At 43.9% G+C, this 121,896-nt stretch overlaps 3 protein-coding genes and 1 non-coding gene across 10 annotated transcripts; 2 read left to right on the forward strand and 2 right to left on the reverse strand.

Moving 5' to 3' along the window:
- The first annotated feature begins 25,346 nt into the window (after nucleotides 1-25,346).
- On the forward strand, nucleotides 25,347-25,428 carry TRNAS-AGA (transfer RNA serine (anticodon AGA)). Its single transcript has one exon. It is a non-coding gene; the product is annotated as a tRNA-Ser (tRNA).
- A 194-nt stretch (nucleotides 25,429-25,622) lies between these two features.
- Nucleotides 25,623-36,530, forward strand: CFAP418 (cilia and flagella associated protein 418). Of its 2 annotated transcripts, XM_035124500.2 has the most exons (6): nucleotides 25,626-25,838; nucleotides 27,085-27,184; nucleotides 27,835-27,905; nucleotides 30,542-30,607; nucleotides 31,653-31,748; nucleotides 32,166-36,530. In XM_035124500.2, the coding sequence occupies exons 1-6, from the start codon at nucleotides 25,666-25,668 to the stop codon at nucleotides 32,323-32,325; spliced, it is 666 nt and encodes a 221-aa protein (XP_034980391.1). In that variant the 5' UTR covers nucleotides 25,626-25,665; the 3' UTR covers nucleotides 32,326-36,530. The 2 variants fall into 2 exon arrangements, with proteins under 2 accessions (XP_034980393.1, XP_034980391.1); XM_035124502.2 differs by lacking the exon at nucleotides 30,542-30,607 and having other exon boundaries at nucleotides 25,623-25,838.
- Nucleotides 32,583-71,731, reverse strand: PLEKHF2 (pleckstrin homology and FYVE domain containing 2). 5 transcript variants are annotated; one of them, XR_009557994.1, is made up of 2 exons: nucleotides 71,539-71,731; nucleotides 32,583-32,657 (listed from the first exon to the last, which is right to left on the reverse strand). XR_009557994.1 is itself a non-coding variant. In XM_035124496.2 (2 exons), exon 2 carries the CDS (start codon nucleotides 53,902-53,904, stop codon nucleotides 53,155-53,157), a length of 750 nt encoding a protein of 249 aa, XP_034980387.1. In that variant the 5' UTR covers nucleotides 53,905-53,918; nucleotides 71,539-71,695; the 3' UTR covers nucleotides 51,655-53,154. The 5 variants fall into 5 exon arrangements, 4 of the variants coding, with proteins under 4 accessions (XP_034980387.1, XP_060133680.1, XP_034980388.1 ...); XM_035124496.2 differs by lacking the exon at nucleotides 32,583-32,657 and adding an exon at nucleotides 51,655-53,918 and having other exon boundaries at nucleotides 71,539-71,695; XM_060277697.1 differs by lacking the exons at nucleotides 32,583-32,657; nucleotides 71,539-71,731 and adding exons at nucleotides 51,655-53,918; nucleotides 71,179-71,531.
- Nucleotides 71,732-92,297: 20,566 nt separating this feature from the next.
- Nucleotides 92,298-115,453, reverse strand: NDUFAF6 (NADH:ubiquinone oxidoreductase complex assembly factor 6). Of its 2 annotated transcripts, XM_060277698.1 has the most exons (9): nucleotides 115,236-115,453; nucleotides 112,404-112,503; nucleotides 111,157-111,279; nucleotides 104,658-104,714; nucleotides 103,591-103,693; nucleotides 101,500-101,633; nucleotides 98,490-98,591; nucleotides 94,529-94,585; nucleotides 92,298-93,825 (listed from the first exon to the last, which is right to left on the reverse strand). In XM_060277698.1, the coding sequence occupies exons 1-9, from the start codon at nucleotides 115,442-115,444 to the stop codon at nucleotides 93,697-93,699; spliced, it is 1,014 nt and encodes a 337-aa protein (XP_060133681.1). In that variant the 5' UTR covers nucleotides 115,445-115,453; the 3' UTR covers nucleotides 92,298-93,696. The 2 variants fall into 2 exon arrangements, with proteins under 2 accessions (XP_060133681.1, XP_034980385.1); XM_035124494.2 differs by lacking the exon at nucleotides 115,236-115,453 and having other exon boundaries at nucleotides 112,400-112,501.
- Nucleotides 115,454-121,896: the final 6,443 nt, after the last annotated feature.

Below are 121,896 nucleotides of genomic sequence, written 5' to 3' on the forward strand. Positions count from 1 at the left end.
TAAAAATGCTACAAGTTCTGGAACATGTCCTATCTAAATCTATACGATCTGGAAATATTTGGCAAGGGAGTTCAGTAATACGAAACAGAAACAGAAAGGGTCCCGGGCTAAACTCGGGGGGAAATGCCAAACTATTAATTACACATTAGCTGAATGCTTTTTATTTTTCTGTTTAATAGCAACTACTCAGAGCCTGTGTTACAGTTTAACAGTACATTGATTTCCAATCTAAGTATGTAAGTTCAAGCCATCTTAGTCCCGAGAGTGAAAATGACGAAATAAAATTGAATTGGCCATTTTAGATACAAGTTAGGGAATAAGAGACGCAAATTCTGATCCATTAGCACATTATTTGGCAAAAATTAATGATAAATCAAATCTGAGGGCTGGCAAATATTCTCACAATTGGAAGATTGGCCACTTACTTGCAAATTTATTTTCTTCCCAAAATTATTTCACCCCCCTTGAGAAATAATTTGATAAATTACCCAAGCCGTAAAATATTTGCATCGAGCTATATAACCAGCCAAACATTCAAATAAAGTTGTTCACTTCGGCCAGTGCAAGCCAGGACTCCAGCAAAAGGATTGACCCATCTCAGAGATTGCAATGCCCTTTTTGAGCCTCATCAAAAAAGAATATCGTGTAAGGTAGCTCCATACTCATGGATTATGGGAAACGGCAGATCGGAGGAAGGCATCTAGCTCAGTGGTTGAGCATTCAAAAGGTTGCAGGTTTAGCTCCTGACAGCTCTCTTTAGGTTTCAGCAAAACTGCTAGAAACGTCTGCCCAAGGCCATAAAAAGACATTGCATGTACTGTGTGAAAAGTCCTAATTGCTCTGGAACTCAAAGAGAAATACCACTCAGTTGTTGAGAATGCAAAGCTAAATCTTCAGCATTATTAAAACTGTCAGGGGAATATAAACAAAACATAAGTGACATTAGTTTCTAAAGTTTTCTCGACTCCCGCTTATGGGTCCTTGATCCTAGAAATTTAGCCACTTTCTCATTTCAGCCAAATTCTTTCTCATTCGGCAAAGCCTTGGAATCATTAAAAGCAGATTCCATGGGTATCTTGATTATCTGCCTTCTTTTGGAGCTGAAGGCCAATAAGCACTTAAGTTGCAGAAACGAAGAAGGAAGGTGAATGAAATAACATGTGCCCAAAACTTCATTCACCCCCAGGGGCCCCAGTCTCATCCTGCACATCCACAGAAACTGAGAGACAAAAATACAACACTACCCTACCTTAGAAGGCTTTGTAAGGATTAGTGACATGATATAAGCAAAGCGCTTTGAACACTCAGGGGAAGAATGCTACATAAATTCTGATCTTTCCCCCATTTGGAAGGACAGCATCCAGATTTTGAGGAATCTCTATAGGGCTTAACAGAGCATTATTGCTTCCCCCTTCGCATTTAGGACATGTGCACAGAGTTGCAGCATACGGGACATTCCAGGGAACAGGAGATTAGTGCATGGCTTCCATATCACAAACCAGCCTTTTCTATTGCTCTGTGCTGCAAGTTACTCGAGACCAAGAGTAATTCTTCAATATATACTTTATAAAATAAACACTGGCAGAAAATCAAAGAATGTACTGAAAGCCCATGAAAGGCGTTTTCAAACTAAACATGGAAAGAATGCAAGAGATAGAAGTGGTTCTGTGGTATCAGATGATGTCCAGCTTTAGTAAGAGTAACATTCTTCCTTCGTTATATGCTCCTTATAGAAAATGGAAATCTCTACATTTCCATATGTTCTGTGCCTTTGGTGTTATTCCTTAAACTTCTCTTTTTCTTCTCTCTCTCTCTCGCTCATGCACACATACTGTGCTGAAAAATGGACGGTGTGGCTGTAAATAGTTTTCACTCTTTTAATAGGAAATCGGAATCCACATTTTTAACAGGTCCCTGCACACCAAACCAGTATACGTCCAGTACCTTCTTCATAAGTATCTACAGACACCTCCCAATTTACTCAGGGGTTACGTTCCGGGCTCCTCCATGCACAAGTGACTTTTTTAAAGTGGAGAGCACCCTTTAAACATCCTCTCTGCTGCTCTTTCTTCAATCCATACCAAAAATACTGTATCCAAAAATATCCACAACTAGAATTGAAGATCTGGGGCCGGCAGGAGGAAGCGAGGGAAAGAGGCTGCTGCTGCTGCTGCTGCTGCTGCTGCTGCTGCTGCTGCTGCTGCTGCTGCTGCTGCTGCTGCTGCTACGCCACCCCACACGTTAGATGGGGAGGCTGAGCAGCATAAACAAAGCCCCGTAGTGCCTGCGGTCTCTTCAGGGCTTCATTCACCCTCACTTCAGGCTCTGGGGAGGGTCTCCTCACAAACCACGTGGACTCTCCAGTTCTCTCCCCCCATTTCCGGGTTTGAATTGATTGAATTATTTACTTGCCACCAATGCAGGTATATGTGGTCACGTGCGAGTTGATTGTGTGTAAGTGGGTGAATGACTGTACTGTATTTTGGAGTGATCTCCAACTACTGCAAAATCTATAAAAAGAAAAGAAAAGAAAGCCTGACATCATTCACCCGCAACCCAGCACCGGAGATCTGCAGTAGTTTTGCCAATGCTTATAGGCACATTCCCCATCCCCATTTTGATGATCGTCCACACGTTTGTTGAATTGTCCAAATATGTATTTTGGTGCAAATTGGAATGTACACCTGACGCAGGGCCATAAGTTGTAACACATGACTAGCCCACAGTTACAGCTGCTTTAAGGTTTTTACTACAATCAAGTGTACAAATTTTATTAAGTAAATAAAATTTAGGCACTAGTATTTTGTGTTATTTTCATAAATAAACACATTTATGTGCATAATTTACTCCACCATACACATTTTTCTACACATTAGTTGAATGGACAACTGAATTGCAAAATTTAAGGAAGTGCAAATTTCAAAGGATGGCTGTGTCTTGATTCACATTTCATTTCGGGAAGGGCAGATTAGATGGATTCACCTATAAATGCAACCCAAAACAAATTTCTCCCGTCCCTAACTGCAGCTCACCTGAATGGTGCTTTTCTTTCCGCCATTAGTGGATGACCATATTATGTTTTTATATATGCTGTAAGCCGCCCAGAGTGGCTGGGGAAACCCAGCCAGATTGGGGGTGGAAGTGGTATATATAATAATAATAATAATAATAATAATAATAATAATAATAATAATAAGCTAACAAACACATTATTGTCCTTTGTTCCATGCTTCTCATTGTACTTCTTCCTTGCTCTATTTATCCTGCCACTGGCTGTCTTCTGCTTTCACGCTTGTGTTCTTTCTTAATTCCACACCTCTTCATATTCTGTCATTCTTAGGTGTCCATACTGACTGCAGTGTGAGTATGTCCTTCGCTCTTGAGCCCCTAAACAGTATTTGCCTGAGTCTCTGTGGGGGATGAACCTCTAGACCAGAATCATAGAATCATAGAATCATAGAATCATAGAGTTGGAAGAGACCACAAGGGCCATCCAGTCCAACCCCCTGCCAAGCAGGAAACACCATCAAAGCATTCCTGACAGATGGCTGTCAAGCTTCTGCTTAAAGACCTCCAAAGAAGGAGACTCCACCACACTCCTTGGCAGCAAATTCCACTGCCGAACAGCTCTTACTGTCAGGAAGTTCTTCCTAATGTTTAGGTGGAATCTTCTTTCTTGTAGTTTGAATCCGTTGCTCCGTGTCCGCTTCTCTGGAGCAGCAGAAAACAACCTTTCTCCCTCCTTTATATGACATCCTTTTATATATTTGAACATGGTTATCATATCACCCCTTAACCTTCTCTTCTCCAGGCTAAACATACCCAGCTCCCTAAGCCGTTCCTCATAAGGCATCGTTTCCAGGCCTTTGACCATTTTGGTTGCCCTCTTCTGGACACGTTCCAGCTTATCAGTATCCTTCTTGAACTGTGGTGCCCAGAACTGGACACAATACTCCAGGTGAGGTCTGACCAGAGCAGAATACAGTGGTACTATTACTTCCCTTGATCTAGATGCTATACTCCTATTGATGCAGCCCAGAATTGCATTGGCTTTTTTAGCTGCTGCATCACACTGCTGACTCATGTCAAGTTTGTGGTCAACCAAAACTCCTAGATCCTTTTCACATGTACTGCTCTCAAGCCAGGTGTCTCCCATCCTGTATTTGTGCCTTTCATTTTTTTTGCCCAAATGTAGTACTTTACATTTCTCCTTGTTAAAATTCATCTTGTTTGCTTTGGCCCAGTTGTCTAATCTGTTAAGGTCATTCTGAAGTGTGATCCTGTCCTCTGGGGTGTTAGCCACCCCTCCCAACTTGGTGTCATCTGCAAACTTGCTCAGGATTCCCTCAAGCCCATCATCCAAGTCATTGATAAAGATGTTGAACAAGACTGGGCCCAAGACAGAACCCTGTGGCACCCCACTAGTCACTACTCTCCAGGATGAGGAGGAGCCATTGATGAGCACCCTTTGGGTTCGGTCAGTAATCCAGCTACAAATCCACTGAATGGTAGCATTGTCTAGCCCACATTTTACCAGCTTCTTTACAAGAATATCATGGGGCACCTTGTCAAAGGCCTTGCTGAAATCAAGATAGGCTACATCCACAGCGTTCCCTTCATCTACCAGGCTTGTAATTCTGTCAAAAAATGAGATCAGATTAGTCTGACATGACTTATTTTTCAGGAACCCATGCTGACTTTTAGTGATCACAGAGTTTCTTTCTAGGTGCTCACAGACTGTTTGCTTAATGATCTGCTCTAGAATCTTTCCTGGTATTGATGTCAGGCTGACTGGGCGGTAATTGTTTGGGTCCTCTCTTTTCCCCTTTTTGAAAATAGGGACAACATTTGCCCTCCTCCAGTCTGCTGGAACTTCGCCTGTTCTCCAGGAATTTTCAAAGATTATTGCCAGTGGTTCTGAAATCACCTCTGCCAGTTCTTTTAATACTCTTGGATGTAGTTCATCTGGCCCTGGAGACTTGAATACATCTAAACTAGCCAAGTATTCTTGTACTACCTCCTTACTTATTCTGGGCTGTGTTTCCCCTGCTGAATCATCTGCTCCATATTCTTCAGGTCGGGCGTTGTTTTCTTTCTTGGAGAAGACAGAGGCAAAGAAGGCATTGAGGAGTTCTGCCCTTTCTCTGTCCCCTGTTTGCATTTCACCATCTTCTCCTCTGAGTGACCCCACTGTTTCCTTGTTTTTCCTTTTGCTACGGACATACCCATAAAAGCCCTTTTTGTTGCTTTTAACCTCTCTGGCGAGCCTGAGTTCATTCTGTGCTTTAGCTTTTCTGACTTTGTCTCTACACGTGCTGGCTATATGTTTGAATTCCTCTCTGGAGATTTCCCCCCTTTTCCATTTTTTGTACATATCCCTTTTAAATCTTAACTCAGTCAAAAGTTCTTTAGATAGCCAGCCTGGCTTCTTTAGGCACCTTCCATGTTTCCGTCTCATTGGTATTGCCTGAAGTTGTGCTTTTAATATCTCCCTTTTAACAAACTCCCAACCATCATGAACTCCCTTCCCTTTTAGTATTACTGTCCATGGGATTTCACCCAGCGTTTCCCTAAGTTTTCTGAAGTCGGCTTTCTTAAAGTCTAGAATTTGGACCTTAGTATGCTTGGTTGCTCCTTTCCGCTGGATAATAAACTCCAGAAGAGCATGGTCACTCCCACCTAATGATCCTGCCACTTCTACCCCACTAACCAAGTCATCACTATTGGTTAGGACCAGATCTAAAATGGCTGATCCTCTTGTTGCTTCTCCCACTTTCTGGACAATGAAGTTGTCTGCAAGGCCAGTGAGGAATCTGTTCGACCTTATGCTCTTGGCTGAGTTTGACATCCAACAAATATCAGGATAGTTGAAATCCCCCATTACTACTATCTCACTTCCTTTGGAATGCTTGGCCATCTGTTCCAGGAAGGCATCATCTGTGTCCTCAGTTTGGCTTGGGGATCTATAGTAAACTCCCACAATGAGATCACTGTTGTTTTTCTCTCCCTTAATTTTGACCCAGATACTCTCAATTTGGCTTTGAAGTTTTAAATCCTGGATCTCTTCACAGGTATACATATCCCTAACATATAAAGCTACTCCTCCTCCTTTCCTGTTTGGTCTATTTCTCTTAAATAGATTGTATCCCTCTATTACTACATTCCAGTCATGAGACTCATCCCACCAGGTTTCAGTGATGCCTATTATGTCATATTTAGTTTGCTGTACCAAGAGCTCAAGTTCATCTTGTTTATTTCCCATGCTCTGTGCATTAGTATACAGACATTGAAGACCGTTGATCATTCCCCCATGTCTCTTATTTAAGGATATTTTCGTCCCACCACTAGGTCTGCATGCTGCTTGCTCCATTTGGTCCTTGACATTTGGATGATCATCTTCAGCATTTGATAGACTCCTACCTTCAGGACCACTGTCTCCCTCCCCCACATAAGTCAGTTTAAAGCCCTCCTGATGAGGTTTTTGAGTTTTGTGGCAAAAACATTCCTCCCAACTTTTGTGAGGTGCAGTCCATCACTTGCCAGAAGTCCATCTTCAAGAAACTGCAGACCGTGATCTAGGAATCCAAACCGTTCCTGTTTGCACCATTTGCGAAGCCAGTTGTTCACTTCCCCTATTTTTCCCTCTCTCCCTGGGCCATGTCGTTCAACTGGGAGGACAGAAGAGATGACAATTTGTGCATCTAATTGCTTCAACTTCCTGCCCAGAGCCTCATAATCATTTTTGATCTTCTGTAAGCTATGGCTTGCAGTGTCATTGGTTCCCACATGCACCAAAAGGAAGGGGTATTTGTCGGTGGGTTTTATGATTCCTTGCAGCCGTTCTGTTACATCTTTGTTCTTGGCCCCAGGTAGACAGCACACCTCTCGAGACATCTTGTCAGGCCCACAGATCACTGCTTCTGTACCCCTCAGTAGGGAATCCCCAATCACCACTACACGCCTCTTCATAGGCTTGGTTGGGATTCTTCTATGTGCTGTCCCTTCCAAGGTTACCTGCATATTTCCAGAGGACTGACTTGGTTGCTCGTCTTCATATTCCTCATCAACTGTGATGAGGGAGAGATCCTCAGGTGGAGTCTGTTCCTCGTCTTCCATGAGCACTTCAAAACGGTTGTGTAATTCTAAGCACTCAGAGCGATCCCTGGGCCTTCTACTTCTATGAGTCACGTTCCTCCATACATCTGGCTGCTGTGTTGGGGAACTGACCTCCTCCTCAGGGAGATCCCCTGTCTCCTCCTTGGTGCAGACAGTGTGCTCTGCTGCATCCAAGAAAAGCTCCAGCTCTTTAATTCTCTGGAGCGTAGATACACGCCCCTGAAGCTGCTGCACCTTCTCTTCCAGAAGGGCAACCTTGTTTTCCAGTAGGGCAACCAACTTGCAATTGTTGCAGGTGTAGCTACCCACATCCTTTGGCAAGAAAACAAACATTGCACAGGAATTGCAGGTGACAATGGTTGTTCCCTCCACCTCCATCTTGAAAACCTTGAGGTCAAGGGGGAAAGAGGAAGAGGCCTAGGTCCCCCCTAACAAACGTATGAGATTTGCTGCCCTAGGTCAAAAAGATGGGTCACCCAGATCCAAGAGGCAGATCCAAGAGGCAGCAGCCCTAGAAAACCAGCACAAGCACACAAACAAGTAAGAAAACAAATAAGCACACAAACTTACTCACACACAGCCCCAAAAGACAAAACCACAAAACCTACAGAGTGTCTCCCAAGCTCAGCTCACCTTCTGCTCCTTCCTCAGTTGCTGCACTCCAAGCTCTGACTAGCTCCGCCCACAGCTAATCACCTGAACTTCCTGACTCACACTTCTAGGTGAAAGGTCACAGCCAGAAACAAACAAGGTCACAGCCAGAAACAAACACCCACACAAGCCTGGACAGTCACCCAAATCCAAGAGGCAGCAGCCCTAGAAAACCAGCACAAGCACACAAACAAGTAAGAAAACAAATAAGCACACAAACTTACTCACACACAGCCCCAAAAGACAAAACCACAAAACCTACAGAGTGTCTCCCAAGCTCAGCTCACCTTCTGCTCCTTCCTCAGTCGCTGCACTCCAAGCTCTGACTAGCTCCGCCCACAGCTAATCACCTGAACTTCCTGACTCACACTTCTAGGTGAAAGGTCACAGCCAGAAACAAACAAGGTCACAGCCAGAAACAAACACCCACACAAGCCTGGACAGTCACCCAAATCCAAGAGGCAGCAGCCCTTCTGCTCCTTCCTCAGTCGCTGCACTCCAAGCTCTGACTAGCTCCGCCCACAGCTAATCACCTGAACTTCCTGACTCACACTTCTAGGTGAAAGGTCACAGCCAGAAACAAACAAGGTCACAGCCAGAAACAAACACCCACACAAGCCTGGACAGTCACCCAAATCCAAGAGGCAGCAGCCCTTCTGCTCCTTCCTCAGTCGCTGCACTCCAAGCTCTGACTAGCTCCGCCCACAGCTAATCACCTGAACTTCCTGACTCACACTTCTAGGTGAAAGGTCACAGCCAGAAACAAACAAGGTCACAGCCAGAAACAAACACCCACACAAGCCTGGACAGTCACCCAAATCCAAGAGGCAGCAGCCCTTCTGCTCCTTCCTCAGTCGCTGCACTCCAAGCTCTGACTAGCTCCGCCCACAGCTAATCACCTGAACTTCCTGACTCACACTTCTAGGTGAAAGGTCACAGCCAGAAACAAACAAGGTCACAGCCAGAAACAAACACCCACACAAGCCTGGACAGTCACCCAAATCCAAGAGGCAGCAGCCCTTCTGCTCCTTCCTCAGTCGCTGCACTCCAAGCTCTGACTAGCTCCGCCCACAGCTAATCACCTGAACTTCCTGACTCACACTTCTAGGTGAAAGGTCACAGCCAGAAACAAACAAGGTCACAGCCAGAAACAAACACCCACACAAGCCTGGACAGTCACCCAAATCCAAGAGGCAGCAGCCCTTCTGCTCCTTCCTCAGTCGCTGCACTCCAAGCTCTGACTAGCTCCGCCCACAGCTAATCACCTGAACTTCCTGACTCACACTTCTAGGTGAAAGGTCACAGCCAGAAACAAACAAGGTCACAGCCAGAAACAAACACCCACACAAGCCTGGACAGTCACCCAAATCCAAGAGGCAGCAGCCCTTCTGCTCCTTCCTCAGTCGCTGCACTCCAAGCTCTCCAGTCGCTGCACTCCAAGGTTGAAGTTTTCAACCTTTCTGGATCCATAGCTCCCTTGACCAACTACATTCTTTCTGCAGCACCCCTTTGGGGCTCAGGATCCCAGTTATGTCACCCCTTGCCTGCAGAGCTGGCAGCCCCTCACCCCTTTCCAAACCCTCCTCTCTTCTCCCCTCTGCCATCCCTGGTCTCTGAGCTGGTCCCCCTGCCCCCAAAGAGAGGTGCCTCCTCATATTCCCCCATAGGGGCCTGGGAAGCACCCACTGGCCAGCCCCAGAGGCACCATTCACCTGGGGAGCTTGTAGCCGGGACTACAGCAAGCCTTTGGGAAGCAGAGACATGAGAGGGCATTAGAGGACCGATGGAAGGAAAGAGGGACAGAGGCCAGTGTTGCCCACAGCACCCCGGCTATCATTCAAGGCACCCCACTGCTTACCTGTGCCGGCTTCCTTTACAGTGCAGGTGAACTGAAGCCCTTCTGTTACTTCACCTGCCACTCCCTTACAGTTTGCAGGTTTACGCAGGGCCTCACCTCAGTCGATCTGGTTGAGATACAGTATAAACAAATGAGAGTGGAGTTGGGCTTGATAATACGAAGGTCAAGATGTCAACTTTTCCCCTCCCTTTTTCTTTCAGTGGCTGCAGGCAGGGTTGAGTCATCTTGTATAATAAACTTCTTTTTTTCAACTCATGTCCCAGAGCATGGCAACGCACTTATTACTCAAGGCCAGGGTTAGTTCCTATAGGAATTGTGATAAATAAGAGGAAGCCCATGATGTACACTGGAAAAATCTGCAAGAATCCATGATTCATGTTTTCTGTCACAGTGATAAAGAAAACATAGCCTGCTGCAGGTGCAACTGTGCTCCTTTCTCTGGAAAATAAGCACAGCTCATCACGGTTTTCATAACTGTGTAGGATATAAAAAAAAAATCATTTTCCCCTTTGTCGCTCCCTGTTAACCACTAGTTTTCCTACAGTATATTCAGTGCTTTTTTTCTTTAAAAAATGTTTAGGGGGGACTCTCATTTTCCTATTCATATTGAAATACTGCCCTTCAACGAGGCCAAACTTAGATTCACAAAATGTTTAGGGGTATGAGGTTCCGGTTTCCGCCTGCAGGAATGGCGGACCTGTTTTCCATCTCTCTGACCTTCGTAAGGAATTTGGCGGTTGCTAGGGGAGTAAATGGCAACCCCCTACCCTCTCCGGGGGTTACGGAGAGGGGCCGCTGGCCCGCGATGCCCCCAGACCCACTCCGACTGTTTTTGGAGTGGGGGGAGCTTGGGCTGAGCACTTACGAGGGCCAGGACTCCCGGACGCTAATCTGCATGGCGGGGATTTCCATGGTTAAAGAAGATAATTAGGCTTAAATCTATGGACATACTTCAGAAGGAGGGGAAGAAGCGCTGTTTACTGCTGAGAAATTTATGCTGCTGAAAGGAGAGGAGTCAAAGATTGTACTGCATCTGGAAGAAGGATTGATGGGGACGGAGCGATAAGGGAAGCGAGTTTTTATTTTTTATTTCCTTCATATTGTTGCCTCGTACCTTCCCGGACGCGATGTCCTGGCTTGTTTGGAGTGAAAGAGAAGCAAAAGACTGTGTGAGTTGAACTTTATAACTGTTGTTACTGAGCATATTTTTTTAAAGATGTGGAGTTGCCGATGAGAAAAGCCTCCCCCTAGTCGGGCGAAAGGAGTTCTGGACGCGCTCGGAGGACTTATGAGTTGTGACGCACTTTAAATTGGAGCAGCGACCTGAAGCTAAGTTCAGCTATAGGGCAAGGAGATCCATTAATTTACCAAGAGTTTATGGTTTGATGTTTGGGTCTCCTGCCTGAAAAAGCTGTAAATTCTATAATGATCGTGAATCTTCATGGCTATGAGAGAAAGCGAAAGTGATTTGAGCTTTTTGAGATGGCGCTGCTTCGGGCTGCTTCGACGCAACAAGGAGCTCCATTAAGAAGATTTATGGGGAGGCTGGACTGATTAACTCACACAGGAGAAAGAACATCTGTGAAACTTTGTTTGATATTTATCTCAGCGGCTGGGAAACAATCGGATGAAAGTGGAAAACATCTATGTGACTGTAAGGGGAAGATCTGGATTATTATGAACTTGGAGGACGATTTGAACTTTAGAAAAAAGACGGCAGTGGACAGTTGCGAGGAATTCCCAATTTCTTGAAGCATGGGAACCCAAATAAAAAATTCTTTAGATGATTTGGCATAACATTCGGTTTGATTGATATATATATGTGTATAATTTGAAATATTGAATGTGATATAATTGGTTTTAATTGGAAAATTAATAAAAAATATTTTTTTTTCAAAATGTTTAGGGGTATGCGTACCCCTGCGTACCCCCAGAAAAAAAACACTGAGTAGATTTAACCAAAACCTTTTTCAAATGCTCAGTATCAAAACTGGATCATATCAAGCATACGTAGACTAGAGACAAAGAGGTGATGGAGGTATGATAGAGACATGGTTGCAAATAAAATCAGATTTGTAATCTTAGAACTCGGAATCATCCAAAGAAATGCACTCCCATGCAATTCAGGACTGCCAAAAGGACACACTCCTTAATGAATGGAATTAGCTATCATAACATGCAGTGGTGGTGAAAGGCTTAGATGACTTCTTTATTTTTTATTGAGATTTTTCAAGTAAATGAAGATCGCATTTGCATAATAGCAAACAAGATGCATTGGACATAACGATGAACTTAGTCCTGATGCTACTTGTGGATGCCCAGGAAAAAAGAGCTAACACACACAATCATGAAAGCTAAGGACCAAAATTGTTTAGGTATAACACCCGTCCATAATGGGTGATAGAGATCTGGGGGGAAGACTGCTCCCTATTGTCTGAAAACAAATTCAGCAAACAGAGATTAAGGGGTTATTATCCAAACATACCTTTCCTCCACTCTTTCCAAGTGTCGTCACTGATTTAAAACAGCATGTTGGAGCACTTTTTTTTTCTCCAGAGCTTTCCTTGCAAAAACCCACTCTTTAAAGTTCAATTGGAGCAAACGTCATTCTGTGGAAAACACGAATTGATGTTTGCTCTGATTAAGATTTAAAGAGTGGTTTTCACATGGAAAGCTCAGGACAATTTTTTTTAAATCCATTTGGACATGGAACTTTAAAGTGCAGACCTCAGCCTGGCAAAAGAGGGGCAAAGAGTAAGTGTGGGTAAGACCCAAGTAACTGAGAAGGATTTTTTAGATTTAACCTCTCTAAGTTGTCTGTTAAAAGTGCCCCTTTTTTGGAGCTGGCCTTCTGACGTGTTAGTAGGGCTTCTTTGCAAGAACAAAAGTAATTCTGTATCTCTGCTGTTTCTGAAAGTTAACCTCTCACAATTTAGATGTGTATCCATTATTAATCTTAAAATGAGCTATCTGTAGACTGGAATCTTTGAAATGTAATATCTAATAATGGATATTGGCACTGAATGCTGTTCTTTCCATGCTTATCATCTGGGCCCAGGACCTGCACATCTCTGAGGGTTTCTGGAGGCCAGATAGGGATATATATATATATATATATATATATATATATATATATATATATATATATATGGCATACACATTTTTTAAGTTCCATTGTGCATTACACATTTATGCAAGGCTCTTTGGTAGGCTAGGCATGTTCAACTGTCTTCCTGAACATGCAAACGCTCAGATGGCAGACAACTTTGACGGCTGTAAAAGAGGATTGGACAAATTCAATGGTACTCTGAGCCATGCTGACTCTTGCTCTCCTTCCACGGTCAAAGACAGTCATGTATCTGAATGCCAGTTTCTGGAAATCACAGGAGGGAGGAGTGCTCTTGCACTCGGGTCCTGTTGAGCATCTGGGTGGTCACTGTGAAAACAGGATGTTGGACTAGCGTACTACGCAACTGTCCCATTTTAAGCATTACACCCTAGCTTCTGATCCCAATCCTGGATGCCCTATTTTGTCTGCCATGCTCTGATCACGCCAGAGGACGGGACCAAAAGGTGCAGATTTTTTTCATCTTGCACTGTGGCACATGTCAGTTGGAAGTAAAACATACCTTGCCACCACCACCCCCAAGCGCACATCCCCAATCTCTGTGGCTAATACCCCAGAGGACAGGATCACATTTCAAAATGACCTTAACAGATTAGACAAGTGGGCCAAAGCAAACAAGATGAATTTTAACAAGGAGAAATGTAAGGTACTACACTTAGGCAGAAAAAATGAAAGGCACAAATACAGGATGGGTGACACCTGGCTTAAGAGCAGTACATGTGAAAAGGATCTAGGAGTCTTGGTGGACTACAAACTTGACATGAGTCAGCAGTGTGATGCAGCAGCTAAAAAAGCCAATGCAATTCTGGGCTGCATCAATAGGAGTATAGCATCTAGATCAAGGGAAGTAATAGTACCACTGTATTCTGCTCTGGTCAGACCTCACCTGGAGTACTGTGTCCAGTTCTGGGCACCACAGTTCAAGAAGGATACTGACAAGCTGGAACGTGTCCAGAGGAGGGCAACCAAAATGGTCAAAGGCCTGGAAACGATGCCTTATGAGGAACGGCTTAGGGAGCTGGGTATGTTTAGCCTGGAGAAGAGAAGGTTAAGGGGTGATATGATAGCCATGTTCAAATATATGAAAGGATGTCATATGGAGAAGGGAGAAAGATTGTTTTATGCTGCTCCAGAGAAGTGGACATGGAGCGATGGATTCAAACTACAAGAAAGAAGATTCCACCTAAACATTAGGAAGAACTTCCTGACAGTAAGAGCTGTTCGGCAGTGGAATTTGCTACCAAGGAGTGTGATGGAGTCTCCTTCTTTGGAGGTCTTTAAGCAGAGGCTTGATAGGCATATGTCAAGAATGCTTTGATGGTGTTTCCTGCTTGGCAGGGGGTTGGACTGGATGGCCCTTGTGGTCTCTTCCATCTCTATGATTCTATGATTCCTCCTTCCACCATGGCTTTCCAGCCAATGTACTTCCGGAAGCCATTACCGCTGCATTTCAAATCATAGGAAAATGAACTTTATACTGTTCGCTGGTTGCTTGTGGAGCTAACCTAACATAAAAAGTAACCAGCTCCCATGACCTTTAATTTTATAATAACAAACAATATTTCAAAAGGACTTCTGCTTATTATGGGAATTCTGAGACTTTGCTGTATACCAGATTTACAGATAAATGTGCCATGAAAATGAGAGACATTTTGACTGCTTTGAGGTGTTGTTGTTGTTTTTACAATAAAGCAGTGTATGAAATAAAATTAATTTATGGCATTTTAAAAAAAGAAATCACCCCACAAAACAAAACGCCTGTTTGATTAAATTCAGAGCTTAATCTAATAAGCCCAATATTTCCTCTCTACCACTTCAGGCCTCTTCTTGCATTTTTAAAGGCAAGGTTCACAGCTGTCTTGTCTCACAGTTTTCTCTCGGACGTAAATTCATTAATTATAGCTGCATGTATCTTCAAACATAGGTGTGGCTTGTGAAACTGTACCCATAAGTAAAGATTTATTTCCTCATATGTACATTCTGTTTTCTATTTTTTTTCCCATGACTGTGCTTGCACTGGCATTCTGCATCGGTTTGGGATATGCAAGGAATTATCAATCCGATAATTCCTTGCAGGCAGGCACAGAACTTCCATCGCTCATACAAATCTTCCACCCACAAGCGTTTTCCCATACGCTTTGGTAGAGGGGGGCAGTTCTGTGCATACGTCCATTTGCTTTCCCACTACATCTCATTAACCTACTTACAGACCTGTTTTGCACAATGTCTTCTTCTTCTTCTTCTTCTTCTTCTTCTTCTTCTTCTTCTTCTTCTTCTTCTTCTTCTTCTCTCATACTGCAAAACATGCTGTAAAGAAGAAAAATGTGGTCTACTATGAATGGTTTCACACAAGCTATACCACTGGCAGGAAACCCACAACCATCAAGATGCTGCTGGACCACAACTCCCGTAATCCTTGCCTACAAACGATGCGGGCTAGAGCTGATGGGAGGGTCTGGTAGCACCTGGAAAGCCATAGGTTCCCCATCCCTGAGCCGCATTTCTAGAGTAAAGGGGAACTCCTGCATCTGGTGCAAGAGGGAAGTCATGTGAGGATCTATGTATGCTCCCAGAGCAGAAGCCACTCACGTACCTCTCGGCAGGCAGAGCAGGTAAGTTGTCCCTTCGGCTGACATCACACTGGAAAGGGACAAGCTTTGCATGCTGATAAATGTTTGATCCCAGGCAATTCTTTTCCCAGTAGTGATGTATGGAAGTGAGAGCTGGACCATAAAGAAGGCTGATCGCCAAAGAATTGATGCTTTTGAATTATGGTGCTGGAGGAGACTCTTGAGAGTCCCGTGGACTGCAAGAAGATCAAACCTATCCATTCTGAAGGAAATCAGCCCTGAGTGCTCCCTGGAAGGACAGATCGTGAAGCTGAGGCTCCAATACTTTGGCCAACTCATGAGAAGAGAAGAATCCTTGGAAAAGACCCTGATGTTGGGAAAGATTGAGGGCACAAGGTGAAGGGGACGAAAGAGGATGAGATGGACAGTGTTCTCAAAGCTACGAACATGAGTTTGACCAAACTGTGGGAGGCAGTGGAAGATAGGAGTGCCTGGCGTGCTATGCTCCATGGGGTCACGAAGAGTCGGACACGACTAAACAACAACAACAACAATTCTTGTTAACGGTGTCATGCAGAAGGTGGTGGCAAAGAACTCTGTCTAGCACCTGGAGAGCCACTTCCGGTGAGATTGGCAATGCTAGGCTAGAGATGGAGAAATAGTTTGCTGTAGTAGAATGAAGCTTCCTTTCATAGAATCACAGAATTGTAGAGCTGGAAGGGAGCACAAGGGTCATCTACAGTAGTCCAACCCCCTGCAATGCAGGAATCTCAGCTAAAGCACCCAGGACGTCCAACCTCTGTAATCCTTTGTTTATAAAGAGAACTGTTCATAATGAATTGCGTCACACTTTTAAACCATCACCATCCCATGTGATGCTATGCACCACTTTTAACTATTAAACTCTCCCTTCTGTTTTAGATCTGTTTTCCTTAGGGAACTGCGGGGCAGTCTATTTGTCCACCTCACTCAGAACTGTCTGCTCTGAGTTCGTTCTGTTCTATATATGAGAAGCATAGATCACATTAAATATGGCAATGCTCAGATTCTGTTGGGGTGGCAGTATCCTGCCAATGCACCAAAATCTGAGAAGTATCACCCAGAAACAGAAGTTATTTCTACAAATAACTGGCCAATTTCAAAGCTGTTAGGAAGATTGTTACCTAGCACCACTGGTGTATCCCCATAGTGAAAGGTGCTGTAGACATTACTTTATGAGCACACTCCCTAAGAGTGATTCAGAATAATTTTTGCATGTGTGCCATTAACCGCTAAATTTGTCAGTGCCTTGCACGCTATAAAGACTTAACGATCTTTGCATGTTTTCTAATTACTGCAGGCCCTTCTTGCTCTTAAAATTATGCCTTCATGTTCTATGTAATTACCCTGAAGGGGTGAGATCAGAAGTTGTGCGTCACCTGCAAGATTAAAAAACAAAAACATGGATTTTATTCTTTCTCCCTTTCATTCTCTACCTATATTGGCCAACTAATCATATCAATAAAAGTAGCTCTTGCTTTTCAACTTGCAGGTGATAATTTGGGCATTTTCCAGTGACAGTTACTAAAGATTGAACCTGTTTGTGCTGAAATGATTGCTTCAAATGCAATTCCACTTGTGTCTTGCTCCTTAAAAGTCACACTGCAGTGCCCCCTGCTGGTAGAGATATCTCCAAAATCACTGGCGTTGCTTGTGTTTTTTAGCAGCGCTTTTCTCTCACCACAAGAAACATATATTTTAATCTCATAGTTTTTCTTATCCCAGCACTTTGGGAAATCACACAATTTCTCTTCTTGAAAAAGACAAAATTGGTGCCTGTGCAGGAAGGCTGTCTTGCCAGCCATGAACCACATCCCAAATTGGAGCTCTGTTGCTTAAACATTTCATAGAATTGTAGAATTGCAGACTTGGATAGGATCCCGAGGGTCATCTAGTCCAACCCCCAGCAATGCAGGGATCTCAACTAAATCATCCATAACAGATGGCCATCCAAGCTCTCTAAGGAAGGAGATTCCAGGTCCTTTAATTGTAGATGTCAAGGTCTGACCCTGGAATCATTTGTATGTGCTCTACTAGCAAACTGCAGTCTCTACCCCAACCCCAAATGTTTGTAGGAACCAGGTTCACCTCCCTCCCAGGAGTGGTTAAAAGTAGCTTCAGACCTCATACTTGTGAGATCCTTAATATCCAAGCACAACCAGTGACAAGAGAGCAATCCCCACGCTACTTCTCTCACTTCTCACAGGCCTTCTGGTTTGCCAGAAGCAGCTTTGTCATGCTGGCCACATGACCCGGAAAAACTGTCTGTGGACAAATGTCAGCTCCCTCGGCCTATAGAGCAAGATGAGAGTGCAACCCCAGAGTCGTCCGTAACTGGACCTACCAGTCAGGGGTACCTTTACCTTTTTGTGCCTTCTGGGCTCCTAGGTCGGCAGGCTTGTGTTTATTCAGGTTATCTACAATCCTGTCATTTCTCTTTCTTTAGAAATAAAATGCTGGTTGCTCAGCCTACAGGATCTGAAACAGCATGCCAGAGAAAGCAGGTGTGGCATATTTATTTTTATTTTTTGATGGTGTACTTAATTATTGCTGATTTGGAAGTGGGAACTTTTTGATACACACCAGCATAAGCCAATGGTGCTTTTTTCTGCCAGAAACTCTTTTACAATTGTTTGCTATACCTCATAGAGATCAAACAGGCATGGTTATGAGTGGAAATTTTGAAACTGTGCCAGATTCATTAAAAAGGATACTGGCTCATGAGTAGGGGTTGCTTTTGGGTTCAGAGGGTGTTTTCTCTCCCCCCCTTTTTTTTTAATTTGCATTGCAGCATTTATTTATTTAAAAACATTTTCCTGCTGTGTCTTGTACATGCAGAAACACCTGTGCCGTTACAGAGCTGACCTACTTATCCAAAAATAATTTTTCCTGTGTGGCTGTAACCACTTAAAAATATGTTATTCCTAGGCGAACTAAATTCATTGGGGAGATATTCCAGATCTTTTAATATACAGGCATATTGGATGGCTTAAGAGACTGGCAACGGGTGGCAATATTTTCTAACCTTTTGTGTTGTCAGTTCAAATACAGTGCATTCAGCACACACTGTACAGATTTCCTCAGTCAAGGAATAACATTTGAAAGTGCTTAGCCAGTTTGGTCCATTGTAGAATGTATTAGATTTATGCCTAGGACAATGTTTGCTCCATTATGAATTCATCTGGTGTCTTTGGGTCAGTCAGCTTCAGCTATCCATCTGTAAATTTAAAGAATTATTTGCATGCTTCTTATCTACGCCGTGTAGGTGTGGGAAATCAGCAGGACACATCTGTGGAATAGCATTGCTGACAAGATACAAAAGGCACCAACTATCTGCACTTTCCAGAAACAAATTTTGTTCTGACAGGCTTCCGCAGCTGCATAAATGGATCTCTGCCATGGATATCTTATTTTGTAGGTTTTGGTTTTCTTTTAGATGTTTTTGTGCTGTTTCTAAACTGTTTTTGCTGTGTTTATTATACATCACCTTGAGACAATTGTATCAAAAATGAATAATATCATCATCAAATTGCTTATTGGACCCCACAGAGAGCCTTAATAGCAAAAGGACTGATAGTTCAAATTAGGAGGGGGAGTCACTTGCCCAGGAACAAGGTCCACATTTAATCCAGATTCACATGGAGCAATTTTATTTTGTTTTTAAAGGCAACCCCTTCTAGGATTCACATAGCCATTGTTCAAAGTTCCAGCAAGGCAAAGTTGCCTTGGTGAAATGCCACTTACATATTCATTTAGATGCCCAGGTATTATGTATACAACCCTAGCTTGCATCCACATTCCTTTGCCTTGATTATCTGTTTCCAGCATCTTGTCAAGTTATAGACTTAAATAACACATAGTTCTTTCCCACAAGGATAAAGAATAATTTCACAGTCTCTTTTGATGGCCTTGCATTTATTCAGACATGCAAGTTCCCTTTCTGCTTCACCACAGCAAGATTACTTTCCATAATCTCTGATTCAAAAAATGCCTGCAGACTCTTGGAAGGATGGAACAAACACAGCCTCTGGAAAGAGGATCACTATACATTTGGTGACTGAAACAAGATCATTCACATTGTCCCATTCTTCCTCCAGCTCATGAATCTTTTCGTTTATTCCCCCCCCCATGTATTGTTGCATCTCAACCAAATGATCCTGTATTTCTTTGTTAGCTTCACTTGCGCCTTTCAGATATTTGCACAGCTCCTGTATACCTTGGCATAACGCTTTGCATTTTGTCTCCCATTCATCAGCAAAACTCTTGTATGGATTAGACAACTCAATGTGGGTGTTTTGTTCATTGTGGGATCTCTCTTCCATACTAGCTTGCTGCTGTACTTTTGCCTCCTTCACTCCCACTAAAAGATCTTCCACCTGTTTCTGTAGATTTTCATTTGATTTTTTTAGTTCACTGACTTCCTTTTCCATGGAGGACACTTCTTTTCTCTTGTTCTCCAGGTCATACTGAAGACCCACAATTTCACTTCTTTTTTCCCAAGCAAGAACCAGAAGTTCATCTGTTTTTGCCTTCAGTTCTGTAGCCAACCAAATGTTCTGATTATGCAAGAATTCTTTTTCATCCTCCCATTTTTGCTCAGAATACTTTATTGATCTCTGTAGCTCATCCACCTTTAACTGTAGCTCTACCTTTGCAGCATTGGCTACTGTGAGCTCTTCTTTCAGACATTCTACATCTTCTTGAATGAGCTCCGACTCTTGAGCTGGCTTTCCCCCTATGGCTTTGGGCATCTTGGCCTTATCAGCCAATTCCAGGAAGAAAGGCTCATCCCCTCCGCTAGTGGGCACAATGCAGGCCTCAACTGGCCTCTTTGGACTACTAGCAGCATCTCCCACCTGAGCCACTTCTGGCATAAATTGGCTCTCAGGCAATCTTCGTTTCTCCAAGATAAACTGCTCTACCTTTGGAACTTTCAATGCAAGGCCTGCTTGGGACACTCTCTGCACAGGTCCTACCTCCTCATATTCTCTGGCAACCTTTTTCTCCTTTATTTCCCTTCTAAACATCGCTAATTCATACTTATTCCTCTGCTCCCGTTCTATCTGTTTCTGATGCTCCATCTCTCTCTGGTTTCTTTTATTGTCCTTCATCATTAATTCCAATTCTTTCTGACTCTCTTCCATTTTCTTCCTCTGTTCCACTTCCAAACGTGTCATCTCCAACACCTCCTTTATCCTCCAGTAGTCTATTGAGTCAAGATCCATAGCTGCATCCTTACAAGCCTCTTTTGACCTGGGTGCTTTGTTACACAGCATTCTTTAATTTCTCTCCTCAGACCCAAACAAAGCTGTTTGATTGTTCTGCAATCAAATTTTGAAGCATTTCAAGGTCACTCACTTTCCGCTGTTTCAAAACTCCCACTAATGTGCATCTCACACATTCAAATCTTACAAATTCTCCTCTCAGATACGTAAGTCTTATATATTAAAAGCCCATAACTTCAAAGGCCACACCGCTGAAGCCAAATTGTGAATCTGCTCTCGCAGATTTAGCTCCTATATATTAGGATCCTACTCTGCTACTAAATTAACTCTGCTACAGTTTTAACTCCTATATGGCAATATCTCACAGTTTTGGATCCCACCAGTCTGCCAACAAATTGTGACATTTCCTGAGCAAACCTACAAGCTCCTGTCCCCAAGTTCTCACTAAAGTCAGTTCCTCAGCTATTCCTTTAAGTCCAGACTAAAAATACATGATACTGCCTATTCTACCTTTAAGAACCCTTTCCCTCAGACTCTCACAGCCAAATCTCTCTCCTTTCAACTGTCATTTTCCAACCGACTCTCTCTACCTGTCATTCAACTTTAACTCCGCCCACCATTCCATTCCACTTCTCTGCTGTCTGTCCTTATTGCACTCACTCTTCTGTCACAGCCAAGCTTGTGAGGGGCTTATGATGTGTGGTGCGGCCCTAACCAGGGGCGGTGCATCCCATTTCACCACCTGAGGCAAGATGGGAAGGTGCTGCTATCCTGCCATAGAATCCCCACTACCAAAGCCTGAATCCCTACCTGAGTCACGCAGTGGTACCTCCAGTGCTTTTTATTATTATTATGTTTAGGGGTACTTTCATTTTGACTCAAGAAAATCACCATTTTATAGTTCAAATTGGGGAAAATAAATACAGTAAATGGACAAAAGTACAAAGAACATGCTTCCGTCTGAGATTCAGGAAACACTGGGAAAGGAAATGAAGCGGTTAGATTCCAACTCCTACTTCACACATTAAACGCTCGCTTCTGTCTGAGACTCAGGAAACACCGTGACAGGAAATGAGGCCGACATCGGGGGTAGCAACAGAACTGACGATTCACCGCACTATTCAACGGAACTAACAATTCACCGTGCTAAAGAAGAAACTAAAAATTTTGTTAAAAGTTTTAGTTTATTCTCCTGTTAGATTCACAAAATGTTTGGGGTATGTGTCCCCCCCATAAAAAAAGCACTGAGTGCCTGTGAAGCAGAAGCAGCGGGTTCCAATTAGATTTCACTGAAAGCCACCACTTCCCCACCAGCAATGGAACTTGCAAGGAAAGCAGGGGACCTGTGGGGGCACCACCTTTTGGGGTTCTGCTGCCTGAGGTGGCTGCCTCAGCCTGCCTCATGGCCAAGGCAGTCCTGGTCCTAAGAAACAAAGGAATTGAGGAGGGGGTGAGATCCAAATGAAGAGATATGGAACACTGCTGTGCGATCATACCCCAGTTATATTTTAGCCCCCTTCCCAGGGGAGAGGTGGTTTTGGCAAGCAGGTGATGGTAGGCAGGGCTGGTGAGTGAAATGAGCAAGGACACGGCATAATAAATATATATACACTTCCATTTCCAAAAGAGTGAAGGAAAGATGGGGAGGCGCTGCTTTGTCTTTGAAGCTCTGACATCAAGCAACTGAAAATTGGTCAAAACTGTGTGAGTGGCGCATTCATCACCAATATGGCTCATCCTCCACCCCCCACACTTTCCCCATCACTTTGCTTATTGCAGAAAGTCTTATCTTATGGGGAAGCAATGGCTTTGTTGTGCAAGAGCTCCAAATCAGCTTGAGTTGTGCAAGCTGAATTTGCCAGCATGGGATTGAATTCCCCCGAAAACAGTCTGAGAGCATACTCTATCCCTATCCGTTCTGATATTGCTGTCCATGTACACATGTACACGGGCACTTGCTAAAACTGGTCGGGAACTGAGCCAAAAGGGAGAAGATGCTATTTTGTATTACAAATGTGCGCCGCTGCATTTCTGAGGGACACCTGAAAGGCTGCCAACAACGTATTTGACTTGTACATTCCTTAAGCCCCTCGCACTGAAGGAACAAGTGCTCCCTTTCCACATGTGATGTATTTTGAGACAAAAGGTTTCTTTAAGATGTTTCTCCCCCCCCCCCAAGCCTTCAGGCTCCTCCTGATCCTTTTTCAAATTACAGAGATGATGGTATACCAGGGAGAATTGTGATTAGTCTAAACTCTACACAGCTGCGAGGGATGGATGTAAAAATTCCACTTGAGGATCCACAACTTCTGGACTCAATTTACCTACATGACACCACGACCTAAACCAAGGGAGTGCTTGAAAAAGACTTGGAGAGGCATCAGGGCTATTCAGTTTCTTCCATAGCATCAGCCACTGAGGGGCTCACAACCGCCCTGCCCAACACGTCTGTCATTATAGGGCAGTGATATTATAGGAGCCTTGAGATGTGGAGGAAGGGGAATGAAACAACAATATAAAAAGCTCCAAGTACAAGAGAATCTAAAGAGGGCTTGCAATTCATTACTTATGGTACCAAGAGGATTATAAAACACCTTGTAACTGAAAGGCTTTGCCTGTAGCTGTTAAGGACTGCAGGCTTTGCTTTTTCTTTTATAAAGAAAAAAGGGAAAAAAAATGAGTCTGACGAATGTTGAGCAATCTTGGCAGGAGAAATCCAGCAATAGGTTTTCTGTCATTCTGCTAAGAAGAAACAATGATTCTTAGTTCAGAGCATTTCAGATGGGTTCTTCTGATTGTTTCCTTGGGTTACCAATCAAACACAACATAACAGAGCATTCCCTCTCTGTCACTTTTATGAATGAATAGAAAGAGACAATAGTGGCCACATGCCAAGGACTTTGAACACATGACACACCAAACAGCATTTTATACCTATACACATTTGGAATATTTCATGGTACCTGCGCAGGTCCAAAGAATAATAGTTATTATAAGGCTGATAAAATTCAAGAGAGGAGAATATACATGTTTCTTAATTACACTTCCTGCATAAAATGTGGAGCTGCACTGGTTTGCAAAGAGGATAGATAGATAGATAGATAGATAGATAGATAGATAGATAGATTAGATAGATGATAGATAGATAGATAGACAGACAAACAAACAAAAAATGGTAAAAATAACAAACATGGAGGTAGTTTGAGCTGATTTGTGGCTCATAAACTATATGCTTCATCATCATAGTTTAATCAACAAATTAAAGTGTAGAGAGATAGAACTATGTGGCCTTACTATTCAATAGTTGACAAACAGTTGACCACCTTTCTATAAATTTGTCATTCTTAGTGTTGTATATTTTTAGTCCTGAAATGGAATAAAAATTTTAGTCAACAGGGCAACTATATGTCATTTGCCCTGCTAGCAAGGTAGGTGGTGCTGTTGCTTGCCTTAGTACAGGCACGTCCAACAGGTAGATCGTGATCTACTGGTAGATCACTGGAAGTCTGTGGTAGATCACTGGTAGATCACTGGCTCCCCCCCAAAGAAGCTCAACAATGTTGCCCCCCTAAAAAAGCTCAGCATTTTTGCCCTGCACCCCTTAAAAATGGGCTTTCCTCCTCCCTAAAAAAAGCTCAACAACTTGAACCCCCCAAAAGGGGGTAGATTCCTGGCAGTTTTTAACTCTGTGAGTAGATCGCAGTGTCGGGAGTTGGCCTTAGTATATTTCATAGAATCATAAAATCGTAGAACTGTAGAGCTGGAAGGGACCCCAGGGGTCTTCTAGTCCAACCACCTGCCATGCAGGAATGAGAAAGAGCAGAGGAGGCCACTTTGAACCCACAACCGCTCAGCCACATTGTTTTATTTTGTATCAAAAAAAGGAGTGCTCTTATTTTATTTTAAAAGAAGACGTCACACAGTTGCAAATGCCTTCTTGCACTGATACATAAAAAGAGACAACAAGAATTTATCGTTTTCACAAAAAGAAAAAAAGAGGGGGGGCAAGTTGGCAACGTATGGCTTCAGGGATTAAAAAGATGTGGCCCTCCAGGTGTTGTCAGACTCCAAGTCCCTAATACCACTTCAGTGGCATTTGCAAATACCAGTTGTACCCCCGTAGTTGATTGCTACAAATAAAAGTGGATTCACATCTTAGTACTATAGTAACTTCCATGAAAAAATTCTATGCACCCTTGCAGTCTTACACACCTGTCTACGCACGTCCCACTGGCATCAATAGGGCTTAGTCCCAGGTAAGGTTGCATAGGGCTGCAGCCTTGGAAAGTAAGTTCCATTGAGTACAATGAGGCTTACTTATGAGTAAGCATTAGAGGATGCTCCGTGGCCCAAACAAGAGAAAGAAAATGTAGGAGGCTGTCAAATGACAGCAGGAGGAAAAACTGAGATTCAGTGCAGAATAAAAAAAGGGTTTGCACTTGTCCTAAAACAAAACACCAAGCAAACATGTATCAATTCGAAAGAGCATTTTTTTAAAAAAAAATGCTTAATGTAAAGCTATTTGGGGAATAAATTTATAACTGCCCTTGTTGGAAAGCCAAATCCCAGTCCTCTCTGTTGCACGGTGCATCCTTGTAGATGTCTGCCAAAATGTTTATAATAATATTTTAACTGTGCTTAATCTTAAATCATTTTAGGCGGTTGTGGTGGCGAAGCAGCCTAACAGGAGACATTGCAGAGGCAGACGCTGCATTCCAAAGTGAGCTCAGTTGTTGTGCAAGAGGCAGCACGTATGTTCTGTAGTCGTGGCCGAGTGGTTAAGGCGATGGACTAGAAATCCATTGGGGTCTCCCCGCGCAGGTTCGAATCCTGCCGACTACGTGTGAAATAAAAAATAATTTTTATTTACGTGCTTTGTGAATGTGACGTTCTGCTTTTGACTTTCAATCCCAGACTTTAGGAATGGGCCTTGTTTATTTATTTACCACCGCGGATTAGACGTGGGGGCGGATGGGGCGGGGCACGTCTGCCCTCGCCCTTCCCCCCCCCCGCCCGCCAACCTCCGCTGCTACCATGGCAACGAGGGGAAGGGGGTGAGAGACGTGAGGAGAGGCTAAGATGGCGGACGACCTGGATGAGCTGCTGGACGAGGTAGAGAACAAGTTCTGCCGCCTCTCGAGGCGAGACTGTTCGGAGCGAGGACGGCCGGGCCAGGGGCAGAAAAGGAACCGCTTCCGCGAGGAGGAGGAAGAGGCCGAAGCCGAGGCCGCCGCGGCGGGGGAGAGGGCCAGGTGAGCACTGCGCATGCTCGCGCCTTCCTCCTCCTGCTCTTCCCCCCGCCCCTCCGGGATGGCCCTAAAGGGGAGCGCAGTTTCAACGAGAAGTATTAACGACACTTCCGGTTCCCAGTTAGCGTGTAGTGCAAACTTCAGAAAGCTCCGAAGCCTTTAATAATAAATTTATTTATTTAAAAACAAAATCCCTCATTTTCTAAGCGTGTTTATGTTGCACTCATCACCAAACCCTAAGCGAAGTTACTATGAAAAGTAGCCCAATTGAATTCAGTGATACTTCCGAGTAAGCATGCATCCGTTTGCGAATCTCAGGCTTTTCCCACCTTCCACCCGCCCAGCCTTTGGGCAACCCACGCAGAGAAAAAGAAAATACAGCAAGGGCACCAAAGAAGTGTTTCGGCGGAACATGCCTTTCCCTTGCCTTGTTGTGCATGATGATACTCCTGGCCCGCACAGGAGCGTGTTCGAGCGGAAACCAGAAATGAGGGTTGCGCGGGACTCTTCCGCGTGTTCTACCTCTGTGGGTGCCACTTAGCCTCCAAGTTCTCCCCTCCCTCGTTTCCAGGCGACGTGACGCGCGACCACCCAGCTGTCATTGCTGCCAGATTCTTACGGTAGCTTGCATGAACACACCAGCGTTTCCCAATTCCTTCAGACTATCCCCATCTCTGCATCTTTTTAACATTCTGGCTTATCTCCCAGACAGTTTACCCCACTTCCCCTTCCACCAACTACTCCACTGAACTATTCCACCAACTACTCCACTGAATTATGTCAAACCCAGGAAAAGATGTATCTCAAGCCACAGTTGCAGGCCACAGTCTGTGCATTCATTTATTTATTTTATTTCATAAAACTTAGGCACTGCAAACAAACAAACTAACAAAGGGGTTTACAGAAGATAAAACAGTAAAATAAAATATAAAATATCACAACCCTGCTTTAAAACATGCAAAAGTTAAAATACTAAAACAGCTTAAAATTACCTCAGCTTTCTAAGCATCTGGTAAGGCTTGCATAAGTAGCAAGTATCATGGATGAACAATCATTGCTTCCTGTCACCTTCATGGGAAACTGTGTTTGGCTATTTGCACGCTGTGGATACTTGGAGACAAAACACGTCATTTTCACGTGTGACAATTGCCACTGGAGTTTTAAGTGTTTGGAGCGGCTACCCCCATACTTTGGCCAGCGTCTTATAAATAAACTTGCCAAAGGATGCTTCTCTTCCATTTCTTTCCAGATTTTCCAACGTATTGACAAAAGGTGCTAGTGAAGAAGAAGACATAGATGACATAATTCAAGATATCATCGACGAAAACAGCTATGCCAAAAATCTTGTGGTAGGTCAAGCCAAAGCAACCTCTGAGGAAAGGGAAAGTTGCGGGGGGGGGGGGGTCAGTCAGAACCTTTGAAGAAGAAAGCTAGATGAAAAGGGGAAATAGTGAAAGTCTAGAGCAAGAATAGACAACAAGAATAGACAATCAAGCATGGGGTTCTCTCAAGAGTAAACTACCAGGGCTGCATTGTGGTGGTGGGTAGAACCAAAGCCAAGGAAGCAGAGAAATGTGTTTTGGATTCCCTAATCTGGAATAAAGCTAACACTGCTTCAGTTGTCACATCAGATTAGAATTTCTAGTCCTATGCATCAGCCAGAGGCATTTACTCCAGTCCAGAACCCGAAGTTCACATTAAGAGAATGGGTACATCCTTACTGGAGGAAGGAAAATGCTGCTTGACTGATGGAGCAGTATGGTTCCCTGTGTATCTTTGCTGCAGCTGACTGCAGAAATGGGAGCCATTTGTGAAGCCCTCATGTTGTTTACTGTTTTTCTACCCTCTGTCTTCCTCCTCTTCGAGTAGACTTCTGGTCCCTGTTATTTGGAAACAAAAGCAGGAAAGCTTTACCATGCTGCTGGTTTGTGCTAAAGAGGTCCCCATCTCTCCTCTCTCTCTCTCTCTCTCTCTCTCTCTCTCTCTCTCTCTTTATTAGAAACCAAAATCTAAGTCACCTAGCCCTGCATATGAAAATAAAACTACCTCCGTTCAAGCTCATGGTAAGAGGTAAGTAAAAATCACATGAGTGAGTAAATGCTTTGCATAGTAAACAGCTAATTTCAACTTAACTCTATTGACAATAAACGATAGAATGCATGGGTTGGATCAAGAGTGACTTAGTTGCACTAAGACTGCAAGCCTGTACACACTTACCTGAGAGTAAGTCCTATTGAACTCAGTAGGATTTACTTTTTGCTAAAATAAAAAAATTCCTTCAGTAGCACCTTAAAGACCAACTAAGTTTTTATTTTGGTATGAGCTTTCGTGTGCATGCACACTTCTTCAGATACTTTTTGCTGTTAGTTCTCATTTAAATCAATGGGACTTGAGTTATTTACATTGGTCACTGCCCCAAAGAGCTTACAATATAAAGTTCAGGATAAGCAAAACAACAGTGGAAGGGAAGGCAGGGAGAAATTGGAAGAATGGTATGGCTATTTCATTTACATGTGCATAGGTTTAGGCTGCAAACCAATGCCACGTTATCGGAGACTAAGCCCCATCAAACACAAGGATACTTCCATATAGCTATTTCTAGGATATCACTGTTCGTCAGAAGCGAACTGTGTATGTTTTCTCAGAAGTAAATTTATCTATGTTCAACATGGGAACGAGAAAGTTCTGCCAAAAGATCCATATAGGGTATGTGTATTTTGAGGGTGGATTAGAAGGAAGAGGGGTGACATCACAGTCCTACCCGGGAGGCAATTTCAAACTACAGTACAGTAAGGAAGAAAGGGCAGATTCATTTGAATCATTGCTAACTTTTCACTTTGATTTCAATGGGACCTAAGTGCAACTAGCATAGCATGGGTCAAACCCTATGTTTTCAGTGGACAGAATTTTATTGCTGTATTGTATTATTTTGGTTAGAGCAGCCAGATGCAAAAGGGAACACAGCTCCTACATCTTTAATAGCTGTGTGGAAGATGGAATTTCAGCATGTGTGGTTTGGCAAGCTACGCTCTACCCTTTAGCTTTGGGTCTCCCTAATGCTGACTGTTTTGTGAGTATGTGGGAGCACCAGTTGATGTTTATGAAGAAATGGTAGCACCAGTTCTTCTTCTAACTATATAGAATACTAGTGTCACAGTGGCCGGAGTGGGCTACTTCAGAGTAACGACGCTACGCAGCTCTGCATTTTATTCTTTTATTGGTGCTGCGTATTTACAGTGCTGAAGTCATTGCTATTTACACGGAGTGATGTGGTCAGTCGGTTCCAGAACCTCCGAATGGCTTTTGGCGCGTCTTTCTCCAACACAAAAGCTTTGGCAGACCCATCCTCTTTCCCCTCCTCTTTCTGCGTAATTCCGGAGTTGGGGGGATGGGTCTCCCCCCCTTATTCGCCCCTTCCTGTCCCACCTGGGACCCTGGCTCCTCTACCTTGCCTGAGCCTCGGACACGACTTCCTGCTTCCCCATTGGAATCGGAACTCTCTCTGCTTTCCCCTGTGCTCGGGGATGGGCTTGAACTCAGGAGGGGAGGGACTTCGCGATATCCCCTGTCCCTCACAACCAGTATCTTGAAGCCTGTTAAAATAACGGGTGCTAGAGCAGACCTTTAGGAAGGGAAGGGAAGCAGCGCCTGGGCGCCCGAGTAGTGTGGAAGCGCGGCTGGGGGCCCGTGTAGGAGTGGTGCCGCTGCTTATGGAGTGCGCCCGTTTGTGGAGCCGGCGGCTGCGGCCCGTCGCACTGCGCGTGTTCGCCTCGGGGATCTGCTGCTCCCCATCTCCCTCCCGCTCCTGCGGCAAACCCCGTTTAGAACCAGCCAATGGTGAATAGTGGGAGGAGCGTAGGGCGGGGGAAAGGAAAAGAAAGCAGCCTCCTCCTCCTCGCGCTTTAGCGCAAGCACAGTGAGGCGCTGTCCGGCTGGGAGCGGCGGTTGGCGGCCGCAGGGAAACGGTAGGCAGAGGGGTGGAGGGGGAGAGAGTGCATGTGTGTGCGTCCAGTCCCTGTGTCTGTGGGGCACATGCGCAGTAGCGCAAACCCAGGGACACAGGGACTGGACGCAGAGACACTTGGACTTTATTATATAGGATGCCATGAAATGAGGGCGGGGGAACTTTAATAGCTTTTCAGAACTTAATGCTCCATGTTGATGATGATGTTTGCTTGATTTCTAGCCCCTGTGGTGTTTGGTAGAAACCCTGCAGGTTCTGGAGTGTTTCCCTTAGTTCTTTTGTTGAAACAGTGGGGTTTTTTGCTCCCAAGATACATATATCATGCAGATAATAATACAGTGGTACCTCGGGTTACAGACACTTCAGGTTACAGACTCCGCTAACCCAGAAATAGTTAAGAACTTTGCTTCAGGATGAGAGCAGAAATCATGCTCCGGCGGCACGGCAGCAGCAGGAGGCTCCATTAGCTAAAGTGGTGCTTCAGGTTAAGAACAGTTTCAGGTTAAGAACGGACCTCCGGAACGAATTAAGTTCTTAACCCAAGGTACCACTGTATTGCCATTTCTTCTGAATTGTGCTGCCTTATAGTTCTACAAACAAAAGGTTTGTTGAAAAGGTACACATGCTCACTAGCGTAATGACACCTGAGAAATCAAATGATGCAAACTTGGTTTGAGGTGGGGGGGTTTCTCCTTCTTCTTCTTCAAAACTATTTCAAGGCTTTCCAATTTAATTCTTATAGATGTTGCCCTGTATACCTTGGTGGAAGCAGCTCGCCACATGGTATAGGAACAAATATTTCTCAGAGGTAGGCATTTAAAAAAAATAAAAATACTGGCAATTGCATTATGAGACCTTCATGTTTCTCTTACTGCTATATTAGGAAGGAACATAAGCTGCTGCTTTTTACTGAATCAGACTGTTGGTCCATCTGGCATAGTATTGTCTACACAGACTGGCAGCAACCCTCTGGCGTTTCAGACAGAGGCATTTCTCAGCCGTTCTTGGAGATGGCTGGGACTGAACCTGGGAGCTTTTGCATCATCTGTGACCCTCTCCACCCCCACCCAAGCTGCTGCACACAGTTATCTCAGCCTGTGGTCTGGTAAGCCACAAGGAGTCAGTCTGAGTTCACTATTCAGCTGCATCAGCCAGTGGCAAGGCAGGTGAGAAAAGCCCCCAGCACGTGCAGGATTCAACCCTTGTTTGTTTAGATTTTTGTATACCGCTAGCGTTCGTCTATGTGTACAGATCATGCTTACCCATGTTAAAGAAGCATATGAATCAGAAACACAGAGGAACTTGGATATATGTCCACATAGTTTCACAGACATGATCCTCTTGCGAGGAGGGAAGTGGTGAGAGATCAGCTGTGATGTTCCATAAAAGCTCAGTTCCCATAAGGATTTTTCCTAGGCTAACTTCTTCCTGTAAAATGGAGGCACCCAAGCTTTTACCCATACATAGAAAAAAAAGGGTGAAAATTGAATTAGTAAATACCAGAGTTGCAACCTTTAATCAACTGAGGTTTTATCTTATTGAATGGTAAGAACCGATTTTATTTAGTGGAGGTTAATTTTAAACAGTGGCACTGAAGGCTTAGAGTGTAACCGTTCTGTTTAAAGGTTAGTCTAGTTCTGGCATGTTAGGATAGGAAACGTGAAACAGAATATTCCTTTCCTTTTAACAGCTGTTTATTAAATTGTGAGTTTTTTCACACTTCTGTCAAGATTTAAGAAATGTACCTATTATGAGATTGGATAATAGGCACCTAGTTTAATAAGTTAACAAATTAGTTGATTGAACTGTTCCATGTGTTTAAATCTATAATGTTTGTAATCCTTTTTGGGCAGAACCTGTGATCAGCTGCGGTGTACGGCATGTGACTTCTGTGTTTTGCAATACGATGACTTTCAGTGGGATCAGTCATGTGATTACCTCTTTTTCAGGTATGCTTTGCAGGTAATTTTGATAGGAATATTTGATGTGACCTATATGATAGTGGGGTATCATATAAATGCTGTGGTTTGTAAATGTTCTGATATCAACTTTACAGAATGGCAGGTGTATTTCAGTACTGTACATCGATTTGGGGGAAAGCCTATAGCAGAAAGACCCAAAGACATTTAGTTCAGTGACAAGGGTAGAGTGTTTTTGTCTTTGTTCCACTCTGTGGCTAATTGGGCAATGATTGGCTGTGTAGTTCTTAGAGATTATTATTATTATTATTATTATTATTATTATTATTATTATTATTACCCCATCCATCTGACTGGGTTGCCCCAGCCACTCCAGGCGGCTTTCAACAAATATAAAAGCATAATAAAACAAGTACACTGTTGAAATAGAATATTTTTGATTGATAGGAATAACATGCCTGAATTCCGCAAGTTGAGGACGAAGATGCTAACCAAGAAAGGATCGAGGGCCTATGCTTGTCAGTGCACTTGGAGATCAATAGATGAATTAACAGAGCTCACTGGGGATCGACAGCTCCGCTGGGTTTGCAGCAAACACGTCGAATGAAGTTGTCTTTGTCATTCACATACTCATTTCTGTATGAAGACCATCTGTTCTTTGCTTGGCATCATGAGTGATGAATTGAGTGTGTTCCGTGTAAAATTAGATCTTGATCATCCAAATACAAACTGTGGACTTTGCCTTGTCTGCAATTCCCTTGTGAACTATCGGAACTGGGAGGAGGGGGGGGGGCATAGTAAGCTGGAGACCTTCCTCAGCCTAGAGGACCAGGCTGGCAGAACTGTTGAGTATTTCCAACGTAGCAGGGAGTGAAGCTGAAAGGAAACAAGGTCTGGGTCCTAGAAGGCATCCCACAAATGTAGAAGCGATAGATACACCTGAAAAGAACACTTGGGTTAGAACACTTTTTGAATACACGTGTGGGATATTTTGGCTTTGGCTTTTTTCCTGCAGATGTGTATGTAGTGAGCCAATCTTCAAATTAATACCAGTTTGGAGTTGTTTTAGCAGGATGCTGGAGCTTGCCTTCAGAGCAAGAGCAAATAGCTGGGACAGTCCAGCAATGGGAAGGAAAATGACACGACAGGTCCAGCATTTTAATAAGCTCATTTCTAGTGGTGAGGCAGGTCCTTAGGCTGCAGTCTTCATGCACGTCATCCCAGGAATCAGCCCCACTGGACACAGTGGTACTTGCTTCCAAATAAACATAACTAGAGTTGAACTAGGGTGGAGCTCTTTCCGCTCCCTTAAGTCTGCAATCCTGTGCACACGCACTTGGAACAAAGTCCCACTGAATCCAGTAGGACTTACTTCTGAGTAGAATGCATTGGATTGAGCCACTCAAAGCTGTTCATGTAAATCAGGCATCCCCAAACTGCGGCCCTCCAGCTGTTTTGGCCTACAACTCCCATGATCCCTAGCTAACAGGACCAGTGGTCAGGGAAGATGGGAATTGTAATCCAAAACATCTGGAGGGCCGAAGTTTGGGGGTGCCTGATGTAAATGATATCGCGACGGAGCCTAAACAATTTTTTTTTGCAATGATATTCAAAATCAATGTCTTTTTTGCAGGGGACAAGGGTAAACGTCCTATTAGGTATAGGATTATTCCACCTTCGCTGACACTCTGCAAGTTTTAAGTTATCAGAAAACTGTTGTTAGATGTCTGTTTCAGTTGTCTTTTGAGATTGTCAATGCATCCACATTTTATGTTTTAATCTTTGTATCGGAATACCAAATATAATCAAAGCGGTTCAGAATTGAGCCAATGGGTGATACCCAGTGTTAGTCAGGCCCAGAGTGAACGCATTGAAATGAACTGGACTTGCATAACTAAATTCCCTTGATTTCAGTGGGTCTGCTCAGAGGATGACTTAGCAGGGTATCGTGACAGTTTTTGAGTTGTATGATTTAGCTGATCCTGAATTATTTTCTCAACCAACACATGTAGCACTATTCCAGGAGTTTTTTCTGTAGCACTGAAAGTTTAAAAGCGCATTGAAGCGTAAACAATTGTAGCAAGCAAGTAGTACTCAGAATGTGGGAAACAATAGCACATTTGGAAAACAATGGTTGCTCATATGATCTCAAAACACATCATCCTATGCAAGGAATTTCAGTTGCTTTTTAGACCATGTAATCTGTTTAGAATCAGAGTATAAATAACTTGAATACACTTTCTTTTAAACCAAAATATGGAATCTAAAAGTGCACAAGGCAGAAATCGTTCCCTCTGATTTCTCTGTAATGCTACAGTCATTAAAAGTTGTATTCTTGGCATATCTGAATAAGTTGGTTAAATTTCATATATTAATCGCCTGTTGTATTTTTTCTTTTTGGCCCCCATGGTATCTTGATAGCTGACACATGCCTGAAATGTTAAATACATGCGTAGTTTGGTATTTATGAAATAAGGAATGTGAAACCCACTGAATAATTGGTAAACAGCACTGTATAAATACTGATGATGATGATTATCATCATCATCATTATTGAGAGATGGGGTTGGGAGTGAATATAAATATTGGTTACTGATGGGAGGCAGGGTTTGGTGTGACTGATTCTAGCCAGACATAGCTGGCTGGACCTAAGGTGCTGTTAGACCAGGAATGAGGACTCCCAACTCCCATCAGCTTAGCCAACAGTCAGGAAAGTTAGTCCAACAACACCTGGAGGGCATCCCTGATTTAGACAGTGGTTGACACAGCAAACATCACTAGATTCTATCATCTTTAAGAGCTAGTTCTGTGCAGTGTAAGCCAGGAGGTTCCTCAGATACAAATGCACTAGGTGACCTTAGACAAAGTACTGGTCCTCCACGAACACCATCTGCAGTATGTGGATAATAGCCCAGGCCAGTCTTATCAGGTTACTGTTGGAATTACTGAACTATTGTGCCTGGAGAACTTCAAAAGTGCCTCAATGTGTTACAAACAAGTACAACAATTTGACTTCTTAAACAAGACTTCAACTCAGTTGTGGGGGCAAGGGGGGGGGAATTAAAGAAAAGGATCTGCTCTGGACTTGGATTGTAGATGAAATAGAAACAGTAATTGGCAATTTAAAATATTGCAGACTATATCTGAAAGATTTTAAATATTACACATTTTACACAGCACAAGGCATTAAGTATCTCATATTTTAGGTGCCCATGAAGTGTTTGATCATCTTCATTGGTCCTTTTCATTTTGTGTCTTGGAAAGAATAAATTTTGGTAGGTATTCTACACAGGTAATCAGAGCTCTATATTGTCCGATAATGACAAGAGTCCACGTCAACCGATGTGATTGACGGAGTTTTAAAACACATAGGGGAACTGAACAGGGGTGTCCCCTTTTCCCTTTGTTATTGGTTCCTTCATTAGAACCATTAGCTGAAACCCTTCGTAAGAATACAAAAATGTTGAGTGTCATAATAAATGAGCAAGAACATAAAAGAAAGCAAAGCTAATGCACTTTGATAACTGAATCTGGGAGGGGTGGTATTCAGAGTAGGCTGTTACTTGCTTTTCATTTGACTTACCTGATAGATCTTCCGTTACATGCTCTGTGTGGGTCACTGACATATTATTATTCTTTCCTACCTGTATTACTATATATAATCAAAGCACAGTAATATCCCCTGCAGTCCTGCAGTTTCCATTCTCTCAATAATGTTGGCAGCTCAGGTCTCTGAAACCTGCAGGATTTAAGGGCTAAGTGGGCATGGACAGAGTTGATTATTTGGTTCTGAGCCATCTGTTGGGAAAGCGGTTGACCTACATAGGCAGTCTGAAGGGAGGGCTTCACAATGCCACGTTTGAAGCCAAATAGGATTCTTTCCCCCCTCTCAGAGTTGCTGAAGGGGGGGGGGCTTGTTATTTACACAAACCCTTTGCTCATGGCAAATGAGATACCTGAACTGTTTGCCATGAGAAAACTCCATGAATTGGATTGCAAAACCTTCCAGCGACTATTCAGGGATAAGAGCAGGCCAAGTATATGAACTAGCCCCAGGATGATTCACAAAAATATCCTTTTCCATGTTTTTCCCAGTGCACACTAGCTTTTGGTCAACCCGGCTTTGACTTGTACAAGTTGGTTTGCTGGATGCTTCAAATCAACATTCATCCTGAGAGACCCCAATCGCACTTAGAAATTGATGGGACACATTGTTAGCAAGGTTGGTCTGTGTCCACTCCTGCTGACTTTTAGTTATTATTTTTATTTATTACATTTCTATACCACCCTTCACCTGAGGATCACGGGGCAGTTTCCAATATACGGAGAATGTATAAGGTGTTCCTATTCAAAATGGGAACCTTACGAGTGTTTTTATAATTTTAATGCCATCTGTGAGTCTGGTACTTTTGCAGAGTACAAGAGGACAGGTGTTTGCTCTGAGGAGCTTATAAAGGTCACATCTACACCATACATTTAAAGCTCATTTATACCACTTCTACAGTCATTGCTCCTCACCACCATCCTCCCCAAAATCCTGGCAATTGTAGTTTGTCCCCACAGAGCTACTGTTCCCAGCAGCCTTAACAAACTACCATTCCCAGCCATGTGCTTTCAATGTAACAGGGGAAACAACAGAGGAAGGGAAAGCTGGTTGGTTTTTCATAGTTCACTGAAAAAGCAATACTGGTTGTGGGCAAATAGAACAAAATATATACACAGAGATTTATGGATAATTGAAAGGTGAGTGATTACCACCAACCTGTCAAAGTGGGCCTGCTTTGGGGGGTGGGGAGATAAAAAGCTGTCTCAGTGGGCAAAAAAAGGTTTTGCACCCCTGCTTCAGAAGTAAAAACACTGGATTCCCCCTGTTATGTCTACTTCTAGTATGATGGTGCTCCTGCCCTGTGCTTTTAGCATTAGCCAGGCACCCAAAATTAAGCTGAAGCAAATCAGCATTTTATTTCTATATGAGGAAAAGCCCTTTTAGCAGCTTATTTGGGAGCCTGTAACAGCCTGTTCTGCCTTCCATCTGGCTAAAAGCACACATGGTAGATTCTACATTCCAGTCCACTATTTTAGCTTCTTAGAAGGGTTTTTTTTTATGTTCTCAGATCGCAACAAGGAGGATCGATTGTCCATGTAGTAAACGTAAACATAGTATTCCCATTCAAAACTGCAGAGGGCAGACTTACACCAAGGTAGGTCTCTTGCATTTGTGTTTATTTGGACAGGAAGTCTTAAGCACTTCTTAAAAGCTGACCCAGAGCTCCTTCTTCAAACCACTCCTCTGGCTATAAACTGAGTAATATGAACCCAAGAGATCAAAATGCATAATAAAAATATGTCAAACAATAGTTTTCCCCTCCCCCTTCTCTTTTTGACCTCAGATAGCGGTTCCCACCCACCCCCATGTATATGTTGAGTAATTTATCAGTTACTGAAGCTGAATGTTGTCAGGAAAGACAGAAGAAAGTACATCTTCACACAGCACATGGTTTATCTCTGGAACTCACCACCACATGATGTCATCAAACTGGATGACTTTAAAACAGCAGGGTAGGCATAAATTAAAAAGAACATCAAGATTAAACACAAAAGGGCAATATGAGGTAGGGGGGATCACTATTCTTATTTTCCTATGCTAAACTATCCATTTCCTTTATTAAAAAAGAAGAAGAAGAACCGTGTTTCTCATATTATAAGACACGTCTTATTTTTTTTTCCCTCAAAAAACACACTGTGGCTGATTTTCAAGGGATGTCTTATTTTTTTCTCATCCTCCTGCTGCGGCCGGCATTGCTGCTGCGCCCATCACTATGTCTTATTTTCGGGGTATGGCTTATATTCCTTGAATGCTTAAAAATCCTGCTATGGCTTATTTTATGGGTATGTCTTAAAATATGAGAAACAGGGAAGGTTGTTTTCGTACAATTAACTGGTGGCAGTTGTAATTAAGTGTTTGCAAGCGACAACCTCCAGGAAATTTACAGATTACAGTGTTTTCAATCTCATAACTGGGATGGGGGGCATGATCCTGTGGTAAAATTGACTGGACTGAGCAGCTTAGGATGCAGCAGATCTCTGTCTTGGTTGGCATTAAGTTCCCAACCCCAGCGTAGCTGGAGAGATCCCGGTGTAACTTGCACATCCTGGCTGAACCAAAGCTGGCCAGTGTAAATTACAAAAAAGGGGGGTGTTCCAGGAGTGTGGTGAGGGCAGGACCAGAGAGAGAGAACTTAGTCTGGATCCTAAACCCAGCTCAGTCATGCAACCTGGCAAACTTGCATTAGAACATTATTAAAGGCTTGTTTTCCCTCTGTCAGGCTCAGGCAGAGCAGCAGCGGTAGCTCAGATGCAGAACGGGGTTTTGATCTGGTGTGGCTTTATAGTAGCTGAACTTAACACCAGCTTCTTGTGCATAGGATTGCTGTCCCTCACATTTTTTTTCTTTCTTAAGTAGGGTGGATATAAATAAGGAGGTAAATTAAAAACGAAATTGCATGTCACCAACACCTGCTAAATCAGATCTCAGTCAATTTTAGGGAAATTTAAAAACTTAAATCAAGCTGAGAAGTTTGCACAGAGAGGAGTGTGAGAGGATCTTCGTCTACACATTGAATCATATGGGGGATTCATTTATATGGAGCCTTTGGACACAATCCAGCAGAGGCATACTGAAGACTGCAATCCTAGACACACTTACTTGGAGTGCACCCCATTGGATTAAATGGAACTTCAATTGTACTGTAGGTGTAGAATAAGCACTGAAGCATTTCCTTGTGCCATTCTATTTCTCCTAAAAACATAGTTACAGGAGAAACCTGCAATGCAACTTTCTCTGGTGTCATACTACAGAAATGTTTGGAATAAAGGGAATAAGGAAGCATCAGACACATAACTCTGTAGGATCGTGGCATTTGTCTTCACTACTTGCGTTTCTTCTCTCTGGGTTCCTCCTGTTTATTTGATTTTCTTGCAAAAACCTTACATGGTGTTGTGTCCTGTCTTCAGTTGATCATTAATTCTCATTTGCTCATGGGGTGGTTATATGACAATTAGTCTTCATCCTGATCTGCTTGGGAGCTGTTTACGCAGCTTCCCATTTATTCATCCTACACTTTTCAATGTATTTTCCTGTCACTTTCCAAACTGCAAAAGCCTCCTTTTTAAAAAGAAAAAATGGTTTTGATGGGTAACAGAGCACTTAAATCCATTTCAACTGTGGAAGCCTAAATATCAGGCACGTACTTGGATCCCTCCTGCAAAATACAGTCCTTCTGGAGGCCACACACACACACTAACATGATCCTTTTCAGTACATGCAAGACTCCTCTTGCATCAAAGGAAACACTTGTTCATATTTGTTAGATCCTCTCCAGCTTTGCTGCCTTCCCTAATTCTACACTATTTCTCTGTTTTAAGAGCATGGCACTTTTCAGGGACAGAAATTGTAGAAGGCATTGGTGTTTTCGCTGTAAGGGGTGGGTGCGGGGAACAACTGTGAGGTCTGTCATAATCCAGATGTGCAGGAAGTTACATCCATAAATCTCTGTGCACAATGAGAGGAGAATACAGAATGGATTAGAGCATGTTTTAAATAATCTCCGCAGCGAACTGTTTAAAAAATAGCATGGTATGTAGACTATGCTAGACCACCACTGGGGCAGAGAGTATGTTTCTTAAAGTATGCAAAGGACTGATGAAATCACTTGTATTCCACCAGAGCCATTTTGTTAAATTTGGGCGTCAAGCCACAGAGAAGCTGCCACTTTGTCAAAAACAAGGGGAGCTGCAGTGGTGCTAGTATGTGTGAGAGAGCTTAGGGCTGCTGCGCTGCACACTGAAATAAGCCCAATATAATCCCATGGAATTAGTTTTAGTTTACATGAGTGTAACTGAGCACAGAATTTCACTTAAAATCCCATGACAAATCCTATTAACTTCAACAAAAATCCCGGTTAGGCTATGATACCTGTTAGACTTGGGAAGTTTAACAAAGGAGATCTCGTTCTGGCTCCTGCAGCTGCATGCTAAGTATTTAAAAGACTCAAGGCACAGTCCATGACACAACTTTGCATAAAATTTGCTTGCGCTTGTTTATAGGTGCAAATGTATGGCGACTTTCAGAGGAGCAAAACAACAGTTCTTGCTTTTGCTCTCAGGGTGCGAAACTTTGGGGGCCAGAGGCGCATTTGTGGACACAACACACATGCAGTCTCTCACACACCACAACCTATTGGCTACAGCAGAGTACTTCTTTCAAGTCTAATTTAACTAGAAGAGGCAAGGTGAGAGGCAGTGAATGCTTCTGTAGGTGCATGCACACCCACGGGCAACGCCTGCTCTGAGTTATGGGTTGCTAACAGGACTTTATGGGCCCAGGACACTGTAAACAAATTGAGGTGGTAGGTTGAGGTCTTACCTGCATGGTAAAAAGGTAAAGGGACCCCTGACCATTAGGTCCAGTTGTGACCGACTCTGGGGTTGCGCGCTCATCTCGCATTATTGGCCAAGGGAGCCGGCGTATAGCTTCCAGGTCATGTGGCCAGCATGACAAAGCCGCTTCTGGCAAACCAGAGCAGCACAAGGAAACGCCATTTACCTTCCCGCTGTAGCGGTTCCTATTTATCTACTTGCATTTTGACGTGCTTTCGAACTGCTAGGTTGGCAGGAGCTGGGACCAAACAACAGGAGCTCACCCCGTCACAGGGATTCGAACCGCCGACCTACTGATCAGCAAGCCCTAGGCTCGGTGGTTTAACCACAGCGCCACCTGGGTCCTTTGCACTTATTACAATCCTGCACTCTGCTTCCACCCCGTTAACAGTGAAGGATAACATCTCCTAAATGAAGCCATAACATGGCACAGGATAAAGTGCGCATTAATAGGACCTTGCAGTGCTGTGGCAGCTAACATTTGATCCTACAATCCTCACCTGCACTTAGCCAGAGAAAGAAGAGGACCATAAGCAGGGTGAATCTGTAAATTGAGCCTATGGGCTGCCTCTTCATAGAGCTGCAGCACACATATAATTGCTACTGTTGTTCTTCAGAGGGACAGAACAATATGGATAAAAACCCTTCTCTGTCGGCAAGATTATTCCCCTCCCTTCTGTTATGCTACTGACTTTGAATGGAGGCTTGTGGGGCCATAGTACAGAGGTTAAAATATGTATTCACTAATTGTCTAGAGACAATCTGTGTTCACATTTCATAGAATCGTAGAGTTGGGAGGGAACCCGAGGCTCATCTAATCCAACCCCCTGCAATGCCCAAATATGCAGCTGTCCCTTATGGGGATCAAACCTGCAACCTTGGTGTTTTCAGCACTACGCTCAAACCAACTGAGCCATTCAGGTTTGTCTTCCCTCTGCAACTTAAATCATGTTGCATCATACTGTAGCGTTGGTATTTATTCCCACTTCCCCAAATATGACATGTTTAGGAGCAGCATTGCAGGGTTTCTTTTCTCTTGGATGATAGAGCGCGTTGGTAGCTTCCTAAATCGGTTGTTTACAAATAAATAAGCAGAGCCTATTGGGAGCAAGCAGACTCCAAAGGCAGGCAGCGCAATCACTAATCCTGCATGAGGGTCCCACAGAGCACCTGAACCTCAAAGATGCTTCAGCAGAACCAACTCCATCTAAAAAAATGAACGTCTTGTCTCTCACGCCAACAATCACACAGCCAGGTCCCTCCATTTTTCTCTCTTTCACACAGGCACACAGGATCTCAGTTTCAGATGGCAAGTAGATTTCCCATTCACCTCCTTGTCACCATATCCTACTGAGGAAGCAATCAATTCCTCACCATCAGTAAGTACTTGGCTTAACAAAGGAAAACCATCCTCTTCCCATCTTGCAGCATGACCTTCCTTGCCCAGATATTCTCCTTCACCATTATTCTCTGATTAAAGGGAATGGAATTTGGCCTGGGCCAATGCATGTAGGATCACGTTCTTGTGACTTTGCTGTTTACACACAGAACACTTGACTCTGAACACACCCAAGCTAAGCTATGCAAAATGAGTTTATAAACACATGACCAAAGTTAAGTCAATTCACTGATTTAGGCCAGCGTTTCCCAGCTGAGTGCTCTCCAGATGTTTTGGTCTACTGCTTGGAGCTTATGGAAGTTGTACTCCAAAACATCTGGTAGACATTCAGTTGGGGAAGGCTGATCTAGGTATCTGGGCAAGAAACAAACCCACATTGGATCTCCAGCACTGAGAAATGTTGATTGGGGTGTTTCAATGAGGTTTTTCAGATCATACTTCTAATATTTTTTTTCTCCTACCCCCACCCCCCTCTGCCCTCTGTGTATACAAACTGCTGCTATTTTTTGTTTGTTTCTTTACTGGAGAAGAGAGGTGATTCTATTGCAGGAAGAGTTCAAAATTGCGCCTTTCCATTGGAACTCTGCAGCGGTCATAATTACACTCTGAAAGCACACTTAATGTCTAGGCTTTGGGCTCTCTTAAAACCATACTGATGTCTGTACATGTTGGAAATCTACATAGCAAAAAAAGCGGGTGCGTTAGATCAAGAGTCCCTAGAGACAAGGGGCACAAACCAGCCCAATTTAGCAGTACTGTAACTAAGTTCTGTGGAAATGGAATAAGGTTTGTTGATCTGCTACTTTCAATGGGACTTTGGGTGGATTGTACCAGCCTAGTACACGGGGATGCAGGTGGTGCTGTGGGTTAAACCACAGAGCCTAGGGCTTGCTGATCAGAAGGTCAGCGGTTCGAATCCCTGCAACGGGGTGAGCTCCCATTGCTCGGTCCCAGCTCCTGCCAACCTAGCAGTTCAAAAGCACCTCAAAGTGCAAGTAGATAAATAGGTACCGCTCCAAGCGGGAAGGTAAAGGGCGTTTCCGTGCACTGCTCTGGTTCACCAGAAGCGGCTTTGTCATGATGGCCACATGACCTGGAAGCTGTACGCCGGCTCCCTTGGCCAATAACGCGAGATGAGTGCCGCAACCCCAGAGTCGGTCACGACTGGACCTAATGGTCCCTTTACCAGCCTAGTGGTTGGGCCAAAAGTGGTTTGTTCTATGGTTTAATGGTGGAAAAATCCATGCAACATCATTCCAGGCTTTAAATAAAGTGTTTTAACCCACTATCTTTCTCCTTTGAGATTCAATCCCTCATGGATGTCAAAGATTTATTTCTGGCAGTCCCCAGCAAGCAAATGCCACCTCTACCTTAGCTGTTCTTTATACAGGAGATCTAGTGCTAACCTTTCATTACAAAATGTCATCTGTTTTCCAGCCCTCCCCTGTAATTTTATGGTTGAAGAGATTAACAGAGAGATGCCTGGTTACTATCTGGCCACAACAGTTCCATTAAACAAGCTTGATCCAGTTGTATTTTGTGGTATATATGAACACCAACCCTGAGTTGAGGATGTTCTTTCCAGTCTGTTATCAAGATTATCATCCAACAGAAACTAAACCAATGTAATGACATGCATCGGACCTGAATACATTCCCCTATATGTGCAGATATCCCTTGCTGGATCAAGAAAAGAATACTAACCAAATTTAGCGTGACAGGCAGCACAGAAATTTTGGTGGGTCCATTTTGTCTCCATAAATAGGAAACAATGACTTTTAGGGCCATGGTTAGAGATTCCGACTGGTGTACAGCAGCCACAATATGATGACAGTAGAGCAGAAAGTAATTTTTACACACATTTAAAACTCAGCAACGTTTTACAATTCAAAGCTCTCTCTTCTTGAATTTGCAAAGTTTGCTTTTGAAATCTGTTGTGTTGAACATATTAAGCTGCTTTAGGTGAATCTGAACCATTTTGTCCTACTCTGTCTACCCTGAATGGCAAAGGCTCAGTAGGTATTCCTCTTGTACCCAAGATCTTTTAACTGGAGATGCTGTCAATTAAATCTAACGCAAGTGCACATATATAATCAACACTGCAAAGAGCAGCACAAGAGCTAAATGGGAAATAGGAAGAGCACAGGAGAGATGAGGGAGACGTCATATCAAAAAAAAACTAAAGCAAAAAGGAACTGAGGGGATGATTACTACTGAAGTGTGACTAAAAATGCTTTACGGTAAATAATAATAATAATAATAATAATAATAATAATAATAATAATAATAATAATAATAATCGCCTGCACAGATTGTGCTGCATCATATTATAATGTTGCAAACATTTCTAAGCTTGCATCCTGAGCCTCTCAAGTCAAAGCCCATGTACAAAAGCTGCAGGAGGCAGAATTCCAGATTGGTAGAGACTCAAACAAGTTGGAAAGTGGGAGAGCATAGTCAAGAAGCTTTAGGATTGCTCCTGGCTTGAAATCCCAACCACATTTATTTTTTCCAGAAGGGGGCAGAAAATATATTGATTGCTGAGGAAACTATACAAAGCAAGTAGCACACACTTCCTTTTTCATATTTGTTAACTGCAGGGAAATGAAACATATGTCAGCTTGTGCTTTTGTTTTTCTTTTTTCTTTTGCAATCTGGGCTGTTTTGAGATTTTCCGCTTAAAAGAAAATCTGAAAATGAAACAGCCAAGAACAGGAGGATCCCCTTTCGTCCTGTGGCTGTAAGTCGTCCAGAAATACGAGTCCCAAGATACTTGAGGATGTTAAACCAAGAAAACAAACCCACCCTCCCTCCTCTCGTCATCTCAGTTTTCCCGCTAGGAAACAGTGGAACCCCAATTTGTCATTCTTACAGCAATGCAAAACAAAACAAAACAAAACAAAAAAAGCCCAGCTTGCAAATCCCATTAAACATTGACGCAGATAACTGAAAATTGATTGCTATGGTTCCATGGCATTCAGGAATGTGGCTTATGTCTCAAAGTGCTTCAGACCCAGAAAGAAAAACAACTTTGAATTCAATGGGCCAGAAAGAAGCAGCTTGTGACCACCCCCTGGGATAGAATGGAACGGCACTACCGTATAAACATTCCGACTTCCAATCTCCAAAATGTTTTGCTCCCTTTCATGTTCTCTTCTGTCTCTTAGAAAAATTCTCTTTTATAGTAAACTAGCTGGCCCTGGCACACGTTGCTGTGTGTTAGTATGTCAAATGGAGGGTAATAACCCCCTGAGCCTCAGAGTCCCCCTGTTTTAAAGATGTTATGTTTAAACAGGGCTATCCCTGTTCTGACCCCACCCTGTTCCCATCCCGTCCCCTCTTCCCCCCACCCCCCAGGTCATCCCTGTGATTGGAGTCATCCTGTCCTGAACCATGAGGTATTCGGATCCTGGCAAGGTTTGTGGTGGAGCTTGGGTGGGGGCGTGGTCAGTTGTATCCACCCCCGGAGATACAGATTTTTTTGGAATAATTCCCAGCTTCCCCGGGTATCTGAGTGGTGGGTTCCGAAATTTGCCGAAAACAGTGTTTTTTCGACACAGGTATGGCATCTGACCACGGAAAGGGTCACTCTCATAGTGGCAAGTGAGGTTGTGGCCAAAGTTGAGGAGTATTGGTCCAGTGGTTTTTGTGACCATTTATGTGGAACAAACAGGGTCAGTCTACATTTTTTTATATACTGTATAGATACAGGCTAGAGCTCCCTGTCTATACCCCTGAATTTATACACAGATGAACACAGCCTCGTAGCATGGCATGATTTGCATATAATGCTAAACTATGGTATATTAAAAAGAGCAATTAGTAAAATAATACTAATGCAAAAATAACAAGCGGCCAGTGGATGAGCTTAAATGGTACCAAGTGTGCAACAAGCCAGCACTCATTCCGGCATTTTGTGCTCTGTGAAGGATTTTCATTTCAAAAGGATGTTTCCAGTAATTGTGGGTGTTTTAAAATAAATAAAAGCCATGGAACTTGAGACACATATTAAAAGCCACACTGGGAGAGCTGCCCTATCTTAGAAAGGTTAGGATTCTCAGCACCGGTCCTGCCCCTGTTCTCATTTTCATCTTAGCAAAGTCTGATGCAAAGTACTACTCTATTAACCACTTCACTTTCAGATGGAAACTTTGGAAAAACAAGAAGGCAAATGCTACACTGCAATTAACTGGAAATTACAGTCTGCAAGGAAGGGGAAGGGGAAGGGATCCTAATACTTGCCACTTAGCTGCACAGTGAAGAAAGAAGCATATGGCTTTAATAAGGAAAACCCTAACAGGATTTTCCATCAGTAGCTGGAGCCGTGCCTGGCACACAGCACGAGGCATATAAACAGACCAGAAGATAGCACAGTCCTTCAACAGTGCTAGAAACCTCTCAGAACTACAGGGGCAGAAGACAGATTTAGTTGTGTGTGTGTGTGTTTGTAGCACGCTTAATAATAAAGAAGAAATAGAAGAAATCTCTGCTACTCTTACATTATTTTAGGCGTCCCATTTTAACACAAGGTGGTGCTGGATGACTCAAGGTTTCTTCTTCCGTTTAGGAAATGAGTGAGATTTATTAGGCTATGGCACCTAGAATAACCAAAAACAAAGCTTGTCAGGACGCATTTTCCTTAATTGTTACAGAATGCATTTTAGCAGGCATAATTATAGATTGTTGTTGTTGTTAACTGGAGTTCTTAAATGCAATTCACTATGAGCTGGCAGGTGGCCACAATACAAGAATGCAAGATTAAAAATAGTTAACAGTCAGAACAGGGCAGGCCCGAAAGATATACACCTATCAGGTGTCTTTAGCACCTGATAAAGACTGTACAAGGAAGGTGCCAGATGTATCTCTGTGGAGAGACAGCTCTCCCATAATGCCATCACCAGAACTTCCAAGGGCAGTGGAACTGCCAAGAGGGTTTCTTCTGTCTATCTGAACACCTGAGAGGGTCTGTAGGGAAACAGTACTGTATTACCAACAACTAGTATTGCCTCTGACAGTAGAGATAGAACAATAGCAAGCAAGGCTGTTAGCTATCGATCACCTTAGCCTCACCAGTCTGATGGTTACGGTTACTAGACTGGTTCTTATCATCCTAACGGAAGCAATGCTAGTGCTTTTCGCAAAGAGGCTGCACAAAAGGTCTGGAGTAAGAGGAGTATTTCAATAAACGACTGCTTGCTTTCCTAGGAAGAAATTCAGGCATGAGGGAAGACTGCTACAATTTAGATACAAAATACACAAAATGGAAAGTATTGCTTTCTTTCCCAATAGGGGTTCTCCGGATACTTGCATCACTGTTTTAAAAACGTGATTTTTTTAGGGGGAAGGGCGTGGTGGTGGGGGACCCTTCATTGTTGAAGGATATGTTTATCTTCTTTCCCTTATTTTGGTTTTAAACCAGAGTGAACACATTTGAGCATCCTCTATCATGCAGAAAGAGACAAGAGTCATGTCTGCATTGCCTACCATAATAAGTTGGCCATAGCGCATCTCGTGCATTGTCTGTGAGCCAAGGAGAACACGAATCCAGACCAGTAACATCATTGTTTCAGATCGATGGCCGAATATGAAATAATCGTTGCTAATCTGATAACTCTTTCCCTTCAGTTGAGTAGGAGTTATAGGAATGATTTCTCACATGGCAAAGGTATTTCCCCCCAACATGGTGATAACACTTTTCCAGTAAAGCAGACTGAACTCTAGTTGCACAAGACAGGTGCCCTCTGTGCCCTTAGTGGAAGCAGAGCACACCCAATCCTAATTCAACTGTCCTCTGCCCTCCTCTGCTTCTACAGAATTAAGATTGCGTATGAACCCAAATCTCTTTCCTTTCCTTTTTTTTTTAAAAAAAAACCTCTGTGGGAAAACTGGTTTTTTTCCTTTACAGTACCCAAGTTTACGTCTATCAGGTCTGGGCAAGTCCTAGATGGCAAGGCTCATCTCTTTCCTGTGTTCGGCTAGTTCTTACCCTAAGACAGGAAATTCAAAGACTCGTGGATTCCAAAGGGAAAGATTTAAACTTGTGCTGAAATCTGCAAGACTTAAAAGGTGCTAAATTTTGGCTGGTTCACATTCCCGTATCAAAGAGTAGAGCAAATGATACATAGGCCCCATCTGCAACTATACATTTAAAGCAAATATCACACCACTTCAAACTGATATGGCTTCCCTCAAAGAATCCTGGGAACTGTAGTTTGTAAAGGGTGGTGGGAGTTGTTGGGAGACCCCAATTTCTCTTACATAGCTACAAATCCCAGAGTTCCCTGCAAGATGGTTAAACCACTCTGGGAACTGCAGTTCTGTGACGGGAACAGGGGTCTCCTAACAACTATCATCGCCCTTAGCTAGTTAGTTCCCAACGTTCTTTGGTGATAACCATGACTATTTAAGCTGGTTTGATGCAGCTTAAAATGTAAAGTGCAGGTGAGGTTATAGCTACAGCACTGGACTTAGCTGGGCAAAATGGGGTTCAGACCTCTTCAGCCATTATACTTATAGGGTAGCCTCAACCAACCTACTCTCCACCAAATGTGGCCACCCCACATTACCAGCACATACACCCCACATACACAGGAACGCAAGTCTTCCCAGAAAGTTCAACTGAAGGAATGGATAGCAGCCCTCAAATGACTGATCTGATGTTCAGATCTTTTCACCTATCACACAATTACCCAATAAGTGGTTTATTTGTAAATGGCTAAAAGATAACCCAAACGTTGTGGAAAGCACTAACAAGTTGCATTCTGCTCTTCTCTTGGAAAACACACACCAATTTCCAACTGAGCTCAGTCCTAGCTCCTGGTTGTTGTTGTTTTTTTTAAAAAAATCAATGAAGTGAGCACATTACCCAATTTACTATGATGCAGTGCTTTTTTCTGGGGGGATGCAGGGGTACGCATACCCCTAAACATTTTGTGAATCTAAGTTTGGCCTCATTGAGGGGCAGTATTTCAATATGAGTAGGAAAATGAGAGTACCCCTAAACATTTTTTTAGGGGGGGGGGGAAGCACTGCTATGATGTAATGTAAAATAAACCAAATTTCACACCTCCTCAAATTTTTCTTTCCATTTTGGTCTTTCACAACAAAATGACAAGATGATTTATTGTCGCATGTAGTTTGCTTCTCAGAACCGGCTGGCTATATATGGTGAGTTTCAGTTCTTTATGTTATTGCCAAAACAAATGTTGGGCCATTTAAAGTCACTTTGGGGCATTTTCAAGTTGAGAGGCACAACATACAAGCTCTTTCTCTTCTCTGTGACAATAGTTCAGATTGAAGGGAATCCTTCCTGCCCTTTACTGCTGGTGAAAATTCAATGCATGATCGCTTCACATTACAATATTGATATGAACAGCAGACTTTGGCACAGACTGTTAATACCTGAAGAACCACGCAGTATTAAAACACAATGCTGATCTTACTGAAAGTAGTGGTAGAGGAAGCAAACATCTTTCCATTCATTTCTGCCAGTTCAGCCACTTGATACTTACAGACACTGTACGCATCGTCCCTGACCTTTGTCATTTTGAATCCTAGTGCTAATATAACATTAAGGTCAGGACAGGTGCAGGCTTAGCAATAATGCTATTAACAAGACACTGGATGTCTCCAGCCCACCTTGTTTTAAATAGCAGCACTGATAAATAGGGACAGAAACCTCAACTAGACTACACAGTGCTCATATGACTATTTCCTACCGGTAGGGATGATAAGTTTCCTTAGCAGTGCCATAGCTTTTGGTGTACATTAAACAAACCTTAAGGTCCATTAAACGGAGTGTGGTTTAAAAAACTGTCTTGCTGGCCTACACACACAAAATGCCACCTTTGGCTTGCTTCCCTCTTCCCTTGTCATATACTAATTCCCACCCATCTTTCCAGCGTTATGAGATGTGCAGTTTGCATGTGAGAATTGCAGGCTTGCATGCAATCTGACACTCAATTATAGGGTTCAGTTGATGGCAAGTCCTGGGCACACACCAGCTTTTGGCACCCAAATAATCATTAACACAGACAAAAGAGATAAATCAGAAATAAATTCATTGTAACAAAAAGGGAAATAGCTTATTGTCTGAAAATGGAAATTAGCACATTTACTAAAAATAAATATAACCCTACAGTTCATTCTTATACAGTCTCAGAAATAAATCCTACTGCGTTCAGTGGGCTTTATTCCCATACAGAGTTGCAGCTTAATTGTTGTTTATCTGGTGCTCTGACCACGCTCATCTTTTGGACAAGACACTTTAAAACTCTTTCCTTTTTGGATACCTTACAAGAAAAGTATAAAGACTTGCTTATTCAAAACTATTTGCATATTTACAAAATGAAAGCAGCCCAGACTGACAAAGTTACAAAACCATTTATTAAGCCCTTTTAAAGTTCGACTAACACATTAAAGTTTATTTTACACAATAAACATCCTGAACAGAACCACAAAGTGCCAATCTATTTTCACACTCCTAGTCCTACAATTATTTTCTCCTACAATGTGAATTTGGTAACAGCTTCAGGGATCAATTGCAGCATAATGTGAATTTCATTCACAGATAATGATGGGGGGTTAAGGTAAGTAGGCAGAACACATTGCCAAATGGGAGGATAAATTTTCTTGCAGGTAGAAAGTGCTGAAGCGTTTGTGCAACATTCAAAAATAATTGGGTAAATACATGTATGACATTCAATATTGACTATGCAAAACCTTTTGTACAACATAGGATAAGAATGAAGATGAACTATATCAAGATGTACTTTATAGTTCCTATCTGTGCCATGAAAAAGAAGCAATCTTCAAATTATGCTTTCAGTGGAAGAAACAGACTAATTCCATTTACAGCAAGCTCCTACAGATGTCTGCTTAGAAGTCTGATTTCAGTATGACTTTCTCTCAAGTAAATGCACATAGGATTCCTTCCCTGAGATCACGTCTCAGCGTTTCAAGGCCATCCATTTCCTGACATCAACTGCACATTATTGCTCATCTGATTTTTAGTGTTTTAATAATCTATAACTTTAACAGCAAGTCAAACGCCTCGTTTGGACACACTGCTAAACCATATTTTAGCATTACAAGCATGAGCCTCAACAAACATGGGGCTTGTGTGCTCTCCCAGCCACCTTCCAGCACTGCTGAGAAAAGAAGTTCAGAAACTCTCGTTTTCAGTTTAATAACATTTTGCTGTGTTGTCCCAACCCAGAACAACCCTGGGTAATCATAATCATAATAATAATAATTATTATTATTTTTAAAAACAAGCCATCTTCAGACCATAGTGATCATGGCTTGAAGCTGGCTTGCTCTAACACACCATAGTTAAGTTTAACCACAATTTGTGCTAATCTGTGGTTAGCCTGAAACTGGCAAAGCAGGAGAGGGGAGGAGAGAATGCAGAGGCCGATGCTCATTGAAACTTGTAACATTAAACTATGGTTTACAAAACGAAAACATTTTAACCTTCAAGTGCCTTCTTCCCAACCCCCCCTCAAAACTGCTTTACAACTTGGGAATTCGAGGAGCAATTGGCTAAGTTTGGGGAGCATTTCTTAAGAGTTCTCAGTAATTATGTGCCTTATTCTGGGCTGCCACCTGAATTAACGCCATGGCTCCTTCCTTCCCTGTTAGCACTATTCAGTTATCTGTATATAAGATGGAAACCATAGCTTTAAATTGGCATAATCAACCAGGCAGGCACTGCTGATGCACATTCTCCAACAAATTCCCAAGCAACCCCCAAGTGAATGGTGGCTGCTCCACATCAGCTAATGCTGGGATGGGGAACCTACTGTACTTTCATCAACCCCAACCTGTATGGCCAATAATCACAGATGGGAGCTAGAGTAGAACACTGGGTGGTTACCAGTTCACCATTCTGCCCTGATGGAGTGTACTCCCCCATCTCATTTTTCCAACACTGACTTCTGTGCTACAGCGGCCAGATTACAGACTAGGAGACTACAACAAGATGCAGAATTGATTGTTTATTCAATAAATATAGCCCAGTTGGTGCCAGGTGAGGCAAACAGTGCAGAAACTGTCACTTAATAAATGAAATTCTAGATACTATAACTCTTTTTGTACTGTACATACAATGTTCAACACTTTTTATAAACTCTCAGATGCTACTGAATTCCCAACACAATTCCATCAGGGGACTTTTACATGAACTGATTAAACACGCTACCGTTATATAAAAATAGAGATATGTATTGGGGTTTTACAAAACTTCACAGAGCTAAATCTGACACTTCTCTAAAAACGACACCATCGTAGAAAATAGTATTGTTAAAGGTAAAAAGAAAATACTCTATTGGAAACACTTTTTGCCCTAATTGCCCTGCTTCCTGGATTTATATATTTAAAAAGAAGTCATCTGCATTTCTTTTCTATCTCGAGGTCAGCTGTGTACAAAGGATGGATATTTTTGCAAGTTCTCTTCGGGTGGCTGATTGGGATGTTTTCCCATGATGTTGTGCTTTTAAAAGACATTCTAATTATTATTATTTTTAAAAAACCATTCCTAAAGTTTAAAAAGGTTAGCGAAAGATCTAAGGAATTAATTTTATAAATATCAAATCAAAAACATTACAGCAAATACCATGATCTGAGACAAAATACAGTTCTCAATTATAAATATCTGATAGCTATAAACATTTTAAAAATCTCACACAATTTTGAAAATAGCTAGATATTAAATCCATTTGAAGAATATCAAATTTATTAGCGGTCTCCAAGTTGAGTAGTTGTATACATGGTGTGGGAGCTCAAGCTGTATTCATCAAACTCCACAATAATGTTTAATCTGCCCTCATGCATCCTATTGGAGAGATGTACTGAGGGGCTGGGGCTGACGGACAACACAAATTGCCGTAACATACAGTCCTCACTACTCAGATCCAAGTTACACAACAGCAGTTATTGTCAATAGCACCAACTATTTCTTAGTTTGTTGCACAACAGAGGATACATTGGATTAGTTTCTTCCTGCAACAGTGCAGTCATTAAAAGGCACTGCTTGGTATAGGACTTCTTGCATAAAGTTTTAGAAATTAATATTATGTTACAGAATGCATTTTTGTTAAAAGGGGTCACAGCACAGCATCAATTTCAAAGCCTGGTTAGATGTTCTATTCAATTCACTAACCAAAAATACCAGTTTCACGATGCTGGTTTAATTGCCCCCTCCCCAATATTAAAAATAAGTGGTAGGATATCACTGCCAAACACACTGTGGGATGCTTCTTGGTAGCAAAAGAAAAGAACAAAAACTGTTCTTTATTCTCTATTCTTCCGCTGGGAAAGAAGGGGAAGGAAAGGTTGATAATCAACTCACCCCTAAATAGGAAATCAAGTATACAAAGCTGGAAAAATGATATATTTGCAACAGTCTATCCCTGCAGAAAAGAGAGCAATGATATATCTAAGAGAATCAGATACTGAGGCACAATTGAGTTGAAGGTTTTTCAGGCGGATTTTATGGCTAGGTTAGGCCTCTCGGAAGAGTCTGCAACTAGAGGTTTCCTCATCCAGCAACTCAGGTTCAAATACCAATTGTAATATTAAGACATTCGCTTTCATTACTTAGTCACTGCTGTCATCGTCGTCATCGTCATCTGACATATCATTTAAAGGAAGCTTCGGTGGATGACTGTAAGAGTCCGATCTTGTGGGCTGACATGTAGGCATCTCTCCTGTGGAAAGGAGGTCATAGCAGAAGTCGCAGATTCGCACAGGCTTGGAGGACTGACTGGGAATAAGAAACCTCTTTTCAGAGCAGGGCCCACATACAACAAATCCACATTTCCGGCAGTGGTGTCGACGATTGACGGGGGTGAATTTTGCTTTCTGGCAGCGCATGCATACAGTGGCTTCAGAATCAGGTACCCAGACAGCCGCGTGTTCATTACTGGGAGTCTTCCCGCTTTTGGAAAGCAAATCAGAAACACATTTATTTATGTGGTTCATCCATTCAGATTTCTCTGTGGCAGTAGCAGCATACACTGCAAAAGATTTAGTCGGGGTCTTAATAAGCCACCCATTCCGTAGATCCCCCTCATCCTGGATGGAATCAATAGTCACGTTTTCCAGTGGAATGATGTGCTGTTTGTTATATTTCTTCTTCTGGATGACAATGTTACCATACACAAGGATATCATTGAATAAGAAGAACTGCCTCGCTTTTGGTTTCTTCCGACACAGCTTTGTTAGTACTCCTTCACCAATCAGGACACGGCCTGGAATAGTCAGAGGCTGACCAGCAGCTCCAAAACAGTTTTCCACGATGCTTATTCGCCTAGTATTTGCTTCACTGTTTGCCAAGCGATCCACCATCTTTCACTCGTATCCTAAAACAAAAAGGAATGTTAGGTTACTGCAGGTATTCAGCCAATTGCTGAAGATCAAGCAAGATGTTATCAGCATGCATTTTTCTGTCAGCTTCTCCTCTAGCAGCAGGTCCCACACCAAACCATTAAGCTGTTTCCCCAACCCCCCAAGCATAGAGAGTTGTTTTAAAAGACGGGGAATTTGGTGAGCATCACTGGAAAAGAGTGGGGAAACCCTTCCTTCCCAGTTTTTGCCACCCTCTTGCCTGTCATTAAAGGAGACCAGATTTTCATAGTGGCCATTGATATCTGACACCCTCCACAGCTGTGGTTTGCATTTTTCAACTATTCAACAGCTTAAGTAAGAAGACGAAACACAAGAATGAGCCAGGACCTCCCCTCTTATTTTGCTTTCCATCCTACCAAGCAATAACAAGACAGTAAAGGGAGGGGCTATTAGGCTGCTTTATAAACTTAGCAGGATTTGAGCAACACAAGGCAACTTGATTGTCTTCAGATTTCTTCCAAGAGATACCATTTTAAAATTGTAGGGTCTCCATAATAACACTGCTTTATTCCATTGGCCTGAGTGGTCTCTTGCTGCGTGTCCTGCATATGTTTGTTTTAACTTTGTGGCCTTTTCCACAACTATAACTTTTGATCTTTGTCATATCCAATTATTAGTTTTTCTAAGTCACAGTTTAGAGATGTGTGGTGAGATGACTTGAGGATGAAAGCTACTGTGTACAAAAACAGCAAAAACAAACAAACCATGAGCCAATACTGCTCATTTTGGGGAAGTTAACTCATCAGCACTGCAGACTGAGTGGAAAGTCTTTTAACCTTTTGTCATGGTACCCTTTTCCTAGAAATGTACTAGAAAGGCAGAATGCCAAATGAAAACTATGAAAACCATCACATCATTCCAAGTTTAAATTTCTAATACTGTTGTGCTAATCTAGCCACCTTACAACTTTTTGATATTTTCAGCAGTAGGCAGCACCAGCTTTCTGAAGGCCACTACTTTAAATACTGTTGTGCACACCCCAAACTCTGAGTAGCAAGAGACTCCAGGGGTTCCAGTGCTCACCCAGGGTTTGGCTTCCTTAGAATGAGGGTCAATTGAGACTGTGGTGTTTTTAGGATGTATGATTTTATATATACAACCTGAGCACAGGGTTGGTTTGTTTTTCTTTGAAGGAGGCTCACAGCATTAACACTCTAGCAGATCTTGCTTCCCCTTTAGGTTTCCAGTAAAGCCCCAAGCTTTGGGTTCAGCACAGAGCAAGACTAGCCTGTGTGTATCCAGCTTCCGGTATCAGCCAATCTCTCGCTCTCTCCCTCTCTCTCTCTCTCTCACACACACACACACGCACACACATAGCATTAGTTAATTAACATTAATGACGTAGCATTAGTTCATATTCATGAAAGAAGTAAATTCAGTTTAACCTAATGTCTGTTATTTAAAATGCAAATGCAAACAAGTCCTCTTCACATGCACAGAGCTAAGCTAATACCCTTGGCAATAATAAACCATCTTGCATTTAAAAATTAAAAGCATGCACCCAAACTGACCTTTGCTCAAGGAAAAAAAGAAGCTACGGAAAATTCTCCTTCCAGAGCAGATATGTGAAGTCCCTTGTATACTTAGTTCTATTACATTTAAAATATACAGATGACAGCCCAGGGCCCTAGTTTCTAGGTTTCTAACTATGCAATTGCCAAAAATAGCTCCTAAGGTGTGGGTGAAATCCATTATCATGACAAAACTCTCTGCTATACAGCTATATCTATACATTAAAAATAAGTACCTACCGGTACATGAAAACTAAAATGTCAGTTACCACCATGACAGGGAGCTGGAAGTGGCTGGAAGTCTGAATCCTGAGTTCCTCCACTCTCCATAGGCCAACTTTGACAGCGGGCAAGGCTGCCACCTGTCAATCACTTAACATCATAATTAAGCCCACCTGTCAAAAGGAGTTGCTTCAACTGCCAATCAGCTGATTGGCAGTTACAGTGAACTCTTCTGAAGTCCATTTAGATGTGTGGCTTGGATTCCAACCATTCCTTCAAATGGACTTCAAAGAAGTTCACAATGAATTCCTTGAAAGGTGCCTGGACCTCTCAATGAAAGTACAATCCAGGTATCCAGTCGCATTCCTTCACTTTGCAATCATAATTAATGAACATTTACAGAGTCTAGAAATTTACCTTGTCTTCTTTTTTCAATGCTCAACTTATCATGCAAACCTTGTTTTAAGATACACCAGTGTTATAAAGAAGGCTTACTACAGAATACAAAGGCCAAAAGTTGGCTTTTAAAATGTTACTTGACAGTCCTGGATCAGATTCACTTTCATTCACGTTTAAAAGGACTTGAGTCACTGACTTCAGCCATCAGGGCTACAGAATCAAACTCCATCAGTCAGAAATTAAAGGGACCCTGACCATTAAAATCCAGTCGTGACCAACTCTGGGGTTGCGGCGCTCATCTTGCGTTATTGGCCGAGAGAGCCGGTGTACAGCTTCCAGGTCATGTGGCCAGCATGACAAAGCCGCTTCTGGCGAACCAGAGCAGCACACGGAAACGACGTTTACCTTCCCGCTGTAGCGGTTCCTATTTATCTACTTGCACTTTGACGTGCTTTCGAACTGCTAGGTTGGCAGGAGCAGGGACCGAGCAACGGGAGCTCACCCCGTCGCGGATATTCAAACCACCGATCTTCTGATCAGCAAGCCCTAGGCTCTGTGGTTTAACCCACAGTGCCACCCGCGTCCCAAGTCTGCCTCTTTTAAACGTTTAAAAAGCACAATTTATGCATGCATTTGTATATGGCTAGATTGCAGTAAGAATTTTACATGAATGTAACAGTAGGGTTACTTTAATAATACTACGTTATAATTATATTAATGCCATTTCCACAAAACGTGACCATGTATTCCCATGAAGCTACAGGAATCAGTAAAAATGCTTGCTCAGCCATGAAGCTCAACAAGTGACCTTGGTCCTGCCACTTCCTCTCAGCCTAATCTACCTGCCAATGTGATTTGGGGGAGGGGAGAGAGAATGAGAATGAACTATACACACTGCCTCGAGGTCTTGGAAAGATGGAACACTATAATAAATTAAATTAAAAGTAGATGTGAATCTGTCAGAAACTCTGTTAGACTAAATATCTCAAGATGTGCCCTGTAACCTTATGGAATAATCTATGCTAAATTACTGGTATAAATTTAGAATTCTTTCTGTGGGCTATTTTATTTCATAAAACATTTTATACTACCTTTCATCCTTAAAAAAAGACCCCCAAGACAGTTTATAATAAAACATCAATACAACTAAAAAGCACATTAAACTAGATAAATTAAAACATTTAAAAGCCTGGTGCAACAAAAATGTCTCAACCTCCCACCTAAAAGTTGGCAGAGGCAGGGCCAGTCTAGCATTCATTGGAAGAGAGTTCAACAATCATTGAGCTGCCCCTGAAAAGGCGTTCCTGTCAACTGAACCTGACTTGGTGGTGGAAAGCAAAGCCTTAGGCCTGATCCAGCATGACTCTTATGTTTTTATGTTACATCAATTAGGTCTTCGACAATAACCAGCTTTACATAATCTAGCTATTGCTGTCTTCCAGAACCTGTGGGATTTTCTGGGAAGATTCCCTCAGCATTACCCACAAGAAGATTGCTATTCATTGAAGACTTTGCAAACGTACAAACACTAAGCTATAACAAGCTCATGATTCTCAGCTGACTTAATCTACCATGCAAGAAACAGCTTTTTCTTAAATAATTTTACCCAATCATGATTTAAACAAAAAATTATTCAGTATGGTGCAGAGCTGAGGCATGATGCTAACTACTGTGTTTCTCCAAAATAAGACACTGTCTTATATTTTTCCTCAAAAAAAACCACGGTGGCTTATTTTCAGGGGGTGTCTTATTTTTTTATTAAAGTATGGTACAGTTTAACCTACAAGGTTAAACTGCCTATCATTATGGCTTATTTTCGGGGTATGGCTTATTTTCGGGGTATGGCTTATTTTCGGAGAAACACGGTAGATCGGCACATGAAGCAACTGTATTTTGCCCCTAGTTGCCATCCCATATTTTAAAACAAGGTACAGCAAGACATTTTACTGTTTCACATGCAGAGCAATGAGACTACATGTGAATTTCATATCAATTTTACGTACATTGTGTGCATTCTGGAAGACCCATTGCTAAACTTCCCCTTAAGAGGATCTTTCAGGAAAGCACATTCATCAGATATCCTATCAATGTCATCACAGTCCTTTTCTGTACCTCTAACTCCTTTACTGCCAAATGACATACATACAGTTCAACAACTCACTAGGGCAACTGAAATGATCTAGTCCTCACCAGACTTGTGTCTGGAGAAAGAGGGTAGTCTTTCAAAACATAGAAGATGGTTATTCTACTGTAAATTCTTATCCTATTGGACCAACCAATCCATCCGTGACAGGATATAAGGTTATTATCAATGCTGAGAGCCTGGATAGGCATTCCACATACACTCTCTGCCTCATCCAATAATGCTGGCATAGTACATCCATCAGAATGAGGTTAGATGATAGTTCCCATACAAATAAATTAATTGGTAAAGCATCACCACCATTGCAGCAAGTTTAATGCACAAGTAAACAGTGGCATCACCCAAACATTTATTATTTGGATTTGAAAAAAGACAAATTGATATGGCATCTAATGCTTTTGCTCCAATATGTTTTGTTGTACCGTAATTTTAACTTTTTGTAAACTGAAACCGGAGGTTGGAATATAAACCACCAAAACAAATGATAAAAGAATACGTAAAAAACTAGTTAAAATGTTCTGGAAGAGAACTAACTATACTGTGAAGAACAGAATTCAAACTACGAATGCAGAACACTGAACAACCCACGTATTTAACCACAAGAACTCAAGTTAGATTCACTATACTGTACTGCTAAATTTATCCAACTGTTACACTATTCAGTTTTACTCGGTGGTCCCACCGCATAGTAAAGCATTTACTGTAAAGTGTTTCAGTTCTGTCCCACAACCCTCATCCTTTACTTCTCACAGTTGACACTGCATCTTTCACTGTGCTTCGTGGAAAACTGGTGAATCTAATAATCAGGTGCAGGCATACTGCTTCCAAAGTCAGTACCATATATCAGAAGAGTTTTGCCAAATCACTAGTCTGTATGCCTCAGATAACCCTGGTTCCTTACACCTGAACCAGCACCAACCATACTTACACAAACCCTAGGATGTTTCAAACCCTCTGTTTGCAAAGCTAATTAAAACTGGTTGCACAATTTTCCTAAAGTTGTGCCCTATCTGTGAAAAGTGTTAAGACAGCTCACAGCACTTTAAAAAGATGTGTGTTCTCTCTATGAATATAAAAACAATGAGCAACTGAAAATGCATAATACAGGCAGCATGAGTTATTTGACAGATGCAGAACACACAGACACACATCACTGATTTAAGTGTCTTTTAAAATGACTTTATGTCATTGACGTGGGACCAATAGAATTACACTGGTTTCTTGGCTAAATAAAACAAATCATGCCACTTCAAAACAATATCCATAACATAAAAGAGGGGAAGATTTTGAACTGGCATAGCAATCCTCTGAACCAAAAGAGTACCAGGGAAGTATAAAGCTGCTTATTACACACTGTGTTTACCTTGATTACAAAACTAGCATCTCCAAGTGTGGAATCAGTTGTCCTGCCAAGGAGACATTTACTACAAAAAAGATCCTTAAGGAGATGAATCCTGCCTCAGTGCAGCTGAGGTTTGGCATTTTACAATCACTGCAGCCACTTCCAAGGAAGAAACCTCCACAGCACTCTTGGATAAAGATAAAAGGTCCAGTTTTTTGCAAAAAGAGTTGCTGCTTTATCCTAATGTTGGTGTATTTTCAGTCTTAGGAAGGCAACACGGTCTCTTGTGCTTTCTTTCATGCAATGTCAATTTCAGAGGAATGCCCTAGTCCAGAGACCAGTGGTGTACTATACACAAGCAACACAGGTGGGTCTGAATTGGTGGAGGTGGAAAGGTAGAACAAGCTAAAACTGGTTACAGGTAGGTAGCCGTGTTGGTCTGGATCGAAGTAAAATAAAAAAAATTCCTTCAGTAGCACCTTAAAGACCAACTAAGTTTTTATTTTGGTATGAGCTTTCGTGTGCATGCACACTTCTTCAGATACAGTGAAATGGAAGTTTCCAGGCACTTATGTAGAGAAGGGGTGGGGAGGGGTGGGGATGGGGAGGGGGGATCACTCAGAAGGGTGGTGGAAATGGGTGATTGACTGACTGATAGCTGTTGATGACCGGAAACGACTGCAAATGGTTTTGCATGAAAAAGCAAGGGTTGAGATGGCTGAAGATCGCTTATCATGTATAATGAGATAAGAATCCGATATCTCTGTTCAAACCAGGTCCCTCCATGGTTTTGAGCTCCCTCCATGGCCCCTCCATGGTCCCTCCATGGTTTTGAGCATGGTTTTGAACCCTACGCCAAAGGATAAATGGACATAAATCTGACATCAGGAACCAGAAGACAGAAAAACCAGTAGGAGAACACTTCAATCTCCCAGGACATTCTATACAAGATCTCAAAGTAGCTGTCTTACTACAAAAGAATTTCAGAAATAGACTGGAAAGAGAAGTTGCTGAATTGCAACTTATCACCAAGCTCAAAACCATGGAGGGACCTGGTTTGAACAGAGATATCGGATTCTTATCTCATTATACATGATAAGCGATCTTCAGCCATCTCAACCCTTGCTTTTTCATGCAAAACCATTTGCAGTCGTTTCTGGTCATCAACAGCTATCAGTCAGTCAATCACCCATTTCCACCACCCTTCTGAGTGATCCCCCCTCCCCATCCCCACCCCTCCCCACCCCTTCTCTACATAAGTGCCTGGAAACTTCCATTTCACTGTATCTGAAGAAGTGTGCATGCACACGAAAGCTCATACCAAAATAAAAACTTAGTTGGTCTTTAAGGTGCTACTGAAGGAATTTTTTTATTTTACAAGCTAAAACTGGGAGGAGAAGTTGAGATGTTTTTGTACAAATATCCACAGGATACCAAATAGTTTTCGCTAGATTATGCTATCCTTATTCTTAAAGAAAATAAGAAAGACCAAACTTTTCTTGCTTTACATTTAAATTAAGTCCAAACTTTCCCGCCAGACACAGCTGTAATTAATTAGCAAGGTTTCAACACACTATCTCCTCTGCCCAACAGGACCAAAGTAAACTAAACTATCTAAATTATGTCACATCTCACAACAGTTGCAGCCCACTAGGAATGGCAATGTCACTCTTCCTCCTTTGATAAGTAGATACTACAGCCTGACTCAGGGTGCTTTGCTATTGTTCAATGACCACTGCAAGAGTACACCTTGTTTGTATAAGAGACACAGTTAAACCGAAGTGGCCATGATCTAAACTTAAATTTGGATTACTAATCATCACAAAAGTGCATGCATTCAGAAGATTAGCAAGGCAGTGACTGATTCATGAATCTCTAGGCAACTCAGAATAGATAAGAAGGTTAAGCCACTCTGTGTTACTCTGGAGCATTAAATCGGGAGTGTACTCATTAACAATTGTCTGAGAGGTTATATAGAAAGGACATGAAATCTGAAGTAGCCATGGTCAGCAAGGAAGCACTAAGGGAAAATGGAGAGCAGTAATTTTTAAAAATATAAATAAATCCCCTTTTAAAAAATGTTCTGGTCATAGCCCAGGCAATAATGGGCCAGATTCACAGAACCTCAAAATTAGCCCAAATATTCCAGTAACTTCCTAATTTCCCTGACACTACTACCATGAGAAACTAAGAAAACCACATTTTAAAAAGAAAAATGTGCCACTGGAAATACCTTTTAAGCTGCCACTTGAATAACTAATATAACAGAAATTGTTGCATGATCTAACAGCTTTTGTTCCTCTTTTAAGGTACTGTATATTACTAACTAACTCAGCCAGTGTGACAATTTCTTCCTATTTAGGGAAGGAAGTATCTAGTTACAAAGAAAGTGGCAGCATGCTCTCAAAATTTTATAAGTTTTAGCTTTTAGTCTCCATTTCCCCATAGTGCTAAATCAGGTGCAGAAAAAAAGCACACACAAATGTGACAAGCATGCTTGCCAGGGGGTTGGACTGGATGGCCCTTGTGGTCTCTTCCAACTCTATGATTCTAATCCTCACAGCAACCAAATAAACTTAATGGAATGAGTCTACTGAAGCTTCTGGAATGGAGTCAATGAATACTGATGAAATTCTTAATCTGAGGTTCGAGGCAAGAACACAGCAGCTTATCTTGCCAAACATATTTAGAAAGTCAGGGTTTTAGTCAGTATTTGGAATGTAGCCATTTTTCTTAATAATATTTACTTTACATAGTAGCCAAACGGAACTGAAAGGCAAGCCATATCACTTTAGAAATTATCAACATTTAAACAACTTACACTGTTGGCAAAATGCAATGCTGTGTGAGCGACTGCCACTCATGTAATGAAACTTCCCCTTCCTTTTCTCCCTTTGCAGTTCATCCCTCCTCTCTGGCAGGGTCCACCAACCCACTTCTGGTGAAGTTTTGGGGGTGCATGTGGGAGTTGCACGAGGGAGGCGAGGAAGATGCCTGTTCAGCTCACAGACAAGACACAAGTGGATGTCAGAGTGGAGGCTGGTATATCAGGGCAAATGGGGGCTCTGGCCCACTGACCTCAGCCTGCCCTTGCCCTGTCTGCGCTCACAGGGGATGGCTCTGCCTTTCGGCTTCCTTGCCTTTAGTTTCAGTGCTGCCTTTGTAGAACTCAACAGGGAAGAGGTCAGGGACAAAACCCGAACAGCTGGCTCTGCCTGTCATTGACTCCAGTTCCGGCTCCTGCTCCGGGCTCTCTGCCTTCCACCCTACCAGACATAAGAGGCATCAGCCATTAACGGATGTCACCTACCGGTAGTATTGGGAAGAGATATGTTTTCTTTTTGCTACCTTAAAGGCTTAGCCAGCCCCTCTGAACCTTTGGGTCCCTGTTTAAAATGAAAATGTACCGTGTTTTTCTGTGCATAACACGCCCCCGTGTATAAGACGCTCCCTATTTTGGGGGACTCGAAATTAAGAAAATGGGGGGAGATTGCCCCCTTAACATTCTTTTATAGTAAAAAAAAAACAACTAGCCTTATACATGGAAAAGTACGGTATGTATTTATATTAGAAACGCAAGAGGATCTGTTTTATTAATAGACAGATTCATGGAGGAAAGAGCTATCCATGGTTACTTAGCTGTGATGGCTACGCAGTACCTCCACAGTTGGAGGTAGGAATGCTTCTGAATACCAGTTGCTGGAAACTGCAGGAGGGAAGGGGAGGCTGCTCTTGAGCTCATGTTCTGCTTGCTGGTTTCCCCCAGGCATCTGGTCGCTCACTGTGAGAACAGGATGCTGGTCTACAAGAGGATGGGCCAGTGGTCTGATTCAGCAGACTCCTTATGTCCTTAAAAAGGCAAGTCTTCGCTCCCCAATGAAACTAAATCTGGTGCTCTTAGGGCTGGTGCCCCCAAATCTTTGATGCGGCTGCAACAAATTTTGCTTTTTCAGCTCTGCTGTGAACAGTCCTAACTAAGCTCTTTCACTTCTCAACAAGTTCATTATGAAAATGTATTCCTGGGATCTTACGGTAGCACAAGACCCATTTTAACAACATGGGTTTGTTTCAGAGAAATCAGAGTGATGTTGGCTCTGTTTTGTCTTTTAAAAAATTCTCTTGACAATTGGTGATATTCAGATACATATGCTTAATTAACATATTCAAGCCTTTTGCCTTCACATGCAGCCCCTTCCCTCCTCACAGAAATTAAGTCTCAAATTAACCATTAACTGGGAAAGTATGCTCACCACGTTCAGAACAAGTCAATAGCTCACATATAAGTTAGATATTTGAGATTCCAACTTGTTCTGAACCAGGTAACCATAATTTTCCATTTCGGATTATGTGGTAAACTGCAGATTACTGTAGACTTCCAGGTTTGATTGCTGCACTCAGAGAAGGAAGAATAGAAGGGGTTGTATGCTTTGGCAAAATGTTTGCAGCTTATTAAGACAATATATGATAGTCCCAAACAGGTTTGTAAATGTGTGCAGTTATTTCTGCAGTCATTGCATAATTTAAAAAATCACATAATAGGAGGAAGCACATAATTTTTTATCTCTACGAACAGGATTTTCAGCTGCCAGAACGAAAGTGTACAAACATGTCCAAGTAAACAGCTAACACAAAAGTCCAAATGCAAATATAAGAAATGAAGCCTGCACTTAGATCTGTATTCCTCCAGGAAGATTAACCAACTAATGCATGCTCTTGTGGAATTCAAGACATTATTTCAGGTTTGTGACAATTAAGAACAAATCTTTAGTTCTATTGTTAACATATGCCCAACTGGAATGCAATGAGTCTGCATGAGCCTTAAAATCGTCCACTTCCCGTGTGGCTGTGAAAAAATTGCAACCATTGGCTTGTTTGTCACTATATCTGGCAAGACAACATTTATACATGCTTTTACTATTTCATGCCTCCTTTCTCTAATTTTCTTGCTTTTTATATATTGTATGAACATGTGAACACTCTTAGTTGTGGCTTTTCATCTTTTACATAATACTTTTCCCTTTTTTGTTTTATAAGAGAACAACTTATAAAGAGGGGCGGGGGCTTACGTAAAAGAGTTCAAAAACTTCATCTGAACCAAGACTTCTACATGTGGTCACAGCAGCCTTGCCGGCCTGGTGCCCTCCAAATGCTTTGGACTACAACTTCCATCAGGTCCAGCTGCCACAGTTGTGTTGGCTGAGGCTAATGGTGGTTACAGTCCAAATGACTGGAGGGCACTAGGTTAGGAAATGCTGACCTTCTTCCTTCCAAGATTTTGTGGGTTAACAAGCAAATAAACTTTTTGGGGGGGGGAAATATGAAGTACTTCACATACTGATTTTGCACTTAAGTCTTTTTTTAGAAATAAGGAAAACATAAATGTGACAGGAGCTCCTATCAAAATACAGAAGATGAATAATCTTACACTACAGGTTCAAGGCCACCTACATGAACATGTTCAAAAGTCATGATTGTGAATGCTGGGACTAACAATTAATAACCAGGACTGGCCCAAGATCTCAGCTGGTGAGAAAGCCAGTTACACCTCCGTACATGCCAGCATTCATTTCCTGAAAAGGAAATGTCAAATGTATTATGTTCAAGATACATAGGTGGTAGAGAAAACACATCTATTGTTAACCAGACATCAAAAAAGCCTCTTCTGGCAGCAACCTACCAATATATGGGTAGGTTATGAAGTGAACTGGATATATTTCCCTCCACAGATGCATTGGCAAGCATTCGGCATTTCACTGCTTAAGTATGAACGTATTACATTTATATCCTGCCTGTCCTACCAAAGGAGCCCAGAGCAGCAAGTACACCAGCAATAAAAACATCTAAAAACAATTCCAGTACAGATGCAGACTGGGGAAAAGTCCTGTTGGAAGAGAAAGGAATTCAGGAGGTGCCAAAAAGACAACCAAAGTGGCACCTAATATTTAATGGGAGGACATTCCGAGGGGCAGGTGCCGCAGTTCTAGAGGCTCAATTCCTATAGTGTGGAATGGACCTCCTGATAACATGGTATTTGCGGGAGGCCCTCAACAAAAGAGCACAGTTACTATATAAGGAGTGAGACAATCCTGGTCCCAAGCCGTACCGTATTGGCCCAAATATAAGCCTACACCTTTAAAATTAGAGGGGGGGAGAAAAAAACAAAAACAAATATAAGTCACTCCATTCCTCGCTGCTGCTGGCTGCATACTGGGGGGACATTGTGTTGCAGGCAAACTTTCCCCTTCCTTGCTCTCTCCCTTCCTGGCCTTGGGGGAGAGGCCACACTCCTGGGACTGTTTGCCCCACGCTCCTGGCTGCAATACCGTAACGTCGGGAATATAAGCCGCACTTTAACTTTTCACGGTCGGAATTTGGGGGAAAAGTGAGGCTTATATTCAGGCCAATATGGTATATAGCTTTATACACCAAAATCAACACCTTGAAAGTAGTCCAGTAGCTAACTGGCAGTCATTGCAATTAATTCAGCAGTGGTGTAGCATGGTGGAGATACCCTGTAGCTGTCGTGTTTTGCATTAGTTGAAGCTTTCAGACCAACCTCAAGGGAGGTCCCACCTGCAGCACTTTGCAGTAATCCAACCTGGAGGTTACAAGTGCATGGATGACAGTGCCCAGACTATCCTGATTCAGGAATGGCTAAAGCTGGTGAAAGGAATTCCTAGCCACCTAGGTCACCTGGGCCTCTTGCAGAAAAGATGCATCCGGTAACACTCCCATACTATAAAACTACTCTTTCAGGGGGAATACGACTCCATTTAGGGAAGACAAATTATCTGGACTCAGGAATCACCCATCCACAGCACTTCTGTCTTGCCAGGATTCAGTCAGTTTGTTGGCCTTCATCCAGCTCACCACCAAGCCCAGGCACCACTCCCAGGCTTACATGGCCTCTCCTGGTTCAGATGTTACAGAAAGGTAGAGCTGGGGATCATTAGCATACTGATGACAGCTCACCTCAAATATCCTAATAACCATTCCCACGGCTTCATATATACCACATGTTACACGACGCTAGGGACAATATGATACCCTGCGCATAGCTGCCAAGTTTTCCTTTTTCTTGCGAGGAAGCCTATTCAGCATAATGGAATTTCCCTTAAAAAAAGGGATAACTTGGCAGCTATGACCCTGCGGCACCCAAACTGCACAACTGCTAGGGGACCAAAAGACAACCCAATGCTATATGAAACCAACCCTGGAGAAATATAAGTCACAGCTAACTAATGCATACAACCATAGTACTGTACAGCTGGAAGGGACACTGACTGTCATTGTAGCTAAAGAATGGATGAAACAGTTTCCTGCAGAAAAATAAAGCACATCACTGCCCCCACATCACTGAGTAGTGCACCTACTACCGTGTTTCCCCCTTTTTAAGACACCGTCTTATAACTTTTTTTCCTCAAAAAAAACCACGGTGTCTTATTTTCAGGGGATGTCTTAAGGCTTGGTGCTCTGTGCAATCACACATGACACTTTCTGGCACATGCAGATACAGATCAGCTGTAGCGCTGAAATCAGCTGTTCCTGGTTCAGGTGTAGCGCGCGCCTAGCGAAGTTAGCCCTGAGAAGGGAAAATGGCATTTAAAAATGCCGTTTGAAGTGATTTTAGCCTGTCGCCCAGAACCGGCTGCTGCAGCGCGGAGCGCCCAGCAGCGCCCGGGGGGAGCGCCCAGCAACACGGACAGAGCGCTCAGCAGCACCAGGAGGAGCGTCCCACCGTGCCAGGCGGCGGGGTGGCAGGCCTCCTTGGCATGGCGAGGAAGAGACGAGGCCGCTGGCTCGGGCGCTCCTGAGTCCTGACCCCAGCCGCTTCTACGCGGCAGCAGCAAAAGAGCCATGCGGCCACATGGAGAGGCTAACGCCCGAGCGGGAGACGCGATCTCTGCAAAGCTCTGCACTCACTTCATCCGCCCGACGGGAAAGCGAAGTGGGGAAGAGAAAAAGAGAAAAAACCGAAGCGGCTCTTTTTCTCTTCCCCACTTCACTTTCCCGTCGGGCGGATGAAGTGAGTGCAGAGCTTTGCAGAGATCGCGTCTCCCGCTCGGCCACATGGAGAGGCGAGCGCCTGAGCGGGAGACGCGCTCTCTGCAAAGCTCTGCACTCACTTCATCCACCCGACGGGAAAGCGAAGTGGGGAAGAGAAAAAGAGCCGCTTCGGTTTTTTCTCTTTTTCTCTTCCCCACTTCGCTTTCCCGTCGGGCGGATGAAGTGAGTGCAGAGCTTTGCAGAGAGCGCGTCTCCCGCTCAGGCGCTCGCCTCTCCATGTGGCCGAGCGGGAGACGCGATCTCTGCAAAGCTCTGCACTCACTTCATCCACCCGACGGGAAAGCGAAGTGGGGAAGAGAAAAAGAGCCGCTTCGGTTTTTTCTCTTTTTCTCTTCCCCACTTCGCTTTCCCGTCGGGTGGATGAAGTGAGTGCAGAGCTTTGCAGAGAGCGCGTCTCCCGCTCAGGCGCTCGCCTCTCCATGTGGCCGAGCGGGAGACGCGATCTCTGCAAAGCTCTGCACTCACTTCATCCACCCGACGGGAAAGCGAAGTGGGGAAGAGAAAAAGAGCCGCTTCGGTTTTTTCTCTTTTTCTCTTCCCCACTTCGCTTTCCCGTCGGGCGGATGAAGTGAGTGCAGAGCTTTGCAGAGAGCGCGTCTCCCGCTCGGGCGCTCGCCTCTCCATGTGGCCGCACGGCTCTTTTGCTGCTGCTGCGTAGAAGCGGCTGGGGTCAGGACTCAGGAGCGCCCGAGCCAGCGGCCTCGTCTCTTCCTCGCCATGCCAAGGAGGCCTGCCACCCCGCCGCCTGGCACGGTGGGACGCTCCTCCTGGTGCTGCTGAGCGCTCCGTCCGTGTTGCTGGGCGCTCCGCCCGGCGCTGCTGCGCGCTGCAGCAGCCGGTTCCAGGCGGTGGGGAGGCAAGCTGAAATCACTTCAAACGGCGTTTTTAAACGCCATTTTACCTCCTCAGGGCTGACTTTGCTAGGTGCGCGCTACAACTGAACCAGGAACAGCTGATTTCCCCACAGCTTATCTGTATCTCCGCGCTCTGCTTCCTTGCTTTGCCTGCCGCTGCTGAGCGTTCCACGCTGCAGCAGCTGGTTCCAGGCCCCCAGTTGGCAGGCATGGGGGTATGTCTTATTTTCAGGGTATGTCTTATATTTCTCAAATGCTTAAAATTGTTGCCCTGGCTTACTTTTTGACTACGTATTAAAAAAGGGGAAACACGGTATCACTTCTGAAGCCCTGCCAGCTTGTGTTGGCCACTCCAGAAGGTGAAGGGAACTTGCTGCTGCTTCTTTTGCTTCACACAGCTTTTCTCTTTAAATTCCCCATTCTATATTCCTACATGGAAGGAATTAGGTAGTTAAGCCAGTTTCAGGCAGGATGGAGCATTCTGACCTGGAAAAAAGGGACCTTGAATCTATCAGATCCAGGGCTGCCCCTGTCCCACCCCTGCTCTAGGTTATCCCACTTAAGGGCCTAATGCCAGCTACTGTTGGCAAAAGAACCACCACTGGCAAAAAAAGAGAGAAAAGAACCACCAACTGAAATTCTATGCACATGGAGCTATCTGCATGCATAGGAAGGATCTCAACGGTCCTCTATCAGCCAAGTTCTTCTCCACCAGTGGAGGTGCCTCCCCTCCTTCCTAACCCTCTCTAATCAGCTGATCTGGGAGGAGGTGTAAGACTGCACTGCAAAATATTTAAATAAAAAAACAAGGTCATCTGAATGTAAATATGAAAAAAGAAAATCTTCTGGCTAGTTTGAAACTGTTAGGTCTGATGGCCATCAATATAAGAAACAGTAGCTGACTGGACCAATATATTCCAATGTAAGTTACAGCACTGCTCTGGTTCGCCAGAAGCGGCTTAGTCATGCTGGCCACATGACCTGGAAGCTGTACGCCGGCTCCCTCGGCCAATGGAGCGAGATGAGCACCGCAACCCCAGAGTCGGTCACGACTGGACCTAATGGTCAGGGGTCCCTTTACCTTTTTAAGTTCCAGCAGCAGAAAAAAATAATATTTTCAGGTAGCATATATATTCTTACCAGATAACAGAAAGCATTTTTTTTATAAAATCTGAATAATGTGGGGGAAAGGCTTTAATCACTTCAATTGACTTCCCACTTCAATAATAATAATAATAATAATAATACAGTAATAATAATAATAATAATTTATTATTTATACCCTGCCCATCTGGCTGGGTTTCCCCAGCCACTCTGGGCGGCTTCCAACAGAAAAATAAAATAAAATAATCGATTAAACATTAAAAGCATCCCTAAACGGGGCTGCCTTCAGATGTCTTCTAAAAATCTGGTAGCCGTTTAAGGCTTTCCACAGGGCGGGCGCCACTACTGAGAAGGCCCTCTGCCTGGTCCCCTGCAACTTGGCTTCTCGCAACGGCACTGGACCTCAGTTTCCGGGTAGAATGATGGGGGTGGAGACGCTCCTTCAGGTATAGACTTATCTCAATCATTATTGTTTAAAAGCCATGTTTAGCACTGTGTGACTTTACACCTATAAAACTGTTTGACTCATTTTTAAATGTTAGACTTGTCTGTGTTGTTGATAGTAATTTTCACAAGCTGCACTGAGTGCTCTTTTAAGTGAAAAGCAGGTATGTGTTCTCTATATAAATAAGCAAATGAAATCCCAAATGCAGACAGGTAACACAAGAAAAGAACCAACCCTTCTTATTTCTGTAGCAGCTAACAAAGTTGGCACGCTCTCCAGGATGCCATGGCATTAGAAACTTAAAACAAAAAACCACTGGCATGAACAACATCTCAGCCAGGCCCAGCCTATCAGAAGAAAACTTAGGAGAGCTAACTTCCTTCCAACCGGAATCCACTTGCTTTGCTAACCCTTGTTGACAGTCACAGGAAGTTCCCTGCCTTCTGATGCAAAACAATCACGCACCATCACGAAACTCGCCTGGGAAAGAGGGGAAACGCAACACACGCAACTTTTGACAGGCAGCCTTTAAAAGCAAAAAGACACCCCACCCCCCGCAACCCAATCAAAAATAAATCTCATAAATAGGGTATTTTAAAAAACAAAACACTATTATTCCAGTGCTAGAATAAAAGAGAAGAACTGAGCGGGAAGCCTATTTTCTCTGGAGAAGTGGGAAATGATTTCCGTTTTGTTTACTGAGGGGAGGGGGGCGACCACATATGCCTCATTTTACCCGAAGTCAATGGCACGCTGAGGAGTGGGAGGTGCGCACACTCCCCCCTGCACACAGAGGCACCCACGGGGTGCCAATTAGGCTGCAGCCGCTTGATCTCAGCCCCACACTGAACCAGCAGAAGGGGGGTGTTTCCTTCGGGCGGCCGCTTCTCACTTTTGCCAGAGTTTGAGGGGGAAAGGAGCTTCGGCTACCACTACTTTCGGAAAGTGTCACTTAAAAGGGGAACCGGTTTAAATTTTAAGACTCTGGGAGGCCGCCACGTCCCCTCCTCCTCCTCTCTCCTTTAATGCAGCCGCCCTTTGCTGCTGCCAGGCAGGGGTCCCCAACCCGTGCCAAGTCGTGTGCCGCCGCCTGTGCGCGACGGAGTCAGGGCGCGCCCGAAACCCACCGCAAGCACAAACCCACGGCCCCGACGGCGCCGCGTTCAGCCCGCGCCTCTGGGACGCCGGCTCCCAATGGGCAAAGCTGGAGCCGCCTTTCCTCCAGAGGGAGGTTCCGCGGGGCCAACCCCCAAGTCAAGGGCCGCCGTCCGGGTCTTTGTGGGGCGCCTCCTTCTTCCCCCTTCCCCACACCGCCGCCGTCCTCGCTCCCCAGAACAGACGGGATCCCAACATGGCCGCGGATCCGCAAGGGACCGGGAGGAGAAAGTTTCCTCCGCGCCACCTCCGCCGGCTCTCGGCTTCACCCCAAAGGGGGGACGGCTGGCTACTCTCTCCCTGCGCCCCCCTGACCCGAGCGCGCCGCTTACTGAGAAACCGAAGCGCGCCCTCCCTTCGCTCCGCTTCCCAGCTCCGCAGCTTGTTGCTTCTCGCTCTCCCTCGGTTCCCTTCAGCCGCCGTTGCTAGTCGGGCTACTGCCGCCGCCGCCCCGCCCGCCGCTCGTGCGCGTCCACACACACACGCTCTCTCACACACACAACACCCTGGGCCGGCCTCCAAGCGGCGAGGAGGACGAGCCTCGGCGGCATCCCGCCCCAGCTCGATTTCCCAAGAGAGAGCCAAGGGGAGGGGCCGGCGCCATCTTGGGAGAGGCGCCCGTCGAAGCCGGGAGGGGGGTTCCTGCTGAAGGGGGAGTAAGGGTCGAAACCCTCCCGAATACATGCTGGAGAAGGGGCGCACGGAAATGTGCCGGGGTTCAAACGGGGTGCCCTTCGAGCAAAGCCATGGGTCATTCCCCCCTGAAGCTCTCTGACCTCCCCTCGCGCAATCCGAGCGGTTCAAAACATTTCTGCTGCCTGAGGTGAAGGGCAATGTGGATGCTGCTGCACGGCTCGCATTGCCGTGCACTGACACCGAGTGGGCTTCGCTTCAAGCCTGGAAAAGGGACTTCTCCCACTACACCTCATCCAGCACCACGATTATCTTTGGTTACCTGGGGGCATACCTGGCAGCAAGGTCCTGCAACACCTGTCTGCTGCTTCCCAGCACTTGCCACTTCACTCTGCCCTAGAATAGTATAAGGGGAGTAATTTGGATACATTAGCCGTTCATTGTAAAAGGGATTCGTAGGATCTAACACGCACAAACCATATGTAGTAACTCGCCTTGTGTAACAAAATGTTTTCACCAGATTGGGTTGTGATTGCTGTATATTTTATGTGTCCGTTGATGTTATGAATGATGTTATGGCCTTTGATGAGTGCAATCAACATTTTGATGAGGAAGAAGATATATAATACAGTGAAACCTCGGTTTAGTAACACCTCGGTTTACGAACGCCGCGGACCCATCTGGAACAGATTACTTCACTTCCCATTACTTTCAATGGGAAAGTTCGCTTCAGTTCATGAACGCTTCAGTTTAAGTACTCCGTGGACCGTCTGGAACAGATTAATCCACTTTCCATTACTTTCAATGGGAAAGTTCGCTTCAGTTTATGAACAGACTTCCGGAACCAATTACACCCATGCTTCGGCTTAAGTACGCTTCAGGTTGAGTATTCCGCGGACCCGTCTGGAACGGATTAATCCACTTTCCATTACTTTCAATGGGAAAGTTCGCTTCAGTTTATGAACGCTTCAGTTTATGAACAGACTTCCGGAACCAATTGTGTTCATAAACCGAGGTAACACTGTAAGGCTGTTTCTGTGCTTGTTGGAGCCGCTTGTGCCCACACATCTATTATTAGCACTGAGGATGGGGATGAACATGAAACACCTTGCCTATTAAGTGCAATACTTTTCCTGATGGGAATTCGCCTCCACAAAGGCTTGACTGCCGTAGCACCTGGATGTCTTTGGGTAAGTCTCACCTAGAATGTGATTGGAAGTGTTTTAGGCTGCAAGTGAAATTTCCTTCGCACCAGCATTACTGCACTAGTCATGGGCATAGCCAGGATTTTTTTGGGGGGGGGGATAACGACAAAACCTCAGTTATTCTTTTTATTAATGGGGGGCAGCTGCCCCTTCCTGTCCTCCTCTTGGCTAAGCCCATGCAAAATATTTCGCTACATCCGCCTAGCAAGTGCACTACACACTGGTAGGTAGGCCACAGAAAGCCACAAAACACTGAGGGGTTGAGCTATCCACAGTCCACTGAATCTCCAACACTGGGTCCATTGCTACACTAACTCCAAGTTGGCAAAACCATTTGTCTGTCCTCTTGCACTGAATGGTGTAAGACACAGGGCTGCAGATGCGGCAGTGGCCACCCATCCACTCCATTAAGCCCTTACCAGGTAAAGTAGGAGAGGTTGAATGTACAGAACTTACTCTCTACTTTCAGTGTGTGTGTGTGTGAAATCTTCTCTCAGACCTGTGCATAATTTGATGTAAGATCACATTCTGTCTCTCCCTTTGCAGCCAAGACAAGCATCTACAGTATTTCACATACCTGTATATTCCTGCGTATAAGACTCCTTTTTAACCCAGGAAAATCTTCTCAAAAATCGGGGGTCGTCTTATAAGCCAGGTCATATTTCTTATACGGCAAGTATATCCCAAACTCTATATTTAACTGGAAAAGTTGGGGGTCGTCTTATATGCCCAGTCGTCTTATACGCCGGAATATACGGTACATATATCCACATATTGTTATTTCTGAAGTGGATTCCATTCAGAATGACTGCTGTTCCACACTTATTTGCTGGTTTACTTACTGTATCTGAATTATAGCCTTTTCATGAAGGGATAGATTGTGCTATATCCCATAATACTACTCTTTCAAAAGTAGTAATACTGGGATTGTTAGTACCGGTAGTTGAAATATATCTGGATTCAGACCTAATTCAGACCTTTCTAAATTTAAGAAGTCTAATAAGTTCAAATATATCGACCTTAATATTTAGGGCGTTATGCCGTTAAATTGGTACAATGATAGTCCCTTCCCCCCCCCCCCAAAAAAGTCATGAGTTCAACCTGGTTCAGGGTATATGACAATAATTTGATTACTAAGTCAGTTGTCTTGGTGGTCCTCTTGCATTTTACATAAAGGGAGAGCCACTGTCACATCTATGTATACAAGACAAGGCTTTACATAAATACAGAAAATCTTTAGCGGGCAAAACCCTACAGGGACAATCCCCCAAAAAAGGCACCCCAGTCCAATAAGAATTGAAAATGCTAAGTGGCCACAAAATGTTGACTAACTGGGGAAGGAATGGGAAATGGAGTGATAATGGAGTAGAGTATCATGGAGGACAGCATGGCTTACTGGAATACTGAACAGGAGCCCTCCACACTTCAATATTTTGTTGCAGGTCCCACTTATAAACATTTAATATTCAAATTATCCAATCCAGTGTATGTTGTGGCAACCGCAGACACATGACACTGTGGTCTACAACCACAGTGATAAGCCACACACACACTGTGCCTCCAGTCTCAAACCACAGGCAACCCTCACACCACCAGATCCACAACACACACACACCCGTTATTCACCACTCACAAAGCAAAATTCTTAACAGAATAATAGTAATAATTAGAACATCTTTTTAAAGATGATTGTGATCAATACTTGATTCTGACACTCTAGGAAAATGCAGCCTTTCTTTCTCTACTAATTCATCTACCTAGCCTCAATATTATTCAGCCTAAGTTGGGCTTCTTGTATCCCCTTGTTTCCACTAACTGATTTTGTCCTGGCCTTTCAATGCCTTTATGTTGCTCCGTTGAGTTTTCATGCCTCCACCCCTCAAAAAATATGCCTTTCAACCTTTTCCCTAAAATGAGACATCAAAGTTTGCTTTATAATATATCCCCTTGTGCTCGTTGTGACTCTGGTAATTTTATTTTCATTTTCATTTGCCCTGTTCATTTTCTTTTCATTTCCATTTCCTCAAGCAGGATCAAAAGGAATGATTTAAACGTTCTTTTCCCCCGGGGGTGGGGGTGGGGGGTGGGGTATGCACCTTGATGTTAGGTGGCTCAAGTTTACCTTGTTTTTATGATCGTAATATATTCTTGTTATGGTATTTAACACTGCTCTTTCCACTCAGTTGTTTTACTGCTCATACAGCTACACTTTTTGTTTCTGGGAAACTAAGTGCTTGAACTTCAAATCCAAACTGCATATCAAATGCAAGACAAATCTAACGAGCAATCAATTTTTGTTCTGCTTAATCCTCCAGCAGAAAGTGGTGGTTGGGCTGCCTAAACCAGATGTTATAATAGTTACTTCTATTTTCAAGCTTCAGGCTGTATCACTCTTATGTAGCCAAAATGACACCACCTACATACAAGAAGTGGGGTATCAGCAGGCTCAGAGGAACCCAGAAAACAGTTCACTGAGAAAGAACCATGTATGCTCAGTAATTATGGAATGCTCACTGTACATTGGGGAGAAATAATGGAAACCTGATTGGGGAAAAGGGAATGGAATGGAGAGTCCTGAACAGAAGCAGTCCATGTAGCAACATTAATTATTATCAATAATTGTTAATGTTATTAAAAGCAAGACAATACAACATACAAAAATAATCGACATTACATTGTACAAATTATGTCACTTCTATTATGTTCTAGTGCCCTGCTGCAACAGTTAAGTCTTACTGAACATAGTGTGGAGGACAATTTGATCTCTTCAGGGAGGGAGTTCCATAGCCTTGTCCCTCTGAGCCATATTGCCTGAGGACAACACAAAGAAAGCATTCCCTGCAGATCACAAAACTCAGGCTGGCTAGTTCTAGGCTGGGTTCTCCTTGAGTCCTAAGTCATGTATGGCTTTGCAAGCTGTTTGCAGTTCCCACTTGTAACAGTTTACAATTACCGGTAATTACATATTCACATAGCTTCAGTTTGTATAAGAACTTCTTCCTCATAAAGCCCAGGAATTCAAAAACCTTGTATTAGATGTGTTGTGTATTGAGTCAAAGGATTTTATATCTGCATTACTATTGTCTGTATGTGCTTTAGGGTAAAGTAACCCAAGTAATTGGGTTTATTTAGCCCGCATAAACACCTCAAATTTTGTCCCCACGCATGCTCCAATGGTCCATTTTTTTGAATGGCTTCCAATACGAACTGTGTCATGTGAAGGGTAAACTGTTGTGCCATGCGGATGCGCTTAGCCGTCTGCCTCTGCCTGGAACGGTTGATGACGACCCAGCCCCGGCCGAGCATGTGATGATGATGGAGGCACTTCCCGGACCACCTGTGACAGCTACTGAAATTGCTGAAAGAACGAGAAAGGACCCTGTCCTCACCCGTGTTCTTGCTTGGGTGGGGAGGGGATGGCCCAGGGGGCCACAGGAAGAGAAATTCAGACCCTTCACGGCAAGACAACACGAACTGTCACTCCACAAGGGCTGCATTTTGTGGGGCGACAGGGTGGTTATTCCAGGGCTCTTACGTAACAAGATACTGGACACTCTACACATGGGACATCCGGGCATGGTGCGGATGAAATCATTAGCCAGGTGCTATGTGTGGTGGCCAGGCATGGATAAGGACATTGAACAATGGGTGCGCACCTGCCAGGCATGCCAGGAGGTGCGCCCAGAAATGCCCAGGGCACCTGTGCATTGGTGGGAGCGGGCCCGGAATCCGTGGAGTCGGCTTCATATAGACTTTGCGGGGCCATTTCAGGGGAAGGTGTTCTTGATCGTAGTGGACGCCTATTCAAAATGGCTAGAGGTCTCACTTGTGCCAAACATGACGTCAGCCGCCGTGGTCAAGGTCCTCCGCAAATTGTTCGCGACCCAGGGGCTACCCGAAACCATTGTGTCAGACAACGGGGCAGCATTTGTGTCCCACGAGTTCAGGGCGTTTTTGGCTGATAATTTCATTAGAGGGGTCACTTCTGCGCCTTTCCACCCGTCCTCGAATGGACAAGCCGAACGGATGGTGCGCACAGCCAAGGAATCGGTAGCACATCTTCTGGAAGAGGATTGGTCTGCCCACATTGCAAGGATGCTGTTCCTGCAGCACACAACACCGTGTGTATCCACGGGCAAGTCACCGGCAGAACTATTAATGGGAAGAAGGCTAGCCACAATTCTGGACTTCGTTCACCCCGACAAGGTGCCCGCCCGCTCTGCACGAGAGCCACCTGCCATTGAGGCCGACAAAACACGATACCTGACATCGGAGGAGTTGGTTTGGGTCCGGAACTATGCCAGGGGGCCAACATGGGTACCAGGTGTGGTTATGCGGCCCAGCGGGCCAGTGTCATATTTCGTAACCTTGGAGGATGGCAGGGTTATGCGCCGCCACATTGACCAGCTGAGGCGCCGGGCTCCTAGCAGGGTTAATGCTGGTGGGGAGGAGTCGCAAACAACTCTGCCTGCGATCAGTGAGTCACCGCCGCCAAGCCAGGTAGGCCCAGGGCTACAGGAGGTGGAGGACTCAGAGAGTCAGGAAGCTGAGACCACCACAGGTGGACCGGACCCAGTGATAACTAGTGAGTCTAGGGAATTGACTAGTGAAACCGTACCCACTGAAGTACCGGAAGTTGCTGGCGAGGGAAGCCTGACCACGGATAGGCCTAGGGATGCTACACCGGTGGTCAGGCGATCCAGCAGGATTCGGAGTCCACCGCAACACTTGAACGATTTTGTACATAGTGTCAACATGGTGCGGGGGGGGGGGGGTGTTGTGTATTGAGTCAAAGGATTTTATATCTGCATTACTATTGTCTGTATGTGCTTTAGGGTAAAGTAACTGCCTTTTGGTTCAGCTACTATTGGTTCATTTAAGCTGCTGTATTTGGATCCTCTGTCTTATTGGTTCCCTCCAAAAGGCAGCACTGTGATTGCCTGATATTGTTCCCTCCAAAATGTATCCCTTTCTAGCTAGTTCCCTGTCCCTATAAATGTAGCTTTCCTGCCCTCAGAGTCAGTCCTGTTTTGCCCTGAATAAAGAACTGTTCTATTGAAGATGCGTATCTGGACTTCTTAAGCCACGACACAACAAGATGCCTCACAGTTTTGCTTTTTTCTGATCTTATGCTCTCTTCCGTTTCACTTCTCCTCCAACTTCCTTTGATGGTTTCCTTTTGAAAGCTCTCAACTGGCAAGATAAAATGCTCTGTCAACCTTCTATAAACACTTCCACCAGCACACTACTTAGTTGACTGTGCCTTAAATTTTACAAAGCTTGTAAGAGCATGGTGCCATGAATATGGTTATTTTTATGTCAGTGATTTAGAGGTCAGCTTTCTTGAGACTGGCATATGTTTTTTCACATACTTCATCTCCTTTTATGGTTCCCTCCACCACCACCACACCTTTTTAACTATGTTTATCAAAGTAGTGTGCTGGATACAACAGAAGATATGCAAAACATAAATTCAGCTTTAAAAGTCAAGCCAAAAAAAAAAAATACATCATAGCATATAAATTATACAGCTTTTGGCAACAGCATACTCTTTACCATTCTTTTTTACCATCTACATGAAGCCGCTGGGAGAGATAATCAGGGGGTTTGGGCTGGGTGTTCATGAGTATGCAGATGATACCCAGCTCTACCTCTCTTTCAAATCGGAACCAGTGAAGGCGGTGAAGGTCCTGTGTGAGTGTCTGGAGGCGGTTGGAGGATGGATGGCGGCTAACAGATTGAGGTTGAATCCTGACAAGACATAAGTACTGTATTGGGGGGACAGAGGGCGGGCGGGTGTGGAGGATACCCTGGTCCTGAATGGGGTAACTGTGCCCCTGAAGGAGCAGGTGCACAGCCTGGGAGTCATTTTGGACTCACAGCTGTCCATAGAGGCACAGGTCAGTTCCATGTCCAGGGCAGCTGTCTACCAGCTCCATCTGGTACGCAGGCTGAGACCCTACCTGCCCGCGGACTGTCTCACCAGGGTTATCTCCCACTTGGACTACTGCAACGCGCTCTATGTGGGCCTACCTTTGAAGGTGACCCAGAAATTACAACTAATCCAGAATGTGGCAGCTAGACTGGTGACTGGGAGCAGCCACCGAGACCACATAACACCAGTCTTGAAATACCTACATTGGCTCCCAGTACATTTCTGAGCACAATTCAAAGTGCTGGTGCTGACCTTTAAAGCCCTAAATGGACTCAGCCCAGTATACCTGAAGAAGCGTCTCCACCCCCATCATTCAACCTGGACACTGAGGTCCAGTGCCGAGGGCCTTCTAGCAGTTCCCTCACTGCGAGAAGCGAAGTCACAGGGAACCAGGCAGAGGGCCTTCTTGGTAGTAGCACCCTGTGGAATGCCCTCCCATCAGATGTCAAAGAAATAAACAACTGTCTGACGTTTAGAAGACATCTGAAGGCAGCCCTGTTTAAGGAAGTTTTTAATGACTGATGTTTTAATGTATTTTTAATCTTTTGTTGGAAGCCACCCAGAATGGCTGGGGAAACCCAGCCAGATGGGCGGGGTATAAACAAAAAATATTATAAATTATTATTTCCACTGATCCAGAAAACAGAAAAATAGAACAATATAAAAGAGGATCAAATAAAATCAGAATGGAAATATTCAGCAGTTACTTGTTTTATGATTTAAACTTTGTGTTTGTGTGCACCCCCACAAAAATGTATTTTTCAAACTTCAACCTGGATATTTATCACAGGATGAAATATCTGCATAAAACGATTTCATTGTTTTATGTCACAACCCACATTGAGGTGGTGGTGGTGGTTGTATTTTGCATAATCAGTGGCTGCATTCATTTAAAAGCAATTGTTTCATTGTAATTTTATAGAAGTTTCCCCTTCAATACTAATGTACTATATTACAATACTAATTTAGTGGCAACATTGTGCGCTTCTAACCAATATTGCAGAAAAGTCCATTTTTATTGGTGACCTGGGTCCAGAACATTTGAATTCAGAAAACTCTTATGAGATATATGTATCCATATTTCTTGCATTCTTTTTAGCCTTTTGAATTATAAGAGTTGGCATATACTTCTGTTTTACAAGGGCGACACACCACCGACTTAAACATTTATACTGCATTTCTTTTAAGCCAAGCTGAATGGAAGGAAATGAGAATATTATGGATTTAAAAGATGAATTTAGATTTGGGGCATTCTGCCCTGAAAATTTAAAAGTATTCCAGTGAACAATAAACTTCTGTAGAAATGAACAAAATGTGCCTCAATTCAAGATACTGATAAAGAGGAAGATTCACTATGTGAGACAAGTATTTGAACTTATCAAACTCCATGGCACTGAAAGCAGAAAGATGATGTAACATTTTGCGTAATTTTGCTGAAAATCCTTGAATCATTTCTTCATAATACATTTCAGAAAATAACACTATTGTTATAAATAGCTATGTGTTTCTCCCATTTAAACCACATAAGTAAAGTATCCCTAACACTCCAGTTTCATTAAGCTTTATTAGGTAAAACAAATTCTAAAGGCGTTACTCTCTTATTACTATCTTGCAGCCAAAGCAACACAAAGTTTTATGGCACTTTGGAGACTTCACAATTTGTACAATCAAATAAAGACTAATGAGGTTATTTACAATCAAGCAGTGTATAAATTTTATGAAATAAATAAAAACAATAAAGCAGATTACTTCCGCCTTCATGGACAAACCCACTTTGCCAGGTGAGTGAAGTGAAATCTATGTTGGCAAGTGCATAAAGGAGAAAATTGTACTGTGGGAGCTGAATGGCAGTGAGATGCAAATGTCATTAGTAAACTGGCACAAAGCCACACAGAGTGTCTCTAAATGATGAATCCCAAATTTCATCTCCATCCTTTCTGTTACTAGAATATGTTCTGAGCTGGCCCAATATATTTTGCCGCTTGGAGCAAAGGTATTTCGCTTCACATCTGCCATTGTGGCAATTTGGTCTTATTTCAGCACTGTTGACAGGAGATAGTCCTCCACAGCATTTGAGAGTAGCAGGCTAGCTAAAGAGGGTGTAGGCTGGCCACCCACGTGGTATATGTAGATCTCCCTTCTAACTTTACTCACTGACTTCTCTGCTTCCTGCTATCTGTTCACTGCCTGTTCCAATACTGCAGTGCAGCACCATTGTGCAACACATGAATGGAGGAGCACATGACCTGGGCTGGTTGCCTCTGACTGACTGACTGACTGACTGACTGACTGACTGACTGCTTGCATAGGCAACTTTCCTAACAGTGTGAGGTTAGAGCATGTCATTTTAGGGGGTGGATCTTAATTTTTGCAAATTTCTTCAGTGACACGTATTAAAATATGTTTTTGGGGGGGGGGGTAAGGAATTCAAATCTGCTTTTTTGTGAATGGACAACATTTAGCTTCGTAAGCCGACATTTGACGAAGAAGCACATAAACTATTCTTGGAGAAACAAAAGAATTTTAATTTTACCTTCTGAAAGTGTCAGGTAATATAAAATATGTATAATATATAAATGGAAAAAGTAATATTAATATATAATACGACTGCAAGTACTTGGCAATCATTTTTAATTATTTCTGTGCAATTTTACATACATACTATTTACCAAGCAAAACTACCATTATATTAATGTAACCAAAATATCTTTTGAATTCCCAAGTCATGTTGCAAACTTTTTAGCACCCCTCATTTTTTTGCAATTTGAAAGTTGAAAAATTCAACACACCTTACAGGTGGTGGAGAAATGTGACCATGCAAAACAGAAAGCCCAGCCTGTAACAGGAAAGCAACACTGCTGCTGAGATACCAGTTCAGGAAAATGGCAATACCTGTAAGGAGGAACCCGTAGAGAAGTGGCCATGGGCAGCCACCGTGTCCTTCAGCATCCGCCACATGAGGAAGCCCTCTCAATATGCCTCCAAGAGTACAGCAAGACCCAGGTATGAGAGCTCTTGTTCTAGATAACATGAAGTATTTTGGTTTTGTCGCTTTCATCAATGGAGGCCACCACAAACTAAGAACATGCTAGGTAAGCAGTTTATCTGAGCTGTTCAACCAAGCACCCTTGCAAATTGGTGCTGGTTCAGCACCGGATCATAGTCTAGCATCCTGTATGATCTTAGATTATTCCCTCAGGCGCAGTTCTTCAAGTTATTAATGTTATTCTTAAGAACACATTATTATTATTTTAAAAAATTCACTTTCTTGTACCACTATCCCTGCCCACATTTTCTCAGTGAGCAGTCATTTGTTGTTGTTTTCCAGAGAAATTAACTACATCACCATTTCAGCTGTCACACTCTCATTGCTTGCCTTAGAATCTGGCTTGGAATTTCTGCTGTATTCTCAAGTTCCTTTTCACCTAGGGTTGCCAGACTCAATAGAGGACAGGACTTCTGTGCCTTTAATTGCCCTGCTCTCTTTTGAGTCTGGAAACCTTAAAGATAAACCAGCAGGCCCTTTGTTTAATTTCCAAGCAAAGGGTCTGCTGGTTTCCAGACTCAAAAGAGAGCAGGGCAATTAAAGGCACAGAAGTCCTGTCCACTATTGAGTCTGGCAACCCTATTTTCACCTGTATTTGGGGCAGCCTTTTTAGGTTCAAGGCCTACATCAGAAACTGAAGCCATGTCTGATGCTTTAAGAGAGTCTTGAAAGTTTCTGGCAGCAAGATCTTTGGTCAATTCTCAGCAGGGCTCTTCTAAAGTTAATCATTGGCATCCTGTAACAAATAACCAAGGTGGTTGTATATGTGTGGTGAACTATAAATCATAGTACTAGTTACAGGTAGGTAGCCGTGTTGGTCTGACGTACTCGATATCTGAAGAAGTGTGTATGCACATGAAAGCTCATGCCTATGACAAACTTAGTCGGTCTCTAATATGCTACTGGACCAGAGCACGCCAGGCACTCCTGTCTTCCACTGCCTCCCGCAGTTTGGTCAAACTCATGTTCGTAACTCCGAGAACACTGTCCAGCCATCTCGTCCTCTGTCGTCCCCTTCTCCTAGTGCCCTCAATCTTTCCCAACATCAGGGTCTTTTCCAGGGAGTCTTCTCTTCTCATGAGGTGGCCAAAGGATTGGAAGCTCAGCTTCACGATCTGTCCTTCCAGTAAGCACTCAGGGCTGATTTCCTTCAGAATGGATAGGTTTGATCTTCTTGCAGTCCATGGGACTCTCAAGAGTCTCCTCCAGCACCATAATTCAAAAGCATCAATTCTTCGGCGATCAGCCTTCTTTATGGTCCAGCTCTCACTTCCATACATCACTACTGGATGTGCTCTGGTCCATGCTCTGGCGTGCTCTGGTCCATGGGGTCACGAAGAGTCGGACACGACTAAACGACTAAACAACAACAACAACAAGGTGCTACTGGAAGGATTTTTATTTTTGATTTTTTTGTTTTAAATCATAGGTCAGAGTGTGACCTAGTACTGGCTTAACTCAGATTGTGTTGGATTTGAAAAAGTAAGGCTGTGATCAATCATCCAGTGGGTCTTATCAGCATATATACAGCTACATTGAGACTTCCCCATTCATTTCTGTTCATAGAGAACTGCTGCTGCATTTCACACAGACTGCTTCCCTTCAAGGGGGAGAACAGCGAGCCCTTGTGTATGCAAGGGACTTGGGACTATGGCCAAGGTCCAATGTACTTACATCTACTATTTGTGCCAGAAATTGTGTTTGCAAGCACAACTGACTTGCTCATTTGCTGGAACAAGGAACTATCTCAGAAATGAGCTCAAGAAGTCACACAAATTATCCCAATCAACAATTTATGTCACATTTCCAAACTCAGCCTATATCAATAACATTGTCAGTAGAACTGCCTCACCCATACATGTTACTGCTCCTAATGTATTTCGATGCTCTAAATCCCTGAGAAGGCTTCAGCTAAAGTATCTCCTGCCCGGGTCCTCAACCCTGACCAATGGCCATGCTGGCTGGGGCTGATAGGACTTGGATTCCAACCACAACTGCAAAGCCACAGGTCGCCCATCACTGATAACCATATAAAGGGCCTTTGGACAGAAGGGGAAATTATTGGTGAAAAGAGTGCGGGGGGTTACTGGTTCTGTATGCCTTCTGTTTCCTTAGAAATATTTGCATAACATCCTAGAAAAATGAGCATAGTCTCTCAGGAAGAATATGTTCAGTAGGCACACATATGGTGTTTGGTTAGAAGAAGGAAAGGCAAACAGTTCTGAATTTAGAACAATCCAATTAGTATAAGCTTCTCAAACGTCCACACATCCAACTGCTGGCATTTGTCTACAGGTACACCAAAACAAAAACAAAAAAAATTCTTACAGGGGAAGTACTTTGATATGAATAAGATGTAACCGACATGTGAGTGTAAATCTAAAAAATGTATGTAAACGTGTGTATGTGTGTAATACGACACTATGCAGGATGCACTCTTGTTTCCTGTGCTGATGTATTCTCCATATATTGGTTTTTCCAATTGCAGTGTAGCTAAAATGCTCTTTATGGTAGGTTATACATTCTATGCACACTGCCTCGTTGCTTGTATGATTTTCCCCTTTCATGAAAGACAGTCAGACAGATTGGGAAAATCCCGTTTCCTTGGTTCATACAGCTCACCAGATAGCCTTGTGCCAATCCCAATCTTTTAGCCTAATTTACGTCTCGGGATTGGCATGGAGATAACTCCCATACACCTCCCTCAGATCTGGATCCAAACAGGATAGACTAAGATTAAAAGGGAACCTGTGCCCTGTCAGATGTTATGGACGCCAGCTACCATGAACTGTATGGTCAGTAATCAGGGGCAATGGGAGCTGGGAGTTTGAATGTGGGGTTCATAATTTGCCCCAGTAAACAAGGGAGTTGTGTACAGAGATAAACAGTCTAAATGGATTTCTGTTAGCAACAGAAGACCAGTGAATGCAATTTAGTATGTGAAAGATGTAAGCATAGTCCACAAATAATGTCAAAGGAAAATCAAAATAACATTTTACATGAATTAATTTTGGAAGAAGAGAAAATATAAGAAGCTGTGTATACAAGAGGCAAAAACTGTAACACAGTGATTGCAGGAGAAAATGTGAAGCAATCAGGCAAACTGGCTTTTATGTAAGATTGCAGCATGCACGATTAAAATTAAATGTACTCTCGCCACCAACCCACCTAAACTCCAACAACCTTCTAGTTAAGGTTTATACACTGCACGCTGCATAGCAGATAGAAATAAAGGTTAAGGAAGGCAGGTTGATCCCAGTGTGATATTTTGTATAAATCAGCCCAATATATGACCCAAGAAAAATTAATTCAGTGGAAAATTAAAAATAGAGGGGTGAAATTTTCACAGGGAATAAATTAAATAAGGAGAAGGGGGAAGCAACATAAAAATTAAACTTATTCAAATCTGTCTATAGGCCAAAGCCCAGAAAAAAAGATCACAAGAAGCAGTTCAGAGAGGTTAAAAAGAAAACCACCCAAGCATTAAAAAACTTAATCCAACCTGCACAAAGGACTATGGAAAGCTCAGCATAGATGCATGTAACCTAGTGGAAAATAACTACAAACGGCAAGAATGAAATGTAAAACCAAAGCTTTCTTTGAAATGTAAATTTGAAAAATAAACTTTGCTTTGTGTTGCTGCAACTGATGAGCTCTAAAGAACTGATCACTTTATGTATCTCACTTTGTATATTATTCACACTATAGGTCATTCTAGCATAGCATGAATAGTAAGTAGCCCTTTGTCCATCCTTCCCTCTCATTTCAAAATCCAGAGGCCCAGGGTGAGAAACATACCTGTCCTCTCTCCTGCAACAGGCAACAAGACTGAGCTACTGTACATTTTCGAACCAAAGATCTTCCATGCCATTGATCTGGCATGGACTCCCCCCAAATTAGAGTAGACCTACAACATCTGGAGGACCACAGGTTCCCCATCCCTAGTCTAAGGCACACAACACTGAGCAATTTAGTTGGTTCAGAAACATACCGGTGTTTGTCTTTTTCTTCTGGTGCATGCAGCCCAAACTGTGCTTTTGTTAAATTGTACAGTGGGACATAAGATATATAAAGCATATTTACCTAAGTTTGAGCACAAAGAACATCTGTTGATGAAACGTCTTGAATAATGTTTCCAGGGAAGCAGCCAGACATTTAAATCTGAGAATAGAGCCCTTTTAACAGTACGGTATGAATTGTCTTGACTGTTTCTGTAAACAAATATGCCAAGTTGCACTGGCATCCTTTTAGTCACTAGAAAATGAGCAATTATGTCTTAATTACTCCCCTACCCCTGTATTCTTGCATTCCTCGCATGCTTGCTGAAGGGTGACAGTCTCAGCTGAATGAAGATGGATGGTTGAACATATTATTATACTATGATGACATGTGCTAAGAATACACTGTTCAGTTGCACCTTTCTGCAACATGTAACAGCAGCTCCTCAAATGCATACACATACAGACACTTCCATCCTTTTATGAAATTAATGTCATGCTTTCATTATATTCCCATCAAACTCGGTTCCAAAAGCTGTACCACAAACAGAAGCGATGTCCAAACATAAACAAATTCATAGCTAAGTGTACAGATATAAATGTCCATTTTGGCCTACCTTGCACACTGCAGTGCCTCATGTCCTCGCCAATTGTAAGGTCACAACCCTCACTTTTCATACAAGTGGTTGTGGGTTCGAATGCTTTGAATCCGGGAATTCACCACATGCCCTGCCCTGTCCCTGCATCTAAAATAATTATTTTAAAATCCGTCCAAATCACCTTAAGGGATTTCGTGGAAGGTACTTGTATGGGAGAAGACGAAATTGTGTCCCATTGTGAACATACAAAATCTTTTGAATATACATGGGTTTTTTCCAAAAGGCCTATAATTTATACTTCAACTTCCTTAATATAGTAGCCAGCCACAGCCCTATCTGTTGTCTATGCTCTGGTAACCTCTAGGTCAGATTACTGCAACGCATCATACTTGGGACTGCCTCTGAAGACGGTTCAGAAACTTTTAGGTGTTGCAAATTCAGCAGGCAGCTTGCTCACTGAGGCAAGACACTTTGAGCATATAACGCCAATCCTCGCCCAACTGCACTGGCTGCCAATTAGATTCCAGACCCAGTTCAAAGTGCTGGTTTTGACCTATAAAGCCTTAAATGGCTCAGGACCACAATACCTAAGGCATTGCCTTTCCCCATATGAACTGGCCCAGACTCTGCAATCATAATCTGAGGCCCTTCTTTGTGTTCCTCCTCCATGAGAGGTCGTCCAGAGGGTGGCAACACAAGAATGGGCCTTTTCTGCAGTGGTTCCGCACTTGTGGATTGCTCTCCCCAGGGAAACTCACCTGCAGCCTTCGTTACACATCTTTAGGTGCCAGGCAAAAACATTCCTCTTCTCCCAAATCTTTGGCTAATTAAACTATGGCCTTTCAACTGGGGTGTGTGTGTGTGTGCTGTTTTTGTTTGTTGCTATGTTGTGTATTTTTGTGCTTTTATGTTGCAAACTACCTTGTGATCCTCAGGTGAAGGGCAGTGTAGAAATTTAATAAATATACAAAATAAATAAAGGTTGGGTTCATATTTGGCCGCTCTAGTTTCAGTGGCGGCCGGAGGGACTGGGAGGACCAAAAATTAAAAAGACTTAACAGTGGGACCTTGGTTCTCAAATGGCTTAGCTCCCGAACAAATCGGCTCCTGAACAGTGCAAATCCGGAAGTAAGTGTTCCGGTTTGCGAACGTTTTTCAGAAGCTGAATGTCCGACGCGGCTTCCGCTTGAGTGCAGGAAGCTCCTGCAGCCAATCGGAAGCCGCGCCTTGTTTTTCGAACCGTTTCAGGAGTCGAACGGACTCCCAGAATGGATTAAGATCAACAACCAAGGTATTACTGTACTTGCAGGGCTTGGTGGAGGGGCCCCACTCCTGGTGTAAACCTTGAGTTCACTTAAAGTGGGTCTCCTGGTTACCAACATCAGTATGACTGTGCTGTAATGCAGATTAAAACATATATATATATATATATATATATATATATATATATATATATATATGGATAGTATTGTGCTGAAGATAATCAAATGTTTTTACTTTCCAAATGCATGTTTTAATTAAATACTGCAAATAGAGAAAGCACAGAGGCTTTTGCATATGTGGCTCCAGGGGGGGGGGGGGAGAGATGAGCGATGACAGCGTTGCCAGAGGACAGGCTGACTCACTCGAACAGAAGGGGCTGATGAGTTAATGAATGAACCAAGGAGGTACGGTACAATCGGTACATCCTCACCTGTCACATGCTGCCTACAATGCAATCTAATCTAATGGGAGTTCTATACATCACTCTCAGAAAAGAAGTACTGTAAAATGTTTTATTTGGGGTAGAGCAGCACGCCTTCAAATCTCACAGCTCTGTTGTTGACTATTATAAGATTGTCGTGGCATTCCCCCCCCCCCCCAGCATACTATACTGTATGCAGAATGAGAGGTTATGCCTGAGTGCACTATCAGGGTTTTAGCATATTACCATATGACCTCTATGACCATATAATTGCACATGGTGATTGCAAGCTGTTGTAACTGCTTACATCCTGTTTACTTATTCCTCAGCATTCTCTCTCTCCCTCTCCTCTGCTTACCACACATTTGCTTCCTGACATCACAATAGACACCCCTTTTTTTTCTTTTGCAGCTACATGTCTTCCCATAGCTGGATTTTACGCACCTGCTAGATGTTCTCCATTAGCACTGGAATGTTTTGTCTGCTTTTCCTCAGTATTATATAAGATCCACACACCTTCCACCATTTATTTCTCAAGCCACAAGCTAGTTTCTCAAGCCAAGTTTCTCAAGCCAAGCTAGTTTCTCAAGCTAAGCCAAGGTAGGAGCACACGGAAAGCTGCAATTCTACAGTCAGGCCATTTGTGCTTGCAGCTCAGAATTGGCTAAACTACCAGCAGCTAGCCTCTGGGCCCTCCAGATATTGTTGGTTTGCAGCTCACAAACCAACTAAGGTGGCTGGGGCTGAAAGCAGTTGCAGAGGGACCTTCTGAATGCAAAGCAACTTCTGCACCAGAACCATTCACCAAATTACACATGACCAGAGTGAGGCAGTTGGTGGGTGTAGTTTCACGGAACAAGTGATATGATTATTCTCTTGCATCAGCTAGTGTTTTCACAATATTGGAAGTGGGCTTTTGATTTATACAAAATTAGTTGTCAGGCATCAGCTGTCAAAGCAACGTATTTGATTTTAACATGCACAGCCCAATGCTGAGCCTTCTTTAAAAGTAAGTAAGTGCATAGGGGAGTTTAAAGCCGGAATTATATTAATTGTATTCTTTTTAAACCACCATTTATTCATACTTCCTGGCTTAATTTTTCTCAACAAATTCCCCTGTTGCAATTTGTTATACTTCATTTCTGAGCGATCATATAACTGGAAGGACAGCATCGACTTATCATTGTTCCTGAGTAAATTTCCTACCCCCAGTGATTTTTAAAAGCAGGCTGGGCATATAATACTTTTATTTTTGCTTTGAGCACATATGGAAGAGGCCTGTGTCACTGAAACACTTGCATCCAGTATCTTGGACATTTGCCTCTCCGATAAAATAACTGTTGTTGTTTAGTCGTTTAGTCATGTCCGACTCTTTGTGACCCCATGGATCAGAGCATGCCAGGCCCTCCTGTCTTCCACTGCCTCCTGTAGTCTGGTCAAACTCATGTTGGTAGCCTCGAGAACACTGTCCAACCATCTCATCCTCTGTTGTCCCCTTCTCCTTGTGCCCTCCATCTTTCCCAACATCAGGGTCTTTTCCAGGGAGTCTTCTCATGAGGTGGTCCAAGTATTGGAGCCTCAGCTTCAGGAACTGTCCTTCCAGTGAGCACTCAGGGCTGATTTCCTTCAGAATAGATAAGTTTGATCTTCTTGCAGACCTTGGGACTCTCAAGAGTCTCCTCCAGCACCATAATTCAAAAGCATCAATTATTCGGCGATCAGCCTTCTTTATGGTCCAGCTCTCACTTCCATACATCACTACTGGGAAAACCATAGCTTTAACTATACGGACCTTTGTCGGCAAGGTGATGCCTCTGCTTTTCAAGATGCTGTCTAGGTTTGTCGTTGCTTTTCTCCCAAGAAGCAGGAGTCTTTTAATTTCGTGACTGCTGCCACCATCTGCAGTGATCATGGAGCCCAAGAAACTACCCCATGCTTTATCAAAGACAGTCAAAGCTGCCTCCTTGATGACCAGCACAACATGCTAGTAATTCATCAGACTATCTCTCCCAGCATTGATCACTGGTGGGGTTTGAACAGCCACTGGGTCTCACCTTGATCTCAGCTGTGTTATACCAGTAGCAGCACACCCATCATATCATTTCCTTGTTAAAGTTTAACAGAAAAACAAGCAAAAGCCTAAAAAGCTACCTTACACATCTCAGACACTTTGCCATCTCTACTATGTACTTAGGCTCCGACTGGCAGCGACTGCCCACAGTCTCTGGCACAGGTCTTTCAGATTTTTCTGTTAACTAGAGATGTCAGTGAACAAACTTTTCCTGCATGCACACAACATGCTTTACTACTGCTACTGTGTTTTGACCTCTACCATGAAAACAGTGGTAGTGAACCACAAGGAAGGGTGAGCATATATGGGGGGCAGGGAATAAGATGGAGCCCATGTTCCACTTCTGGGTTAATAGCTGGATCTCCACATTGCAAAAGAAAAATTGAAGCTTAGGAGTGTAGTCTAAATGTTTAATTTGCTACAGTATTCTGTAAAATTCTCACTCTACACCGATAAAATGCGTGCCAGCTTGTGTTTGGCAGGCGGTGTACACATTACAAGTTTAGAATGCAGGTAGGTCATCCCTTTTCTCCCTTTGGAACAATGTTGGTTTTGAGGGAAAGAGTATTTCATAAGAAACAAGATAGGCATGGATTGTGGCTAACAGTCATGTGTACACCGCTTCCCAAGCCAGCAGGAGGAGTACACTGAAAGTAAAGTGAAGGGGCCTAAATCATACCTGGTGCAGGCAAAACATTGGGACACCTGTAGTTTCATATTTGGAGTATTTTTTAAAAAACTCTATGGAACACCTTTCCAGACGAAAGCTCATACCTATGACAAACTTAGTTGGTCTCTAAGGTGCTACTGGAAGGTTTTTGTTGTTGTTTTGTTTCGACTACGTCAGACCAACACGGCTACCTACCTGTAACTAGACCTGTAACATGCACCGATGTCATCTATTGAAAGAATTTTAACATTTAGGCTACAATCCCAACCAATCTGCAAGGATTATAATATCACCTACCTATTTATGAGCCTGTATTTGGGGGAAAGAAAATGATACAGGATTAATTTCTAGCCCAGTGCGCTTTCTTATCCGAAATCATTTTGAAAGTGATTTTGGCCAAAAACAACAGCTATACTTAAATAATAATAAAAAGTTCAACAACGTGTACCAGCCAAAAAAGTTTTAAACTATTCTGAAGTTAAAACAACAGCTAAGGAAGTACTTGTTTCTGCAGGCAATTTTGTTAATGATATTGAAGAGATCAACAGCATTAAAAAAAAAACAGTCCTTCAGGGAGACCAAATGCACATGTGGCTTGATGGCAAGGTGTCATGGCATCCTTCAGAATACATCCTCTTTCAAACTAGCGGTGTGCCACATGAAAGAAGCACATCCCTATGCACCTATGAGCCCCAGTGAGACTTGCCTAGTGGGTGCACAGTGGATACTGCTGTACATCCCACTGAGTTCAAAGAAACTTGCTCCCAAATAAATGAGTACAGTAAATATGCATAGGATCGCACTGAAAGTGTACATTTTATCTTTTCACTATAGACACTTGAAGAGTGGGGAACCAATCCAGCTGGGGCCCTCGCTATTCCAGAATGTCAGGAAAGCTCTTCCTCACAAATCGACCAGGATTAGCACATTCCAAACAACGTAGAATAAGCAGTTAAATAACTCCTGCAATTAGCCATTTCAATGAGATACAAATCAGTAGGCAACAATGCATTAAAGCACCGGTCCCCAAAGCGCAGCTTGTAATGGCCTTCACATTAAGTTGTTATTTTGGGATTTTCCAAGTTTCCTTCGGTGCAATAGGCCCTCTGATTGAAACTGCAGTAGGATCTTCCGCTTAGACAAATTCATTATGTGGCACACTGTTCACTTAGAGCACTGGATGATGTTACACAACAAAGCAGCTGTGGGGATTACTTCTGATTAAAGTGGGGGGGGAGGTAAGAGGGGGATTACATGCGGAATTTCATTCAACAACTCAACGATAGCTACAAAGTAGTAAGGTGGAGAAGCAGATAGATGTCTGGGTGAATTGTGTTATACCAAATTGAGATATTTTGCGCATCTGGGGCTTTGCTACAAACTGTTCTACTGCTCATTTGCAAGATACAAGGGCACCAATTCTTCCCTCCACCCCTCCTATTGTGACACTACGGTACCTTCAACTCACTATGGGTAGCTTACATATGAAGGAGGGGCAGCTTTGCTGCAGGAGCAAGTCAGCTTGGTCCCAAATAAGCTTCCAGCCCAGTCCATTTAGGAGAAAGAAATTACTTTCCATATATATTTTTGTAAATAGCATATGGACCATGGCCAGGTTATGGTGTAGTCGAGTGCTGGGGAGCCTGTCGTGTGCCAGAAGTTGTTGAACTACAATTCCCAATACCTTGCTTGAACCATTTGCTATTCTGGCTGGGGCTGGTGGGACTTGGAATCCCACAACTTCTGAAGAGGTTTGGCCTAAACACACATGATGGAACAGGTGGCAAAGCTCTGCAGGTCTGGCTCTGGTGAATGTGGCGCTTTCAAAGACGACATATCGTTCAAGTTAATTGTTTGAGAAGACTCTCCTCTTGTCCTCCTCTTTAACAACCTTCTGACAGATGGTTGCACAGCCATCAGCAAATGCTCAATTAAGGGTTTACTTTTAAGATATTTGTTTTCACTGTTAAATAAATTTAGCAATCCCATTTGGGGGACTTTTATCCACTGTCCGATTGGAACGTTTTGCATTACTTCCAAATGCCCTCTCTGTGAAAGCAGCTACCTCAGGACAGGTCCAGTACACATAAGTGGTACATCCCAACGTTTTGGCAGCTTCTCCAGAATTTGTCTCTTTTTAAAATCTTGTTTTTATTAATTTTTGTAATTTTGTTTTTTATCTGTTGCTATCCACAAAAGGAAAGGCAAGACATGATTTAAATAAACAAATAGCTAGCCAGGGTGTTAAACATAAACAGCACATATGCTAGGAAGTCAGCAGTCAGAGGGGGAGGCAGCTGGCCAATGGGGGGGGGGTCGGAGGCCAGGCACCCACAGCAAAAAGTTTGTGGGTGCCCATGGGCCCCTAGGAATTTGCTCCCCTGCCAGCAATCAGTCTAACCTAGAAATACAGCCAGTGTGGTGTAGTGAAGCATGGTGGACATCAATGGGGAGACCTGGGTTCAAATCCTGGTTTAGCCAATAAGTTTACTCTGATACTAGTTCAGTCTAACTCCCCTGACATAATTGTTGTGATCGTAACAGTGGGCAGGGAAGGAGAAGAGGGTTAAAAACTCGCTGCAAGGTGAGTGAGGCTAAAACTCAGCCAACAATAACCAGAAAGAACTCGGAACTCATGTAGAATATACTTTAATATGTTTTTTTCCAGGATCTAATATACAAATGCAAAGGTAGTAAAGTGCTCTTCCTCTGCAAACTTGGATGAAATATATCAAAGTCAACTTTCTGTATTTTATTCAAATAATCCTCAACAGCAACCTGGAAAAGAAATGGATTTGTTGTTGTTGTTGTTGTTGTTGTTGTTATTATTATTATTAAAGTGAAAGGACAAGAGATTAACAGCAGCAATGGATGGGGGGGGGAATCACATTGATGGCAAAAAAAAATCACATTGATGAAAGTTAAGATGTCAAAAGCCAAGCCTGCACCAAAATGTTGGCAGTGTAGACTGTGCCTGATCAAGATAAATACTTTTCTTCCACCCCTCCTCCTGGTTTTCTACCCTACCCCCCCCCCTCCCCATGTTGTGCTGGGCATCCACTGAGTATGCTCAGTCTTCACTGGGATTTTTTGGTGTCTGTTCCACTCTCTTTAGCACACTCCAAAGAGATTTTGTACTTTTGCAAACCCTGGGATACTCAAAGCCTGTGGTTTCCTCCCTCTTGTGCAAAAATGGTGCCATTCTTGTTACATAACCAACAGCACCCACAGCCTGAACATTGGCTATAGAGAGAATGAAGCTATCAGAAGCAGCACTGCAGAACACATCAAATTCCGATGTGCATCTAAGAAACAGGAGGTCTGGATTTCAAAGAAGGCCCTGGGGCACACTTGGGGGGGGAGCAGAGCCACCCAGATTACAAGCAGCACCCCGACCTTTCTTGAAGTATCCAGGGAAAGATCCATATTGCCAATTGAAAAGTTATTTTCAAGGGGGTAAAAATGCAGTAGCCCCACTTACGGTATAGAGAAAGGCAGGAAATGCTTTAACAGGAACATTCTTCCTGAAGGACCTAGCCTGCAGACAGACAGAAAAAAACACATTAGATTTCAAGAGGCAAGTCAAAATACTGAGCATACCGCAAGATTTTTCACGAACTGGGCACTGTCATGCCATGCACAACCAGGTTTATCATGTACATCAAAATGTAACAACAGACCCGGGAAAACATGTCAGTCCCTGCAAAATCTAACTGTGCTTCTTTACACTCTCTGTAACCTTTTGACTGCCAGAAACATGATCCTGTAGATTTTCCCTCTTCTCTGGACTATGCCATCACCATAGAAACACAGGAAGTTGTCGCACACCATTAGAACATCGAGCTCAGTATTGTTTACACTGACTGACAGCAGTTCTCCAGGCTTTCAGCCCAGACACAGAGGTCCAGCTCCGAGGGTCTTCTGAGGGCTCCCTCACTGCGAGAGGTGAGGTTACAGGGAACCAGGCAGAGGGCCTTCTCAGTAGTGGCGCCCGCCCTGTGGAACACACTCCCATCAGATGTCAAACAGATAAACAATGATACAACTTTTAGAAGACATCCGAAGGCAGCCCTGTAAAGGGAAGTTTTTTATGTATTTTTAATTTTTGCAGGAAGCTGCCCAGAATGGCTGAGGCAACCCAGTCAGATGGGCGGCACATAAATATAATTTTTTTATTTCAGGCAGGAGTCCTTCATAGCAGTAGCTAGGAATACCAGGAACTGAATCTGGGACCTCCTGTATGCAAAGCAGATGCTCTGAGCTACATCCCGCTCATCTAACAACAACAGCAGCAACATCAACAACATCAGTTAATTTCTATTAGTGCTGTGGTGACAATCCAAGCTTTGAACAATGAAATAGGCCAATGCCTGATCTATGCATGATCAAAGTTGTTGACTCACACTCTTAACTGTGTTGCTGGATGTAAAAGGAAGTTTAATTCTGAATTAATTCATTGGTCGCCACAAAAAACATGGCAAAGAATTGCACTACTCTCAAGCTCTAACTGAGGACCAACCACCAAACACTTTTGCTTGATTTGGAGTTGCCTTGAAGGTTTACAACCAAAATGAGAATATGCTTCACACATCAGCTGCATCCCAGGTGTAAGACGAGCACATTAAGTAATGCAATAAGACAGAGGTGCCATTTGCCCCCCCGACTCAATGGCTCAGGTAAGTAACCAAATTCCAACACACCCACAAGGCCAAGCTGAAAAGAGCACTGTATTTTCTCCTTAAGTGCCAATCTTGGAAGACTGACAGAAGCAGCCAAATGTCAGGGCAAAAGAGCAAAGCCATAATACTGCATGCTCTCTCCCATGCTTGACAGGAAAGCATACAGAGGCTTCACAGCACTGAACTGCTATTTCTGTGCTGGAACACAGAAGAAGACTATTTCAGCTGTCCAGGCAGGCAGCTGAAGAAGCATGAATGACTAGGTTGTGGTGTGTGGGCAGGAAGGACATCAACAAACAACAAGAAAGAGTGGGAAGCAATGGACTCTTCAGATTATTTGCATGGCTGAAGTAAATATTTCAGCGTCATCTGGATTGCAAGTGCAATTTTTTAAAAAAGGTTTCCACCAATCCCTTAAACAAAATCTTAATACAGTGGACCCTCGGGTTACGTTACCTTTAGGTAACGAAACTTTCGGGTTGCGAACGCAGCAAACCCGGAAGTGTATACTTCCAGGTTTCGCCGCGTGCGCATGCTCAGAAGTGCTCTGTCATGCCGTGTGCGTGCGCAGAAGTGGCGCCTGTAGATGCGGACTTTTTGGGGTACGTTCGGATCCCCAGAATGAATTAAGTTTGTATCCAGAGGATCCACTGTATCAAAGAACAATGACTTGCTTGGTTTCTAAGAATCCCTTTGTAGGCCAAGTTCTCCAATAACAGGAATATTTAACATGTCAAAGCTAAAAGACAGCCAATCATTACTGTCATTGATAAAGCACCATCAAAAAGACTACGTCTGAGCCCCAAGGAATTCACAGAAATCAAACTGCTCAAGCGTCCCTAGTCAATTTGCCTTTTCCAATATTGTTATATTTGTTTGGGGTAAAGTATTGTTAATTGCTTTGCCCACCCCCACCCCACCCATTCTTTTTTTTTGAAGGAAAAACAAGTGTTAAGAGATGAAATTAATAGTTAATTGAATTTCAAGGTCTGGCTGACAGCACATTATTTCACTTTGCAAACACAGATAGAAGTTAATCAATCAAGTGACACACAGAACTAAATCAGGATGCTAGCAGGAGTTACAACATTTCCCCCGGTTAAAGTCTGCAATTCTGAGGACATCAAACTGAAAGAAAATCTGAATCATCTTACTCAGAAGGTTCATTTTGCCCCCTGCTGGCCATAAATGAAGATTCTCTAGAACACCAACTTTCATCAAGCTTTGCAGGCACCCATCCATTTAGTTCAATTTGCATTTACCACGGTCAATAATTTCATCCCGGTTACAGCTCAGTATATTGCCTGAAAATACAGTCCAATCTTGCCTCAGTTACCAAAAACATGAACTGGCCCTTCAAAGCTCACTCACTGTAAATCATTTTTTCCCCATCCATTCTCAACAGAATTAACACATAACCTTTATGGATTATGGATTTGTATACCTAGCTATCGCCTTTGTCTGTGTTAGTGGGTGGGTGGGGAACAGGGCTGGGACGAGAGAGGATGCCAATTTATTTAATGGTTTGCTGAGAAAGGAGCCTTCGTCCAACCGTGGAAGCAGCAGCAGAGCAGCTTGCAAGTGGAGACAGGGGGCATCCAACAAAAGTGCCAGCTGAGTCTTCAACAAAAGGCCCTGTCCACACCGCATCGCATTACCGTCAAACAGGACAAGTAGAGACCGCAGGACAAAAAAGAAATGGGCCTCGTGGTTTAGGCTATGCTGCCTGCGCCATTTACAGCGCCTTCTCTTTTGCTGTGTTTTGTCTCGCTCAGTTTGCCACTCGTTATATCGGGTGTTAATGACAGCGCAGGCACCAAGAGGAGCACAAGAAAGCCTGTGCCTCTTTCCATTGGCTTTGCAAAACCTGAAAGTGACAGCACTAATCAGGGATACCACCTGGGCTGAGCTGCAAGACAGCACCAGCTGCTAGTAGGAGCAGGTTTCAGGAGGCATCCCTGCGAAAAGTATCTGAGCAGGTGTCACTTTTGCAGGGGCCAAGATACAGGCCGTGTTGTTCATGCTTTTAAAAACATGTAATTATACTGGGCATTTATAATTTTGAAGGGAAAGCATCTATGGGGGCCCTGATCTGGAACAAAGCCATGCATCAAAAATCTATTGACACCCCCCCCTCCAACCCAACTGCTATTTGCCCCTAATGGGGTTGTTTCCAGCAAAACAGCACCTCTGGGAACAAATAGCAGTCAGGGAGGGGACTATTTCCCCCAGGTTTCTTGAATACTCTGAATTGGGGCTCGAAGGCTGCTTTTTCTTCAAATGGAGGTGGCTCACTTAAACACAGGACTCAGCTATACAGCTGCAAATAAAACGTTTTAAATGTGCCGTAAAGTGCAATATACAAATGTGACCCTAGATGGCAACAGTGAGCTACGCCAAATTCAACGAGAAAAGCAGTTTTTCACAGCGTTTCTCTATGTGTGTGTGGGTTCCACCACACTTTTAAAAAAAACATGAACATTTATTTATGAGAATATTTCCATGGCACCCTATCATAAAATATAGAATATCATAAAATATCCATGTAAGACTTCTGATCACATTCAAAGCTCATTTTTCAGCCCCCATCCTAGGCAAACAGGGTGGGATCCATCGGCTCAAAGCCACCAACAACCAAAGGCTATACTGTCTACCATCAAAATGCTGGATGCTACAAAAGTCTAAAGGGAGGAATTGTTTTGCACAGCCATTGTTTACAATAATGTTCTTACAGAGATACCAGGGGAAAGGGCAGAAACTCACGTGCTCCAGATGTACGTGGGCCTGACTGGCAATGTCATATATTACATCTCTCATTTTCTTCTCCTGATTACGTCTGATGAAATCCTCTTGCGAAACACCATGCTAATACAACCAGGAAGGGGGTGAGGAGGAGAAAACATCACAAGTTAAAAACATTTCTGGTAAATAAATTAGGAATGGCCTGCCTACACAATTGCAGCACGATTATCATTTTTAATTTGGCACTTTCAATCGCATCATGTCAGCACATGATCCCACACTCTTCCTCTCTTATGAAACATCCTCAGGCTTTGCATACCCTGTACAGAAATGTCATTCTACCTGCTTCTGATCAGGCAAAAATAGCAAAGGAAAAATAAATGCTTCAAGTCAGCAACCATTTTTTAAAGAGGGGGCATTTGACAGAGGAAGTGGGGCAGCCTGATGGCTGTGAGTGGCCTAGTGCAGGGACGCCCAACTCCCAAGAGACTGTGATCTACTCACAGAAAAGAACCTGGCTCAGTGTTGAGCTTTCTTTAGGGGAAAAAGGGAAAAACACTCACCAAAATATCAACCAGGAAACATACAGCCTCCCAGAGAAAACTCAGTCTTCTGTTCTAGTGATCATGTGCGAATTGAGGACGGGGCGAGGGGGCAGGGCCGGAAAAAGAGCCCACGATCGACTCAAACCTCCCGGGGATCGACCAGTCGATCGTGGTCGACCGGTTGGACAACCCTGGCCTAGTGGGCCCAATTCAAAGCATTGGCGCTAACATATAAAGCCCTAAACAGCTTGGGAACAGGGTATCTAACAGAGTCCCTTCCCCAGTATTAACCATCTTGGATCAACAGGTGAGGCCTTCTGGGGTTGCCCTGCTGGCGTTGTCGCATGACAGGAATTCCTCATTAGCGGTTCCTCGCTTGCAGCGCATCCTACCCTGGTGAGGCCCACCTGTCTTACCCATTATTGACTTGCAGGGGAAATTTAAAAACACATTCGTTTACTCAAGTATTTGATGGCTGAAAGGCATGGTTCCTGACAGCCCTGAAGTCACCGGGCTGAGAGAATGTGATTGTTTTAAAACTGTTCCTGGAACGTTTTTAAAGATATTGTTCTAGTGGTGTGTTTGGGCTGTTTGGGAAGAAGGGTGGGATATAAATTGAATTATTATTATTATTAATAATAAGTGTGCGCCAGTCACTCCAAGGATCAAGCCAAACCTCCCCACCCTCGAGTGTAAGTTACAACAGAGGCTTCCTGTTGCCCAAGGTCACACTGTGACGGAGGCCAGTTGTGTATTTAACAAAGCACCTGGCTGCTGCAGGAAACTAAGGAAGTCCATTCAGGCAAGTGACTGGGTTGACAGAGAAGGGACAGGCCATTCCATCCCTCCTGCATGGCCAGCATGGAAACTGGCGGGGCAGGGTGCGTGATCCATCTCTCTTCCACCAGCCCTTTGGGTACAAGTGGCTTTGAAAACTAGCCTACCAAGAGGCTACCAGCCCACATTCCCAGCTGGCCTGCAGAGACAGCAGCCCCCCTTCCTCCATGGCCTTTTAGCAAACTAGGGGGTGGGAACTGCAGGCAACTGTGGGCTCTTTATGGCACTAGGTCAGTGGTTCCCCATTGCTGTGGACTCCCTGTTTTTCAATGGCCAAGCCACAGACCCCCACTTTTGAAAATGTCAAAATCTCCAAGGTAGTTTTTTTATTATGTGAACGATGCCACCGTACACACCACTGTACGAGGCTGTGACAAAGCCAAGCCACATGTTTAACTGAAACTGTCACATCTTGCCACCCTGTTTCCCCCTGCTTACCCTTCCTCTGTAGTTTTCCTGTGTCAAATTATAGGTTGCAGGTACGTTGGTAGAGAGGTTCAATTGTGGGGAAGGGTTATAGCTTAGCAGTAGAGTATTTGATTCCCATGCGGAAGGATCCGGTTTCAGCCTGCAGCCTAGGTAGGGCTAGGGGAGACCCCTGTCCAGAACTCTGGAGAGTCACTGCCAGTCAGTGTAGGCAATATGAAACTAGATGGACTATTGGCCTGACTCAGTATAAAGCAGCTTCCTATTACTGGAGGGAATAGTATTCCACACAGATTTTCTTCCCCCTCAACAGGTAGCACTGCACTCCACGGGTATCAGCAAAATATCATCAAGAAGCAATTTGTTCCAAAGATTAAATAAAAAGCCTGCCTTTCACTTCTTTCCTGCTCATTATCAGAACAGAGTCGAGCCACATGACTAAGAGAAGCCCTTTCAAGAAAGGAGCGATACTTGAATGTATGATAATAGAAGTGGATGCTAATAAGCTATCACATTTTACATCAATGCCCTGATCAAATACAGATGCTGTTACAGTACCACATGTCATCTTAAGGGGGTGAAACTTAATTTTTGCAAATTTCTTCAGTGAGGGGGGTCTTTAAAATATGCTTTTGGGTATGAGGAGTTCAAATCTGCTATTATTTTTGTGACTGGGCAACATTTTGCCTGTTAAGTCTATGTTTGATTAAGAAGCAAATAAACTGCTCTTGGAAAGCCAAAGAATTTTAATTTTATCTTCTGAAAGTGTCAGGTAATATAAAATATGTATAATATAGAAATCAAATAATAATATTAATCTGTATTATAAGTACTTGGCAATCATTTTTAATGATTTTTATGAAATTTTATGTGCATTTTATTTACCAAGCAAAACGAAATTATATTACTTGCAACCAAAATATATTTTGAATTCCCAAGTGATGTTACAAACTTTTTAGCACCTCTCATTGTTGGAATGTGAAAGTTGAAAAATTCAATATGCCCTACTGTTACAGTCTGGAGCAAGCTTCCTCAAACTCGCCCCTCTGGGTGTTCTGAGACTACAATTCCCATCATCCCTGACCAATGGTCCTGCTAGCTAGGGATCATGGGAGTTGTAGGCCAAAAACCCCTGAAGGGCCAAGTTTGAGGAAGCCTGGTCTAGAGGGAAAACGCAATTGTGATTACTGCTATGAGTTTGGATCCCAGCTGTATTGCCTTACCAGCATACATATGTCCAAGGGCAGAAACACCTTCCCTCTGCTAGCATGGAACGGAGTCGCTCTTAAGCAGGTTACAATGCCTTGTGCTTTCCCGATGTGACTGGCAGCGTGGTCGGCATGGAGGTCCTTCACACCTGTCCTTGCAGAAACAGAAGATCAAAACCACCTTGTGAATGAAATCCTGAGCAGTTACTGGAAGGCATGCCCATTTGCAAAGCTAAGCAGGGTCCAATATGGTTTGAACCAGGATGACAGACGACAGGTTTGTTGGAAAGGCTGCCGGGGCTAACGCCAGACTGCCCCAGGCTCCAAGAGCTTTCCAGTGGCCCGTCCCTGGCTGCCGCTACCGAGGCAGTCCAGAGGGCCGACAAATACGCAATCCTCCTCCTCTGAGAAGAACACACACGATCCATGCATATTTCAGCAGGAATGAAGAAGCCAAAAGTAGTACTAAAGCTACTTTATTGTAAGGCTAATTACACAGTCCAGTCTCTTGTTTCTCTGCTCATAAAAACTCCAACAGAACAGAGCTAGGCATCTTGCTTCTTACTCCATTGAGAAGCAGAAACAAAAGAAACCAAAACATCACATGATCAGGAGGAGATAACATAGACTTCCTCTCTCATGCTGTAATCACTGTGTGAAAACCAACAGGCACATATGCTGCTGCTGGAGCAGCAGAGGTTATATAAAAATCATAACATAACTCCCCCATTTTTAGGCAACCGATGATGTGAAAGCAAAAGCAGCATCAAGTGACATAAACAATTGTCAAGGTTGAGATTCCTGCATTGCAGACAGTTGGATCAGATGATCCTCAGGATCCCTTCAAACTCTACCATTCTGTGATTCTACGTTCCACCGCACCCAGTGGGAACTCACTTCTAAGCACAAATGATTAGCTGCAAAACACAACTAAAGTCACAAGCAAACAGGAGCTGTCAGAGGACAGAGGATGTCATAGAGCAAACGCGAGGTTTCCCTACTCTACGTTTGCTTAGTGGGAAGTGGGGATCATTTGCAAGGAAGTTCAGAGGGGAGCAATGTTCAGCTGTTCCCTCACCCAGCAATTCTGCCATACAAATGACACACCCGCGTTTGCAAGATCTAAGCAAATGCAGGTTTGGAAAAGTGTGTTTACCAAGGTGGCATGCAATCCCACTGCTGGCAAAGTAGCACGGCTTGGGGAGAGATCACATGCTTTGCATGCAGGAGGTCCCAGGATTAATTCCTGGTAGCTCGAGCTAAAAAGATCAAGCGGCAGATGATGGGAGATGCCTTTCCCCAAAGCCCTGGAGAGCTGCTGCCCGTCAGAATAGAAACTTGGGTCTCCAGCTATTGTTGGAGCACCTCCCATCATCCTCGACCACTGGTCCAGCTAGCCTGGGATGACGGGAGTTGTAGTTCATCAATAGCTGGAGACTCAAATTTGGGAACCCCTGGAATAGACAATACTGAGCCAGATGGGCAAATATCATTTCAGCATTAATATTAGAATATTTTCAACACAAAGATTCTCATTTTGTATTGATAGTAAATACCAGGGCTAGTCTCCAAAGACTGCCCTTAAGACCTGACAGTAAAAACAAAACCTTTTATCCTTATGATTTACCACTGTACCGGGCAATGCCTAGGACAATGGTAGGCTCATAAACCAAGAGCTCAACCCCTTCTTTTGCTACACTTCTTCCATGCAAAACAGCAGGAATTAGGTTCTCTGTGTAAGCAATGAGAAATATGAGTGCCTACGAGACAACTGAAAAATCATGAGCGAGGTGGCTCCAAAAGCGGAGGCTGAATTCACTGTACCATATTTCTCTTGTGCTAACTGCAACTTTTGTGATTATAGTGCTGTGTGAAATCAAGTGTCAACACCAAGTCTATATATATATAAGCCAATTTTTCAAAAAATGCTGATATGCCTCACCAGCCTTATATCTGCACCATATATCTAAAGCACATGGCTTGCCCCAAAGAATCCTGGGAACTGTAGTTTGTTAGGGTGCTGGGACCTGTATGCTACGGTCCCCAGGAATCTGCACCCATTGATAAAAGGCTATTGACAGACATGGCAACTAAAGAGGCACTTACCAAGCATTTCCAACGTCAAATAAAGGATAGCACTTTGGGTGTTTTCAGCATATGCTTCAAGCTCACCGATATCCCGATAGGCTCTATCATCCATGTTTTTTTCCTAGGAGTTTGAACACAGAAAACAAACACTGGGCTAAGTTGGTTGAATGGATTGCTGGTCTCAAAGCAAACTCTCATCACGGAAAAATAGCGAATAGAGAGCAACAAACCACAATCCCTGCTTCAGATGAAATGGGAAATCAAGGCTTCCTGGTTCGTTTTATCCTGTTCATTACAGGAGAGGAGCAGAACAGGAGCAAACAGGCATGCTGCTCATTCCCAATAAACATCACAATACGCCAAGAAGTATGGCTTGTCATTATGTATGAACACAGCTATGGTATGAGGTGGGCTTAATTCGAAACTAATCATAGCTCTCATCGCAGTTTAGGGCTCGGGGGGGTGGGGGGTGGCGGCGAATAATGGGTTGTATCCAATGTTGCCTAACAGAGTTCCAATTGCATAACAGGACTTCTCCTTCCTGTCCCAATGCACCACCCAAACCTGCTCCAGTGGATCTCCCAACCCTCTAGAGCAGTGGTTCCCAACCTTTTTTTGGCGATGCCCCACCTAAGCATCTCTAAAATCCTGGTGCTCCCCCCACCCCCAGTGACATATAATTCTTATTCTTCAAAAAGGGAATTCCTATTCACATGGAGGAAGACTAAAAGGCCATTAACTTGGTCTAAACAAGCTTCCATATTGCCCCCCATAAAAATCAAATTTACCCACATTGGTAAGCACGGCTCTAGAGCAAATTTGGAGGGTGTGAGGAAGGGATGTTTCATTGCACAAGTGGAAAAGCAGAGCTGGATACAAACAATGACTGTAACTCAAATGTAAATACGGTATGCTCATTCATAGTATAACGAAAAATCCTGTATAAAAACTTTATTCCTATGTGGAGGGGGTATTTTGTTTCCCACAGGCTTTCTGGCAACACAAGAACACAGGCTTTCTGGGCAGAGAATCAAGTAGAATAAAAACTCACATGGATGAACATTTTAAATGGGGAAAAACCTTACCCTTTCATCAATAATCTTCATAAGCCACCTTTTGGTTAACTTTTGCCTCTTGATTGCCTGGAAATGATGGAACACAATGTAATCGTTTGAGAACAAGGAAAAGCCAAACCAGAATATAGTTAGGTCAGAACAGGGAGCACATGGGGAAGAGCAATATTGACAATACCAGCTTTTATCAGAAGGTCATATTTTATTTGCATGTTGTTTTGTTCTCATGCGTCTTAAAGCTACAGTACTACTGATTTATAGGAAGTTCCCTTTCCATCATCCTATCATATAAATCAGCCACTAAATAAAGGATTGTTTCTTTTTAAAAAAGGAGGAAAAAAAGCCAAACCTTTCCCCATAATCCTATTTACTCCAGAGAGACATCTTGAACTCATCAGGTTTTCTGCCAGATGCGTAGCTTAAATTGGGATTTTAACATTAACATCCAAGCTAATTTAGAGAAAGAATGGAGAGTGAAAGCATGGGCTGAGACAACTCTCTTGCTCATCAGTGATAGCGGCTGAGTGAACTATCAATTATGACAATAAGAGATAAATATCAGAAGTATTGATTATTGCACCACAAGCTGCTGGTGAATGCCAACCAAGATATTAAAGAGACATATCCTATGAGCATCCATGTTCACCTCTGTAAAGGTGAAGAAGTGTGCATGCACACGAAAGCTCATACCAATGACAAACTTAGTTGGTCTCTAAGGTGCTACTCGAAGGAATTTTTTTTTATTTTTTGTTTCTGTAAAGGAAGACAGACTCTAACATGATACTGCTGTCATGTTATGTTGTTTCTTTTTGTGTTAACTGGCTTATACCCTGTTTCTCATATTTTAAGACATACCCATAAAATAAGCCATAGCAGGATTTTTAAGCATTCAAGGAATATAAGCCATACCCCGAAAATAAGACATAGTGATAGGCGCAGCAGCAATGCTGGCCGCAGCAGCAGGAGGAGGAAAAAAATAAGACATCCCTTGAAAATAAGCCATAGTGTGTTTTTTTGAGGAAAAAATAAATATAAGACATGTCTTATAATATGAGAAACACGGTATTTTATGATGTTTTAAAATCATTGTTTACGCTGCGGTCATTGGAGCTTAGTTTTATGGGGTAAAAGGTAAAGGTACCCCTGACCATTAGGTCCAGTCGCGGAAGACTCTGGAAGGAGCCGGCGTTTGTCCGCAGACAGCTTCCGGGTCATGTGGCCAGCATGGCTAAGCTGTTTCTGGCAAACCAGAGCAGCACACAGAAACACCGTTTACCTTCCTGCCTGAGCGGTACCTATTTATCTACTTGCATTTTGACATACTTTCGAACTGCTAGGTGGGCAGGAGCTGGGACCGAACAACGGGAGCTCACCCCTTCACAGGAATTCGAACCGCCAACCTTCCGATCGGCAAGCCCTAGGCTCTATGGTTTAGACCACAGCACCACCCGCATCCCTTTTTTATGGGGTGGCATCCCCTAAATCTGCTCCGGAGGGTTGGATGAAACCCGAAAACATATTCAGGGGGGGTGCTGGGAGAGGAAGTTCTGCTGTGTAGTGAAAACTGCTTGCACTAGCAGAACTGCTTAGCTGCGTATCACCCACAGACGTTATTTTATTCTGTAGTTAATATTGTAAGCCACCTTGGATGAGCGATGGCCACCAAAGGAGGGATGTAAATACAGGTACTTTTATAAGCAAAAAACAGACTTGGAGGGTAGGGAGAGAAACTTTATCTTGGGCTCACTGCAAGTTGCATATGAAAATCAGGAACCCCAGGGAGTTGCAGAAAGGGTATCCTGCCCCCTTTACTTTTTTCTTTACAACCCCCTCATAAGAAGGCAATCTATTTTGATGTGTGCTATATTATAATCTGCTTTAAGGTGCCTTGGAGATGATTTGATCAAAAGGCTAAGTATAAATCTTGAAAACAAATGCCGGGAAAGACACAATAAAGACTGGCAAGCAGAGACATGATTTTTTAAAAATAAAAATAAAAATAATCTGTGTGTCAGAAAAACGTGAATTACACCCATTTTAGAAGTGTATAAAGTCTGGTACGCCAACCAGCTTGGAGGAAGAGTTGGCCCCACTGCACAGTAAATACTTTGACTAAACAATAAAATGCTTATCAATAACACATGCAGAGTATCAAAAATATGGTGCGCAATCTGCAGCAGCAGAAGAAATGTTAATTGCTTGAATAACACCACTCTTCTGAGAGACTCTCTTCCCTCTCTGACTCACAAAAGAATAAAGTTATGACTCATCTATAAGGGGCACTCAGAAAAACAAGTCTGGACAAGTCCATAGCCAAAAAAAAAAGTATAGTAAACAAGCTGTACTGGACTTGGAAAGGGAAACAGGGGACAAGAGCCAAGCTCACGAGGAAACCATTGAAAAGGAACTTGGCACAATTATTCCCGTCCCTTCCTGGAGGGAGACACCAAGGACTGGAGAGAACAATAAGCATTCTGCCATCTGTTGAAACTTGTACACTAATACATGGCAGCAGCCTAGTAGAGTGGTTAGAGTGTTGGATTAGAACAAGAAAGATCCAGATTTGAGTCCCTATTCGGCCATGACCTTTTCAACGTCTCTCAGCCTAATCTATTTTTTCAAACACACACACACACACACACCATTATTTATATTTTTCAGATATATATATTTCACTGGTTTTACAATCACTTTGACATTTTAAAACTTCCTTCCCCTTATTTCTGCGGTTCCTAATTTTTTTTTTTAGTATCTTCTGCATATTCAAATCAACTTTTCTTACTCATTTATTTATCTTCTTTAAATATATACTCTTATGTAACTGCAGGTTATAACAGTAATCCTGCCAGTGTTTTTATCTGTTTGAAAAATTATCTGTAAATATTCAACAAACCATTTCCAGTCTTGCATGAAAAGTTTGTTATCTTGATTTCTTATTATTATTCCGGTAAGTTTCGCCATTTCTGCATATTCCGTAAGTTTGTGTATCTCAGCCCAATCTACTACCTCATACGGTTCTTGTGTGCATAAAAGGGGAGGGATACTTATGTACCAGAGATCTTTGGAGAAAGGGAAGGGGTTTAATTGGGGAGGGGGCATCCCTCTTCAACCAGGCCTTTGGGGTTACTGTTCTGTTGCTTCTGTTTTGAGTATTTATTTGTGCTTTTACCTTGTTTTTATCTTGCAAACTGCCCTGAGATCTTTTGATGAAAGGCAGTATATAAATCTAATAAACAGATAAATAAGAGGCATGTGTGGAAATGGATGCTCTGGAAATGCTTCTCTGAAAATTAATCCAAAGCATGCATAATCCTCTCTACAAGAGAGCAAGGAAGGAAACCTTTAGTACTTTCGAAGACTATTCTGCTGATTGGCCAAACCCTCCTCATATGAACAACTGGCCCTTTGCACCCCTATATCAGTTATGCCTTTAAACAAAAAGGTGTACTTAAAAAGAAATCAAGATTAATGGACAGACAGATAAGCATTCACACTAAAAGACAGGAAGTCTGCCAGAAGCATAGTGGGAAGTCTGCCAGAAGCATTGTGCAGAACCCAAGACAATGCCTGATTTGCTGGTATATATTCCGTTGCGGAGCCAAGCTCACCTTGTGGTTGAGGGACACAATACAACATCTTTTTTTCATACATCTGCCTTTACCCGCAAAGTAGTATAGAAACTTGAATATCTAGCCAATAAAAGCATTCTGCACTGAAGATTTGATCACTCATACAGATTTGATTATTCTTCTATTATTCTTGACTTTAATACCATTTACATACATTTAAAAAGCAATATGGCCAGCTTTTATAGTAATTGCTTTCTAGTACAACATTGGATTTAAAACACTGTATATTGACATGCAAGTTAATTAACTAGGAAGCAAGTTTCATCTTTTTAAAAACAACAACAACAACAACAACAACTGGGTGACTGTCAATAAAGAATGCTTAGAAACACAGCCTTAATCTACGGTACTCCTGAACTGCACCAGGTGGAGGTCACATTGATTTCAATGATTTCAAATTCACACCTGTGTTTTGTAATTTGGTTGCAAAAGCCATAGCTCTATGGCAGGCCATAGCTCTATGGCAGGCATCCCCAAACTGATCTAGCCACAGTGATCCATGCGATGGTCACCTCTAGGCTTGATTATTGTAACTCGCTCTACGCGGGGCTGCCCTTGAAACTGACCCAGAAACTCCAGCGGGTGCAGAATGCCGCGGCGAGGCTCCTTACGGGGTCCCGGCCGCGGGATCATATTCATCCAGTGCTTTACCAACTGCACTGGCTCCCGGTGGAGTACAGGATCAGGTTCAAGGTGCTGGTTTTGACCTTTAAAGCCTTATGCGGCTTAGGACCCTCGTACCTACGGGACCGCCTCTCCCGGTATGACCCACAGAGGACATTACGGTCCACAAATAATAACATATTGGAGATCCCAAGTCACAAGGTGGTTAGGCTGGCCTCGACCAGGACCAGGGCCTTCTCAGTACTGGCCCCGACCTGGTGGAACGCTCTGTCTCAGGAGACTAGGGCCCTGCGGGATTTGTCATCTTTTCGTAGGGCCTGCAAGACAGAGCTGTTTCGTTTGGCCTTCGGACTGACGCAGTCTGACCCCACGGTTACCCTCCCCTAGGGTTTTATTTATAATGGTTTTATCTTATTCGTAGATTTTTAATTTTAAAATTGAATTTTAACATTGTATTATTCTGTTGTTTTAACTGAATTGTTTCTTTTATATTTGTGTTGATATTATTTGTTGTTAGCCGCCCTGAGCCCGGTCTTGACTGGGAAGGGCGGGGTATAAATAAATTTTTTTAAAAAAACAAACAAACTGCGGCCCTCCAGATGTTTTGGCCTACAACTCCCATGATCCCTAGCTAGCAGGACCAGTGGTCAGGGAAGATGGGAATTGTAGTCCAAAACATCTGGAGGGCCGAAGTTTGGGGATGCCTGCTCTATGGCAAACCACAAGCATCAGGGTCCAAGTTCAATTCCTGGTATCCCCAGGTAGGACTGGGAAAGATTTCTGTCTGAAAACCCTCGTGAATTGCTGCCACTATGGTGTTTGATGGTCTGGCTTGGTAGAAGGCAGTTGTTTTTTTACTGTTCCTCTGAAATTTCTGGGAATCACGTTGGGGGGGGGGGGACTAAGCCAGCCTTTGGGAAGGGTACTCTGCTCACCAGTGACATTTGCCACTGATGAGTGGATTTGTGAGCATCTAGAGATCAGCAGAAGTGTCTCCTTGGCCATTTCCCCTCCAGATTGGCAGGTGATTTCGTGGAGAGCTGCTTAACTTTTAATCTACTTCACTTAAACCAGATGAATCATTCTGCAGATTTCCTAAATTGGGGTATCTAACTTTTTTCAGCCTGATAACATTATTGTCCCATTGCAACCCCTCTGGGGCAGATTCTAGCAGCAGGTGTGGCCACACCACACTCTCTCACACATGCAAGCACGCATCAAAGCAGACACACACCAAACACAGCATTCACTGATCAGCAGAGGAACGGGTGGGATGGTAGCAGTAGTAGTAGCAGTAGCATTTTACTCCACATCACAGCCCTAGGCTGGGTGGAAAGGTTTTAAACCATTCTGCTAAGCCCCATGGAATTACCCACCAGCCCCTGACCCAATTTACCATTTCCGGCCCTGAACAAAGCACCTCTCGTCTACTTGCTGCAATCAAGAGCAGGTTGAAGGTCTCCAGAAAGAAGAAATTACACCCCAACCTGCGGCAAACGATTCCTTGCTGTTTCTCAGGGCTCTCAATGACGAAAAGTAGGGGTGAGGTGGGGGACTTCATTCAGCGCTGCCAATGCCACCATTGGCTTGGTGGGCCTGGATCTGGCTTGTGGGCCAGTGGTTCACTGCCCTTGATTTAGATCAGGGGTTCCCAAACTAAGGCCCGGGGGCCGGATGCGGCCCAATCGCCTTCTAAATCCGGCCCCCGGACGATCCAGGAATCAGCATGTTTTTACATGAGTAGAATGTGTCCTATTATTTAAAATGCATCTCTTGGTTATTTGTGGGGCCTGCCTGGTGTTTTTACATGAGTAGAATGTGTCCTTTTATTTGAAATGCATCTCTGGGTTATTTGTGTGGCATAGGAATTCGTTCCTTTTTTTTCTTCCAAAATATAGTCCAAGTCTGAGGGACAGTGGACCGGCCCCCTGCTGAAAAAGTTTGTTGACCCCTGATTTAGATGCTTGAAATAAAGCAGGCCCAGGGTATCTGACTGAAAAATGCTGAGCTTAACAGGTCAGTTAAAATGCCTGGCCTAATCTTCCCATAACTTTCCAATGCAAGAAAATACCAAAATTCCCACTCAGAGGCAAACCACAGCTGTGCTTATGTTTCCTCTTTTAAACATCTGCATCACCTTGAATTCAAGCTGCTTGGACCAAGTGCATCAAAAATGGCTGGTTTGCCAACAGCATGTCCCGAAAGATTAAAAGAATGGCGAGCACACGTGAATTGTAGTACAAATATATACTTCTTACCTTCCACAGCTCTACGGCTACTGGCTGTTGTGGTGGGTTGTCATGATACATGTCTTCCACAGCCTTCCTCCAAAACTGTATCCTCATCAAGCCGATTGTCTTCTGAGTTACGGATTCTTTAATCTAGAACAGCAGCGATGTTATGTTGGCAGTGAATGATGCTGCAATGTATTGATCTTAAAATAATCAAGCCAACATTTCTTTCTTTGCGTATACCCAATTCCTTGAGTGCCACCTGCTACATTTATTCACCGCACAATCAAGCTGGCTATCAGCACTGCACAAAACAAAGGTTTTAGACATTACAAAGGGACAGTCCAGATCATAGAATCATAGAGTTGGAAGGGACCACAAGGGCCATCCAGTCCAACCCCCTGCCGAGCAGGAAACACCATCAAAGCATTCTTGACATATGCCTGTCAAGCCTCTGCTTAAAGACCTCCAAAGAAGGAGACTCCACTACACTCCTTGGTAGCAAATTCCACTGCCGAACAGCTCTTACTGTCAGGAAGTGCTTCCTAATGTTTAGGTGGAATCTTCTTTCTTGTAGTTTGAATCCATCGCTCCGTGTCCGCTTCTCTGGAGCAGCAGAAAACAACCTTTCTCCCTCCTCTATATGACATCCTTTTATATATTTGAACATGGCTATCATATCACCCCTTAACCTTCTCTTCTCCAGGCTAAACATACCCAGCTCCCTAAGCCGTTCCTCATAAGGCATCGTTTCCAGGCCTTTGACCATTTTCGTTGCCCTCATCTGGACACGTTCCAGCTTGTCAGTATCCTTCTTGAACTGTGATGCCCAGAACTGGACACAGTACTCCAGGTGAGGTCTGACCAGAGCAGAATACAGTGGTACTATTACTTCCCTTGATCTAGATGCTATACTCCTATTGATGCAGCCCAGAATTGCATTGGCTTTTTTAGCTGCTGCATCACACTGCTGACTCATGTCACGTTTGTGGTCTACCAAGACCCCTAGATCCTTTTCACATGTACTGCTCTCAAGCCAGATGTTGTGAACTCCGACTCACAGACAGAATGGCCAATGGGAATTGTGGTCCACAACTTCTGGGTGACATCATGTAGGCTACCCTTGCTGCAGCCACTCAAGAAAGAGATGTGGGGTACATTATGGAAAGTTCACTGAACAGATCAGTGTAACATGGAACTGGAAAAAGGCAAATTTAAATGTCACTTTTTAAAAAAGAATTCAACATTTTACTAATGTATAATTTAATACCTGCCTGGGCTAGTTCTACATTGAAGGCTCTCAGGGCAAAAGCAGAGCGACGGCACTCTGCAGGCAACAGTAACGAACAGAGGAACCCTTCATAATCACGTTTCCTAGAGAGGAAAACAAAAATAGATACAAGCGTTATGTTCCACTACAAGCTCAATTAAACAAAAGCAAAGTAAATACAAACTTTCCCCAGTTCAGGGAAATCATGATGCAATTTCAAGCACTCTTCCTGTCAAGACCACCCACACATACATTAGCAAACAAACCCCCTGTGGGAGAATTTGTGGTTTAAACTTAGAACCCATGGAGATGTTTGCAGTTATATTCCCCATCCAACCGCTCCTGCCTAGAACACTGCCATTCAATCAGCCCTTGGAAATACAGGAAGTGGTCTTATACCAAAGGAGACTATTGGTCCATTTAACTTATTATTGTCTACACTGACCGGTAGTGGCATTCCACTGTTGCATGAAGGAGTCTCTTTCAACCCTACCTGGAGATGCTGGGAATTGGACCTGGGAGCTCCTGCACGAAAAGCATATGCTCCTCTTTCAATCCCTACACTGGCTTCCTGTTCAGTCCAGGGTGCAGCAGAAACTCTTTGTTCTTACGGCATCTCTATGCTGTCTTATCCCAATATAATGCTGCCAAAAACCTTTGCTCCTGCTCTTTCACCATTGAAAAAACATAATCTTCTCCCAGTGACCTCTGCTTCCTTCTCCCTGTCCCCCCTGTATCAATTTTCAGGCTGGAAGTTCCATAGGGCAGGAATCTCTTCTACTCTATAAAACAGGGGTCAGCAAACTTTTTCAGTAGGGGGCCGGTCCACTGTCCCTCAGACCTTGTGGGGGGCTGGACTATATTTGGGGGGGGGGAGAATGAACGAGTTCCTATGCCCCACAAATAACCCAGAGATGCATTTTAAATAAAAGGACACATTCTACTCATGTAAAAACATGCTGATTCCCGGACCGTCCGCGGGCCAGATTTAGAAAGCGATTGGGCCGGATCCGGCCCCCGGGCCTTAGTTTGCCTACCCATGCTATAAAAGGAGCAGTGCACACTCATACCGGTAGTAGACTTTTACACTACCAATGCTGAACTCTGGGCTGCAGTGCTATGCAACGTCAGGGGTTCCCAATACTATTTTAAAAATCAGCGGTGTGACAGGATTGGGCATTTTCCTCTCACTCCGTAATTATTTCCATCAAGTTTTGGGGAATCACTTGAAAGCATATCATGGACCACTAAACTAGCAATATTGCAGAAAATCACTAAAAAGAAGCAGCAGCAGCAGAGATTATACTGTATACAATTCTTCCACCTGCAGTATGGAGTGGTGGCAGTTCATTCTACCACTTCAGCACTGAAGCCTCCTGCCTTTTGCAACATGAGACAGAACAGAAAAATGGCTCATTGCCACTAGACCCCAAAGTCAAGGTGAATAATCCAAGGCTGCCCAAGTAATTTTGGCAGCCAAGGTGGAAAATTCCACAAACACCTCCCCCAGGGAGTAAAACTACTGTAACAATCAATTACAGTACATAAGTAGCAACTTGCTTCACCCTAAATCAGCCAGCCTCAAGCCAGCATTTCGCCATCTCATTCTGCTGTACGTGTTTTGAAAACTTTGATTCTAAAGAAAAGCTGTGCCTGCCTTTGTTCATAAGAACATCGGCAGCTGTTTCATTCTGAGTTAGGATTTCATGCCATGGTCTTGCAGCCCCACCTGGAGATGCTGAGGATTGAATTCAGGACCTTCTGCATGCAAGACAGATGGCTCTACCACTGAGATACTGCCCTTCTCTATCAATCTCACTGTCTGGTAGGTTAGTTCAGATGCAGCATCAACTAGAGAGCGAAGAACTTCTGACAAAGCTCTTCACAGAGCAACAAACTTTATTAAATGACTTCTGGAGTAAGGATTATGGTGTCATACAAGGACTGGGGAAACCCAGTTTCAGGTCTCCACTTAGCCATGGAGCTCAGTAAGTGAGCTTGGGCCAGTCAGCAGCAGCTGCCAGGCTAACCCAGCTCACAAAGTTGTTCCAAAGCAGCCATCACCAACCTGGTGCCCTCCAGATGTTGACCCTGACCATGACCTGGGTCCAGCAGCTCACTAACAGCCAGCACATTGCTTTTGAAGGTAAGCATAACATGATTCCCCATCTTGTCCAACACATTGCTTGGGCAGAGACAGCATTCTGTACCAGCTACAGCTTCTGGACTGCTTTTAAAAAGGAGGCCTGCATAAAGTGCATTCATTGCAGTAATCCAACCGGAAGGTTAACACAGCTTGGGCGGGCAGCCAGTGTGGCCTAATGGTTAGAGTGCCAGACCAGGACCCGGGGAAGCCCAGAGTTCAAATCCCCCCCCTCTGCCACGAAGCTCGCTGGGTGACCTTGAGCCTGTCACTGGCTCTCAGAATCGTTGTGAAGATTAAAGGAGAAGCGGACAGAACCATGTTCATCCACCTTTCGCTCCTGGGAGAGAGAAAATGGAAAATAAATATTAACTCCCACCAGGCCCAGCCAGCACATCTGGAAGGCACCAGGCTGGATAGAATTGGGGTGGGCTGGAGGGGGAGACACCATGTGCTCCACCAGAGGCGACCCCCAAGGAGGGAATGTACACGGGTCTCCCTCTTTTCACACGATCGCAGCCCAAGGTCGAAAACCCTCCTGGGGGCCCCGAGCAGGCAGCGCCGAGTGCGCTGCACAGATCACATGCACCAACAGCACATAGGCACCAACATATCATCGGAGCGTTTCAAAAATAAACGAAACGAAATTTCCGAGCCGCGAGTAGGAGGAATCTGGGCGGGGCAGCGACTCACCGCAGCAGCTCCATGCAGTAGCGCTCGCCTTCCCCGGCCCCCGACTGGTGAGAGGCAGCGGCCACAGCCGGCGCGCCCCCTCCGCAGGCGGCGGGGCAGAGCAGCCGGCTGCGGCCTGCGAGCGGACCTCGGAGCTGCCAAGCGGAGGGAGACGAACGCAGCCCTCGGCCCAGAGCCGCCGCCGCGACTGCAGCCACGGCCGCCGCCATTCTGCTCAAGCCCCGCCCCGCCTGTCAATCAGAGAGGGATTCTCCCGGGCCTTCTCCTCGCTCCGACCAATCGGACGCTCCGCTGGGCAGCTCCGCCCCCTCCTGTTAATCAGCGCCAGGCTAAGTCCCGGCCTTCGCTGCTTTCCGTACTTAAAGGGCCAGGGTCCTACCACCGCCTCCACCTCGTGAAAAGCTGCAGTGTGTTCTTGTGCATGACTCCGCAAAGGTTAAGTCCTGTCGTGCTGTGTCCCACGGGGCTTATTCCACAGGTAAATGTATCTAGAATGGCAGCCATAGGCTACCCCACCTGCGAGCGCTGAACTCAATATGGGCTTACCTCTGAGTAGACCTGCATAACATAGGATTGCGCTGCTAAATGATTGGCTTCACATTTCTATTGATTTCATAAAAATTATGCGCCGTTTGACTGTGTTTTTTTTAAAAAAAAACACACCTCAAAGCGGTTTACAAAAAGATAAAACAATACCATCGAGATAAATTTACAACTATACTTTAAAATATGCAGAAGTAAAAATACAAAAGCAGATTAAAGTTGTTGTGACGTGGGGTTTGTGATTTCAGCTCTCTTGACAAAACATGCTGGAGACAGTTCTCTAGTAACAGCTCTTTATTAAAGTGAACAAGACTGAAGACTGAGGAGAGGAAAGCTACATTTATAGGGACAGGGGACTAGCTAGGAAGGGATACATTTTGGAGGGAACAATATCAAGCAATCACAGTGCTGCCTTTTGGAGGAAACCAATAAGACAGAGGATCCAAATACAGCAGCTTAAATGAACCAATAGTAGCTGTACCCTCTGGAACCAAAAGGCAGTTACTTTATCCTAATGCAAATACAGACAATAATAATACAGATATAAAATCCTTTGACTCAATACACAACACCCCTCCCCCCCTAGTGAGCACAGCAGACGTAATCCCTCAGGTACTGTGGGGTCCTACAACTTCTACCTGATCTCCTGACAACAGGTGTTGCAGGTTCTGGATTGGGTGTTACCTGTGGTGGAGGGGCTGCTATAGGGGTTTCATCAGGAACAGATGGAGTCCCAGACATCTCAGGGTCCCCGACCTGTACCTCGTCATCATGAGGACTAGCAGACCCTGGTTCATTTGCTGAAGCCCCTGGTGACTGTACCTCTGGACCATTTTCACTCTGGTCTTGCAGCTGTGCGTCATTAGCCAGGGATGAATTATCTGACTCCTCCCTGCTGAGCGCCCGGCGCCTCAGCTGATCTATATGTCTCTTCCAAACTTGCCCATTTTCCAAGGTCACATAATAGGACACAGGTCCACTTGCCCGGGTGATCACACCGGCCACCCACCGCGGACCTCGTGAATAGTTCCTCACCCAGACCAGATCTTCAGGGGCGAGATACCTTGTTGTGTCAGTCTCAGCCTGGGGGGTTGCTCTTGAATTACGGTTTGGCATTTTATCTGGGTGGACATAATCCAGCACCGTTACCAGTCTTCTACCTAAGAGCAGCTCGGCTGGCGACTTGCCCGTCGCAGTACACGGCGTCGCATGCTGCAAAAATAACATTCGCGCAATGCGAGCCGACCAGTTACCCTCCATTAAGCGCGCAATGGATTCTTTGGCTGTTCTTACCATGCGCTCAGCCTGCCCATTGGAGGATGGGTGAAAGGGCGCGGATGTGACCCCTCTTATAAAGTTATCAGCCAAGAATGCCCTGAATTCTTGGGATACAAAAGCTGCCCCATTATCTGATACAATGGTCTCAGGTAACCCGTGGGTAGCAAACAGCTACCTCAACACCTTGATTACGGCAGCTGATGCCATGCTAGGGACCATCGCCACTTCTAACCATTTGGAATATGCATCAACGATAACCAAAAAGACCTTCCCTTGGAATGGCCCAGCAAAATCTATGTGCAGCCGGCTCCAGGGAGTCCTGGACTGCTCCCACCAGTGGATTGGTGCTCTGGCCACTTCTGGCCGCACCTCTTGGCATGCCTTGCATGTTCGTACCCATTGTTCTATGTTCTGGTCCATTCCAGGCCACCACACATAACATCGGGCTAGCGACTTCATCCTGACCATTCCCGGGTGTCCCATGTGAAGCGTCTCAAGAACCCTGTTTCTCAGTGGTGCTGGGATTATCACCCTATCTCCCCATAGGAGACAACCCTTATGCATGGACAATTCGTGCTGCCTTGTCGCATAAGGCCTGAATTTTTCTTCATGCGGACCACCTGGCCACCCCCTCCCCACCCAAGTGAGCACACGGGAGAGAACAGCATCTTTCCTAGTTTTCTCAGCTATATCCGTAGCTGTTACAGGAGCCCCCGGAAGTGTTTCTAGCATCATAATGTGCTCCGCCGGAGCAGGATCCTCATTGCTCCCGCCAGGAAGGGGCAATCGACTCAGCGCATCAGCATGGCACAACTGTTTCCCCGGCACATGGGTCAATGTGTACTGGAACCCATTCAGGAATATTGACCAACGCAACATTCTGGGGGAGAGAATTTGTGGTGTTTGTTTGTTTGGGTTGAACAACCCTAACAGTGGTTTGTGGTCCGTTTCAATGGAGAAATGGCGACCGTACAAATAATCATAGAACCTTTTGATTCCGGACACAATAGCCAGTGCCTCTTTATCAATTTGAGCATAGTTGCGCTCTGTGGGCGACAACGTACGGGAATAGAAAGAGATGGGCTTTTCCGACCCATCCGGTTCCCTATGACTCAGCACAGCCCCCAGACCGTATTGAGAGGCATCACATGCCAGGACCAGCGGCTTTGACTCATCATAATGAGCAAGGACGCTCCTGCTACTCAGCATTCCTCGCAAGGAGTCAAAAGCCTTCTGCTGCTCCCGCCCCCATCGCCACACATTCTTTTTCTGCAATAGTCTATGTAATGGTTCAGCTACCGAAGCTTTCTGGGGTAAGAACGAATGATAAAAGTTAATAAGTCCCAGGAATGACTGCAACTCAGTCTTGTTCTGTGGTCGTGGTGCCTCGATGATGGCCTTAATCTTAGCATCTGTGGGGTGGATGCCTGATGCATCAATTTTAAACCCCAAGAAATCCACAGTTGGCACCCCAAAACTGCATTTTTCTTTTTTCAGTTGCAACCCCACCTCCTTGAACTTGAGCAACACTGCACGGACACGCGCAACCAGTTCCTGTGGGTCTTTTCCAGCAATCAAAACATCATCAAAAAATGGCAAGACCCCCGGCAGACCTCTTAACAGGCGTTCCATGAGCCCTTGAAAAATCCCTGGGGCCACACAAACTCCGAACTGTAATCTGTTAACTCTGAACGCCCCTTTATGTGTGACAATAGTCTGTGCTTCTGCTGATTGTGGGGTTACTGGCAGCTGTTGGTAAGCTTGTGCCAGGTCAATTTTGGCGAACACCTTGCCCCCAGCCAGTTTAGCCAACAGATGTGATACGACTGGAATGGGGTATGAGTTTCCCCTGAGTGCCTTATTGATAGTACATTTGTAATCTGCACATATCCTGACTTCCCCATTTGCTTTAAGGGGTGTGACGATTGGAGTCTCCCACTTAGCAGAGTCCACGGGTGAGAGAACTCCCTGCTTGACCAATTTATCCAGCTCTGCCTCGATCTTGGGTTGCAGTGCAAATGGCACTCGCCTTGGTTTGAGTCGGATTGGAGCCACCCCGGGGTCCAACTCGAAGTCAACTGGGGGCCCTTTATAACAACCCAGTTTTCCATTAAAGAGACCAGCAAATTCCTTGCATAATACCTCACTCATCTCAGGGCAGGTTTGGATTGAATTAAGCCCTGAGATACTCAGTCCCAGGGCAGGGAACCAGTCAGTGCCCAGGAGACTGGGGCGACTGCCCTTCGCAATCACCAGTTTGAGTACAGCCTGTTTGTCCCGGAACTGTACTCTCACGGCACACATTCCCATAACATGGATGCGGCCTGCTGAGTACGACTGCAAGGTTGCCGGAAAGGGCTCCAGAGGGGGCAACTTACCCCTGGGGAAGAATGTCTTCGCGGTCTGGTCCGACACGATGGTGAATGCGGATCCGGAGTCCACCTCCATGTCGCACTGCTGACCCTCAATCTTCACCTTGACGTGTGCCTTGCCTTGCGCTGGAAACTGCACGGCCCTCCCGTTGATCTCCGTTACGTAGTGGCAGTCCTTTAGAAAACGAGTTGCTGTGGGCGGTCTGCGATGCTCCAGTCTAGGTGCTCCTGTCGCTCCCGACGCCGCCGATCTACAGACCCTGGCGATGTGACCCGTCTTTCCGCACGTCCGGCAGATAGCATCCCTGAAACGACAACTCTTCCTTTCATGGTTTCCGCCACAACCTGGGCAACTGCCTCGGCGATCTCTGTGCACTGTGCAGGCCTGACGCACCGACTCGACCCCACGGACTGGGCTCTGGCTCGGAGTAGCCTCTAGCTCGTCCATGGCATGCGCAACTTCTATCTGTGGCTTAGTGGCCTTGCGACTGGCATCAAGCTCCTCTCTTTCATAATTCTCCGTGGCGGTGGCCTCTTTCAAGGCTGAAGCAAGGGTAACCTCTTCTTTAGCCACGATGCGTCTTCTGGCTTTCTTGCTGCTCAGACCACCAATAAACCGATCCAGGAGAGTCTCTTCCAGATTTTGGAAGCCGCAGTGCTGAGCGAGCTTCCGGAGTTCAGCCAGAAATGTGGATACAGACTCCCCAGCATGCTGCTGCCTCTTATGGAACTCCATCCGCCGGGCCATCTTGGTCTCAGTAGGCGCCAAGTGGCTTGTTAGGCAGGCAAGAATATCTTTGAGAGATGTCTCACTCAGCTTCGCTGGAGCAAGTAATGCCTTGGCCAGCTTGAAGGTCTCGGGCCCACAGTAGCTCAGGAATGTGGCCCTTCTTTTGCTGGCATCGGTGATCCCTTGAGCCACTGCAAAGAACTCGAAGCGTTCGACGTAGTCTTCCCAGGTGTGGGGCTCTGATGGCTGGAAGGGCTCCAATACCCTTGGACTCTCCATTGTCCTAGCGGGCAGGGTCGTCTTCTCAGCTGGCCAGTGAGTCTTGTTCTCAGCTGCAATCCGGACTCTGAGGCAGGGTTGTGTTTAACCGCTCCTCAGCATTCCGGATCCCATCCTCGTCGCCAGTTGTTGTGACGTGGGGTTTGTGATTTCAGCTCTCTTGACAAAACATGCTGGAGACAGTTCTCTAGTAACAGCTCTTTATTAAAGTGAACAAGACTGAAGACTGAGGAGAGGAAAGCTACATTTATAGGGACAGGGGACTAGCTAGGAAGGGATACATTTTGGAGGGAACAATATCAAGCAATCACAGTGCTGCCTTTTGGAGGAAACCAATAAGACAGAGGATCCAAATACAGCAGCTTAAATGAACCAATAGTAGCTGTACTGTACCCTCTGGAACCAAAAGGCAGTTACTTTATCCTAATGCAAATACAGACAATAATAATACAGATATAAAATCCTTTGACTCAATACACAACAAAAATCACCTCAACTTTCTAAGGACCTGGGTAAGGTAAAGGTAAAGGGACCTCTGACCATTAGGTCCAGTTGTGACCGACTCTGGGGTTGCGGTATTCATCTTGCTCTATTGGCCGAGGGAGCCGGCGTACAGCTTCCAGGTCATGTGGCCAGCATGACAAAGCCGCTTCTGGCGAACCAGAGCAGCACACAGAAATGCCGTTTACTTTCCCGCCGGAGGTATTTATCTACTTACAGTATTTATCTACTTGCACTTTGACGTGCTTTCAAACTGCTAGGTTGGCAAGAGCAGGGACCGAGCAAAGGGAGCTAACCCGTTGCGGGGATTTGAACCACCAACCTTCTGATCGGGAAGCCCTAGGCTCTGTGGTTGAAACCCACAGCGCCACCCGCGCTGGGTAGGATCTGGGTAGGCTTGTCTAAACCAGAATGTTTTAGCAGGTGCCCAAAAGAGTACAATGAAGAGGTGCCTGTTTGCTCTCAATAGGCAGGGAGTTCCAAAGTGTAGGCACAGCTGCATTAGGGTAACGGTAAAGGACCCCTGGATGGTTAAGTCCAGTCAAAGACGACTATGGGGTGTGGCACTCATCTCGCTTTCAGGCTGAGGGAGCTGACGTTTGTCCACAGACAGCTTTCTGGGTCGTGTGGCCAGCATGACTAAACTGCTTCTGGACACTGTGACTGAAGCCAGAGCGCACAGGAACACTGTTTACCTTCCCACCCTAGCAGTACCTATTTATCTACTTGCACTGGTGTGCTTCTGTTGGTCTGTCCCAGCACTTGCCAACTGCTATGTTGGCAAGTGCTGGGACAGACCAACAGAAGCTCACCCCCTCGTGGGGATTCGAACCGCTGACCTTCCAGTTGGCAAGTCCAAGAGGCTCAGTGGTTTAGACCACTGTGCCACCTGTGTCCCAGCGGGTGTCCTGCATCCCGCGTCACAGCTGCATTGAACGATCAAGTTCTTATAAATACA

Source organism: Zootoca vivipara, chromosome 8 (assembly GCF_963506605.1).
Source record: "Zootoca vivipara chromosome 8, rZooViv1.1, whole genome shotgun sequence".
Classification (NCBI taxonomy): domain Eukaryota; kingdom Metazoa; phylum Chordata; class Lepidosauria; order Squamata; family Lacertidae; genus Zootoca; species Zootoca vivipara.

Coding starts and splice junctions, on each gene's coding strand:
- CFAP418 (XM_035124500.2), top strand. CDS start 25,666: ATGGCGGACGACCTGGATGAGCTGCTGGACGAGGTAGAGAACAAGTTC. Junction 25,839..27,084: donor GCGGCGGGGGAGAGGGCCAG/GTGAGCACTGCG, acceptor ATTTCTTTCCAG/ATTTTCCAACGTATTGACAA. Junction 27,185..27,834: donor GCTATGCCAAAAATCTTGTG/GTAGGTCAAGCC, acceptor TCTCTTTATTAG/AAACCAAAATCTAAGTCACC.
- PLEKHF2 (XM_035124496.2), bottom strand. CDS start 53,904: ATGGTGGATCGCTTGGCAAACAGTGAAGCAAATACTAGGCGAATAAGC.
- NDUFAF6 (XM_060277698.1), bottom strand. CDS start 115,444: ATGGCGGCGGCCGTGGCTGCAGTCGCGGCGGCGGCTCTGGGCCGAGGG. Junction 98,592..101,499: donor CCTTGGACATATGTATGCTG/GTAAGGCAATAC, acceptor TGGTTGTATTAG/CATGGTGTTTCGCAAGAGGA. Junction 93,826..94,528: donor TTCCTGCCTTTCTCTATACC/GTAAGTGGGGCT, acceptor TTTCTTTTCCAG/GTTGCTGTTGAGGATTATTT.